This window comes from Pleurodeles waltl, chromosome 6, assembly GCF_031143425.1.
Source record: "Pleurodeles waltl isolate 20211129_DDA chromosome 6, aPleWal1.hap1.20221129, whole genome shotgun sequence".
Taxonomy (NCBI): Eukaryota; Metazoa; Chordata; class Amphibia; order Caudata; family Salamandridae; genus Pleurodeles; species Pleurodeles waltl.
The window spans coordinates 496,843,887-496,988,065 of NC_090445.1; the positions used below are offsets into that span (position 1 = coordinate 496,843,887).

At 45.4% G+C, this 144,179-nt stretch overlaps 1 protein-coding gene and 1 pseudogene across 3 annotated transcripts; both read right to left on the bottom strand.

Moving 5' to 3' along the window:
• Window positions 1–12,472: 12,472 nt before the first annotated feature.
• INKA2 (inka box actin regulator 2) lies at window positions 12,473–81,499 on the bottom strand. Of its 3 annotated transcripts, none has more exons than XM_069238658.1 (2): window positions 80,668–81,499; window positions 12,473–16,298 (listed from the first exon to the last, which is right to left on the bottom strand). In XM_069238658.1, exons 1-2 carry the CDS (start codon window positions 80,716–80,718, stop codon window positions 15,252–15,254), a joined length of 1,098 nt encoding a protein of 365 aa, XP_069094759.1. In that variant the 5' UTR covers window positions 80,719–81,499; the 3' UTR covers window positions 12,473–15,251. The 3 variants fall into 3 exon arrangements, with proteins under 3 accessions (XP_069094759.1, XP_069094758.1, XP_069094760.1); XM_069238657.1 differs by having other exon boundaries at window positions 80,653–81,499; XM_069238659.1 differs by lacking the exon at window positions 80,668–81,499 and adding an exon at window positions 30,924–30,974.
• LOC138302300 (small nucleolar RNA SNORA17) lies at window positions 49,392–49,504 on the bottom strand (annotated as a pseudogene).
• Window positions 81,500–144,179: the final 62,680 nt, after the last annotated feature.

The window sequence follows — 144,179 nt, forward strand, 5'->3', positions numbered from 1 at the left end:
CTTTTCAAAATGGCGCATTCCCGCCCTTTCTCTGCCCATCAGCTCTGCACAGCAAGATGACTTGCTGCACGACTTTCTCATAAATATGGCCCTTAGCTTCGACAACACCATGAATTCTTTATGTTCCAGAGAAACATTACCTCAATCACTGACTGCTTTTGATTGGACCCACTCTTCACGTCAGAAGGAAGTCTAGAGACTGAATGGGTGAGGCACTGTCACACTGACATGCCATGCTCAAAAATTCCACCACAGATCTGCAAATACTAATTGCGCATCAACGGCAGTTGATAAGTCGATGACAGCAACATATACAAAGCAATCTGGCTTTTTCAAAAAGGTGTATATCCATTCCGGAGATGCAAGAAGCGACACAAGGAAGGTCAGAAGGAAAAGGAAACTCCAACTAAGACTATACTGAAATGCCTGGAGTTCCATTTTGCACCTAAACCCAATAAAAACCACTTCTGTGCTCATTCCATCACTTGGTGCCCATGGATTTATGTAGCCGAAATAATTGTAAAAAAGACTTATTTTTAGCTTACGATACAGTCTGACGACATAAACAATTTTCACGTGAGTGAGGTGTGGTATTGATGAAGCAGAAAATGAAGGTTTTGATTTATTAACGCTTAAACGTAGTGCTGAAATAATCATGTGTGATATTAACCGAATTAATTAAGATTGTACGGGGACAAAATGTGCCCTCAGAATAGTTTGCCATCATTTATACGCGTGCTTTATATAACGTGGTGAATCAGAATTGCACTAATCCGACATAATCATAAACGTGTGCTACGATTTGCTTGTTTGAAATGCTTTAGCTTAGCATTACTTTAGCAGAGGCTTTGGCCTAGTTGCCTGGTCTCACGGTTTAGATGCTCGTATTTTTCCACTGTGCTGTTAAACGTGTATTTTTGCTTGAAGCTGTACTTTTCCACAGAACCTGTTCGCATGCTTATCTTAAAGTTGGTGCCAGCCTGGCATATTTTCTCTCTAATTCAAGGTCGACTTGCAGGTGCGGACAATGGAAGCTCTGAGAGTAAGCTAATTGGACAACAATGTTGCAACTTGCGTACCCATCTCCAAGGATAATGTATGCTTAAGTAAAAGCTTGAGAACTGTCGTGTTTGATTGGTCAATTTGAAGCTAACCTATGAACCCACCAATGGAGACCCTACTGGACTCGAACTGTTGTCTATAAAAATCAGGTGCACGAGAAGAAATCAGATCATTACGGCCATTACCCGGACACTACGCCATTTTGACTTCGTAGCTATTATGGCCCACTTTGCTGCGATGCCATTTTGAGAGACTTTGATTCTTTCTCTAGTCGAGAGAAAGAGACTTTAAATGATTCTTGCCCTAGAGACTGTAACTTTGATTTGATCCCTTTGCATGAAGTATTAGTTTTACCTTGCCGCCGTGAGGCAATTGCCCCGTCCACCCCTGCCCCATTTGTCCCGTCCCATGCTGATCGAGAAACGGTACCCATGATGACTGAAGAACGGTACCTGTGAGACGAAGACTTCCTTGTATGCTGATCGTAATTGGTAAATATGAAAGGAAATTGTAAAATTGCATTGTGTTTCTTTTAGGTAACCAACTGCTGATTTTTTGGTAAGATCCCTAGTTAGGAGTTTTCTAAATTAATGTTGCTAAATCGTTTTCGCATGAAGTCCCACATGCTGATGCTAATTTGAGGTTAGACGAGGTTTCCATATGTCGCACGATGCAATTTGAGATCTTGTTATGCTGACTAAATGTACGCAATTAGTTCATTACAGATTATCGTATTAGTGCTTTGCATTGCCATTATCGAATGCCTTGTGATTCAAATGCTTCATAGATTACACTTGTTTCGACGTTATGGACAGCTATTAATGTTCATATATGTTTATCATTTGGTGTTGAGACACATTTACATTGTGCTAGCTTTGTTAATATAGGGAAATAAATTCACTAACTTTGCAATAAACTAGTGTGGTTATTCCTGACTGAAAGGTCAGGGTTCGCCGAAATGTATTCTGGATTAATTATAAAGTGTTATGTTGTTCAAGGTGTTGCTTATGTTCGTTATTGATTATTGGTTTGATGTGACTGATCGATATAATAGTGCAGAGAGTTCCCACTAAGTCAAAAGATTCATCGGCCTAAAGAGCGTCCAAACGTAGGTAAATTTGTTCCCACGTTCCGCTCTATCAGTAGATGGTAGCAGAGGACGGTTACGTCTTTTGGGACCCTGCACTATTAAAGTACATGGTGTCGAATTAACGGTTACGCATTTTGAGACCCCATTCGAGAAGTTGAATTAGATTTTTCTTGGATAAAACTGATTGACAAGATGATGATGGGCTAGGTCCACCGCGACTTTCCCGGGATCTCGGAGCTTGCGAATGGAGAGAACGGAGGTGTGGAAACAGCGTTGGCGGTACTAGTGATGGTATGAGTGAAGTTAGGGTTTTGCGCTTGCACAGCTTATTGCCGCAGGGTGTATGAAAAGGTTGCGAGGGTTTTCTTTTAAGGATAGCGGAGGTGCGACTCCGAGTGTAGAAGTAGTGAAGTCGTCGAACTTCATAGAGATATCGGAGGTGCGGCTCCGAGTGTGAGAGTAGGGAAGTCGTCGAACTTCATATGCGTCTGGCGCTTTGGGCATAAAAAGGTCCACGTGGTTGTTGTTGTTGAGACGGGCCCTGCGAGGTCAAGAGACTCCGGAGTATGTTGATCCATGTTGTGGTCTGGGTGGTTTAGTAGGTTGATCGGGCGTGGTCAACAAGTCGGGTACGTGTGTTAAGGAGTGAAAGAAACTTCGACTTCGGGCTTTGACAAGATTCTAAGTGCACTAGAACAGATCATTGACAAGTTGAGAGTAGGTCTGCGGGTCAGATTTGCTTGCGAATGTGGGGACCGAGAAAGACCGAATAGCGGCCGAGGCTGGTGAAAGAGATCGAATAGTGGTCACGGTTGGTGAAAAGTCCCTAAGGTCCTGAAGCGACTGTGTTACCCTTCCTGTAGTAAACCGACAGGTCTGTTTTATTTTTGGTAGCTCGCAATATATGCAAAAAGTTGTTACGAAGAGAGGTGAGTGAAGGAGGACTAGCCGCGAGGCTTTGTCAGCCGCAGTGTGTGTGAGTGTGACGTCACTAAGAGCCGCGCTGGGATAGGTTGGTGAAGAGAAGGGTCGCGCACGGATTGGACGCAGTCCGTGGGACTCGATTGGAAGGGGAAAGGCAGGTGAAGAGTATTCCGGGAATTAAAGTCACCTATTGATTACAAATTTGTGCAATTAAAGTTACCTATTGATTAAAGTTTTGTGGAATTGAAGTCAAATACAGGTTATAAACTTGGTTAAATAGAAGACGAGAAAAATGAAATTCTTTAAAGCATTTAGGAGCGCAATGAAGGGGGAGACTTACATTAAAGCGAACGTAGGAGAGGAGACGCCGCCTGAGGGTACACCAGCTTACATTGTAATGGAAGAAAAGGGGGTAGCTCCGTGCCTTTGGCTAAAGCAATGGCACAAGTTGACAGAGAAACATGGGAGCGTAGCGTTTCCGATATACGGGACATTCAATATAAAGATTTTAGAGAATCTGAGATTCACGATGTACGACATGAAGGTGCCTCCAAGGCCAGCACAGTTTGAGGCTCTTGCAATTTGGGAACTGATGGCCAGACAGCAACAGCAAAAGAAGTTCGAGACCAGAATGAGGAAGGTAGAAAAGACACTAGCGGATGCTAGGTGGGATAACGCACAGAAAGTGTGGAGATCAGATGTATTGCAGGGGATAAAATTGTTCCCCGCAATTACTAAGGAAGGAGAAGAGACAGGTAAGAAAGCCACCTGTAAGACGGACAGAAAGTGTTCTAAGGATAGAGAGGACGAGGAAAAGTTGAGAAGAGAAGAGGAGTTAGAGGATGAGGAGTTGATAATGCAATTGCTGAACGACCGTCCACCGCCTTATGCTGAGAATGGACAAGGTCCAAGTACCAGTTCTGCCCCTCCAGCACCGGTACAGAACAGTGAAACCCCGAGTTCAGGAGCGTCATCGGGATCTAAGGACCCGAGTTTATTGTTCACCCCGCAGATACCGCAGGTTAGGAGAATATATCTAGATGTGCCCGTGTTGAAACCAGCAGAAAATTATCAGCCGCAGATGCCAGGGTACTACAGCAGTGACAACAGTGCAGGAATGATTCTAGATCCAACAGTAAGAGGAGTACAGAATGGTTACAACCCAACAATGGCACAAGCTGACTCAACTCAGTTTATGATGCCTCAAAAGCAGATGCAGGGAGGAAATGCACATGTTCAAATGACGGGGAGCCAGATGGGCATGTCGACAATGATGACCCATGGTGTGGGAATGAACATGCCACAGAACATGGGGAATGGACAGAACCCAGATGCGATATCGTTACCCATAACTGTAGGTCCAGTGGTACCTCTGTATAGTCAGCCTAATTCAGGTCTGAATAGTCAGGGATCAATGCTGCAGAATGGGACAGAAAGAAGGTGCATAGAAAACATTCCAGGGATAACTCCGATACCGGCTCAGCCAACTGGGTCTGGGTCCTTGATGGAGTTTAGTCCCGTATGTGCTCAGTCAACATTGGTGAGGTCGAGCCCCCCACTGATAATACCTCTCACGTCGAACACTGAAAAGCTGCCACAGCCATCGATGGCAGTCGATGTAAACGCTACCCTGATGGGGGTGAATGCGCAACAGTTGACCCAGTGGTTCAACAGTCTGAATTCCACACAAAGTCCAGCTAGTGGGAAGGGAGAAGACTACATGAATAGGGTCAGGTTGAACATGGAAGCACAAGAATTGGTGGAAGGGACTATGGATGTGAACAGGTTAGAGTCCTACACGGAAGAAGAACTGAGGTATCTATGTCCCAGGATTACGAAGGAAGTGAACAAGATACATAAGAGCTTGCAGGAAGCAGCTGACAGAAACGGGGTTGACATAGACAAGACGAAACACTTGAGCAGGAGCTACAGGTTAGATTTTGGGACCACAGATTTTGAACACATGAGGTCAGCAGGCATGAAGACCCACCTTAGAGAATTGCTACAGAGTGCACAAGTGTGGAGGTGCCTAGACAAATGGGAAAGCAGATGGGTAAAGAGGAAGGACAAGAGGAGGGACAGTGCTACAGAGCACAATGAGAAAAGACCGCAGAGTAGTGATACAGTAACCATGTTACCAATGAGGGAGACAGCAGGAGGAAAATTAGTACATGTACCATGGCACAGAAGCGACATTCAGTCCTTTACGGACGATTTTCCCAAACTGAGAGAGAAACCAATTGAATGGTACCAACAGACTGATAGGTTTGTGAAGCTTGCAAAATGTCTCTGGGAAGACCTGAATACTCTGTTTGAGATTGTGGTTCCGGCAGATTTGTGGGAGGATTGCAAAAGAGCTGTAGGTTGGCCGACCAGTGAACCGGAGAGACACAGGGAAACGGGCGCACCATCACCTATGGTGATGAGCTTGTACTATAAGGTGATTGAGCATTTGAAAACGAAGGTACCCGCGAAGAATGTGGATTGGCAGAAGATTGACCGAACTGCCCAAGAGACTAAAGAATCGATTCATAGTTACTATGAGAGGTTGTTGAAGGCGTTCAAGAACTACAGTGGCACGGAAACAATAGAGGCTAAGGACATGCTCCATTTTGTTTTCAGATTTGTGGAAGGGCTGAGGCCAGAGATAAGTCAGATGATAAAGTCGCATTTGATTTGTTGGCAGTCTAAACCGATTGACGAGGTCTTGACTTATGCGAAATACTGTAGCGACGAAATTGAGGTAAAACAGAAAAGGTTGAAAGAGAAGGTGATGATGATGCAGCTTAAGGCAGCTCAAACAGGTCTCCAAGGGCTGCAAGGCTTGCAAGGGATGCAAGGGTTCCAACAGCAGGTACCGCAACAGCAGTTGCAGTTGCAGGGAAACATGGCGTTTCAGCCACAGGCCAGAGGCAGAGGTCGAGGAGGTTTTGTGAATAATGGTCCGGATTTGAACACTGTTGTGACGGGTGTGCAGGCAATGAAGAAGGTGATGCCGTGTCACGTGTGCGGGATCGTCGGTCATTGGAAACGCGAGTGCCCGATGGTGGTACAGGAAGGTGCAGGTATAGGTGCGGGTGCAGGTGCAGGTGTTGGTCAGCAAAACAATGATGTCAATGCATTTCAGACAATGAGGGGACCGAAATTGAGAGGTCCAAACCCAAATTTTCAGACTGTAAATCAATTGCAGGGATTACAACCTATGCAGCCGCAGCAGATGCAGATGCCTCGTATGCAGATGACGCAAATGCAGCCAATGCAACAGCAGTTACCTATGGTACCTAATCAGCAAATGCAAATACCATTGGCACCAATGAGTCAGCAGCAAGTGATGGTTCCTCCACAGGTAACGGGTCAGGTAATGAGTACAAATGGCACAGTACAACAGTTCCCATTACACAGTGAGAGTGGAATAAACAACGTATGGGAAAGTGAGAGTTCGGGAGAAGAAGGAGATTGTGTGCTTGCGGCATCCTTGGAAGTTGATCAAAGGGGTCCGTACGTAGAGGGAAGAGTAATGGGTCATCGTGTCTCATTCTTGGTTGACACGGGAGCCACACGTTCAACCGTTAAGAGCAGTGAAGTTCCAAATTTGCCACTCTCAGGGAGGACAGTTCAAGTGGTGGGAGTAGCAAACAGACATCTGACGAACCCAATCACAGATCCGGTTCCAGTCAGCATCGGTAACTACCAAGGGGTACATCAGTTTGTGGTGTGTGACTCAAGCCCGATAGCACTGTTAGGGAGAGACCTATTGTGTAAATTGGGTTGCTCGATAATGTGTTCGAACGAAGGAATAACAATAGAAACGAGCAACGATGGGGAAGAAGAGGACAGTGTAGAGGGGGATGAAATGGAGACAGTCGACGAAGAGTATCCTCTGATTTGTCTCTTCCCGATGATAACTGAAGAAGACATCCCAGCAGAATTACGGGAAACAGTCGGAAAGGAAGTGTGGGATATGACAGGGAAAGAGGTGGGATTGATGAAAGGAGTGGAACCAGTAAAAGTGATGGTAAAGCCCAATGCGATCTTTCCCCAGACCCCACAATACCACATGCCACAAGATACCCTCATGAAAGTTGCTCAACTCATTGACGAATTTGTAAAGCAGGGGGTACTGAAAGAAGTGCTAAGCAGTCCATGTAATTCTCCAATAATGGGACTGATAAAGCCAAGTGGAAAGGTCCGACTCGTGCAGGATTTGAGGAAAATAAATGACATCATAATAAAGTGCTGCCCTGTCGTACCGAATCCAGCTGTGATAATGTTTCAAGTCCCTTGCGATGCTGAATGGTTCTGAGTCATCGATTTGTCACAGGCATTCTTTTCTGTGCCTCTTCATGAGGACAGCCAATTCCTCTTTTGGTTCAAATTCCTAGACAGGGTGTACAGTTGGTGTCGAATCCCTCAAGGGTTTTCTGAGTCACCGTCAATATTCAATCAGATTCTAAAGAAAGATCTGGAAGCATTAGAACTGCCATTCGAGTCAACTCTAGTGCAGTATATTGATGATCTACTGGTTGCATCAAAGACAGAAAATGGCTGCACAGCCGATACCATTGCTCTGTTGAACCATTTGGGAAGGAATGGACATAAGGTGTCTCCTTCCAAATTACAGTTCTGTCAGAAGAAAGTGAAATATTTGGGTCACCAAATAGAGAAAGGGTCACGGAGAATAATGAAGGAAAGAGTCACAAGCATACTTCAGATGAGTCCACCAAAGACAAGGAAAGAGGTGAGGAAGTTTTTGGGAATGGTGGGATATTGTCGCCAGTGGATTCCCAACTTTTCGTCCCTAGCGAAGCCCCTACTGAAATTGACCCAGAAGGATGCCTTGGATGAAATTGAGCTGAAAGGAGATGAGATGGATGCTTTTGTCGAATTGAAAGAATGCATGTGCAGGGCTCCAGCTTTAGGTATGCCTGATTACACGAAGCCTTTCACATTGTTTTGTCATGAACGTGATGCATGTTCTTTGTCTGTCTTGACTCAAGCCCATGGTGGCGTAAACAGACCAATAGCGTATTTTTCAGCTACTTTGGATCCGGTTGCAGCAGCACTCCCAGGGTGTTTGCGCGCCGTAGCAGCAGTTGGTATCAGCCTCACTCAGAGTGAAGGAATAGTGATGGGACACCCAGTAACAGTCATGGTCCCTCACTCAGTCGAGATACTTTTGACCCGCTCCCGAACGCAGCACATGACTGGAGCAAGACTCACAAGGTATGAAACGATAATTCTGGGCTCACCAAATGTGCAGCTGAAAAGGTGCACTACGTTGAATCCAGCTACCTTGCTTCCTGGAGAAAATGCTGAAATTGAGAACGCTGAAGACGTCGAGCATGACTGCCTTCAGGTGACTGAATTTTGCACAAAACCCCGACCTGACATCAAGGATACCAAGCTTGATGTAAATGACCAAATTCTTTTTGTTGATGGTTCATGTCTAAGAGATGGGATGGGAATTTTGAAAGCAGGATATGCTGTATGTACTGTAACAGGGGTCTTGGAAGCGGGATGGCTTCAAGGAGTCTATTCTGCACAAGTAGCAGAACTTGTTGCCCTTACCAGAGCATGTCAACTGTCTGCATTGATGAAAGTCACCATTTACACTGATAGTCAATACGGGTTTGGGATTGTGCATGACTTTGGACAACTATGGTCACAGAGAGGTTTCCTGACTTCTTCAGGATCCCCAGTAAAGAACGGGGAGAGAATAAGGGAATTGTTACATGCCATTCAAGTGCCAGCTGAAGTTGCAGTGGTAAAATGTAGTGCTCATACGAAAGGACAGGACTATGTGTCTCTGGGAAACGCATATGCAGATCAAGTCGCAAGATTTTGTGCTTTGAACTGTATATTGCTAAGAGATGATTGGAATACGATAAATGAGCCAGAACTCGAACCAGCTGAAGCATTTGCCTTGAAGGTTGTAGATACAATAGAAGAACTGAAAGCACTACAGAACAATGTCAGGGATGATGAAAGAGATTCCTGGGTCAAATCACAATGCATAAAGAGACAAGATGAGTTATGGGTTTCACATGAGGGAAAATTTGTTTTGCCAAATAGTCTCTTATCACAGCTTGCGCGGTTCTATCATGGGCAAGCTCACCTAGGGAGAGATGCCATGATAAGATTGTTCAAAACTGATTGGTTTAACCCCAGATTTCGCCAAGCTGCAGAAGCAGTTTGCCATCGATGTGTCACTTGCCAGCAGATGAACCCAGGGAAGGGAACAGTTGTGAGCGCGAGTCACATTGGTAGGGCAAGCGGTCCTTTTAGCCGTATGCAGATGGACTTCATTGAGATGCCTGTGCATGGGGGTCTGAAATATGTGTTGGTGATTGTGTGCATTTTTAGTCATTGGATTGAGGCATACCCCACACGTAGAAATGACAGCCTTACAGTTGCCAAGCTATTGTTGAGGGAGTTGATACCACGTTTCGGATTCCCGATCTCTTTAGAATCAGATAGGGGAAGTCACTTCAATAACGAGGTGATGAAGTTACTTTGCGAAGCGCTGAACATTGAGCAAAAGCTGCACTGTAGCTATCGCCCTGAAGCATCAGGACTGGTGGAGCAGATGAATGGTACGCTGAAATCGAGAATGGCAAAAATATGTGCATCGACAAATTTGAAATGGCCTGACGCATTGCCCTTAGTGCTAATGTCAATGAGAAACACTCCTGATAGGAAAACTGGATTGTCTCCACATGAAATTCTCATGGGCAGGGCTATGAGACTTCCTGCAGTTCCCGCAAACATGCTTTTGAATATTACAGATGATATGGTGTTAGACTACTGCAAAGGACTGGCTGACGTGGTTCGCTCTTTCTCTCACCAGGTGGAAGCGACCACCTTGCCACCGATCCAAGGTCCAGGACACGCGCTGAAAGCAGGAGACTGGGTCGTGGTAAAGAAGCACGTGAGAAAATCGTGTTTGGAACCCCGTTGGAAAGGTCCTTTCCAAGTGATACTGACGACAACTACCGCTGTGAAGTGTGCGGGGGTTCCCAACTGGATTCACGCTAGTCACACAAAGAAGGTGTTGTGTCCCACAGATGAGGAAGTTGAAGCACTGAAACTACCAGTGCCTGATAAAGCAGTGCCGAGTGCTGAGACTGAACTAAAGCGAACTGAAAGCGAACAGGCAGAAGCAGGAGAAAAGGAGATATTCTCCGATAACGAAGACCCCAACTCACTTGGGGAAGACCAAGGAGAAAGTTCAGACAGCGACGAAGAAGCTGCAGGTGACAAAGAACCTGAAGCAGCTGAGGGTAGCAAAAAGCCTGAAGCAGCTGAAGGTGACAAGGAGCCTGAAGCAGCTGAAAGTGATACAGAGCCTGAAGAAAATAACGGTGACGAAGGGCTCGAGAAAGGTGAAGAGGCAGGAGAGCCTGATCAGAGGAGGGCTTTCCCAGAAGCAGACGATACAGAGAAAGAAAAAGAGAACGTGATCGATTCCCCGGAAGAAGGGGATAAGGCAGAACAGAACGAAAAGGTTCAAGATTCCACAGAAAAGATCGCAGGTCCATCAAATGGACATGGTGCAAAGAGAAGACTGAGTATCTCACCAATAAAAGAAAAGGGTAAAGAAAGTTTGAACGAAGGAGGAAGACCGAAAGTAAAAGAGAAGAGAAAGGAAGTGACTGTCGTGGAACAATCGTCAAGTGAAGAAAAAGACTTGACAAAAGAGGAGAGTACCAGCGAAGCAGAGTCGAAAAGAGAAGCAAAATTGAAAAGAAAAAGGATACCAAATAGGAGGTATTCCGGTCCTGAATGGGCATATGCAGTCAATGATGATTGGACTGATGAGTTTGTATCTCTAAGCATCGAGAACGAAGAAGAAGAAGAGATACCAATAGAAAAGAAAAGTTTCATAGACTCTGTTGATTGAAAGAGTAAATGATATTGCTTGCTACAATATAACGTGAAAGAAACAACCAGCTGAGACATTGTTAAACCGGATGAGACTTGCTAAACTGATAAAGACCGAGTTATTGCCGAATTGAGACAAATGCTGCTAACCGATAAGTGACTGGCCTTTTGAAGAAGACGGTGTGAACATTGCGCTTGTTCAGCTTTGTAACTGAATTGCTAAATAGTTTCATTTATAAGTGCTTCTAGCTCTCTGATTCTATACAGATCATGGCGCCAAACAATAGAAAGAAGTTTTGTAAATATGTGTGTATAGGCTTGGTAATTACATGTGTGATAATAATAATGGCAATTGTGTTTGGGATGCATGGAAAGGGTGAGAATGAGACTATTACTGCTTCTACTATTGCTCCTGTTACTGCCACTGAACTAACCCCATTGAAAAGACTAGCAATGGATGAGAGACTCTTGCATGATAAGAAAGAGCTTTCGTATAACGTTTTCTATCGCTTGCTAACAGAGTATGTTGAGACTATGGATGCGAAGGATTGTTATGTGTGTACACAGATACCGACATCAGTAAAGGAAGGGGTGACTTATCACCACATGCCTCTTACATATGGGATTACATGTAGTATAGTAATGTCTAGGTTTTATGGTCAAACTAACATACAGTATTTTTACTCGAATTATGATGTTACCTTTGCTTATGTTCCTATAATAGCGCAGCTAAGCGAAACTGCAAGATATTGGGATTACAAAATTATGAGGGACTTTTTCGAGCCAATGCAACCTTTTGAAACGGCTCATGCTCATAGGGAAAACCTTACTTGCTCAGTCTCTGCTGTAGAAATAAGCTTTTTAGATCGCACAGATGATAGGAGGGCTCAAATGAAGGCGAAATTAGAAAAGGAACTGCATAAGAGGACTTCAGTAGATAATTATGATTTTGCTGCTATAAAGACACAAGGGAAAATAGCTTTAGATGCTTGGCATGTAGGGAAGTTTTGTATATATCGAGGTGAATCATATTATGACAATATTTTTGTAGGAGCGAGTGAATGCAAACATACGTTTATTTTTAAGGCCAAATGGACATTCATGATGGACGGACTTGACCCTGTCATTCCAGGGGTGTATTACATTTGCGGGCATAATGCTTATTATCGTCTTCCCAAGGGATGGTGGGGGAGATGTTATTTGGGTATAGTGTTCCCAAAGGTTTATCAACTGGATGACGTATCTATGATTCAAAAGACATCTGGATCTCATAATATCCAGAAAAGAGAGACCGCAGCTGCTGTGGTAGGTGATATATTTGGAGCCATGATTCCTTCATTGGGAGTTGTGTTGAATTCCATCAAGATACGAAAGTTGTCTACTATAGTGGATAACATGCTGACAAAGTTTTCAGGTGCTATAATCCTGATAGATGCTGAGCTTGCAGCGGAAAGAGCTATGACTCTTCAAAATAGGCTTGCTTTAGACATTCTTTTAGCAAAGGATGGAGGCGTTTGCAAAATGATTGGTGCACGTCACTGTTGCACCTATATACCGGATAATAGTGTGAAGATTAAAACTATGCTTGCTAATCTAACAAAAGAAAGTGCAGATTTGAAGGAATTGAAAGAACCAGGAGTGTGGGAGAAGGTTGGAAAGGGAATAGCTTCAGTGGGTCATTGGCTTGGGGGAATTTGGAATGGAATATTATTGAAAATAATAGAAGGAATATTAATAGTAATAATTTGTGTATTTGGAATTTGGGGAATAAAAAGGGGAATAATAATGATTATGGAAAGAATTAAAAGAAGAAAAGAAGAGAAAATTATGAAAAGAATGGCAGAAGAATACAAAGCGCAAACTAGGGGAACCAAAAGGAAAAGGGAACTGACAGAATTTTAATGGAATAAAATTTGTGGGCTAAATTTGTGTGATGACTAGTAGTCATCAGAGGACGGATTGATGAAGCAGAAAATGAAGGTTTTGATTTATTAACGCTTAAACGTAGTGCTGAAATAATCATGTGTGATATAAACCGAATTAATTAAGATTGTACGGGGACAAAATGTGCCCTCAGAATAGTTTGCCATCATTTATACGCGTGCTTTATATAACGTGGTGAATCAGAATTGCACTAATCCGACATAATCATAAACGTGTGCTACGATTTGCTTGTTTGAAATGCTTTAGCTTAGCATTACTTTAGCAGAGGCTTTGGCCTAGTTGCCTGGTCTCACGGTTTAGATGCTCGTATTTTTCCACTGTGCTGTTAAACGTGTATTTTTGCTTGAAGCTGTACTTTTCCACAGAACCTGTTCGCATGCTTATCTTAAAGTTGGTGCCAGCCTGGCATATTTTCTCTCTAATTCAAGGTCGACTTGCAGGTGCGGACAATGGAAGCTCTGAGAGTAAGCTAATTGGACAACAATGTTGCAACTTGCGTACCCATCTCCAAGGATAATGTATGCTTAAGTAAAAGCTTGAGAACTGTCGTGTTTGATTGGTCAATTTGAAGCTAACCTATGAACCCACCAATGGAGACCCTACTGGACTCGAACTGTTGTCTATAAAAATCAGGTGCACGAGAAGAAATCAGATCATTACGGCCATTACCCGGACACTACACCATTTTGACTTCGTAGCTATTATGGCCCACTTTGCTGCGATGCCATTTTGAGAGACTTTGATTCTTTCTCTAGTCGAGAGAAAGAGACTTTAAATGATTCTTGCCCTAGAGACTGTAACTTTGATTTGATCCCTTTGCATGAAGTATTAGTTTTACCTTGCCGCCGTGAGGCAATTGCCCCGTCCACCCCTGCCCCATTTGTCCCGTCCCATGCTGATCGAGAAACGGTACCCATGATGACTGAAGAACGGTAACTGTGAGACGAAGACTTCCTTGTATGCTGATCGTAATTGGTAAATATGAAAGGAAATTGTAAAATTGCATTGTGTTTCTTTTAGGTAACCAACTGCTGATTTTTTGGTAAGATCCCTAGTTAGGAGTTTTCTAAATTAATGTTGCTAAATCGTTTTCGCATGAAGTCCCACATGCTGATGCTAATTTGAGGTTAGACGAGGTTTCCATATGTCGCACGATGCAATTTGAGATCTTGTTATGCTGACTAAATGTACGCAATTAGTTCATTACAGATTATCGTATTAGTGCTTTGCATTGCCATTATCGAATGCCTTGTGATTCAAATGCTTCATAGATTACACTTGTTTCGACGTTATGGACAGCTATTAATGTTCATATATGTTTATCATTTGGTGTTGAGACACATTTACATTGTGCTAGCTTTGTTAATATAGGGAAATAAATTCACTAACTTTGCAATAAACTAGTGTGGTTATTCCTGACTGAAAGGTCAGGGTTCGCCGAAATGTATTCTGGATTAATTATAAAGTGTTATGTTGTTCAAGGTGTTGCTTATGTTCGTTATTGATTATTGGTTTGATGTGACTGATCGATATAATAGTGCAGAGAGTTCCCACTAAGTCAAAAGATTCATCGGCCTAAAGAGCGTCCAAACGTAGGTAAATTTGTTCCCACGTTCCGCTCTATCAGTATAAGGCATTTTGCTAGGCACTTATATATTGCGTGATCAATGACATATTTATCTTGGCATCTAGCATTTGCAGTGTGGCAAAATCTTGGACAGCAGTGCCGTGTATTTACGCATTTCCATGAACAATAATGATAATATCTTTGTATTTAAATAAGTTTAAAATATTTGCTTTGTGAGATCAAAATGATTTTTACTGGTGCCCCCAGTCTGATCGATGCCTAGTGACACAAAACCCATGTTTGGAAGGCCTGTTCAGAATAGAAGCTTGACCTTGTTTTTGCCAGTTATATTAGTCCAATTTCACACATCCTTTTCTAACATGATAAAGGTCATGGTTTCGCTGCCAATACATATGAACACAGAGAATCCTGAAAGAACTCGTATATACGACATGATCATTCTGTTTTTTTTTACATTGGCAGTTTTAATGACAAAAAGACAGTATTGTGAGGCTGATGATTCCCCGTCATCCCATTCACATTTTATGTCTTCTTTCTGCATGCATTATAGCGCTTGTAACCTTAACAAGTTCCGCTCAATTAGATAATTTTAGCACAGTACTTGGAGGTGCAGTTCATTTATACAGGGCCTGGCATCATATGCCAGCACTCAGCAATAAAGAGGGTGATGGAAGAAAGGTTCGGGGGACCAGTTGCTGCTAACCAGAGCATCGCAACTTTCTTCTGAAAGGTGTGGCAGACAATTGAACACTGAATACAGATTCATACCCAAACTACAGTGTTGAAGTCAAACCCATTTCGGGCATGGTCTGTAGGAGTGTTTACTCTCTTGGTGCAAACCCTGGCCTTTTCCTTGCTAGGCTCCTTGTTTGTGCATTTTTCTGCCATTCTGCAACCACTGTGTATATTATTATGAAATGAAAAATAAAATGTCCCTTTTTGCTTAGTGAGCTTTTTTGAGCGCTTGGGAATGTCAACTCCTTTGTCACTGGCTAGAAGCCAGCCTGGTTTCTCCTTCAGCAGTTTCGACTTATCCGGCCTCACACTCCTGAAGAACTTTTTAAAGATGCTTGCTGTCAAGGAAAATTTCCTGCAGACCTCTTGGGATTTGCTGCTAGGCAATGAAGGGTCCTCCTTCTCTCCCTTTTTGTCTACTTCCGGTAGATCCAGCCAGTTCTCCACCAGATCTGCAAAAATGTTGTCTCCCAGGACAAGTGGTTGGCGATTCCTACTCTGAGACATGAGGGAAGAGGTCCAGTCTTCAGTGTCGTCGCAGACGCTGCTTTCTTGGCATCCTCGATCATGGCTTGTAGGTACTTCACGAGGGTGGACTGCACCTGTGTGAGGTAGGCTTTCATAATCTGAGCTCACTGATTGACATGTCCCGGGAGTCCAGCATTCCATGGCAGGCAGAGTGGATGAAGTGGACACAGTCTCTGAAAGATCCCTTTCACTATTCATAGTTCTAAAAGGCAGGAACGTGTGCCTTTGGCCACTGCCCAATGAGGAGTCTGTGCTAAACACATTGGTGGAGCGTGAGGAAAAGTATGACTGGCTTTCTTCTGAAAATCTTTCGACGATAGGCGACTGCTCCTGATGAGGTCTGCACTCTCTCCTTCCACTCACCGCCTTATGGCCCTCCCAGAAGCACTGGCATTGGCCGCCAGTGGAAGTCTGAATCGAAGGACCCCCTGAAATTTCCATCTGCTCTAGAGCCGTCTGGACCTGGAGGAGTTTCAGTTCTTGCAGGGCGCCCATCATACAGTTCATCTGTTCATGCAGCCCGTCTCCTACTTCCTTCATGGACACCTGGATCAGGCAAACACAAAAACACTAAGTCAGAAACGAAATAACACCATCAGTATATCACCACCTTGAAAAAATAACAGCTTTTAGAACAACCATGTCTATTACAGTAAATACAACACGTAATTTGGAGACTCATTACATACTTGAGTCAATATATATAATGATCAAACACAAACAAACCAATGAATTAATTCACTATTTGAGGTACATTGGCTAATATACCACCTGTCTGGGTAGCCTCATTGTTTCCCACAAGGAATAGGGAATACCGTGCACAAATGGTAAATGTGACCAATTTTAGCCCATGGCAACGTCATTTCTACACTGTTACCCACACGAATTCCCTTAGGCATTAAATAGAGGGAACTGCATATGCAAATCCCAGGTCCACGCACAAATGTGCATACTTTTCCGGATTTCAAATCTGGTACAACCACTGTTTGCACCATATTTGAAAGTTATCACAGCGTTCATAATGAGGACGACAGCCTGTAAATTGGAAGATCAGGTATTTTGAGGGCTACGCAACAGTCACTCATGATTGCAAGTCAGATATAAAGGAGCTATTTTTATTGAAAGAACATGCTGCATGACTTGAAACATTGACATGGTTTTCACTCTCTGTATCTCTTTCTAGTCCACAGTGCCTTTACCCTGGCAATGAAAATTCAAAGTGACTGACTCCTCCCCAAGGCGAAGAGTCCAAGACTTGTACAACCAGGGCCTTGCGTCCTATAGACTGCCACTGGGCAATAAAACATAGCACGATAACTGGCTAATGCACAAATAAATCACAACCCTCCTCTAAGAAAACCGCATATAGTGCTGAGATGGTCCACCTTGAGCCCATGCCCAGTACGAGGCAGAACAATGGACTGAGAATGTCAACACTGGGCATCGTGTAAACTACTTTTGAAAGGGCTCTTGTGAATATGCGGACAGGAGTCAAGTGAGAACCAGACGTCCCAATGCCAGACAGTCAAGCAAGCCACCAGAGGATGGTGGCTTGCCATCCCTTCTGGACGTGGGCACATTAGAATTTACAACCCAGTGAAGACACTTTGCACACCACAGTTAATTATGTTGTTTGTTAACAATATATGTGCATAGTTTCTTTGTGATTTCCTTGAAAAAAAAAGTCCATTCTTTTTTCTCAAAAGCGTTCTTGGGAAATGCCTTACAGGGACTTCCATCTAGGTTTTATTTTGTCCTCAGTATAGAATTCTCGTCTTTCTTTATATCTTTTTATCCATCTTTCCCTGGTGCTTAATATTTGAATGCCATATTGACTTCTCGTTTTCTTCCCAGGAACTATTTTTCTCCTTTTTCTGTTTTTCTTTGCCTTCCCCCAGAGCCAAGGTGAGGAGAAGAAAACGTTTTTCACTGTTTTGTGCCATTTACCATCTATGTGAAAAAAACAGACAATCAAAACAAAAATCAATTTTCTTGGCAACAATTAATTTTTAAAAATGTTCACACATCATAAATTAAACCCATGTGCTCAATTTCACCTATTGTAGTCTATCAATGACATTATAACTTAAGAAATCATTCTCAACAAAATCAATATAGGTGTGTAAACTAACACTCAAAATAATGTTTGCCTACTCTACTTTAGTGATTGGAAGGGTTACTTTACTCCTCAGTTCTAGACATGAAAAGGGCAACCGCAGCAGTGCCAATGGTGTTTTGAAAAAATCATTATGGCACAAAAAGAGCAATGCCTGCAGTCATTCCGTACATATAAATGTGGCTATAAAAATAAACAAGGTTCTAAGCAAAGCCAATTGCATTTTTATGTAGCCAGATATTTAAAAAAAACTGGCGAATTCTATATTTTGGCACTTTGTGTACGAAATGCACTAATTTGGAAAGAAAGTCAAAATACAAATTAGTGTGGTTAAAATTGCTGATTGAAATGGGAGCTGGCAGTAAATCTTTAAGCAGCATGCAGTTGGGAAAGTAATTGAAGGCGTGCGTATGATTAATTAGATATTTTGGGTATTTTCCACTCGTCTAACATGTTAGAATATACACTTTCTCTTGCAAAACTGAAACAGCGTGCAATTTCTGACGTTTAATAGTAGGGACAGGAGAGCAGAGGAGGCCTCGAGCGCCGTGAGGCGAAGCGGCACAGGCCCTTACAGTTCCTTTCACTCTTCATGACTGTAACCCTAAACCCGTGATGGCTGCTCAGACAGTCACATTCCAGGCGGATGACTCACTAATAGCTCCTTCTGCATATGGCATTCATGAAATAACCGCATAGCAGTGCTGTGCAGCTGCTGAGGCAATGTGCGTGCGAGAGAAAGCCTCTGATGTGAGGCCAACCATCACTGATCTGTTCTTAATTGTGCATTTACTGTATCTTTGGAACCACAAAACGCCACCTTTGATGGCCGGGCTGCAATTTATGTACATAGGGCTTCCTAGTGACCCCTTTGGTTATCCTGACCGACATCAAGAGAGGAAACAGTGTGGTGCTGTTCTTTCTTGCCAGTCCACTTTTCCCATTGTGGTTAATAATCTCGTGGTTTGTCTGCTCTGGATACTACTTTATGCAAAAGTCCTAGAAAACATATTATTTGGCAATTTATTGGGGCGGATACATTAGAAATGCAGGGCCTTGGTCAAGCACTTGGCCATTTCCTTTGGCAAAACGTCCTAGCACGGAGCCTAAAACTGACAAAATGTATCTACGTTGTATGCAGACACATAAGGCTTGACAAGTGAAGCTTTCTAATTATTGTGACGTTAAAGAGTACATATTACACACCTCATTCACCAAATCACATACTTACAAGGAGCTCAACTAACGGTGCAATAGCGACAATGCCTCATGTAGTACAGGTAATTTACAAGCCAGACTGCAATTGAAAGCCACCTAAAAATTATACCAGAACATGAGAACTTCCAAGACGGGTTGCACTAGACACTGGAGTGTGGCACCGAGTAGAAAAATGGGAGGATGAGGACAGAAGCTTCGTAAAGAAGTGGCACCCATCATTACTCTTAACATCAACTTAAGTCGTGCTCTGATACGTTATGATGATTACGATTATGATATCTTTTATAAAGCACACTCTGAGCTAGTACTTCTATGCACTTGGAGCCTTGTCTCCTGCAACAGTGAAGAGACACAATAAGCTGATAATGAAGATTTAGCAAGGATCTTAACTTGGTTATGACAGATTTCATATTTAGCTCTCCTGAGAGAGCTTTCCAGAAGTGAACTGGAACCAGTAAAATCATTACCTCCTTTACTACATAACCAGAAATCCATCTACCTTGGTAGTACAGTCCCAGAAGGTCATAAAGATCCAGCATTTCGGGAGCACAAGATCATGTCTTTTAGGTGGTCTCTAGCATACCTTGAATGTACACTGCTCATTAAATCAAACATCCTTCGTTCTGCATTCTGATGGTCATGAGGGCATAATTGAGACACTGTGAAGGTCTTCTATATCATTTAGGATGCATAAATACTTTATGGACTTCTCTATTCCGAATGCACTACACAAATCTAAAGAATATACTTACTAACCGATTACTAATATATCACACAGAAAGCAACACACAATTCCAATCACCATAAGTCAATCACACAAGGCAACGAGTTGCAATTCAACCTTAGATCAAAGAACAGCTCTGGTCTTGTTACACTGAGAACTTCTGAGATATTTCAAGGTGGACAGACCCCATTTACAAAGACTAGTCACATGCACAACTGCTACAATCCTTCTGCAGTTCCAGGGATGGCTTTAGGAGGGTGCGGCTGGTGCGGCTGCAATGGGCGCTGACCTGTAGGAGAGGCGCTGGTCTCAGGGGGAGCGCAGTTTTTTGCAATAACTTACAATTTAAAAGCACATCAACCAGAGTTCCATGTGCATCCAGCTGTCAGGCAACAATAAAAATGTCAAGATAACTTTTATGATTATTGTTCCTGACAGAGAGTGAGATCCGAGTTGTGTCCATTGGCAGTTTTGACTCGCCATAAAGTAGTGCAGAGAGTTAATATGCCAGCTGCAAAAAACAGACCTGTATTGTATGTGGATAGCTGAGTGGATTAGTAAATCCAGCCTTTACCAGAGCTTTAAAACAATTGAAACGTATGTGAGAGAGAGGCTATGGAGAGATAAGGGGCACTTTTGCCATGTGGTAGTGTGGGAATCTGAGAAGGAGGTCATTGGGGGAGGGCTGGTGGAGGCACCAAAAAAGATTGTTGCACAGGGCGCCACCAGTGCTAGAGCCGGCCCTGGCAGTTCTGTAGGAAAATGAAAAGTGACCTCTTCCACCAGGCCATCTCCCGAATATTTTAACCCCACTCAACTTGACATAATGTACCAGCCTATTCCCAATGACACCCCTCTATTTTAGCGGTATAGGAATGTCTTGGAAACAAGCAAACGATATACACAGTTTATACATCCCTCTGCATATAACGGTGTGCCACAAATGTAACGTAAGAGCCACTCAGAGCACTGCTCATACAGCACGTTGAGGACCATGTTGATATGAATTGTCCTGACTACATTTTCCTACTCATTCCAAGAACGACTACAGTGAATTATTTATTGAAAGATGACTTCCCCTCTAACGAGAAATTGCATAATCTAAATAGTTTATCTCAATATGGGGAAGGAAGAATGCGTGAATTCGAGAACTCGGGACATTGTTCTTTTCCACATGACAACTTTGACAATGGTTATTCTTGTCCACTACTGGAATTCAAATACAACACCATCCTAGTATCGGTGGTGGATGAATTGCAGCTCAGCTGTGCTTCTAATTGGTAGATTAAAAAATATGCTAAGAATCAAATATTTCAGCCACCATTTAGTAGACAAGCAACAAGTAACAAGAATGCAATACCTCACGTTGATTTGAAAACCCCAAAAAGATTCATCACTATTATTCACACATTTTATAATACTTCTTTGGTTCATGGTTTATTATTTTCTGTTTAAGATGATATTGTGGGTGAAGCTAAGATCAAGAGTATGTAGTAAAACAATTGAATAATAAAACATTTTTTAAATCGAATTCCCCCTCATCACTAGACAAATCCTATAACTGCTTATTTAGATATCACTTTAGAATGGAGGTGGGGTATCTACTTCTTAGAACTATGAGTAATCAACAGCTTCGTCAGAGGATAAGATATTGCTCAACTTAATAAGCGGGATACTTTGCTGGTGCCAAGTGCTCTTCAGGAAGAATGAAAATGCTGAGGTATTCAAGTGGTGGACGGGAGGGTGGCAAGAGGTCTAACAAGGGGAAGGAAGGAACTGCAATATTTAATGATTAAACTAAGTCGAATCATAACCTAAGGTTCACAGGGGTCCACAGGAGATACTTCAAGTCTAAAATGTCATATCTGTGCATAAATACATCGGAAAAAACAGGGAAACACCAATGAAGAAATATAAATAACAAATATAAAGTAACCAAAAATACAATTCAAACAAATGAGGATTAGTCTAAATTAATTTCTTTCAAATTAATTTGACACTTTAATTATACTGCTCTTTTTTGTGCTAATGGGCAGAGATGGAAAAAATGGGTACATCTACAAACACTTTGGCAAACCCAATACTTTTGACATTTGTGTGTTGTACATATCAGAAGTGTGCACGCTGGAAGAACGTTAAACCTCCTTTACTAAAACACAGACAAATGGGGCTAAAAACGGTGCTAAAGAATAATTGTTTTATTTTCTGCAGCATCCATCAGCATTCTCTCAGTCAGCTATTCACTGACTGACTGTAGATGTAAAATAGTCCTTCTTCCACTCCATGAAAGTGGAAGGAGACTTCCCCAAACAGGCAACAGAAAAAGAGTAAGAATAAAATACACCAATGGGCTGATCCAAGATGTGATTGACAATGTTTCAAGACAATTCTTAAATGATCAAAAGTAAAAGAAGCCAAAGGCTGAAGGAGACTGACCCAAAGCCCATCAAAGTAAGCATAAAATACAATCCATTCAACACGATGGCGCATGTGATGGTGCAGGTACCCCACACACATCAGACCTAAAAAGTGACTGGTCAGAATGCCAGGGTCTGCAGAATAGGCTCTGAGCAAAACAAATATGGATAAGGGCTGGGCCAAAGATCGGAAAGTGGGTTGTCAGTGATGCAGGAAAACGTAGAATATCCATAAGAAGTTCGTTCTTCCACAGCCCGGCAAAGACAATGTTTACGTGGGGTACTCCCCACCTCTACACTCTGTAAATTAACTCAAGCTCATTGTGTTCTGCATTTTAAAACACACGTTGTTGCAAGGTTACGTTATCTGCCATCTATAGTTGCATATTTTGTTGTCACAATATTTTTTCAGAATATACTGAAATGTCAAATACGGTACACTCAGCTCAGTCTCTGCTGGAGCCTGAAACCTGACAGTCCTTACTCGCTGTCAACTCCCGTTAAATTTGTCTTAGCTTCTCATTCTCCTCTCCAGCGGAAGGGAAAGGACACTCAGCCATGCCGCACAGGTGTCCAACTTTCACTGCTTGACGACACTGGCTTCATTCTGCCAGTTTAGCATCCTTCTCCTGGTCATCCACCCGCCATGTTGGGATGTCACAAATGAGGTGTGTGGTGACCATGATTGTGTGCATGAATCTCAGAAAGGAAACACCCTGTTGTGAGCCTCATGGATCACTCTGTGGTCATACTGACCGTCCTGTGATTCATGACACCGGGACATCATGCATCCCCTCCTGAGCGCTCCTTTTTAAGGCCACTGTAATCTGGTACCCTAGTCAATGTCAGAGAACCAAGGAGACCACTCAAGAATGCAATAAGCTGTCGAGTGAAAACTCAGGACTGTAAAAGAGGTCCATATTCAGTGATGCTAACTGCACGTTTAATATAACCGTTTAGCCTCCCGCAAATGATTGGATATCATCTCAAAGCCCTAATGTTCAAATCAAGATAAGGGAACCAATAGTATTGCAGCAGTTGCACTCACATGTTCTGCTTGGCCCTCCAAGCATAGCATGCAATAGGCACATGCCCCGTGCTCTCTGTTGCTTCAGCTCCTATGTGCCATGTGGACATAGGGAGTGGGGTTTGCTGATATTAGCAGGCCCCAACTCCATACCCAGATCACCCATAGGGGTAGCATTAACAGGTACATGCCCTTCAGGGCCTGTGCATGACAGGGCTTGCATCTACAATTACATCTGTGAGGATTCTACCAAAAGTCTGTATTCCAACGTTCTTGCATTTTATGGGAGGTGAAGTACAGGTCTGCAATGCAGACAGGGGGAAATATTTGGCGCCTACAGGCATTTTACTCACACTTGGCAGCCCTATGTCACAAGTGCTGTATGGAAAGTGAGATGCACCAGGGGCCATATCATAATCATGTTTTGTGTGCTGCGCTGGCGCAGGAGGGGACTGTGCCTTTCTTTTGCACACCTTCAGCACATACGGCACATACAGCATGGAACTCAGACTGCAGAGCTCAAACACATGAAAACAATTACTGAACTCTAATGTCACAAAACATGCACTGACTTTCAGAGTTAATGGATGCTTGGAAGCAAAGCACAAGTTGGGGGTACATGTGGGTGGCCAGCAGCCACCAACTTTTTTCACAGGATGGACACCGTCCACCCTGTCAAGAAGTTGGGTCCTAGTAAAATATTGTGAATTCGTCCAGCTGTAGTGGGACACTTTCAGCAGCGCCTGAAACCTTTATGCTTTCGTTCGTACTGAGTAGCAATGTTCAGGATTGGGAGGGGGCTTTTTTAAGTTTAAATTCCTGCTGGCCTAGAACAAAGGCTGAAATTAAGGGACTATCATGCCTCCTTTTGTTTGATTATCCAGGCTGGAAGTTGTCTGGAACCTCACACCTAGCTACAATGAAGAAAACAAAGGCACACAGCTTGTTATCACTCCACAGGTACTTACGAGGGGCATGGTCTTCACTTTATTTAGTCCCTGTATATATGAGATATGTATGCACTGTAAGAATGTCTGTGGGTTGGTCTGCCTCAGAATTTGCACAAATGGCAAATAATTAAATACCATTATTTTGCTTGATTTCTTTTATAGTGCTACTCTGGATATGGCTGGGAACGCAAAGCTACCCTGGCAAATTTTGTCAGACCAGCCTTCATAGGATGCATAACGAGTGTGTCTGACCACTACAATGGGACTTGGGGGGCCGGGTGGGTTCACGTTTTTCATTATATATTCAAGTGTATTAGTTTTTAAAGCATAGTAAAAGGTGACCTTACAGTGCATCAGGATATGGCAATCTTTACTGGGGCTCTTTAATGATTCCTTCATCTTCACCCTCTAACAGTGCCCCACTTGCACATGTATTTCATTTGCTTTAAAGTGCCTCTTTTACCAGCATAGGGTGTTGGAGCACTTTACATCACACACACACAAATACAGAGACAATGAATTATCCGTGTGTAAATTGGTGTATAGAAAATGCTGCATAAGACAAGGGGTACCACAAGATGTAGGATTCACATATCACATGTCATCCATATTAATAGGCATTTTAAGGGTGCATGGTCTGAGGAAGCATAAACTCGGGATTCAGAATGTAAGAGAGTGGCTAGGGTTGACTTTACTATTAATGAATTTCTATCCAAACAAACCCTTTATAGCAAAATTAGGATAATATAAATTAGGTTAAAAAAACATAACTTTCTAACCTGTTTCATGCAATTTGCATGCATCTGATTATGATCGTAACTTGTGAAATGCACAACCACAAAATGATCTCTGTGGAAATAGCAGTATCCCACTGAGCTATGCACATAAAATACTGTACTGTGATCTGCATCATAAACATTCTTTGCAGCTGGCACATTAACCCTCTGTGCTACCTTAGATAAATTAAAACTGCCACTAGACAAAACTCTTATCTCTACAGCAGGTACATTAATTTCCAGAGTTACCCTGACACTTTTATTGTTGTCTGAAAACTGTTGGATATACAAGAAACTCTGCAATGCTTTTAAAACTACTGCAGTATTACCAATCTAGCCCCTCAGAAACAAAAGCGGCCCCCACCCTACCAGCCTTCAGGGGAAATGCCCAATACCTGGTACAACCAGTCCAGCCTTGGCACAACTCATCCAATGCTGAGTGTCTGAGTGCTTTACATCATATGTAAACATTATACATTGACAATAAATGAGTGTGTAAATCAATGTACCAGATGCATAACATAATACAGTGAGGGTTCCAAGCTGTGAAAGTCACATGTCCTTCATAGCTCCCTGTGCTATTTTAGAAGGATTACAAGTTGTGAACTGCAAGTTACAAAAGGATCTGTGTGTTAAAAGCAGTAACCCACACACCTACACACATAAAATAAAAACCTGGCATCTGCATACTGCGTGATGTGCTTTACTGTAGACATACTAACCCTCATGCTACTTGGATTCAAAACTGGGACTAGACAAAACACAGATCTCTCCAACAAATGTGCTAACCTCCAGAATTATTTTACCATTATTAGTATTCCCTGAGATGTACTGGGCACACAAAGATCTCTACACCAGGTGCCATAAACCCATAATATATTTTAAAATTCAGACTTTGCAACCATTTAAGCAGAACTGATTTACTGCCACATTTCCCATTGCTGCCAACTTTTTGGTGGCAGAGTTTTGAAATTAAAATGTGTAAATTATGGCCCAGATTTTGTGTGGGTGTTGTCTAACTTTTTGGCACAACCCCAACACAAAATCTCACTTGTTAAATCTCTCAGTGCACTCAAATGTAGTTGTAACAGAACTGCTAAACATATGCCTGAGGTGTTAAGATCTCATTCCACTTCCTGTGAGGTAGTGGGTTGTGATGGTAAGTGTGATGCTATGTGCCGTGATGTCATGCGCCATGATGTCACTTGCATACTGCCTAACTTGGTTAAATCCCCTACTTCTGTTTTTTTAGGACTTGTGCCCTGCATTGAAGATGTGAATAAGAAATGTGCAGCACAGAAGAAGGGATGAGGGTATGGCCACGGGTGCAGATTCCAGCTCATCTGTGAGCCTACAGGACAAGCATTGAAATCTCTGTCTTTCACCTGCATGGCATTCAGTCAGGTATAAACTTCACACAGTGGCAAGGCACAAGTGCACAAGCCAATCTGGGCAGATGTATCACAATTTGCCCAGGTGCTATTTCTCTTTGTGAATTTGCGCAAGCCAAAACCTCCCCGGATCTGCGCTAATGCAGATCGGGAAAGAGTGATTTCTAACCAAGCACAAGGAGTGCTTGAAAGCACCAGGAGTGCTTGAGACATGGAGTCATCAGTTAACCCTGCATACTGTTTTAGCGCAGAGGACAATAAACAGCGACGTACATTAAAATTGTGCAGTGGGCCAAACCTAGGCACAAGAATAATTTTGTAGAATTGCCATAATCTTGCAAGTAGCAAGAATGTGATGAAGACATTTTGTCAAAGATGTTACAAATTAATATGCGTGTGAGAATGTAAAAAATCCATTGTCTCTATTATTTCGTTCGTAAACTGCAGTGTGTGGCAAAGCCAGAATGACAGTATTTTTGGAAAAATTACCAAATGCATGGGGTTGCTGAATGCCCCTATAACACTCTAGAATGGAACATAAAATGGCATCACATTGTAAGATTTGTCTGGGATTCCTCCTCCACATCATGGTTAAATCACCCGTGGAAACGAGTTTGATATGTACAAAACGTTCTGCTCCTGTTTTGTGCTTGTTGGGCTTTTCAGACAACATGATTGGCTAGAATGTCCCAAGCTCATTAGGCGAAGGGTGAAAGGAAACCTTGATGAATGTGGTGCATTCTATCCTGAGGAGGGGAGCAGACTCTTTGGGGATCCTGTCCAGTCATCCTAGTATTAGAGCATATGATGTCAAATAAAACAAGCATTGTCAAAATAGGTCTCGCCAATGGAAAAACTGTTGGCGCTGCCAATATATGTTTTAGCCATGTTGTACACCAGCATAGCTGCTGTTCAGCATGACTAAAAGTTAGTTGGGTGAAGGAAAGTGGCATGGAGTGGACTGTCATAAAGTGAATTAGAGTGCAGAGTTGTGGAGCAGCCTGGAGTGATGAAGCGCAGTGTCATGGAGTGGTGTGGACTGTTGTGGAATGGTACAGCGAGAGTGTCATGTCATAGAGTGTAAGGGCACAGAGTGTCATGCAGTGGAGTGGCATATAGTGTCATGGAGTGGTGTAAAGCAGAGGGGAGTGGTGTAGAGCAGAGGGGAGTGGTGTATCGGGTGTTGCGTAGAGTGCTGTATGGTAGAGTGGAGCAGATTGTCAGAGTGGAGTGGAATCAAGTGGAGTAGTTTAGGAGAGTGGAATAGGGTGGACTGTTGTTGATTGCTCTAGAGGAAAGTGGCATAGAGTGTCACAATGGAGTGGAATAAAGTGGCATGGAGTGGCATGGAGGGAGTTGCGTAAAGTGTAGGAAAGAGGAGTAGAATTGTAGAAAGGCCTAGAGTGGAGTATAGTGTCATGGAGTAGCGTGGCCTACAGTGAAATGCTGTAAAGTGCAGTAGTGCAGAGTAGATTGGCATAGAGTGCAGTAGCAGAGTGTATTGGTTTTGAATAAAGTGGTGAAGAGTGCATTGGCGTAGAGTGCAGTAACACAGAATAGAGTGGTGTAGAGTGTAGTGGTCTAGAGTGGTGCAGAGTTGAGTGCAGTGGCATAGAGTAGATTGTTTCAGAGTAGAGTGAAGTGGTGTAGAGTGGAGTGGCTCAGGGTAGAGTGGAGTGCCGCCGGGTTTAGTGCATAGGTGTAGAGTGGTGTAGAGTGCAGCGGCGTAGAGTCATCTAGAGTGCAGTGGCATATAGTAGTGGTGTTGTGGGGTACAGTGGTGCAGAGGTGCAGAAGTGATTATAGTGCTGAGGAGTGATGCAGAGTGTGGTCGTGTAGAGTGGTGTAGAATTGAGTGGTGCCGAGAAGAGTGCAGTGGCACAGTGCAATGGCACAGAGTAGAGTGGCACACAGTAGAATACAGAGGATTAGCATGCTGTGGCATAGGCTGATGTAGGGTGCAGTGGCATAGAGTAGAGTGGTGTAGACTGCAGTGGTACAGAGCAGAGTGGTGTAAAGTGCAGTGGCATGGAGTGCAGTGATGCAGTACAGATTCAAATGGCATGAAGTGATGCAAGAGTGTACTGGCATAGAGTGCAGTAGAGTGGCGTAGAGTTGAGAAGTGCGGAGTAGAGTGCAGTAGCAGAGAGTGCAGTGGTGCAGAGTAGTGTGGTGTAGAGTAGCACAGAATAGAATGGTGTAGAGTACAGTAATGCAGAGTCCTGTAGAGTAGAGTATAGTGGGATACAGTGCAGTGGTGCAAAGGAGTTGGTGTAGAGTGCAGTGGTGTAGAGTGCATTTGTTTTGAGTAAAGTGGAGTTTAGTCCATTGGTATAGAGTGCAGTGGCTTAAAGTAGAAAAGCATAGAGGACCATGGCATAGAGTACAGTGGTGCAGAGTGGAGCAGCACAGGGTGCAGTGGCAGAGAGGGCAGTGTTGCAGAGTAGACTGCCGTAGAGTGCAGTGGCATAGGGTGGCAGGGAGTAGAGTGGCATAGAGAGCAGTGGTATAGAGTACAGTGGTGCAGAGTAGAATAGAGTGGTGTAGAGGGCAGTGATGTAGAGCACAATGAAGCAGAGTGAATTAGAGTAGAGTGCAGTAGCATGGAGTCTTGCAAAGTAGAGTGTAGTGGAGTACAGTGCAGTGGAGCAAAGTAGGTTGGTGTAGAGTGCAGTGGCATAGAATGCAGTGGTTCTGAGTAAAGTGATATAGAGTGCACTAGCGCAGAGTGGGGTCAAGTGGCGCAGGATAGACTAAGAGTGGAGCACGTAGAGTACAGTGGCAAAGAGAGCAGAGTAGATTAGAGTGGATTGGCACAGAGTGCACTGGCGTGGAGTGGTACAGAGTGCACTGGCGCAGAGTGCAGTGCAGTGTTGCAGAGTAGAGTGACAGAGTGGAGTGGTGAGTGGTGTAAAGTGGAGTGGCGTAGAGTACATTGGCAAAGAGTGCAGTTGTGCATAGCAGAGTAGTCTGGGTTAGAGTGCACTGGCATAGAGTAGATTGGTATAGAGGAGCGAGGCACAGAGTCAAGTGGCATAGACTGGAGAGGTGCTGAGTAGAGTGCAGTGACGATTTGTGGAATGCCCATTACTTTTGCACAGACATACAGTTTTACTGATAAAAGTATACAGCACACAAACTGAAATGTTATCACCTGATGTATTGATTTGTTTTGATCGTATTAATATATTTGTTTCCACCACACTTCAGAATTACCAACAAATGTGCTTCATCAAGCTTTTCTAATTCTGAGATATTCTGAAATATCTCAACAGTTTATGTACAGACATTTAAATTGTGTTGTGTGCTAGAAAAAAAGAACATCTTATTGCCTTCCTTAAGCGCTGCCCCAGTAGCCAGCAAGATTGCTACATAAATTCTTACTTTAAATTCAGAAAAAAAAGGTAAACACCAGGCTCCCTAGAAGACAGAGCCTGCCCTTAGGCCTACATCTTTGAACACACAGCAAATGTGACAAGAGAAGAACAAGATTTAAAGGCCTGTTTACAGACATCCAGTAGTGGTGGAAGAATATAGTAAATAGGGTTAGGGCAATGGAAATGATGGACTCAAGCTGGACAGCCCAAAACAAATAGAGACAGTAAATAGAAAGCACGCAAATGTCAGTTACAAACTACAAAGCCAATGGTAGGCAATGGGCAGAATGCATTCCCAGGGAAGCTTTCCAAATGTCCCAAAGTTGTTGTAAGCAAACCAGACAACTACGCTGTCTGTTTGACTTTGACCTAAAAAGCGGGGCTGGATGAGAAACTCATCCCTATCGTGGCCAAGGGCGACAGCATAGGGTCTTGGAATCCCTGTAATATTTGATTACTTACCCCACATTTATCTGAACTTGATAATATTTTCTGGGTGTAAATCCTACACATTATGCAGATTGGAAAGTAAAAAACAACAAACTCCAAAATAAATGTATAGTTTAATGATTATCGTTTATTTTACCTTGTATGAGATTTCTGTTACAGTGTCTTCCCTGGCGCTCATCTGTATACCTGCCAAAAAGCTGCTCACTGATAAGTCGGTGAGGATGCAGGGAGCTAAAAGTGGAATGGCACATTAAATCAGTATTTATGGATTACCAATCTCCTTCTATATTTGTGGAAAAGAAGGATATCCAGTGACTGTACCTCTGATTATGAGAACGCACAGTCAGTATGTAGGATCCAGTTTCAGATCCCTTAGGTTTAAGGGCTCTCTTTGCATTCTAAACAATCTCTAATAACACACTCGTGGACTGTTGGGCTGCTAGATGTGGAAAGTTTTATAGTTTTTTTAATTAACTCTGTGAGCCATTGTTTCCAGTTAGCCGACCTGGGTTAGGAGCGTGTACAGGAGGAGTGAATAATGAAAAGTAAACGCGAATGTCCAGGAGCCATCTGCCATGTTCATTTCAGTCTCACGTTCCGATCGCTTTGATCGAAGAGTACGTCCCAGCTGCCAGCCAGAGTTTTTACATTATGAGGAAACTCATGTTACAGACATAAAACACCAGAACATATGCTCTAAGCTAGAGACAGAGCTCTCCCCTTACCTCTCCGGACTCTCAGCAATGCTGCTCGTCCTAACCTTGCCTGCGTTACCAATGGGCGGCTGTTTCTCCCCTCCGCCACATCCATCGCAAAGCTGGATTTATACCCGGCCAGGGCTCCCATTGGAGGCGCTACGTCAAATCCCTTGCAGGCAAAGGGGTGTAATTAGGCGGCGGTGAGTGACACGGGAAGAGCGCTAATGACGAGGCGATCAGGAAGTGGACATATGTCGCCTTGACCGCGTTGTTCACTTCGCCAATTCCATTAATCTCTCGCTCCTACGAGCTGCGGCACCGCCATGCAGGCCCCATGTGGCAAGGGTTGATTGCCTTTATTATTTCTCACTAAGACATTCTTGTGTCTGTATTGGTTAATTCCTCCCCAGAAACCTTTGTTTATACCACAAATAATGAAGTTTCCCTGAAAAAGATGTAAGACTATCATGGAAATAAAAACATCTGAGCTAACCTATTCTCCATCCAAAGTCCATTTACTCCCTTTTTAGGGTCGAGCGCTCTGTCCCTGGTGTAATCTCTCTATGGGCTATTAACCACACCCATGTCACTCCCATCAGTTTGGTTGGTTTGTGGGCTTCCCTTTTAAAATTCGCTTGATTTCATTAGTGAATGGCGTGCATACGTCATGCCTTTTCCGTGTTTAGCTCTCCTCAAGTGCACCAACCAACTACTGAAAATATACGAGGCTCGATGTTTTCCGTATGGTTTCTGGACTACGTTTTCTCTTTATTTCGCAATGAGATCTCGCTGGACAGTAGTTGAGCGCTTTGCATGACATCGACCCTGTTACATGGATAATTGCACTTTTGCCGGCTACATGGATAATTGCACTATTGCCCATACGTTTCACTGCAAGCGTTTCATTGCGAGCGAACTGTGTGTCTGCTTTGCGATGGTGGCCATCGGCTCGCTTATGTGAAACTTTTACTTTTCGGTTTATGTGGCAAGAAAAGTCCGGTTAGTTATATGAAACTGTTTTACTTTTCATTTTCAGTTTATGTGGCAAGAAAAGTCTGGTGGGAGTTTGTAATGCTAATAGCTCTGACGCGAGCAAACGCGAGACTCATTGCATTGCATTAGTGGGAGGCCATTAGTTTAACAACAAGGGTAACAATAAAACTGGTCTTGGGTTGCTTGTGTTCTGACTCAGGGAGGACCTGACGTGGCCTTTGGGCTGGGCTATTCCCCGGAGGAGCAGGGCCAAGGCTGATTTGTATATGGCTGGTTCTAAACTGAGGTGAAATGGTGTGCAAAATAACAATGGACTGGAATGTGGCCCAAATAATTACCAGTGGCAGAGATTAATTCAAGTATTCCATCACCTGTTTGTATACTTTAGCATTACTTTAAGAGGGGCTCCGACTTAAAAAACCTGTTCCACTTTCCATGTCTTACCCAGGTATGTCTTTTCAAGTGTTTGACGTCACAGAAAGTATAAACAGACATAAGATGTTGGCACCATCCTGATTATTGCGATCCTGCATTCCTCCCTTTTCATCTGCATATACATGCAAACGCACATGTGCACACATTGACATATCCAATTGACGCCAGAGGTCAGGTCTCTGGCTTTGTAGAAAATATTTTCTATGGGCCTTTGGCCTGCTCATGAGGCACGTCAATGAGGAGGTTTTATACTGCAGACATCAAATATCAGCAGAGACATATACAAAATGTATACAAGGTGTATGTTAGAACTGACTACGGGTTCTCTCTCATACACAGCTGAATACATGGGTCCACATCCAAAGATTATTAGAAGATTCTCCCCCAGAATGGGGAGAGCTAGACTTTAGGAGGGCATGGAAGTGCCGCACAGGGCAAGATGGCCTGGCAACAGTCAGTGGCCTAGTTGGCTATGGCCCCCGCCTTTCCACATGGTATCTGGCATCATACTTGGGATGACATGATTGATGAAGGCGTGGCAGTGGCATGGGAACAAGTGAGAAAGGGCTCTTTGTTCCTGCCCCCCACAGCAACATTCAACAAAGCCACTTTGGGATTCTTATTATCCCCACCCGCCCAACCCTTGTTACCAAGGGGACCAGGTGGAAGGTCAAACCACATGCTTACAAAAACTATTGATGCACAAGGAGTGATTGGGTTTTATGCAACTAGATGCTTACCTGATTCTGGGTCCAGGAAAATAATGTCAGGTAACACTCCAGTAAATAAGTGTGCTGTGTGCTGTAAGTTCTTGCTTACATATGTTTATGATAATAAACAAAGCCTGAGATGTGAATCTCCAACCAAAAGACAACAAATTTGGATCTCAGGCTGTCATTTGATGACCGTGGTGTCAAAAAGGGGTGGTAAGTCTCCTGTGTCAGAGGTCATCAATGTGTGACCTTCATAAGAGGATGGAGTTGTTTATAAAACTGGTTGTTGTGATGCCCATCTGGAGGTTTCAAACTTGTGACTTAATGCCAGTCTTGCAAACACTGTACAGTCAGCTGGCTTAAAGCAACAAAGCTAGAAGCCTATATTGCCATCACTGCCCTCATTTTCGGAGGGCGACAACAACTCGCCAATTTAGAATAACCTTCTCTTATTCTGCTTTGATTCCTGTTGTGCTTAGGTCTGGTTCTACCACTAGCAGGCTGCACGTTTTTTGAGGCTCACGGCTGTGACAACAGATGTTTTGCCTCTTTACTTACAAATCTGCATGTGGGCAATCTCTGCTGCCTCACAGGGTAGTAGGTGCCTTGTGGTTGCTTCTGACACCCTCAAAGGCAGCCTGTTCCTGCCGTGAACAGGAAGCAGACTCTGGTCTCTTCTCTGTGTACATTGCCTTATTTTCTCAAGCTCATGAAAATTGTCAGTACATTTGACACATTTTTGGCACTCAATAAGAACTATTTGCACACAATACAGCATGGTGACCAAACTCTATTCTGAAACTGGCACTCTATAATTTGTGTCTCCTCTACCACAGTACGTAATCTACTGAAAGTACTCTGGACTTCTACTATTCTACTTCTATTTCTTATACATATAAATAATTAGATAAAAGTACACAAATTAATGAATTCATTCATTCATAGGTTGATGCCTCGCCTGGCCACAATTATCAATTTCAGCCTGGAACATGTAAGGAGTCAAGCACCATCTTGACAGTGGTGACCAGGCTGAAACCTGCATTCTGATACATGTATAAAGTGTGTGTTGTGGTATCATTAATGCCTCTCTTGTACGGATGTTATCAAAGGAGAAATGAATTGGTACTCAGAAGCAAGTCAAGGTTACTAGGAGCAATACTATGACAGGAGGGGTTGATTTTCTTACTACCATCTACCAATTATGTGTTTTTGCATAGTTTTAAATGTCTCCACCTTGGCAGCTACATAGCATTTACAAGCATGCTCCTTAGCTTACGTAATTACAGCTGGCTATACAAAACTGGAAACACGGACTACTGTTGTTCTTTAATATCTGTTGTTTTTAATACCATAGACAATAAAATGTTCATAGTTTGCCTGGACTAGACAATGGGTGCTACAGGGACAGCCCTGAAATGGATTTGTTCCTTCTTTATAGACACAGGAAAGTACACTCAGCAAGACATGGCCTATAGATTCCCGAAGGCTCAGCTGTTCCTCTTCCCTTTAATGCTCAAATGCTTATTCTGGCCCAACATGGTTGGAGCGCATGGTCGTTTGTGTCAGATGCATTCTGGACACACATGTGCATCTCAAAGGTGTGGTGATGCCAAAACTGTATGCTTAAAGCAACTTTAAGACTGGATGGAAATTAATTAGATTTCTGTTGAATAAGAGATAACAAATATTTTTCTTGTATTTTTTGATAGTGGATCATGTTTACAAACAAGACGGTCAGGCTGTTATTAAAACCGCTCTCTAGCATGTTTATTCAGTGTCAAAGATTACGCCTATCCAGGGCACCGAACTGCACATACTGTTAATTCAAGCACAGGAGCTATCTAGATTGCAATACTGTTTTGGTGATACTTACAGAAAATTAAGTGCAATTAGCAAATATATTGTGAGGCCAATCATTTGGTGATCAATATGGAAAATACAAAAGTATTGGTCCTAGGGAATAAAAGCAAACCATACACATGGTCAGTCAGGTACCGAGTGATCGATCAAGTCTCAAGTACAGATATCTAGGTATGACCTTTGATAATTACCCTTTTGCTGCTATGCATCACCCTGCCCCCCATGCCCCCACCCCACCTGTGTTCAGCCTTCTTTTGGCTATTTGTTTGCACTTAAAACTCCATAACTTTTTGTCCACGTAAGCTATCCAAGTCAAATTTGTGTCCTTTTTTCAAACTTGCTGGGGGATTCTAAAGGTCCCAGGGTTTGTGGCTTCCCCTGGAGGGAACAGAGAAATTAGCCAAAATACAGCTACATTTAGTTTTTTGGGGAAAATGAGAAAAAAGTGCTGCAGAATAAACTATTGTTTTTTTTCCCCTGCAAATGGCATTAACAAAGGGTTTGCGGAGCTAAAGTCACCATCTTCCCAGCTTTCAGGAACAGGCAGACTTGAGTCAGAAAACCAAACTTTTCAGCACAGTTTTGACATTTTACTGGGACATAGCCCATTTTTCCTATTTTTGCACTTTCAACCTCCTTCCAGTTAGTGGTAGAAATGGGTGCAAAACCAATGATGGTTCCTGGAAATCTATACATTTCTGAAAAGTAGAGAGAATCCCTAATTCAGCAAGGAACGATTTGTGTAAATCCTTCAAGGTTTTCCTATAGAAAGTAACAGTTGAAATGAAAATATATTGGAACTGAGTTGAAAAAAACTGCAATTTGTGTCTCTGTTTTCATCTGTAACTTCTTCTAACTATGGCAGATTTCCAAAAGCAATATACCATTATATCAGCTGGACCATTCTGGTTGTGGTGATAAATAGGGATTCTAGGTTCACCAAGAACCCAAAGTACCCAGCGCCAATAACTGAGCTGCACCTTGCATGGTTTTTCATTGTGTGCAGAGTAAACAGCAATTAAATAGGTAAAATATAAAGACTGGAAAATAGGTATCAAGGAAACCTATGTATTTCCGAAATGAGCACAAGATATGGAGTTGAGAAGCAGTGGTTATTTGTACATCTCTGAATGTTTGGGTACCCATACGTGCATGTGAATTAGAGCAGCGTTTCCCAACCTGTGGTCCGCGGACCCCCAGGGGTCTGTGACACATTCCCAGGGGGTCTGCAGGCCTGGACCGGCATGAAGGCACTTCTCCAGCCGGGCCCTCTGCAGAAAAATGTGCTGATTTTTTATCTGGTTAATAATTTGTGGACAGCTTTAAAAGCACTGCAAAGTTCAGTGTAAGCTTTCGGACAAAAACAAAAGTGTCAACTCTGGTGATTAATGTACCTGCTGGAGATGTCGGAGTTTGTCTATTGGCAGGTTTGACTCATTGGAGGTAGTGCAGATGGTTAATATGCCAGATGCAAAGAACATGTATCATGCAATGAACCACATTTTATGTGCATAGCACAGTGGGTTACTGCTTTTGTCTCAGAGAATCTTTTGTAATTGTGCAGTTCATAAGTCACAATCATAATCTAGCACAGTGAGTTATGAACTGCCAACAAAGAACTACATGGAACAAATTAGAAAATTATATTTTTATCCAATTCTTTCATTATTGCAAAAAAAGGTTTGCTTGCATAGGAGTATGCTATTATTAAAGTCAAGGCTAGCCACTGTGTTATGTTCTGAATCCTGAGTTTGTGTTTCTCCAGACCAAGCACTCTTAGAAAATGCTTAACAGTATGGATGAGGTGAATCCTACGCCTTGTAGTCCCCTGTAACGTTTTTTAACACCCTACACTGGTATGAGAGGTGCTATAAATCAAATTAAATACATGTGACAGAGAGGCTATGGAGAGATGAGAGGCCTTTATGGTTTTACTTCCTTTGCCCACCACACATTAAATTAAAAAGTTTATGTATCTTAAAGATTAAAACAAAAATCGCTTGGGAAATGTAGAATGTGACTTGAGGATTCAGCTTTCCTAAATAAAACCAAACATTGAAAAGTTAGTCGCCAAGATGCAGCACCAACTCTCCCATTAAAGTTTTCCAATTATTGCAATTTTTTCCAATATAAAATAATGATATGTTTACTAATTTGAGTATTTGTTTGGCATGTACTTGTTTGTGTATTTTCTGCGAATTACTGTTTTAATGTTTGAAATTTAAATCGTACAAATCAGTGGGGGTCCTCAGGAGTCAAAAGGTTGGTAAATACTGAATTAGAGGGTATTTCTAAAAATGTACTTCTTTTTTACACACTGTGTTACATTTGGATGGCTCAAATGCAGAGAAAGACAATTGGCAATAACAATTGTTATACTATTCTGTGTTCCTCTAAGTCTCCCAATAAAAACAGTACCTCATATGTGTGGGTAGGCCTAGTGGCCATGACAGGAAATGGCCCCAAACCCAATGTGGGCACATCATATTTTTCCACTGAAAACTGTCCCTTTTTTTGTAATGTGCCTAGCTATGGATTATGGGCCCGAGCTCAGCCAGCACCTAGGGAAACCTACCAAACCTGTACATTTTTAAAATCAAGATACCAAGGGTAATCCAGGATGGGGTGACTTGTATGGCACTCACCAGGTTCTCAAAGTTTGTCTAAAAAACACATTTTCCTCACATTTCTGTGATTGAATGTTCTGGAATCCGAGGGGAGCCACAAATGCCCTTTCACTCAGCATTCCTCCAAGTCTCCCAATAAAAATGGTACCTTACTTGTGTGGGTAGGCTAGTGCCTGTTACAGGAAACAGCCCAAAACATATTTAGAGACGTCAAATTTATCTTTCACAAAACAACCTGGTTTTGCAAGGGGGTAACCTGCATTTTTGGACCCAGGCTTGGCGGCCATCTAAGGAAACCTACCAAACCCAGATATTTCTGAAAAGTAGACACCCAGGGGAGCTCAGGAAGATTTGGCTTGCATAGATCCTCCAATGTTTTCTTACCCTTCCTTGTCGCAGGCACTTGGCTCACCCACACAAGTGAGTGTGTTTATCATGAGACTGAGGGGAATGCTGGGTGGTAGGAAATGTGTGCTGGTAGGGTGATTCCACACAGAAATGTGAGTAAAATGTTATTTTGTTTGAGGTTTGCATTGGATTCTGGGTAAGAAAACATTGGGGTGAGTGTTTGAAATGTTTCAGCCCTCCATCCATCATCCTTTTGTGTTACAAAAGGGCAATCCACATGTTTTTAGCCCTTCCTTGTCACAGGTGCTTGGCCACCCACACAAGTGAGGTGTCACGTTTATGAGGAGGCCAAGGGGGACGCGGGGTGCTAGGAAATTTGTGCCGGCGTGGTGATCCTACAACTTTCCCACACAGAAATGTGAGGGAAATGTAACTTTTTATCTAAGTTTGAGGTTTGCAGGGGATTTTGGGTAAGAAAATACTGGAGGATCAACACAGGCCACACCTCCAGCCAAGCGCCAGTCCATGCACACTGCCAGCCAAGCGCAAGCCCACACACACTGCCAGCCAAATGACAGTACACACACAGCCAGTCAAGCACCAGTACATGCAGACTGTCAGCCGAACTCCAGTACACACACATAAAATGTTTCCCTGGTATCAAGTGGCTTTCTGCCCCTCTTGGGGGCAGCTGAGCCTAAAAGTATCACTGATCTGCCTCCAAGGGAGGACGAAATCGCCATAATGTGTGCCCAAAAAAAGGGAAAGACCCTTGCCTATGGGGCCGCTCTCTAACATGCCCATAAACATATCCCTGGTGTCTATTTGTCTTTCTACCCCTCCTGTGGTGGGGGCAGATCGAGTGTAATAAACACCATCTGCCTCCCAGGGGGGCAGAAAGACTGTGTCCATTTTTTTGAGGAGGGTGGGGGCATCAGCATTCCCATTCTGAGCGTACCCAACCCCTACACAAATAAAAAAGTAGTCCCTAGTGCCTACTGGGCTTTCTACCCCTGCCCAGGGGGGCAGATTGTGGTTGTTGCCTATATCTGCCCCCTATGGGGGCAGGAAGATTGGGCTCTTTTTGGGGGGGCAGTGGGGGCATTAGCATGCCCTTTCTGGGCAGCCATCACCCCTACTCTGGCGAAAAAATACTCCCAATTGGGGGGCAAATTAGGGGCTTGTGCCCCCATTTGCCACCTGGGGAGCATAAAAATCGTGTTCATTTTTTTGAGGAGGGTGGGGGCATTGTCAAGCTCATTCTGGGCAGTCCCCTCCCCATTCTGGGCAGCCTCCACCCCTACACTGGCTAAAACAAATACTCTGTGGTGCCTAGTGGCCTTCCTCCCCTTCCGGGGGGGGCAGAAAGACTGCTAATTTTTTAGGAAGGGTGGGGGCATTGTGAAGCCCATTCTGGGTATCCCCATCCCTACTCTGGCTAATTAAAATACTCCCTGGGCCTAGTGGGCTTTCTGCCCACTGGGGGCAGATCGGGGGCTCTCGCCCCCATCTCTCCCCCCAGGGTGAGGGACAGAAAGACTGTGCCCATTTTTTTGTCCATAGTGGGCAGCCCCCGCTCCTATTCCAAAAAAATAAATATAATCTCTGGTGCCTAGTGTGCTCTCTGCCCTCTGGGAGGCGGGGTGAGGGGGGGGGAGAGTGAGGGACAGACAGAAAGACTTAATATGGCCAAAAATAGGGGGGGGAGCAAAAGCCCTTGCACAAGGGGTCGCTCCACCCTCCCTGGTGTCTAGTGGGTGGATCCCTGCTTGGGGATTGCCCTCCTGTGGCAATGCCGAAGCAGGGATCCACTAGGGAAGGGTATCATTGGAAAAAGGAGATATCTCTCCCATCTCCCTAAATGCTCAGGGACTGAGATAGCCCCCTGAGCACCAAGGCAGTTAACGCTGAATGTGTCGATCAACTCATTTCACTTTCTTTTTCACTGAAATAATGCCAGCGCGCTGTGTGCTCCTCGTGATTTCAGTGAAAACTAAAAACAGCATTGGGAGCTGGGAAAGCTCTTTTCCAGCTCCTGAGTCTGTTTTTAGAGAAACCCAAATCCCTCTGCTGTAAACAGAAGAGGGGTTTGGTGCTCGAATGGTTGCGTCCTCTGCACACTAGCATCGGTGCACATGATGGAACCATTCAGTTATGCGCACTGAAGGGGATAACCTATCATGCAAAATGTATTTGGACATCATAAAAATCTGTGTATCTTTCAGGCTAACAGGGCTAAATAAATTTATAAGGGACTTTAGGGGGATGCAAAGACTTTCCCCACCAAATGTATGGAGTAGCAGTAATGTTAATTGGGATAAAGCAGAAGGGCGTTGCATTAAAAATGTACTTGGCATTCCTAACTGCACAATGGTCCAAGCAATAAGACTTGAAGCCAACCTGAAAGCCTGGCACCTTATAGCCATTAATATTTGTATGCACAACTGGTATAAACAATTAAATGCCCAATCTCAAGTTACTGTATTAAAGAAATAATTGCAAGTGAACTAAATATGCAATGCAACTAAGGGGGCAGTCTAGTTCGGGCTTTGACAGACTTTAAATTAGAGAAGTTTAATATTGAGGCACCAACTCTCTCATCAAAAATTAACCAACCCACAGTGTGTTAGTGGAATCGAGTATGCGTCTTTAAAAAAATTCACAGTGCATTTGAGAGCACCTTCTACAGAACAATGTAAAGCATGCAGCTTTAGTAAGATTTAGGATAGGGTTACACCTGTTATATATCAGACGTGACGAATTGAAGCGTTGTCTAGATTTGGAGGGAAACTGTACTTGTGGCCTCAAAGTAAGAGGCCTTACCATAAATTTATTATGTGATTGTTTACATATTTAGTACCAATGCGTCCCCTTTTAAAACCTGTTATAATTAAATATGGCATTAAGACTAGATATGATGAAAAAACGTTTTTATATGACATGCGGTTTTTAGATGTGATTTGTACTGAGGGCAGATTTTGAATGGTTTATCTACCAGGTAATGGGTGTTAGCAGAATTTTTTTAAATTAGAGTTTATAACTGTATAGATAGAAATGTGCAAATGTTTTATAGGCGCAGTCTAAATAAACACATTTTACTACTACTAAATGGCTGTAGTAATTGTAAGGAAATATAGAGTTACTTGTACTGCCTAGAGATACGACTATGTCTTCCATTTGTTGCCATTAATAAATGATAAACCATAAACAAACATTAAGCACAAAGTTACAACTGTTTTTTTCATTCCACTGCTCACGTGGAGTATGGAGAAAACTCTCATATTGCTGAATTATGAACAACTTGTTATGTAACGCCTTACATAACAGCGCCAGAGGAGAAGAGATGCACCTTGACATCTTTCTGTTGGAGCGTTTCACATCCTCTTTATCAATGCTCTACTTGAAACGCAACACGAAAACGCACTTCGCCGTGGTTAAGTCGGTCACGTGCCCTTCTGCAGAACCTCCGGGAAGAACATGGAAAAGAAAAAACCGTCTGGCTAATTAATATTATAGACTGAGTTGAATGAAGCTTGCTGTTTTCGTCTTCACAAATTTGAAGCTACTCCACTTCTTAAAAATTCAAGTGTAGTCTTTTGCTATGAATAAAGAAGACGCCATTTTCTTATGAACACACTGCTAACGACTTGAAAGTTTTAGAATTCCTAAAATCTTACTTATACAGTCCGTGTGTAGACCGGTAAAAGTTATTACTTCCACTTTATAAATATGCTTAAATTGACTGCAAAATGGTAGCATTAAAAGTCCTTATGAAAAAATTATCAACAAATGGAAATGAAATGAGTGGCTGCTGATCATTGTCGAAAATACCAAATCGTATGAGGGTTTTGACTTAACCTATTGCATATCATTAGTTGGCTTTTGCATCAATTTCATTTACTTGCTTCTTATTTGATGTCCTTCCTTCCTGTTCTTGTGTTTGACCCATCCTTGGAGCATTGCTTCTTTACCATTCTTTTGAACTGATGTCTTTGTTTACATTCCGGAAACTACTTTTTTACGGGTGAGCGCAAAGTGCTCTGTCCATTCTGTAATCTCTCTTTGGGCTTCAAACCACACCCATGTCACGTCAGTCACTTACATTGGTTCATGGGCTTGCTTTCATTTGTGAAAGGCCTGCATACGTCATGCCTTTTCCGGTGTTTAGCCCGCCTACACAGCACCGGTAAACTACTAAAAACATACTAGGCTCGATGTTTTCAGCCTGGGGTCCGGACAACTTTATCTATTTATTTTCCACACAGCGCGATCACGCTGCATTTTACATAGTGTGATTGCGCTGCGTTGTTTTTCTTTACAACGCTAATAGCTCTAACTCGAGCAAATGCAAAACCAGTTGCATTGAAAATGCTTGTCTTTTAATGTTAGCACTCCAAGAGAGTGCATGAGAGCAGGTGTTGCCCGGCTCTCTCCCTCTTTCCCCTGTGTGCTGCTTCCACCTTCACAACCACACACTCCCTATGTTGCTCTTCCACCCCCCAACTCCCACTCTGCTCACCTACCCCTTTTCATCTGCCTAGGGATTTTTTCCTTATTTTTTTTTTTTTTTTACAATACTTTCTCCATTGCTCACCTGCCCCTTCCTGTGTACCATAACTGCTTGTTTTTGTTGTATCCTCTTCTCCTCCATTGCTCCTGTGTCCCTTCGTGCTGCACTCTACTGCCAATTTATTACCCACTCCACCTCCCCAACTGCTTAGCTCCCCATTGCCACTGTTTTCATTTCCTGCCTTACCATCTCCCTCCAACTCCAAGCGGCCCGCCGCTATTGACTTTGCCAAAGCTATAGGCTTTTCAAACGCTTGAGACGCTGGCAAAGCTAACAGCAATGATTTGACATGCTAAGGTATTTAAAGCACTCTTTTGTATACTTTCAAGATGGCTGCCAGCCTGAATGAAGTAACATGACAATGTAAAACAGGAGCCCTGAGGAAATTATAGAAAATATAATTTGCTATACTTTCTACACTTTCTACACACAAGATTGGTGCGCTGTTGCACCAAGCAATAAACAACGTGCATCACTGTATTGCTTAAATCAAGGTTGCAGCCTTCATCAGAATATAGACGGTATAGAAAAAAAAGTTTTCTATACATTTCAAAAAACTACCATGGTACATCATCGCTTTGCATGTTGCAATGCATCAGCCATTTTGCAAGTATAGAAATCATTGTTTTCTAACCTTTTAGCATGACTGGTCTCTACTATTTGCTTAACCAATGTCTGCATATTGTAAAATCATTCTGGCAAAGCCCACAAGCCGGCCACAAAGCATTGGTAATGCAGGACCTACTGGCTTTGCCAATGCTTATTTTTAGGATGTTATTACTTAAGATTACCCTGAGGCATGTGCTTAGTTGTGAGCTCTTTAAAGTAACTTTTAATCGGCAAATTAAGCAGCAGATACTGTATTAGGGCTGTATTTAAGGAGAAAATAGTGCAGCCACAGAATTGCATACTTCCAGAGTTTCTGCTTATAACTTAGATTAGAAAGTTTGATGTTTAGATTCACAATTATAATTGGACATAACATAAGACTCCATGAAACTGTCTGTGCGATTTTCGACGTTAGCAAGCATACTGTAGTCAGTGATGGACACTCTTCTATCCCTCTGCTGCACTGGTTTGCACATCATAGCAGACCCCAAACTGCAATAAGACAAGGCACCAAGGATTCCCGCAAAGACTCCTGGCTGCACCGACCCACCAGCTACTATCTCCAAAATGTACAATGTTCGATAGCAACCACTGGCTGTAAAAAGACAGGGGTTCCAAAGAGAAGGCAAGTTTATCTATCTTGCGGCTCTTCAAGATGCAACCATTAACTTGAGCCCTCTTGGAGACCGAATCAAGATGAAGTCTAACGTAAGGCACTTCCTGATTGAGAACATTTACGAGTGTGAGTTTGTTACTAAGCATGTGACTGTAAAACCCTGGCACATTAATCGTGGCCCTATTTGATTAATTACTGATGAATTCAGTATTGTATGGCACAAACCATGTTGTACAAGTGGAGTAATCAGTGCTTAATTTGTAAATAAAACGTGCCGGTGCTCAAAGCCCTCCTTTTAAACATGCGGCTGCTGCAATTAAATATGGGAACACAGAATACTGAAGCACCGTAATCCGGACCCATCTTGGGCCGCTTCAATCCATTTACAGCCACTCCCTACCCCTTCAGCTCACTTTTGCAGCTTTCTGCTTTCTCCCATTGTGACGCTTTTTCGTTTTTCTCTTCCTCCGTCTTTCCCGTATGTGTCTTTTGCTCGCAGCAAATGCTTGGGCAGAAGGATAAGCGCTCACCCTCAAAAATAAGTGCTGGTGCTCAGCACCTGAAACAACAAGCACAAATTAAGCAGTGGGAGTAAACATAATAGTAACAACCAGGGAATATACAGATTGAAGAGACTGAACCTGGCGATGGTGGTGGGATCACATAACAGTGTGTCAGGTTTTTGACATTGTGAAAGGACTGCCAATCTCGTTTCAATCAAATCTCCACGATGTTCCCTTTGGCTCCCACGATTATGTAATAGCACAGTTCAGAGTTTCATAGAATAATTAAAGTATATGGCCTATTTTTAACTTTCCCATTTTTCCAGATTCAGGTAACTGAAGCACAATTAAACTTGCTCAAAGTCACACAAGTTAGACAAGTGTGGAAGCATGAATGAGTTGCATAGCTGGCACCATGGGAATAATGTGCATCAAGGGTATATCACACGAGCATTCGCTAGGGCTAAATATTCATTAATGAAACTCACCATGCTTCTTTTGAACCACATCGCCATTTTATTACCATATGGATAGTGGCCTCTGAAGAAAAAACGTTTAGCGAGTCCCGAGACGTTCAGTGTCTTGCACAGTGGCTGGCTACTTGAGTAGTCCATTAGGATTTTTTGCCATGTACCAGCCCCCAGGCATGATGCAGTTTTTGAATGCTTCTCCTTCACCCTATTGCATTATGCACTTTAGTCTACACTGCAGAATGCCTGTGAAAGTAGCCCAGAATAAATGTAAAAATCATAAATATGTAAGATTGATCTGCGCAAATTCTGCTGCCAGAGCTAACTTTACGTAGGAACAACCTTAATTGAACCACTTGAAGTGAACACACCTGCCTATCCCGGGCCTGCCTTACATAAATATGGATCTCTAGAAATTGTGCCATTATGTCTTTTTTCAGTTTTTATTATTTACTTTATTTTGAGTTTTGTGTAGCGCTATGTGTAACCTCTAAGTAAGTTCAGAGCACAGAAAGAACCGACAGTACCCAATTACGTAATAAACAGGAAGTAAGAGCAGCTTGAGGCCCATTGGTGCGCTGCTCGCTGCAGTCAGAAAGGGAAGCTCCATCCTAAGACAATGCAGAGCCTCATGTCCCTGCCCACTGCTCCAGGCTTTTCACTATCATTATGGCATTGTCAGCAGTGGTGTAGGCCACTGAGAGGTGGTGATTAAAAGGGCTATCTTCTTGACTTTTTTCCATATGAGGAAGAATTATCCCCTTATGTTAGCTAATGTTGATTCAGGGACTCTAGCAGGTATAAATCCAGACTGATGGTCATGGGTTAGCAAGACTTCCTCAATGTTCCCTTGGAGTTGTTTTGATTTGTATCATTCTACGCAGTTACTCCTTAAAATGAATGGCCTCCTGCTCGGCATCCAATTGGCTAGTATGTTACTTAAATCGGTACTGGGTGAAGGACCAAAAGCAGCATGTAGTATACTATAAAATATTAGCAAGCATTTGCAAAGCCAATAGCCTTGAGTTTATTGCAGCGTTAGTACCTTAGAGGGAGACACATGGGAGGGAGGAGAAGGAGTTGATAGAAAGGCTACACATTTAAAGTAGCCCTTTAAACAGATCAATGCAAGCATCTGCGTATAGGTTGGATACACCCAAACAGCCAATAGTATTAGGTGAGAGATGGATACTCCAGTATGCTGAGCCAAGACGCGATTGACAGTCTCAAGCCAATAGCTCAAAATGTTATTTCAGAGCATCTGTCTCACGCCGTCCGGAGGCCCTACGTGCGATCTTGAAACTCTTCACATGTGGGCTGCCTCAGGCAGGAGAGTGTTGATGGCATGGCAGGCTAACGAAGGCACTCACCTGCTGGTGGCTGCTACATTGCTGTGCTTGCATGCCATAAACAAATCTAGGGTTGACATATAAACCTAGGAACATGGGCAATACCTCAATACTTAAAGGCTCCCTTGGAGAGAGCTTACAGCCTATGCTCCCTTGGCAATTGCTTAAAGGAGAGATTACATGCAAAATCCAATGTGTGTTAAATACATAAATTGTAATGTCTTGCGTGCATGAAGTATCAGTATACTCCCCCAAAGAAACAACACAGCGGTGCAAGTGGTTCCTGAAAAAAGTGTGAGGTAGGCAACCCCCTGTGAGTTGATGGTATGGGTTACTCTGGTCACCCATCTTGCTGGCATAAACTTCCTGCTATTCTGGAAGTCCTTAGGGCCTAATAGCTTTGAAAGATGATACCATTCCAAGATGGCTGCCCTCAGTTCTGCATGTATGTCTGTCAGTCCAACTCAAATTAGAGATGAGGAATTAGGGGATATTCGTGTGCAGCCACTTTAAAAGGAGGAGCTTCACAACACTTACTTGCACCACAATACATTTGGAAGTTACTTTTTGTCATTTTCATTGCCCCCTGGTTCTATTTTTATCCCAGGTGTTTTCCTCTATATATTCCCTATAATTCTGAAATGTTCTTTTCCTCGGGAAAGACTTCTCTCCATGGAGTTATGTTAGCTTCTTGTTCCATCCTCTGCATCACCCTTCTTTACAGCCACAGTTGACATCCATTCATCACCCTTCCTGGACGACTTTGTCCTTCGGCTGTTTTCCTCCTCTGGGCCTTTTCTGGATGGCACAGGTTGCCTGTTGCTCCGCTACGCAACCAGCCACACTGTGCTACTTGAAGAGATTGCCTTTACCTCTGGCAGATAAAGACAAGTAAACTAAGCTGCAAATCAAATCCAAGCCCAAATTAATAAGTGTAATAATAAGAAATATGTGCTGTTCTGAGAGCTTTTCTTTTGTTCAGTGTATCTATACTGTAGAAAATAGATGGCATAATGTGCTATATCTTTTTCACCAGCTAGCTGAAAGAAACAACTGCTGTCGCTATTGTTTCAGTCCTGCAGTGAGGGTGGGGCAGAGGTGGGTCACTGTCACTTAGAGTGCCTACTGTAAGAACAGAATAAAGCAGTGACAAACAAGTTACTCACCTTAAATAAAGCATTATCTGGTAGAGACTCTATCTAGCTGCTGATTCCTTACCTTTGAATTTCCCCAGGCATCAGAATGGATCCAGAAACTTTTGCTCGAGCAATACCCCTGTGTGTGCCATCAGATGGCTCCATTCGGCTCCGTGTGGTGTCATTGGTGCCGGAAGTGACGTCTTGTCACATACATAGGGGATACCTAGGGGGCAGGTGTCAATTATTTTAATCATGACTTTCCACGTCAGGAGTGCAGAGCCATGACAAGAAATGGAACATATGTGTGTCCAAACTGTCTAAACTAGAGCCCTGAAAAAAAGATCAACCTGACCCTAGCAAATAAGTCCACAGAGCAGGGAAGCATGGGTGGGCAAAAGGATCTGCAGCTAGATAGAGTCTCAACCAGATAATGTGTTACCTAAGAAAAGTAACTTGTTCATCTGATAGAGACTTCTAGCTGCAGATTCCTTACCTTTGAATAGATACCCAAGCGATATCCACCTGGGAGTAGGCTGTGAACAAATGCTTTCAAACTAGAAAGTCCTGTAGGACTGAACAGGCAAAATGCCTGTCCTTGCGGACCGCACTGTCCAGACAGTAGTGTTTGGAAAATGTGCAGAGATACCCATGTTGCTGCCTGACAGATGTCCAGAACTGGGACTCCGCAAGCTAACACCATGGTCATAGCTTTTCCCCTAGTGGAATGGGCTCATAAGCCCTCAGGAGGCTGCTTCTTAGCCAGGGCATAGCAGATCTTCATACGGAGAATGGCCCAGCGCAAAATTGTTTGTTTCTGTATTGCCAGACCTTTCTTTCCTCCCACATACCCCACAAAGAGTTGGTTGGCCACCCGGAACGCTTTTGTGTGGTCAAAGCAGAACAACACTCTTTTTGGGTCCCGTTGATAGAGTCACTCTTCTTTCTTATGGGGATGCGGCGGAGCAATGAAGGTGGGCAGAGTGACAGTTTAACCCAAATGAAATGGGGTCACTGCCTTCAGGAGGAAAGAGGCACAGGTGCGAAGCACTACCTTATCCGGAAATACTGTGAGATATGGAGGTCTGGATGACAATGTCGGTATATCACTCACCCTCCGGGCAGATGTTATTAACACTAACAAGGTGGTCTTGATGGTAAGCAGCCGGAGGGGACAACTGTGCAGTGGCTCGAAAGGAGCGCACATGAGGTATGTGAGAACTAGATTGAGATCCCACTGAGGCATAATAAAGGGCGTGGGGGAAACATATGTACAAGCCCTTTAAGAAACCTATTTACAATAGGGTACTTGAATAAAAAGGGTTGGTCAGTCAGAAAAGGGGATAGAGGAAATAGATAGCCCTTAAGAGTCCCCAAAGCAGAGCTCTGCAGGTGAGGGACAGAATGAAAAGAAGAACCTCAGCAAAAGAAGCAGAAAGAGGATCTATAAATCATTCTGTATGATATTTTACAAACTTTTGCCAACAGCTGGCGTATATCGTTTTGGTGGAGGAACGTCTGGCTGCCCAAATATTATTACAGACTTCGGAAGGAAGGTCAAATGCTGACAACTGCCACCGGTCAATCCCCACCCTTGAAGACACAGAGTTGACAGTTTTGGATGGAGGACCCTCCCCTGCTGCTGCGACAGAAGATCCTCCCCAAAGAGCAGCCTGATCAAAGGATCAAAGCTAATTTTCAGAAGCTCAGGATACCAGACTCTCCTTGCCCAGTCCAGAGCCATAAGGATTGTTTGGACCCAGTTTCTCTTGAGCTTTTTGAGAACTCCAGGCAGAAGTGGTATGGGCGGAAAGGCGTGCAGGAGGCCAGAGCTCCACTCGCAATGAAAAGTGTCGCCGAGCAACTGGTGCATTGGAAACGCCAGTGCGCACTTCTTCTGGCATTGTGTGATCTCTACGTAGATGTATAGATCTAACCATGGCTCTCCCCACTGATGAAAGAGACCTTGTACCACCTCTGGATGGAGACGTCACTTGTGATCTGCTAGGTATTGATGGCTGGGTTTGTCAGCCCTGGCATTCAGAGAACTTGCCAGGTGTTCAACCGCCAGGGTTATGACCTGCTGTTTCAGCCATGTCCAGAGACACAGGGTCGCTTGACAAAGGGTCCATGACCCCACCCCGCCCTGCTTGTTGGAGTACCACATCGCAGTGGTGGTGTCCGTGAGCACCTGCACTAACTTCCCCTTGAAAGAGGGTAGAAATGCTGTTAATGCTAGTCTGATCGCCCAGACCTCGAGTATGTTGATGTGGAGTCTGGATTCCGCTGGAGACCAGAATCCTCTGGTCTCTACCTCTCCCAAATGGCCACCCCAGAAGTGACACATCTGCCACTACTGTAAGGTCTGGATGAGGAAGGGAAAGGAGTCTGCCTCTAACCCAATTGCAGTTCATAATCCACCACTGCAGAACTTTTGCAGTTCTCTCCGAGATCTGGACCATGTCGGAGAGATTTCCCTGATGATGCGCCCACTAGAACTTTAGGTCCCACTGCAGAGCCTGCATATTACATCTAGCATGATTTACCAGCAGGATGCAAGAAGGCTATGAGGCCTGCAGCCTCAGAGTCAGTCTAACTGAAACTCAGGATAGTTGCTATTATAGCCTGAATATCCTGGACTCCCTGCTCGGGAGGATAAGCCTGAAACTGCACTGTGTCCAGAACACCTCCTAAAAAAGAGAGCATTTGAGAGGGAGTACAGTGTGACTTTGGCACATTCACAGTGGACCCTAATGAATGCAAACGGTTCACCTTGGTCTGGAGGTGGCAGACAACGGCCTGTGGCGAGCTCGCCTTCAACAGACAGTCGTCGAGGTAGGGTAAGACTGAAACCCCTGACCTACACAGATGAGCGGCTACCACCGCCATCACCTTGGTGAACACCCAAGGGGCACTGGTAAGGCCAAATGGCAGCACAGTGAACTGAAAGTGTTTATGGCCTACCTTGACCCGCAGGTAATGCCTCTGGGCTGGCAGGATGGGAATATGAAGATATACATCCTGTAAGTCCAGTGCTACCAACCAGTCTTCTAGGTCTAGGGCAGACAGGGCATGAGCCAATGTGAGCATCTCGAACTTCTCCATCTTAAGGAAGATATTTACAGTCCGTAGATCTAGAATAGGGCAAAAACCCTTGTTCATTTTGGGTATCAGAAAGTAGCGGGAATAGCAACCACTGCCTACTTCTGATACTGGGACCCTTTCTATTGCTCCCTTGGCCAAGTGAGCCTTAACATCTTTTTGGAGTAGAGACAAATGATCCTCTTCCAGCCGTTTGAATGTTGGCGGTATTGGGTAAGGAAAGGATTAGAAAGGCAGGGCAGAGCCCTTCCTGATGATCTGCAGTACCCATGGGTCCGATGTTATGGACTGCCAGTGGAGGAGATGATGGTGTATTCTCCCTTCAACTTGGCAAGCATGAACCAAATTAGGAGGGCGTTGAGGCTGCAGCTGCTTAGGGCTGGGTGGCAGATGACTTCTGGCCTGCAGACCTTTTAGGTCTGAAGGCACAGCACCAACGTCCTCAAATAGCCAGGGTGGTTGTGTAGGACAGTGGCTGGCATAGGGCTGGCATGGTGCTATGCCCCTTCCGTAGCCAAGAAAGGAGTGAAAGGTAGATGGTGGACGAGGGGATGCCGAGAGGCCCAAGGACTTGGACGTAGCCCAGAGTCCTTAAAGCGATCAAGCGCTGAGTCTGCCTTCTTGCCAAACAAGCAAATCCCATCGAAGGGCATGTTCATCAGGTTTGCCTGGACATCCCCAAAAACCCAGATGTTCTCAGCTAGGCGTGGCACCTTAAGGCCACTGTTGATGCGACTATCAAAACACAGCACTTAAGGTTTTCCCCAAAGTGGTTAGATGTGAAACTGGAGACTCATCACTACAGTAGCAATACTGGAATCACGCCTCCACCATTTCCGGCGTGACACTATGAGCTAGAGTTGCCTTAAGGCCACTGTTGTCGCAACTGCCTTGAGGCCATTGTTGATGCAACCACTCTGCCTAGTGAGTCAGTCGTATCCAAGCCACAGCAAATGGTGATATTCGCTGCGTCCCTCCGATATTTTGCTGCTTGAGAGAGTATGGCCTGGGCCGCCCCGAGGACCTGAAGCAGAACCTGTGCAACCATATCCAAAATGGTGGGTGAGAAACTGCCCAATAAGCAAGATGTGTTCAACGACCTCAGTGCCAGGCTGGTGGAAGAAAAATCTTCTTCCCAAGATGGTCCAGCCTTTTGGATTCCCTGTCCAGGGGAACAGAAGGGAATGCATTGTGGAAAGTTGAGGCTTAGACTACCAAGCTCTCAGGGGTGCCGTGTTGGCTGAGGATGCTAGGGTTGTCCAGTGCAGGGCGATAGTGGCGGACAATCATCCTATTTACAGGAGCCGCATGTCTGTAAGTGCTTCATCAAGGGGCAGAAGGGGTTCAGATATAGAAGCCCCAAGCTGAAGCACTTCCATCAAGATGTTTCTCTTGACAGCCCTGAGGGCAGCTCGAGGTTGAGGACCTCTGCTGCCCTATGCACCACCATTGCATAGGAAGCTCCATAGCCACAATGGGAGGGAGAAAGCAAGCCAGTATCTGGAGAGGTGCCCAGACCACTGGTTTCTCCTAGCTCTTCATACCAGTTCAAAGATCTCTCCAACTGGTGTTCTAAAGGGTCCAGTGACCCCTCCCAATCATTTCCCAGGCCTCGCTGTATGAAATAGGGCTCAGGCAATGATCTGGCACCTGGGGGCGCAGTCAGCGCCAGAACAGCGCTGTGCGATGCCGTTCGGGACCATCGGGAATCAGAATGGTCCTAGCGCCACTGGTGGGTGTCGGGAGCATAGGCATTGGGACCGGTGCTGGAGAAGGTCACCTGGGTATGACCAGCGCTGGTTCAGATCTGGAATCGGATCCATGAGTCCCCATCGGATCGAATCCACCTCCATGGAACCGGGTGGGGCCTCCCCTGACCCCGCGGGGCCCAAAAGCACACCACAGTGGTCGGCCTGCTTGAATTGGCGGCGCATGGCCTTGTAAAATTCCTTAATCTGAACGGGTGTAAATCTGGCTCCAAGAAACGGGGGGAGGCATGAAGTCCAACTGGGCAACAGCTCTGCAGAACCGTGTTGATGTTCCCCGCTCATCTCATTGACCAACGAGTGAGGGGAAGTCAAAGTCCTCTTGGACTTCTTCATCTTTTTGAGCCTCTTCCCCAAGTGTCCCGAGGACCTCAATTGGAACGAAGAGGACTTGTGGCTCCTGTAGCAGTCCCACAATCTCCTTTTCTACTGGAACTGAGACCTCCGAGGAGTCACGCAGGAAGGTGTCGCACATTGCCGGGCCGCAAACAGCTTTAGGGACGCTACCTCAAAGCCTTCAGCGCCATGGCCTAGCAGTCCGAGCACGATTTGGAGTCATGGTTGTGCTCAAGGCACCAGAGGCAAACAAGATGGAGTCCATATCAGACAGACATGGCGTGGTGGCAACCGCCACACGGCTTGAACCCTGCCGTCTTTGATGACATCCTCGACACACTTGAAGAAAAAACATCAACAAAATGTCAAAAAAGGCCTGTCAAAAAGCAACAGAGGGGGAGCTCTCTTCACACCTGCACTAACTGGCACAGAAAGATAAGAACTGACCCTCGCGCTCCTGGGTGGCATCTATATAGGTCACTTCGGGCCAACTATGCCATGCAGTGACGTCACGCCACCCAACGGCGCTCGCAGGTGTACTGCTTGGGCAAACATTTCCAGATCCAGTCTGATGCCTGGGGAAATTCAAAGGTAGGGAGGAATCTGCAGCTAGAAGTCTCTATCAGATCATAGTTTTGCTGTAATAGTGGGACGAGGGCGACACATTTCATGTATGTTTGGATATTTCCATATGTTATTCTTGTAGAATGCCCCAGCGCTGTCCCTGCCACATAAATAATGTCTAAAATTAATATAATATATGAAAATGGGGGGTCCTTTTGGCTCCATCCAACACATGCACAAGTAGTCCAAGTGAGCCAGATCCTCCAGCTGGGCGAAAGGCGGGCCAAGTGACAAATAAGCGAGCACTCTGTGCGTTGAGCAAATTGTGATAATTAGCAGGAAAGCAGATGTCAGTCCCTCTGGGATGACATAACTGCTGCGAAAGGAAGTCCTGTCATGAGTGAAATAGCAGGGGACGGGAAGGCTGCGGCAGCTGGCGAGCATCCACTCGGCAACCACGCGCGCCGGGCCTGAAAAAAATAAAGACGACGTGACAGGTCTCGGTCTTCTCCGTTCGAAGGATGACGCATTAACTTGAGGAGAAAGCGGACGGTGTGGGGCGCCATCATTGATTATGAGAGAATATAGCCTGACAGTGCAATGAGGGATCCCTAAAAGTGTCTTGTAATGCAATAACGAATGACAAGTAAGAACGATGGAAGATAGGAATGCCACAGGAAAAAAACAAGAATGCCCGTTACTTATTTGTTCGCATTTTGAACATACAGCAGAGATGTCTGTGGTATGAGCAGCGGGTGGTCACATAGCTCGGTGGGCGGAGCACTTTCTGCTGAAAAGTGTGCACAACATGGAGGTCAAAGCATTCCAGTATTCCTTTTCTATTTGATAAAAAGCGCCTCAGTCGCCCTACAGCTCAGTCCGTGGCAGACACATTTATGCATAAGTATGAGAAGTCCCACATAGGCAGTGCTTTAAATGGGCCGGTACGGTCCGTTACTGAGTACCGGCACTTTTTTATTTTTAGAGGGAGAGTACCTCCATTTCTCAGGAAAAACGTAATACTTTTAATTAGAGAGCACCGGCTCTTCTCAGAAACAAACAAGTACTCTGTTACAGAGTACCTGCAGTTCCATTTTTCAATTTCAATCACTGCACATCGGTAGAACGGTAGCATTACCGGTGGAAATTCATGTTTGTTTGTAATGAGATCATTTTTCTGTCTTTCACTCTGGATTTCCCCACGAATCATTCAAGTCTCAACCCACCCCACTATCTTCCTACATTTTATTTACGTTTCCATAGGATCCCGCTCTAGCCCTATCACCTTCGCCATGAAGGGATCCTGTTAAGGATATATTTTTTTCCGTAAAACCAGAGAATTTGATTTCTAGTCCGAACTTCCCCACTCCATCGTATTGTGTGATCGTGGCCAAAGCCCAGTGAGTATGGTCTTCTCTAGGGCTTCCAGAAGTAGGAGATGTTATTCATGAGAAAAAGCTTCATGAATCCGGTCCACTATCGCCCTGTGTCTCCGAGTACACTTGTCTGTGAAAATGATGAAACCTTATGAAGAGGTTAGCCCATTAGGAAACAGAATAAAAAAAAAAGCGGAGGTTTACATCCTCCCGCGTCCCTTTGATCTACAGCCCATATACGCAGTTCATACCTGCCTGGATTTGAGAAGTCTCCCAGGTTGTCTTGAATGATCCCTTGTTTCTGCACCATCTCACTATCTCCTGTGGGGCTGCGTGCGCACGGCAAGTTACTGCTTTGTTATTAGATGCACTTGCAGTGCAGCTTCCTGTGTCAGCTATTGTAGGCTTTCCTTCCCAGTTCCTGCATCCTTCCCGCTGCCTTCGTTCAGCAGTGGGCCAGGTGGCATCATTTCAAACAATGAAATAATTACCAAGCATAGCACTGTGTCAAAAATTCACTAAACATATGAAGTAATCACAGCTGCCTGTGCCCCTCCATAAATTAGCACCACAGCCCAGGGTTGAGAAAGTTCATCGTGCCTTCATATATCCACCATTTCTCTCCATTCCTAAAATAATCATGGGATATTCTGTCACCTGCTTAGAGAATCAATGCGGGCCACCGGCGTTAACGCAAGTTGTTGTGAGGGCTTCTCCGGAGGGGTACTGCTTACATACAGTTGCATTTTCCCGAAAAACAGCCGCATGAAACGAGACTAGCTGTCATGCTTTTTCTTCCTAGGATGCTGATAGAGCTGAGGTTAACAACGTTACCTGTGTTCAGTAGTGACCTCGAGCTCCTTAGTCACAACAAGTACTTGGAATAAATAGGTTAAAAGGTGGAGGGTGGAGAAAGCGCTAGTGTTGGATTTATGTTGCTCTAATTGTAAAATCTGTAAATTCTACTTCATGTTAAAGTACTTTGGAACAGAAAACCACTTTTTTATTAATCAGTTCTCAAAATTAGCAATCCAGATACTAAACTAAGTTATGGTGGAATGCCGTGAAAGAGGGGCATTACCTGATGTCAATATGTACGTGTATGCTAACATATAAGTGCTGACACCGTGACACAGAGGTGTGATGAGACCAAAGCGTACTAGACTGCCAAGCACACAGTACAAATGGCTCTGTGCTATTGGTTGGAAAAAAACAAGGAGGATGAAGTAAATAGATCTCTGTTACATGTATATACTAGATCAAAAATATAATGCTCAGTCTGAAAGCACACTGGTCTTTATACTGATGCTTTAATGGTTGAGGTCGCTAGCGGTAAAGCCGAGACTGAGAACAGGCTGCATGAGTCTGGTAAGCAGATCCTACCAACGTATTCCTTCACAAATGGTTTGACCCATGGGGATGGGAAATGCCTGGAAAGTTCTGGTTAGATGCACAACAGTTGCTTTGGTACTACTTTGCCACAGCCGTGGTGGGGCTTAAACCTATTCCAATATACACTAAACCATGGCCCCATATTGCTTTAGTTTGGCACAGTTGGTATAGATATAATACCTACCACATCTTCCGCAGTGATCAGATCAATAGTACGTGACAGGTGAGTCAGCTTTTAATTTTCAGAGTGAAACAACATATCAAAGGTTGGACTTCCCTTTTCCTCGATGTGAACCAAGCCTACACGTGTGCACAACAATAGGTTCTTTATTCTGCTCCTGTTTTTATCCGTAGGGTGTTCTTATTTAAAGAAACCACATCAAACCCAAACGCCACCTACTATCAAAACACCTCACTTAAGGTTTCCCCAAAGTGGTTAGGTGTGAAACTGGAGACTCCGCATCACTGCAGTAGCAATACTGGAATCCCGCCTCCACCATTTCCGGTGATACTATGAGCTAGAGTCATGTGACCAATGTGTCCACATCAGGTACATGACGGGAAGCAGAGGAGTGAAACATGCTCCACTTCTCTTCAGCCTGTATACAAATGACAGGTACTTAGCCTCCCACCATGCCCATGAATAGGAGGCATAATGATCATATTTGCAGCTTTATTCGGACAACTCGGTACTATGAGCAAGAAGAGAAAATGACCTACACACCACCTAGACATCATAGAAAAATATTGTGTTGTGACAAAAACCTATTAATCATTAACCCTGCCAGGGTGATAATTTGGGACACAAAGCTGACAGATATTCTACTGAGACTGGCTGTGCTGTGCAACCAAATCATCGAAAACTGGCAGCACATTCAAATACCTTGGTGTATCAATGACTGACAACTATTGTGGAAAATCCATCTGGAGAACAGCCTACTTAAGAAGCCATACCCAGTTAAATGTATAATAACATTTGCAAGAAGACATGGACAACTGGGTCCAATAACATTGGAAGCAGTGATCCAAGCCAAAATTGGGGCATACTAGGCTACGGAGCAGAAATCTGTGGCAAGGCAACCAATATATCAGCACTTGGATGCCTTGGCAGAAACATATAGAACAGAACACTTGGTCTCCCTCTATCATTGAAAGCAGTTACTCTTGAAAAAGACCTAGGCTATGCACCAACCGAAGCAAAATCTACAACTGCCTCCCCACCAATTCTCTATGTACCAAGGATCAGTTCAGCAGATTATATCAGTTCAGTGACAGTGTACAGTCAGAAGCTATTCATTCTAAAATAAACTCCCATCATACTCAAAACAGAAGTCAAGCTTTCGAAGTTTTAACATGGACATCTATTAGCTCTCAAGGAGACTTGGATATTCATCAGAAATAAGGTCAAATCCCTGAAAAAGCAATGTCTTCAATTAGAAAATGGTGATGAAAGTGATCGGAAGGCTACAATAAGAAAAAGAACTCTTCAGCTCCAATGTTAAAAAAGGGTTAACCAACTATACATTCATACTACGCTAGCACAGAAAATACTTTTTAATTGCACAAAGTAACATCTTACACTAAATAAACAACAGGCGAAGAAAGAGCAATCCATGTCTATCGTATGTCAATGCTGTGAACACTGCATCTTTGATGCACCTCTCCTTTCTATGCATAATGGGCCCTCATGCCACTCAAGAACTCAGGCATACGGAACACCAGACCAGCAATGTTTTTACTTCTGTCGGGACAGGAAAAGTAAAAGACCACTTGGTCTGGCAGATCCCCTGACAAGACTGGCACCTCTGGGGGAAAGACTAAAGTCGGCCAAACCTCAATAAAAAAAATCTGACACAATGAACTCACTCTCCCAGCAGTTGGATTGTAAGTGGTCAACACGAACCCTGCAAAGATGTAAACTCCAATGAAAAATTGTTTACTCTCAGAAAGTAAAGCTTTCGTTTTTCCATTAATACACACCAAAGTGTGATAAGTTACAATGTTTCTGAAGCAGATCCACCCATCTTGTCATTCTTCTGTCCTCTCATCACAAGAGTCACTTTTAGAGCATGCGCACTCAATGTTCTGAATTGATAGGTAGAATTCTCCATCCTTTATGTCAACATAAACCCATGTGCCTTCATTAAATTATCTAACAATTTTCCTTTTCTAAATTGAATTTTGAATTCTACATTTTATCATATAAAATCAATAACAAGAAAGGGAAACAAGGCAGTACAAGGTGTACTTTCTCCTCTAACAAAACAGACTGCTGTATAGTTGGCGTTATTGTTGATTGTTTCAGATTGCAGCAACAAAGAGAGGAAGATAAATAAAGGCGTCACCACTAGGAGCTGAGTTGCCTATAACTGAAGGATGTGGTGTGGTTGTGCATTTTAATTATTGTGTCTAAACACAAGGTTGACATTTGCAAACAAGCACGACAAAAACAACGAAAAATTCTGATGCTAATCGAACAAGTGTGAGAGTTTTCCTTTAGCTTTCATCTTCGGCATGGCTTTTGAATGCTTCTTCAGCTGTTGAGCTGGGTTAGGAAAATATCTAGCTCATGGTACATTTCTGGAAGATATTCCTGTCCTGTGTAGTGCTTGGTAAACAGCTGCTTTCTCTAGTAACAGAAAAATCGGATACACTGTTTTGCTTCTGGGCCCCATGTAGGCATGTTTTACCTTTTACGTGCTCCCCCTTGACCAACCTGCGCCTGCTGTAGGCAACAATGACCAGAAATGAAACAGCACTATGTTCATTATGGTGACTCTATTCTATGTCACACTCTCACTTGAAGCCGTATCACAACCTATCTAGACATCTTCACCCAATACCCTATGTTTGGTAGCCAAGGAGTACTTGCTGCAACTAAGACATTGTCCAAGGATTGGAAACTGAAACACTAAATTGCAATAACTTCAGAACTGCTAAGAACAGGACCAACACTACATTACAGGTTCAGCTTCATCTGTGGATATAACAATAAACTCTATAAATTATGCAGAATTCATCATGTTTGTAGCAAGGATCCACTAATATTGTAATGGTGGTATAATCGGAATTTAAATGGTGGAAAGCTTTTTGTATGTTTACTGGCAAGCTTCTGTAAACGGATTAGTAATTTTGCACAAGATCATATATTGGACCGGATTGAGAGCCTGGCAGAGGGGTTTTTCCATCACAAATGTGACGGATAGCCTGTCCGCTTTATTGTAAGTGCATTATATACTATGCCACATGTATTAAGGCATTTTTGTGATGGAATACCGGTCAGTCAAACTCTAAATGACTTCCTCAGACTCCTGACACTCTTGTAGGTGATGTGGTTCTCTTCTGCTGTGTACTATGGACAAGTTCTCACCTTCAGCGCCATGAGATCCCCTCCCAGGTGATAAGTCATGCTCTACAAATATTTGAGTGTTTGAATGTTTTAGGTGACTAGGGGCCAGATGTACCAATGGATTTTACCCATTCTGTGTCTATGGGAAAAAACTTTAGTACATATGGCCCTAGGTTCGCAATCACACAAGTACCTCTATTATGTGTTATGCTGCTTTCCCAGACTGATGTTGAACAAGTAGTGATCCATGACATCAGCAAACCTATTCAGTCATGTAACTTCTCTGAGACTCACTTCAGGCTTGAGTATGCATTTGGACTTTGTTGTGCAGAAGTTATTGATCACTCAATCGACATGTAAGCTGTTGCGTAGGTTTGTGGCATTCATATAAAATCAAAGGCAAGAATGAAAACACCTTATGAGAAGAGGTCCACAATGAAAATGGGTAATCTTGTGCTAGTGAGTTGGTCGATGAGTGAATGAATTTAAAGTGTACCTATGATTTCCAGAGAGCAAAATCAAGTGGCACAGTAATTTGAGAACAGCTAAGGGAGTTTGGGTGGCCAGGCTTACTGTCTGCTCCTCCGACCTTTTGCTACGCCTATGGTGGAGACCAATGGACAGGGCAGCATAACGGGGGCTGTATCCTATACGTTGAGTGTTCTATGTTCATCCAGGTGTTGAGTTTTCTTGAAGTAGGCAGGTTCACTTTTATTACAACTGCCAACACCCATTCTGTGTGTATGGAAGGTATGGTAGCCTCGATGAGGTGGTAACCTGCGGTTTGGAAGTTATAAATGTATGGCTACTTAGGCAACACTTCAGTGTGAGACACTGGGATATATCACTACTGCGCACACACAGGGAAGCAGCACTGCAAAGACATTAAAGTTTGTTGCCTGTTGGCTCTCACCTATACACACAGAGACGCACTCACATACCAAAGACCCAGGCATACATATTGGCCTATTGCTCCCTGGTTGAACAATCCTGAGACGCTGAAACCTGCTCTTTCTGGTTTTCATTTCATATGCACAAGTTTGATTGTCTGGAGCGGGTACAATGGCTGTTTAAGCGTGGAACTAAATTGATTTTCTGCAATAGAGCCAGGTGCATAGATGTACTTAGTCTGCTTTACATCCCTTATTACTCTGCTTTATATTCCTTTGTTCCCAGTTCACCGAGAAGGATCATCAGTGTGAATGAAAAATAAAGAATATTTGACGTTAGAGATGTGAGTCATCAATATTGTGCGCAAATTGTTACTGAAATCACACACAGCACTAAAGTGAGCACAAACCAGGCTCAGAAAACAGAAGCAGCCCCTTGACACTATCAAAAGCGGACAAACTAAATTCAGAAGAGCCAGCAGCTGCAGAGAGGAAGCGCACAGAATCAAAGACCACGATCACTTTTAATATACCAGGGATTAGTGTAACGACATCTGCACAGCATTTCTCTATAATCACTTCCACTGTGTGTGCTCGGGAGCTCTGCCAATGTGCACTTTCTCTTAAAATAAAACTAAATACTAGAACACCTAACAGCTGACGCCATATTGCTTCAAACCAAAGAGGTGCTGGGAAAATGATATGACTTCAGCCTGCTCTCCCTCCATGGGGCACCGAAGGCCGAATATGAAACATGGATCATAAAAAGGTGAAAACTATTTACAGCGTTCCGCCTATAAGTCAGCATTTGATTATGTGGCATTGATATCTAATGCAGGTGGCCTTCACTCCACATAAAGAGTTAAAAATGGTGCGGGTCAGGGATTCAATTACCATCCGCCATTAAATCCAGGCGGGCCCAGCTGTTCGTGAAATGGCCTGTCTCCCTCCGATGGCAAATACATTTTTCTGCACAGCTCTTTGACAGAACTGTAGGCGGGTATTTGAGGGGGGAGGGGAAAGAATTGTACACCAAAAGCAGAAGGACCTTATGCTCTGTCTCTTCTGCTGGGTGGGCAAAGATAACAAACTAAATATACTTTGATTCAGGTGCTAAGAGTGTTAATTACTAGCGTTTTTTTAAGACAGTCGCATGTCCTAAAATGAAGAACTGCGTTGATTTAAATGCATTTTAAAAAGCCAGCAAACACAGCGAAAAATAAAACTGTGTGGACGACTGAGCATCTGTGAGCAAACCTAGGTCAAACTAGGAGAAACTAGGCGTCTTTTTTTAACAGATTGCAGTTAATTATTGTCATTTTGTTCTTAGTGAAAACTCATGCTGACAGTAGAAAGCCCTGTAATGCAAGACCCAACAATTCAGTGAGCTTTATAGAGGCAGAATGAATGAATGAATGAATGAAAGTATATTTAAAGAGGGCAAGAGCAGCTTCATAAGAAGCATCCTGGACTGTGCCAATGATGACAATTCATAATTTCTCACTGTCATAAAATTCTATGCCTTCACATATGAAAGCCATCCAAAGTTAGGCCATTTGTGTATAACTGGTCAATTTCAGAATATATATATTTTTTCACCTAAAAAACAAAGTTTACAGGGACGTTATAGTTAATCTGAACATTTAAAAAGTACAAAACCATAAAAATCCAGCAGTTATAGTTAAAGTTATTTCAAGTAACTATAACTCGCGCCCTAAGGTAACTATAACATGCACCCTCACCTCATCAATAATTTTCTTCCAAAAGTTGCAGTGATAATTTCAATGATGCCATAAAAGATATTATGACTGATGTAATATGTGGGGTAGTTAGCAGTGCATGGCGAGGGCATGAGTTATAGTTACCTTAAGGCACAAGTTATAGTTACTTGAAATAACTCTCACTATAACTGCTGAAGCTATAACGTCCCTGTAACCTTTGTTTTTTTCAGTGAATGTCTATGTTTTTTTGTTTTTTGAAGTAACCTAATTTTAATTACTTTACATTAATCCCACTACCGCCACACATGGTCTTTGGCCGTGCGGGGTAGGTGTTGGTCGCAGGGCCTAGGGCCAGGCCCTGTGGCTAAGGTCCTATGACCACCCAACCCCATGCCACTCATGAAGTGCTTGTTTGGTGGAGATGTGATCATATTTCTGAGCATCAAGAATGTGTCTCCAAAAATCGGTAGGAAACACACTTATGGGTCCTTTTAGTAAGCTGTCCATGATTCTGGGAAAATGGCAGGAAGACTTTACATACCACTAATGTATATGGGCGGGGCCAAATGGGCAGGGCTTCTAGGCCATTTTACATTCCTGTAGATTTTAAAAGGAAGAATACGATCTCTGGTCTCAGCAGCAGATGACCAGAAAGACTCCACTCATCACAGTCATTCCATGTGATATTGCGCTCGAAAAAAAGGTAGCAAACACCTCCACTAAGGATTCTAGATAACTTTTCAAGATGGAAATGGAGAGAGAAATCAATTGCTTTGCCTGCACCATGTGCAAGTACGTAAGATGATTAGTGCTTTACAAAAGCGGATCATCAACTTGGGCACCTGCTTTGTAACATGTCGGGGACTGCAGGGAGAACCCAAGGCCCCTCTGGTCCCAGTCGGCTCCCCACCTCATGCAAGACATAGAACTGCTTCCCCACTGCTTGAAATGCAGCTCCCTGCATGCAGGAGCAATACTTTTCCTGTCCGCATGTCTGCGGGAAGGGAAACAGATGAGAACTCTGCTTCCAGCAAGTGGGAGCGGTTTGACAGCTCCCGCTTGCTGAAAGCAGGGATAGTGTTGGCTTTTGCTTGGCGGGAGCTGTCATAGCTCCCGCCAAGCAAAAGCAAACATCTATCTCCCAAAGGTGGGCACCTCAGGACATAGCAGGAGCCGACCCTGAGGGGTGGCAGTCCCCAGCGCCATTAATGGCTCCAGGAAGAGGGCCGCGTGGTCCTCCCTCTACTCTTTTGCACAGGCCGGCTCCAGGGAGGTGGTGGCCCCTCAGGCCGTCTATGGTCCGGGAGAGGGGACACACAGACCCATTCCTGTTAAGAAAAGGTGTATGCCCCAGGGACATTGTGGTCCCCAAAGTCGGGGGAATCCCTATACTCACTATAACTAGGGAAGGCAACTATTGCTTGCACCCTGCCATACCGTTTTCTCATTAATAATTTTTTGCTAATTTTTCAGTGATAATATCAATGGTGCTGTAGAAGATGTCAGGAATGTGGGGTAATTAGCTGTGCATGGAGAAGGCGTGATGTATATTTACTTTAGGGCATGAGTTATAGTTACTTCAAATAACTCTAACAGCTGAATTTCTATGGTTTTGTGTGTGTAAATACAGAACCTAACTATAAGGTCCCTCTAACATTTGTTTTTTCAGTGAATTTCTAGTTTTTTTTTAAAGCAGCAGAGGGTTGGCCACAGGGCCTGTTGTCTCTCACATATACACACAGACAAGCACACACATACCAAAGAATTCAGACATAAATATTGGCCTACTGCTCCCTGATTTGATAATCCAGAGTTGCTGGTGCCTGTTCCTCCTGGGTTTCATTTCATATGGACAAGTTTGATTGTCTGAAGTAGGTACACCAGTAGCCATAGAGCAACCATAAATATTAGCCTGCCACCATGCCCTGAGACCATCCCTCCGCATGCATCCAGCCAATGCGTGGTGGGGCTTTGCTGCAGGGCCTGGCTGCAGCCTGGCCCTACAGCCAACCCCCCCCATTGGCATCTAACCCCATGCCACGTACATCCTTTGTCCGTGAGTGGCGGGAGTTGGCCGCAGGACATGGCTTGGTTCCAAGCTCTGCTGTCAACCTCTCCCCCAAGACCCCCAAGACATCCAACCTCACACCATTCACGGCCAGCAGCAGGGCCTGGAATTGTAGCTTTAACTGGGGGACCTGCTTTGTTTATACTTGTGATTGCTTCCCGTTCAGGTTTAATTTCTGTGAAATAAGCATCGCTGCCAGAATACATCTTGACCTGCGTATTTATTCAAGAAGAGGCCACAGTTTTGCTCAAAATGTCTACCCAACTGGAGTACTTTCTACTTTCTACTGGCTAATTACTAAGTGTTATCTTGTTGGGTAAATGTATAATGCATATTCCACACTACAGCTGTGTAAAGGACCCTGAGGTCATGTCTCCAGTGACCTAGTGTGTCTGTAATTTTGGCAATTAAATTGTTCCACAAGCATCTTCATACAGAAACTTGCAATAACATGAATCCCCATGTAGAGAAGACGACAAGACTACAAAGAGTTGAATCTCCATCAAACAAGTGAACATCCTCTTAATTATATGTAGTAACTGCTTCTTTTGTTCGGTGTAGATGTTCTCATATTCCTCTGCATTAAGAACACATTGCCAAAATCTGTGGGAAACCTGCTGAGGTGGCCTTTTGGTGAGCTGTCCGTCATACTGGAAAAATTCGAAAGCATTTACATACCACTAATATATATGTGGCAGGGCCAAATGGGTAGTGCTTCTAGGTAATTCTGCATACTCATAGTAGTTAAAAGGGAGAGTGACAAGCTGTGGCCACAACAGGAGATGATATGAAAGAATCCGCTTGTCACTTTGTCTACTGGGGAAAGAGTCCCCCCAAATATAGGAACCACGGATAACTATCTTGTCTTCAGGAGACTACTCAAGGGTTGGCTCTTTCCTTCATAACCACCATATTGAAACAGCAATAGACTGAATATGCCTGTGTTAATAAAAATGTATAATGGGATTATGAGTATATTCTAGATATGTATAGTTCTTTAAGAAATATGTATAATTACTATTTCATAATAATAAACATTACACATACTCCTTAAGTATGTTTAACAAATGTATATTTACTCATAGTTATATATATATATTTGTGTGTGTGTATATGCATGTGCATATGTGTGTATATACATATATATGTATATTATTCTATGCTTAACATGTTCGTAGGTCATTGCATAGCTCTTAGACAAGTTGTTATATTAGATACTTAAGAATCCCTGCTTTCTTTTTTATATCACAATGAGCAAATGTCATCTTAACTATTTAATAGCAAGCATATCACTATTGAAAAATTAAGGATTGATAAATGAATGTTAGAAAAGTACACTCATTAATTAACATCAAATATTACAAATCTTAAAAGTCTGTATTTATACAATACAACTTTACTTCTCATATTATACCCAGTATTATACACCTTGCACATATATTCACTTACTATATATTTACATATCTATGTATTTATTACTCTAGTCCTACTGTACTAGAGAAAAAAAGAAATATAAATAAATTAATTAAATACGTTAAAAAAAAAAAAAAAAAGAAATAATAAAGAAATATAAAATTAACATTTACTCTCTTGTAAGCTTTACATCATCGTGTGCCTCTATCAATCTATCCACCATCCCCACTCTACTACTTTGATCTCCAAAATAACCCTGCTCTTCTCACCTCTACCGATCCTGGCACACCCCACACCTCAGTTTACTACTATGATCTCCCAAACAACCCTACTAAATTCATCCTCACTTATCTCACCTTTGACTCATCCAAAACCCCTTTTGTTACCATGATCTCCCTAACCCCTTTCCACAGACTCCTCCCTCTTCCATCTCTCCTTTACTCATCCCAAGCCTCATGCTATTACTAGAAACTCCCAATTAACACTTCTGGATTCTTCCCTCTTTTATCTCTGCATTACTCTAGTCAATCCAACTAACAAACTCACATATCCTCTGCTCAAATTAACTCATACTAATACAGTAGGCATATTTCCCTATACTAATCCACCACTAATTCCTCTTGGGTTCTGGAGTAGCGTGCTACTCGCCAAAAAGTGATTTGGCACCTCATCAGGGGTAGTATACGCTATATAAATACAATTACAATACAATACAAAACAATACAATACAAAATGAGACTAGATCTCAGCTACACATTCCACCCACTACTGGAGGCTTCAGATCTTGTGAGTCATGGCCCCTTCTCATACTCAGCTATGTAGAAATTATTACACTCTGAATATATGAATATAAATATTGTATGTAGATAGAACAATAGATGTGCAGAGTTTAACATTTATTACCTTTGCTGAGTGTGGGGACGGGCCCTGACTCCCGAGAGCTGAAGCCTCCAGTGGGTGGGATGTGTTGGTGAGATTTAGTCTCATTTTCCAGAAAAGGGGCAGTTCTATCCCTACACATGAGAAACAAGGTATAAACCTTAACGTGCTCTACACTATGGCCCAGTGAATAATTGTACTGGAAAGAGCAGGCCTCCTTTTTATAAAAGACATCTAAATTCTATACCATCTGACAGAAAAAAGAAAAGATATAACAGGATTAAGTTTTCTAAATAGGCAATTAAGCTGCTTATTCCCTTGGAGACAATTTGTTTCTGTGATGGGGACAGCCTCTTTCGCTCAGCCAATGAGAATGCAGACACTTCCTCACAGTACTGTACGTGAATTATTGTGGGGAATTTCCCTTCCTTGCCTTTGAGAAAAAGAGACATTCTAATTGATAGATGGTACATCCAATCAAGAATCATTTGTTTCCAGTAGTGCCTCACAAGTATCTATTGTCAATATTGTGTAGTCAAAAATGAGTGCCCAGCAGATTCATTATGGGAAGTTTTCCCCAGAATCACTCAACATTGTGAATTTCTCAAGCTCTGCCAGATGTTCACTACAAGCAGTAATTGTGAGAAGAACTTGGACTCTGAACTAGTTTGGATGTCCCCTTCAATAAAACCTCCTGCCTCTTGCAGTTACTTTTGGATCACCTACCTCCAAAACTCAAGGGGAATGTGTTAGACCTGACAGCCTTAGGGTGGTCACCCCTAACTTTTTGCCTGCCTCCCTCCACTTTTTGGACACTGTTTTTGCTGGCTTTTAGACTCTGCGCACTTTATCACTGCTAACCAGTGCTAAAGTGCATATCCCTTTAAACATGGTAACCTTGAATCATACCTGATTGGACTATTTAATTTACTTATAAGTCCCTAGTAATGTGCACTATATGTGCCTAGGGCCTGCAGATTAAATGCTACTAGTGGGCCTGCAGCACTGGTTGTGCCACCCACATAAGTAGCCCCTTTTACCTTGTCTCAGGCCTGCCATTGCAAGGCCTGTAGGTGCAGTTTCACTGTCACCTCGACTTGGCATTTAAAAGTACTTGCCAAGCCTAAACCTCCCCTTTCTCCACATATAAGTCACCTCTAATGTGTGCCCTAGGTAACCCCTGGAGCAGGGTGCTGTGTGGGTGAAAGGCAGGACATGTACCTGTGTAGTTTACATGTCCTGGTAGTGTAAAACTCCTAAATTCGTTTTTGCACTACTGGGAGGCCTGCTCCCTTCATAGGCTAACATTGGGGCTGCCCTCATACAGTATTGGAGTGGTAGCTGCTGATCTGAAAGGAGTAGGACGGTCATATTTAGTATGGCCAGAATGGTAATACCAAATCCTGCTGACTGGTGAAGTTGGATTTAATATTACTATTCTAGAAATGCCACTTTTAGAAAGTGAGCATTTCTTTGCACTTTAATCTTTCTGTGCCTTTCAATCCACGTCTGGCTGGGCTTAGCTGACAGCTCCTTGTGCATTCACTCAGATACACCCCAAACACAGGGTACTCAGCCTCACTTGCATACATCTGCATTTTGAATGGGTCTTCCTGGGCTGGGAGGGTGGAGGGCCTGCTCTCACACAAAGGACTGCCACACACCCTACTGGGACCCTGGCAGACAGGATTGAACTGAAAGGGGACCTGGTGCACTTCTTAGCCACTCTTTGAAGTCTCCCCCACTTCAAAGGCACATTTGGGAATAAAACAGGGCCTCTGCCCTACCTCATGAGACACTTGCTGGAGAAGAAACCTGAACCAGAACCTGCATCCTGCCAAGAAGAACTGCCTGGCTGCCTAAAGGACTCACCTGACTGCTTTCTACAAAGGACTGCTGCCTTGCTGTTGCCCTGCTGCCCTGCTGTACTCTTGTCTGGCTGTGAAAATGCTCTCCAAGGGCTTGGATAGAGCTTGCCTCCTGTTCCCTGAAGTCTCAGGACCAAAAAGACTTCTCTTTTTCATTTGGACTCTTCGTGCGCCGAAATGTTCGACGCACAGCTTGTTCCGCGGCGAGAAAAACGCGACGTGGCGCCTTCGGGGCGACCAGAACTTCGACGCATGGCCTCGCAAGGACAACGCCGCCCGACTTCAGAGGAGAAATCGACGCGACGCCTGCCATGAGAGCGAAACTTCGATGAACAGCCCCGCGGAACGACGCGCAGCCGGAAAACAAGCAGGAGAATCCACGCACAGACCCGGGACATCTGGTAATCCCCGCGACCCATAGAAAGAGACTGTCCGCGCGCCGGAAAACGAGGCACGACTTCCCCGCGTGAAAAATAACGACGGAAGTCCGTGTGTGCTGGGGAGAAATCGACGCACACACCATTTTTCCACATATCTCTTCTTCTGCGGCCCTCTGCGGAGATTTTCCACTCCAAACCAGGTACTTTGTGCTTGAAAGAGACTTTGATTGATTTTTAAAGACTTAAGACACTTGATATCACTTTCCAGTGATATCCCTACAATTTCACATTGCATCTTTATTCGTTTTGACCTACAATTATCCTGATAAATATTATATATTTTTCTAATCACTGTGTGGTGTATTTTTGTGGTGCTATATTGTGTTATTGTATGATTTATTGCACAAATACTTTACACATTGCCTTCTAAGTTAAGCCTGACTGCTCGTGCCAAGCTACCAGAGGGTGGGCACAGGATAATCTTGGATTGTGTGTGACTTACCCTGACTAGAGTGAGGGTTCTTGCTTGGACAGAGGGTAACCTGACTGCCAACCAAAAACCCCATTTCTAACAGAATGCATTATTTGAATATGTACTACTAGAGTCTTAGAAAAGTAGAGTATGTCACATTAATAAGCGTAATCATTTGTGAAATACACACTATACACTTAACAAGCACTGGCAAGGCCAATCTGTCTCGCCTGTGTAACTTAGTGGCTCTGTCAATTTTTTTAAGCCATGTTGTACAGCAGCACTGAAGAAAGTTTTTAAAAAGTGCAATGACATGGCCAGCACTGTCTGCATCATGGCTCTTTTAAAGTCTCACCTGAGACACAGCCTGCACTGTTGTTTGCCAGTCTATGGGTCCTTAAAAGAAAGCTAAAAAAGTCTTATAACCCACCCATTAATTACTATTGCTTGGCTTCCATGTCACTCTCATTTCTCTTTTTTTCATTCACCAGCGGTAGCTGGTTTAATTTTGCTAGTCGCCTCTGACAGCTTTGGGATGATTTTAGCTTCCCCTCCTTAGGTTCAACAAAAGAAGACATAGACAGCTGCTTCCAGGCCATTCAAATGATCTAATCTCCCTTAAAGTATTTCTCTTAAATGCTGAGTCAGGCTCTTTGTTTAACTTCATATTTTCTGTTTCTCTTAAGCTATATAACATATTGTCATGTAAGCATTTAGCAAGGATATTTTTTCAATAAACATAGCAAAACGGGATGACTCACTTTACATCAAGCCCAAAAAGCTACCACAGAACATGACCGTGTAATTGCGATCGCATTTACAGTCAAGGTGCTGCACAATTGCAGGAAGTGAAATAACACTGCATGTATTGGTTTTAATCACACAAACAAATGAACATCTTATTAAAACAAGCATTGCCAAAGCCAATAGGTCTTGCCTATACGAGATGGATTGACTGTGTCCATTTTTTAACCATGCTCCACAGCAGTCCCGCTATGGAGGTAAAGAGGGGGAAAGTGATATGATGGAGTCTGCACTGTCTGCGTCATAGAGCTTTTTCTTGTTATAGCGGGTGGGAACAGAGCAACACGGGCAATGGGAGGGAGAGTGGAAGCATGGCAGCAGGCCAACATGAACAATGGAAGGGAGGGTGGGGGCAAGACAACACAGACAAAGGAAGGGAGAGTAAGGGCAATCCAACAAGGATAATTTCAAGCCAAGATAGACAATGGGAACGAGGGTGGGGGCAAGTCAACAAGGGCAATGGGAGGGAGGGGGGTGCAAGCTCCACAAAAATCAGCAAGCAAACATGGAAAATGGAAGGGAGGGTGAGGGTGAGGGAAAGCCAACACGGACAATGGGAGGAAAAGTGGGGGCAAGCCAACCGAGACAATGTGAGAGAGGGTGGGAAAAATAAATATGGACAAGAGGAGGGAGGGCAGGTGGGGACAAGCCAACACAGACATGGGAGTGATACAGATGGGCGAAGTACAGGAGGGAGCCAGCTGAAAAACATGTGTCTTGGTAGAGCACTTAAAGACAAATAAAAAAGTAGCACCTAAAAAAAATTGCAGTGGAAGAATACAAGTAATACATTCAAGCTTCAGGGGATGGACAAACACACAAATTGGAAGGAAGCCTAAAGCAAATGAGAGTTACAATGAAACTAGTGGCAAGCAATGGGTGTCTCCAAGCCCACTGATAGAAAATGAAAAGTCTCGAAAGGACAGCGTATGCACTGTCTAGGGGAGACCTAAAATCAGTCTCATGGCCACAAGCAATGGTGCTTATAACACAGACCACATAAGAAACAAGCATTTGCAATGCAATGGGTCTCACGTTTGCTCGAGGTAGAGCTATTACCATTGTAAATTCCTAACTGGACTTTTCTTGACACACAAACTGAAAATAAAAAGTAAAACAGTTGACATGAGCTAGCCGATTCAAAGTGTTGCCGTGCGCGCAAAGAGAGAGACAAAAGGAAAAAGAAGTTCACTAGCAGTCAAAGTTATCGGCAAAAGTGCAATTATTCATGTAACAGGGTCGATGGCCAAAGCAGTAACAAAACCGCCCTAAGGAGGGACAAATGTAAAGAAGTTACAAACGAAACAAAGGATTTTTGAAAGGCACACCCATGAACAAGTGATAGTGATGGGCGTGCGGTGGGTGTGGTTAAAAGCCGAGATACATACCAACACGTTGGAAAAGCAGCGCTGCTATGCTCGACCTAAAAATGGACGAGTGCTAGGATTTTCGTGTGGTAAAAGCATGTTATGCCCAGATCTCTGCATGAAATGCCCAACCCACTGAGGTATCCCATAAGAGATAGCATTTTTCAATTATTTAACCAGAACATATGGAAAAAGATTTCTATCCTTTCAACGGCTGCCAAGTAGCTCGAATCCAACGGCTTCTCTCTGTTACACATTTCTGTTGTACCGGTAAGGGGCAAAGTATTTTTGGCACTGCCATTTCTCCGCTTTGCGACATGCACCATAGTTTAGCATATCGCGAGCTCCGTTTTCTAAAGGTGCATTCCCGCACACAGGAAAACCTGTTTTTCATACAGGCCCACGTGCATGTTAAGCTGCATGGCCTCAGAGCGATTCCTTCCTTTATGTGGCAATTCCAAAATCCCCGAAGAGGAAAGAAAGAGTCTTATTGCGAAAACAAGTGTTTTAATGCCAACCTGGTTTCCCATCCCAATGGCTACGCATCTCTCCAGGCACCCTTTCTGCGGTAACCTCAGGTCTAGACAGTCCTTTTCTAATGCAGCACGTTCTTTGTTTGGCAGCTTACTCATTGGATACAGTCAGGAACCTTCACTGAAACATCTAATTCCTTGTTCAGCCAGCAGTGAAAGATAGAAAAAGAATATATGGCATCAGATGGGCCATCCCCATCCAAGACAAGTCCCTGCATGCCCCTCTAAGAGCACAAAGGCTGTTACATCAGAATCCACGTGGGCCATGCAGAACTGCGCCTTCTTGCCTGCTTCATGCTCACATTAACAAAGAAGGGGGATTTGTTGGGAAGCGTGGTTGGGTTTCAACACTCCAAACTAAGAGGGTTTCAATCCTAGCTAGCCCACTCACCAAAATGGTGTGATCTTCGGCAAGTGACGTTGCCTCACTATGTCTCGGAGGCTAAACCTGTCAAAAATGGCAAGTTTTGGCCGTGTTATCAGATTTATAAATGAACACATCCATTCCACGATCCCTCGTGGCTCCACTGTAGCAGGAGCGGCTGCGACAAACAGCGGGTGCAAGGTCTGCAGAGGAACCGTGTGCGATTACTGGAATTTGCAAACACAGGGTGAAAATGTGCAAGGAAAGGAATCTCTACTGCTGAACCTTCCGGATCAGAAAGTCCGCAGGGATTAACCTTTGGAAGCGTCTGCCTGCAGGGTGGGAGGGAGGGGAGTGGGGCATGTTTTTCTTTTGTTTTTTGCTATATTCACCAGAATTCGGGGTTTATTTACAAGCCCCTTAGCCTTTATTTATGTCGGTTCCAGGCTTGTGATGCTGCTAGTTTCAAAGGTTTCAGGAAGCATGAACTGTAATAAAGCAAATATAATACTACAATTTTTGTATCAAACACCACGTCCCACTAAATAAGAGGAACAGAATGGTTTAATTGCGGATAACAAAGATGAGACGTTATTGCCTAATTTGATTCCGCCTAGTTGATCTTGGAAGGAAGAAAGACTGTGTCATGCCCGAATTCCAACCTGGGTCCTACAGGTACCACCGTGACATTAATTGTATTATTCTTCGACTTTACAGCACTGGGGAGAGCAGCCTTTGGTGTGAAAGATTTATTTCCCAGTGTTTTTTTTTTTCTTCAACATAAGGACAGTCCCTTCTTTGGAAACAAAAGAAAACAAACGCACGCAGATCTCTTTGTCCTTCTCAGATATCCTTGGTCCCCAGTGCAGGTGGCGAGGATGTTAAACTGCATCTATGGAGACATAAAGACACAAAAGGCTGCTCCAGAGCCACTTCTGCACTGGTTCAGTTCTTGTTCTGACTGCTGCTGTTCTACAACGATTCTCTTCCTGCCCGGGCTCAATTCTTGTCTGGTACCTGTTCTGTCCTACTCCTGATCTGGTTATTTGACTGCTTTTGCACACTTATTATATTTTTTTGTTTGCCTGCTCTATTCCCATTCAGGGTTATTCTATGCCTGCTGCAGTCCCATTCCTGTTATAGTCCCATTCATTTTCTCTGATTGTCTCATTCCTCGCTCACAGCTCTCCGCGTGCTCTGGGTGCGTCTCTTCTCCAGACCCATTCCTGCTCTGGTCCAGTCTTCACCATGTTCCGTACTTAGAATGATTAGTTTCCGGCTCTGGTACATTTCCTACTCTCTTCTCATTCTTAGCCCTTGTTCTGCATCTAGTTCGGTTCGATTTCAGCCCACAATCCACTCCATATTGCCTTCTTCCATTCTTGCTTCAGATCTATTTTTTATCCTACTCTCTTTCTTTCTCTGGAACCATTCCTATTCTGGTTACTTTCCTACTCGGGATGAATTCCTGTCCTGGTGCATACAAATTACAGCTGTATTCCTGTTCACGTCCTATACATACTCGGGTCCATTCTCATTCAGGTTCCAATGGTGGGTTGGTTTCATGGCCATTGTACCATTACTTGACTGATTCACGTCCTCTTTTTTTCTTTCTTTCTTTTGTTTACTTCTTTTTGTAGGTTCCATTCTTACTCACCTTCCTCCTGTTTTAGTTTGGCTGTTCCCCTGGTTCTATTCCTGTTCTCAGTTCATTGTTGCAAATCTTACCATTGCCACTGTGTATAATGTTTACCACTAGTGCCACTGATGCTCTGGTCCTCTTATTGCTCTACTCCCTTTGCTGTTACTCTTCTGTTCTTTCTCTGGTTCCATTGTTTCCTAGTGCAATTCTCTCCGTGATTCCATTCTTGCTTTAGAGTATTTGTATAATGAGCCCATCTGTACCCTGATCCCACTGCTTCTCTGTATCAATTGCTGCTTTGGATCGGGCCCTACTCTTGGTCAGTTCTTCCTCTCGTTCCTTTCCAGCTCTCGGCCTAGTAAAGATCTTGTTCCATTCTTAATCTCATTCCGCTGCTTGCCCAGTTCTTCTTCTGCTTATTCAGTTCATACTCTGGTCTTGCTGAATTCGCTCTATTCCTCAGATTCAAGTCTCCTCCTCTAGTTCAATTCTGTTTCTCTTGCCAGTTTGGAACTACTGTATTTATGTTCTTCAATTTTATTTTTTTGAAGTGATTTAATTAATGAGGTGTCTCGGCTCTTTCTTTGGTTTCGTTCCAATACTGTTATAATATCTTTGTTCTGGTTTATTCCACTTACGACTTAGCTAGTGCTTTGATTCCAGTCTTCACATAATTCTGTTCTTTCACTGGATGTCTTGTTCTGTTTTCTGTTTATTTACCTTCTGCTTTACTGTACTTGCACCTGTTTTTACTCTCAGTCTCATACTTCATGGCTTTGACTGAATTGACTCTGTAAATATCCGTCCATTGGTCTTTTAATCAATCAACCAATCAATCAATCTTTTTATAAAACATTAGCAACCAAGAAATTATAGCTATTCTTAGGGAAATAGAGTCACCCTGGATTCACAGTGTCTTCTACGTAGTACGGAATGGTAAGAGTTTGTAAAAACTTGCACCGATTCCAGGAGCAAGTTCCAGGCAGGACATACAATGTCCTGGCCACCTTGTCTCTTATGCTTTTTGGTGTTACAAGAAATGTTTTGTCTGCATATCTACAACCCTATCAAGGATATATGTTAAACATTTATCAGCTAGGTATTGGGAAGCCAACCCATGTACCGCTTTATACGTAAGCACCATAGTTTTTTTTAACATAAAACAAGAAGCTACGGGCAACCAACATCAGTAAGTGCCTGTGGTAAGTGAGTGGACTTATTCAAATTAAACCCCACTTTTTGTTTCCTTGTTCTGTACTAACTGAAGTTTTCTAAAGTTGGCTTTTCGAAAGAGTTGGATTTCCATGTTATAACTTTGAGCCTACTATGGCTGCAGCTGCTATAGCTTTAGCTAAAGCAGAGCAGAACTATTTGGTTTTTATTAACATCTTTCAGATGACAATTTGAAGGTGAGCCCGTGCTACCGATATGATTATCCATCAACATCCTCAATTCCAAAATACCAGCGTTCTGACATTTGCAGTATGATACCAGGGATGCTAATTGCCAACCCGGCATAATGAAATATGCTTGATTCCTAGCAGCGATCTGTGCCAGCAAACAGAAGCTCAGCCATCCCTGCCCTTAACCTCAAACAGTCGAGGTCCACTCAGTTCTTTACTATAGCAGACTCTGCAAACACCACTGTCAATGCCCAGATGGATCTTGAGATCAACTGAAAAGAATATGGGTATCTTTGCCACAATACTCAACCCCAACACAAAAAAGTTTTAAAATTTGATGACAGTGATGAACATATCAATTAAAGAGCAATGAAGATAAACATGGCCAGTTTGGGACCCCCATACTGTACAATGTTATTTTAAGCACGTTGTGAGCCCACAACTACTCTTGGTTTCCTTTCACACTGGAAGAACTCATCTCACTTGCTAGCAACTTCTGACAACCTCGCTAAGTTCCGAACACTCTTCAGTAGCGTACTATGGTCTAGCGCAGTGGTTCTTAACCTGTGCTCCGGAGACACATGGGAGTCTGCAATGGCTCCTCAGGGTGTCCGCTACTGCTTAGAAATGAAATAATATTAACAGAGTAATAAAGTGTATATAAATAAAGAGGCAAAGTGTACTACTGAACACGTTTAAATGTTCTTTAAATGTGAAGGAATTGGAAATTGGAGGCTAAAACTTAAATTAGTATCCTCTGATTCACGGGAGCAATGCAAGTGCATTAAATAGATTATAGCATGGACGATAAGTGGCCTCAATTGCATGTAGAAAGCCCAAACTGTCCTACTGTACTTAAAAAATGTATTTTATTTTTTATTTTTTGTGCATAAAATTAAATGTTTCATGATTTGTATTTTTGTTTGACAAATGTCTGTTTCTGTATTTGTTGAGTATTGTTTTGCAGTTCATATAATTGAAAATGCTTAGGCCTGGGTCTCAGCGAGCAGGGTGCACAAATTCTAATAAAGATTTATTGTGATCCCTGGGTTCCAATAATAATAAAGTGAGGGGGAGGGGTGGGGTCTGCAAAAGTCATAAGGTTAGGAACCATTGGTCTACCGTATCAAACACTGATGACAGTTCCAAAATCCTGAGTAAGGCTGGGTCACCAGAATCCATTGATTCTGAATCTCCAATAGAGCGCTGTGTGCCTCGATGCAGTCTGCAGCCATATTCATTATCTCTTTACACGTTATTGGCTAAGGCTTCTACCAATTTCTCTAATTGGCACATCCCATCTTTCTCTAATAGTCTTAACTGAAACTGGCCAATAGCTTTTCAAATCAGTGCTGTCCTAGGAGGATTTTTTCTGTGAGGTGATCCAAGGCTCTTTCAAAGACTCTGGAAGAGAGTTGCCTCTAACAAGTATTTTATTATTTCATAAATAAAGCTTTAAAATGTTGTACTCTTTGGGAGACGAGGAGAAGCGTCCACTTTCCATGGGCCACCGAGCACGTGAGTTATACTCTGCCCTTCCATTACAAGGGGCTGCAGTCTGATCTCAACATATGGAGGAGGAAAGGGCTGGAAAGATTATAAACCAGCAAGTTACCTGCTATTGATTCAGGAAACGCAGGTAACACCTTGGGCGTGTCTATCGAGCACATTATACACACAAGGCCCTGCAAAATAGTTTGGAGGGCGAGGGGACATGTATTGCCGTGTATTTAAACACTGAAAAAGCACTTCAGGAGGAAGCTGTGAAGATTAATTTTTTTATGAAAACTGGCCAAATGCATAAAGCGACAGATAATAACTTAACACAATAATGCACTAATGCTTCGAATACACCTGGTGAAAAAAGAAGAGTCAAATCATTTTGTGTAAGGAGAATCCACCTTTTGACATGCCCCCCAACGTCTGATTGCTAATCAACTGAAAATGGGACATATAATCATCGACATATGATGCCTTGACCTCTGTTTAACCCGAGTTTAAGCAAAGCATACTTTCATGGTTAGGTAGTGCCAAATGGGTATGATATTATGAAAAACACTATCTTTCATTTTTCAAGCATCAGCTGGTTGTCATGTTGTGGACCAGGCATCGGGAAGCACCCTGAACAACGAAGTCGTGAAAAACGAAAGCGAAACAACGCTTTCGTTTTCCACGACTTCCTTGTTCAGGGCCTTAACCACACATGCGCTGAACCATGTACATGCGTGGTTAAGGCACAGAAGAAGGGAGTCGACACGATCAAGGAGAAGGTAAGTTGGGCTGGGACTGGGGCTGTTTTTTTGGGGGTGGGGTGGGGGGCTCTGTGATTAAGGTTTAAGGGGGGAGGAGAAGGGGGTTAGGGTTTAGCTTTTAGGGGTGGGGTGGGGGTTGGGGTGCTTTAGGTTTTAGGTGTGGGGGTGGGGAGTCAGGGTATTTTTAGTTTTTGGGGGTGGGGTGGGGGCTCGGGGTGATTAAGGTTTAGGGGTGTGGGAGGGGGTCAGGGTTTAGGTTTTAGGGGTGGGGGTTGTGGTGCTTTAGGTTTTAGGGGAGTGGGGTTGCGGTAATTTTGGGGGTGGGGGTTGGGGTGGTTGTGGGGGTGGGGAAGTTGCAGTAATTTTTAGGGGTTCACTAATGCCTTTACCAGGAATGCCTTTACAACGTAAAATCGTTGTTAAGGCATTCGTGGTAAAGGCATTAGTGGTAACAACGAGGTCATTGTTCCGACTTCGTTGTTCCGGCATGAGTGGTTCAAGAACTCGTTGTTCCGACATATAACCCCAGGCATCAGGGTAGATGTGCAAAGGATTGTGGGATCAGCTTCCTATTGCTGGCCGTTGTTTCATATGAACAGTGAAAGTGGGGGTTGCATTTCCTACGTTGCAGCAGTGGCTTTAAAAAAGAGGGTCCAATTCACAAAGATTCTGCTGTGACGCACACTTGTAGCACTTCAGGGGTAAGCCACAAATACTACTGGAATGCAGAAGTAAGCCAAGAGTACTACAAGAGTAAGTCACACGACATATCAAAATCTTTGTGAATCGGAACCACTGCCTTCATGGCTTATAGCAGTCATATTACGGACACGTGGGCCATACCAATGCCAGAGGAGAGTCCGGTGAAATAACATTAAGTAGGATCACATAGTCATTCATTTACATATGAAGGGCTTGCTGCAGAGATCTGTGATAAACCCGTAGGTTACAGGTATAAACCCTGGCACGGCGGATGTGGCCTTTTATCCTTTTTATATGTGGAATGAACACTAATTAACTGTATTATGAGAACACTAGAAAAAATGAGTACATGTTCCTTATGTTTGTGCGCATTGGTGATTTGTGGACTAATTGTTTCTGTTTCCCTGCAAAAATATATGTTTCTTCCAAAACAAGGCAACATTGAGAGAACTCCCTCAGAAATCTCACGTCAGGTGTAAAGGCTCAGAGGGACAGTGACCTGCTGGGACCCTGGAAGGTTCCCAGACAATCTGCCTCTTAGGCTGGGAGTGAGTCAGTCACGTGCCATACAGGCAGTGCTTTAAATGGGCCGGTACTGAATACCGGCACTTTTTTATTTTGAGAGGGAGGGCATCTACATTTCTCTCGGAAAACTGAATACTTTTAATTGGAGAGAACCGGTACTTCTATTTTTCTATTTCAAGCACTGCATACAGATATACCAGACAAGTGCAGGACAGTGTCCCAATCCCGCAGGCCTTCCGGAAGCCCCATGTTGTCTGCAAGCACCCACTTTCCTTCCAGGCATGTCTCGCATGCTCTTTCAGTCATTCGTCTGTTTTTAATTCCCATTTTATGACTTATAAATGGGGCGTTCCCATTATCAATCCCAGGATGCAAGAATGAATGAATCCCTCGCATCCGATGTGAGACAACTCGCGATCTCTGCGTCTTGCACACTGTGTTTAGAGCCTATCCTCTTAGAGTCACTTCAGGGGAAAAGAACTACAGCAAAACTTTGTCTCTGTGGATTCAGTCAAGCAACCTGACAGATACCCGTCACGTTGGTTCGCCGGAGGGGCGTTATTATCGTCACACTACAAATCGATATAGGAGCATTCTATCAATGGTGGTCCTTGATTGTTAGTCCTAGGGCGAAATCCTTGCAATAACTCAGCGAGTTGCTGCTTTGTTACAGAGATCTATGTGTAACTCGCACGTCATCTCAAGGCTGGTGAGACAACGGTTGTTCAAATGCAAGGAAATATATACATTTTAAAATGCAAGAAGCCACTTCAAAACGCTCGGTATTGAAAAAAAGTACAATGTATAAAAAATAACTTTGTGTTTGTTTATGCTTCTAGCGGTTGTCAGGTGTTTGAGTACCTAGCCACAAGGAAACCATTTGATTTGCCTCAGATCACAAAAACTGCCCCAGTGCAGAGAGCATGTCTATTGCTTCTACAGGCCACATTTTAGTCACTTGACTCCAACCGCTCCTATTAATAACAAAACAAATCTAGGCAAGGCCCAGTGTTTGTAGGCTATGTAATCATGCGAAACCCCAGACAGCACAGCGATTTTTACGAGCGGGGTGGGGTGGAGTCTATTCTACTACACTGGTTAGCAGCATTATTAGTCACATAAAAAATTAACAAACTGACCTGCCTTTTGCAGCCTAATATAACTCTTAGTAGAGGACTGTGCATATTTTTTGTTATTATGCTTCTGTAATCTCGAGTAAACCCCGTGTATTGAGTACTTGATTTTTGATTAGTTTCCTGGACTTACGCTCGCCGCATAACTTGATTCAAGCATAAATATCTCTCAGGAAATATTTTCCCTAGCTGCATGCGCTGCGCTAGCATCATTCACCGTGGACACCGATGGACAGTTGTATCTTGCGTGTCTTTTTGTACATCTGTGTTTACCTCGCATGTGTTCGCCTCGCGACTAGTTGGACAGCAGACAGCGGCGACAGAAAACATACCGCATGTCATTCTTACCCAAGAACAAGGGTGAAAATGACGATCTTGCAATAAAACATTGAGAAAGTCCTGGTTTTCACGTGAGCATCTTCCCTTGTGTAATACTCATAAACCCCATAATTAACTTTGGAATTACACATAATAGGCCAAGAAACCATTACGCGATTTTGATCGTCAGTACAATGAAGCTCATTGTATCAACCTCAAAATGATTATCACCCAGATCAATTATGTTAATGTTACCGACATCAAAAGTTCAAACGAGCACCACAGCCCTGCATGAAATCAGACTGCAAACTGAGGTCGCGTGTTTTTTAAAGTAGTGAATTCGCCTCTAACAGACACACGCCTCCTAGCAAATGCATTAAAACCTGGTTCGTAGACTTCAGTCCACGGGTATAGCGTGAGAGGCGATAGACTACCTAATATCTGCAGTTTGGGCACTAATAAAGCGATCCACCCTCCCCACATACAGAAGACAGCAGTCCCAACACTCACTAAGCCCCTGCTCCAAGCCCCTCCAGTTCAGAAAGTTCCTCAAAGCCATACCAATGCACCACACATTACCCTTCTGTCTTTGCGCTACAGCATGTTGGCAGGCTGGCAGTACCCCACGGAAACGTATCTTTGTCATTGGACTGACAATACCACAGTCAAAGGGTTATTTCCCACGGGACAGCACCTGCTCCAGTCCCACCTTTACCCCCACTTGAATAACCCACCTCAGCTCTATAGTTACTGCCTTTCAGTTGAGTGACACTGCCCCAGCACTCCCGTTATTTTCAATGGGGTTGAACCTGCTCTGCCCGCATTCCGTGGCACTGGCCTGCCCCGCTGTCTGCCTGGTTTGCAGTAGCCCACTCCACACTTGTCATTGCAGCGAGGCTTGTACACACCGATGTTTCTCTTACCAACTCCTGCTTCAGGCGACGGAGGTAAACGTCCATGCCCCGTCTCTCCATCCTCACGCACGGTGCAAGCCCATCTGCAGGCTCCCCGGCACTCGAGGGATGTGCAGCTCCGCTCTCCCTCAGGCGTTCGGGGATGTGTAGTTCCGCTCTCCTACCCCTTTCCTCACAGGAAGAGTCCGCTGAGTGGGTTTCAGCTGTTGCCGCTTCAAAGCCTCCAACCAGTGCTATCAGTTTCTGCAGAGGAGGGGGCGGAGAGGGTGCTTCTTGGCGCTAGAGTTTGTGTTTGTAAGTGTCTTATTTGCAGAGCACTTCAGCTCTCGAAGAGTCACCCCTTCCTCCGAGCGTGGATCCGATGACTGCAGGCGCGTGGCGTCACTGCTTTCTCAGTGACCTCCAGGTCCGTGCGTTTTCTCCACAGGAAGCAGCTGAGGACATCTGATTGAGTCGGTTACGTTCGCGCCACAGCGAACCTGCTGACAAATGAGATGTGTGGCTACCTTCTTTCAACTCAGTCCTTGGCTACAGGTTCCCCCGACCACTCTGCAGAGGACACTTTAAGGACTAACGCTTGCACCAGTTTTAGATAATATGTAGCCGCTGTCCCGACTGTACACCTGCAGACTGGGAGGCTCCTGCTGATTTAGGGAGGTCTCGCTGCCCCCCTCGGACTCTGCAGACTCCGAGGCTGTCCCCCTGAGTCAGGGTGGGCTCGCCGCAGAGTGTGGAGCTCGCTCTGGGTGGGCTGGCTGTCCCTCCAGTCCCTCCAGACTTCGAGGCTCCCCCTGGCTTAGACAGGGCTTGCGCCTTCTTTCTTCCAGTCTCTGCAGACAGTGGAGCTGCCTCATTCAGCGCACTCAGCCCTAGCAGGGGATAATCGCAGCAGCCAATGGGTGCTCAGCCCGCCTCCCTGAGACCGCACTGTTTGCATTTCGACTGATTTAGAAACGTTCTCTGATGGCATCAGGTTTCCGCACCCAACAGCTCGGTGTTAAAGACTTCATTGTTTGCAAGTTTTTTTCCGAAAGGAAGTGGCATTCGAAATCAAGAAGGATCTCGTCCTTACCTTGTCACCCTTTGAGGTTTTTTAAAAGCTTTTCGATTTATCTCAACTGTTGAGAACTATACAAAAGGGACCTGGGACTGACTCTATCTATCTATCTATCTATCTATCTATCATCTATCTATCTATCTATCTATCTATCTATCTATCTATCTATCTATCTATCTATCCCCTGCCCCTCTGTGTCTTTATCTATTAATCTGTTTCCTTTCTATCTATTTAGCTTTCTCCTTCTTCTTTTGCCAGTTTATGTGCTTGTCTGGATTTCTGTCTGTTGAGCTGCAAATCTGTATTGTTACTCGTAATCAAGTCATATGTCTGAGACCTCATTTTATGAGCTCCACCTGCGACCTTTGACTCTGTGAATCACACCATGCTGCATCACAGAACGGCTGATTTTGACCTTACTGATACAGCATTTTGGTGGACTGATTTGCTCTTGCTTGGAAGATCACAAGATGTGAGCCTAGTTACTGGTAGTTCTGAGTTGAGTTTAATGGTCATTAGTGTCCCGCAGGGAGTGGTTTATTGCTCATCACCTTGGTATCTATCTGCCACCACTGATGACATTATTCAAACCGTGTAAATTAACTTTGTACAACTAAGCAGTTTAATCTCAATTCACTGTTGGAATTTCTCCTCCAACCCTAAAAGAAAGATAAGCATTTTCACATAATTTTCCTGAAATTGAAAGATGAATGTGCATCATCCTTCTTAAACTAAACCATCACAAGAGGGAGGTTATATTGGGTAATGCAATCTTTGCTGGCTGGCCAAAGAAGTTTGGTAGGAAGATGTAGACCATTGCACAATGCCACCTACAAAGGTTTAAACCCTTTGAATATTGGTGGGCAGTGATCAGTACATAAAGGATCAAAGCCCTTTAGTAGTAAGGACGCGCTACTTTCATTTACATATGTTTGAAGGGCATTTTTTTCTTTTAAATTTCTCCAAAAATTGTAGCCAGTCCTGGCAATGGCTACTTCATGTCTGTAGTTTGTAAATAACTGCTATTTAAGAATCTGCAAATTTCTTACATCGAAAATGCAGTGTTTCCAGAATACAGCAGCGCTATCCCTGTTTGCTTAACTTCCATGATCATGTGACCCCAGCAAGCCTAGAGTATTTACATAGTCTTGATAAAGGAATATGTTCAATATAAATTACATTTTAGATTCACAATGCCTTTATGTTCTAGAGCAGTGTTCCCCACACGCGGATCAATCGGCACCGGGCCGCCCGAGGTCTTCAAATCTTGAAGGCATGTTTAAATACAATTAAATTAAAATTATTAAATCAAAACAAGCAGGCCACGGAAAAATTATCAAACATTTACCGGTCCGCGGCGATAAAAAGGTTGGGATTCACTGTTCTAGAGGGCTGTCTTTTATGAAAGAACATTTTAAAAAGTATATCCACTCTCAAAATCTGTATTCAACTCTCCAGTTCCTGCTTCAGATAGGTGACACAATTTAAATCACTGGTCATAGTGGTTCCACCTTCTCGGTGGTTGTGGCAAATTGTCCTCTCCTGCACCATAAAATGGTAGAATACTCAAGTGTCCTCAAGCACGAGTACAAACTACATTTTTGCAGCTCACCTACAGGGGACCTCATGCGCATCTTTGTTTTTTTTGCATTCAATCTGTCTTCATAATCCATTTAGCATAATGAGACTGATTTGCGGTGCAAGCTGTAATATACAAAACATTTATAACATAAACTGCCTACAGTCTGACCTTAGATTGACCATATCTGTTATGATCGTAGCTTAAGAAGGATCTATACCCCTTTTTAATCATTCTATGAGTTAGTTTGATCCCTTTAAATTTACATCAATATAATTTACCAGTATTTATCCCACCCATGGGAGCTTGGCAAGTGGATAACAGGGTACCTGGACCCGCGTTAATCTATCAATTGTTCTACCTGTTTAGAATCCATAGTGCTGCAGAGCGTGGGCATTTTGGCCATGCCCACCTTTTCCAGAGGGGATTTCATGAGGCAGGAACCACGTCTGCATCACTGCCGCACCTAAGGCACGCTTAATGCAAGTTCATCTGCGCCCATTCTCACACGGATAGTGCACAGCACCAGCCCCCTGCCCGTTTTGGCCCCCATCTCCCACCAAAGATAGTCTATGCTGGGAAAGAGCTTCATGCTCTGAACATTAATGGCAAGTCCCAGGGGTGCGATGTTTAGACTTTCATACCAGCCCACAGGAAACTGTCTATGCTTGTCCTAACTGCAGTGCCGTTTTAACCTGGGTGGGGTTGAAGTGCAATCACAGGGAATACACATGTATTCATTCCATTGACTCATCCATTAATTCCACTGGTAAAATCAGGAGTGCCCTTTTAAATGTGAGGTAACCGATAAAATACCAGATAGAATTATCTGACCTTATGGACAGTCAGCAGCTAGATATTGCAGTCACAGAGACTTGGGCTGATCAAGCCTCTGGCCCTGATCTAGCTGCATCAACTTCCCCCCTAACTTTGTCTTACACCGGGTCGATAGACCACTGAAATGAAGCGGAGGATTAGCCATGATCCATGCAGAACAAGCGTCTCTCCCAGAGACTGATCTTTCTTAAACACAATCTTTTAGAGGAATACTAATTTACCACCCTCCAGGGGCAAGGAATACTTTTATATAAAAAAATAGTTGCCCTTCTAGAGGAATGTTTATGCGCATAAGATATTACTATTCTTGGCAATTTGAATTTTCATTTGGAAAACACTCTAGACAGTGACACATGGGCTCTAACTGAGACTTTTGGAGTAACTGATCTTACCCATACAGCGGGGAACACACTTGATGGGCTGTTTACTAACATTGCTTAAGTGATAATAAAAGACTCCCTGCCATTAGCCTGGACCAATCATGCTAAAACCCAAAGGTGCCCCTGAAAAGGCTACCCATCAGCCTTTTAAATCATGTGCCTGGAATAAAGTGCAGAAAGGAGTATTACATCAAACATTAGCAGACATGTTGCCCACACACATTGGAAATGTGAATAACAAAACCCAGAATTACACCGAATAGCTAAGCTCAGTCTCATCCATTTCTGCCCTGTTTAGAGCAGTACATTCACAAAGAAGCAAACCTTCAGGCCTTTGTTTTACAGAGAACCATAGACTACAAAAGCATGTCTGTAGAAGACAAGAGCAAAAATGGAGGAAACAATACAATAAAGCAGAAAAAGCCAGGCATAAAATCTGAATGGAGAATTATAAAGCACTCTTGCTCAAGGAAAAAAGTGTTTATTTTACTCAAAAAATTGAAGCGGCCAAAAATTCCCCAAAATAACTTTTTCAGGTTATGTCCAAACTGGCCCCAATTCCTAGGATAAACACAATCAATGACAGCCAGGTCTTTTGTGATACACTTGCAAATTTCTTTCCAGACAAAGTGGTCCAGATTTTTTACAAATCTGACCAAAATACTACTAGCAAACAGGATGGCATAGTTCAACCTGCCTCTCATGAGGATTTTCCCAAGTTTTCCAACTTCTCTCCTCTTTCGGTAAACTAAGTAATTTATTAATTCAAGGTACTAAATCTGGCTCACCTATGGATCCACGCCTCCTGGCAGTCATCAAATTAGCAGCAGAAACTGTGGGCACCTATTTGACTAGTATTTTCAACTGAATGTTTGAGTCTGGATGCTCTCCTACCCAATGGAAGGAAGTGTCCATTCTACTGCTACTAAAAAAAGCTAACCTAAATTCCAAGGACCCAAATAATTTTCATCCTATCTCTCGACTGTCTTTACCAGTGAAGGTCATGCAAAAGGCTATGAACCAGCAACTGGCAATGTTTTTTTAGGACAACCAATTGCTAGTTACCACTCAATTCAGGTTTATAGGTGGTCAAAGTACTGACACAGCACTGATAAAGACAACTGAGGAGGTTAGAACGATAATAGATGGAGGCGGCAGTGCAGTGCTTATACTCTTTGATTTATCGCACCTTTCGACACGGTCGACCATAAGAACTTCTTTGACCGTCTTCAGGCTGTCGGGATCAAGGGATCAGCTCTGGCATTGCTAGAATCATTTCTATCTGAAAGAAAGCAAGTGGTGGCATTGCATCAATTTCTGTCTGAGCCTTTTTCTTTGCCATGTGGGGTTCTGCAGTGATCCTCACTCAGTCCCACCTTGCGTAATATTTGTGTTAAACCGTTGGCAGTCTTGATAAGATCTTTCGGATTTGATTTCACGTCTTGTGCTGATGACACCCAAAGTATGGTAGCTATGACCTCTTGACAGTAACACAAGTGTGAAATTCCATGACTGTAAGGCAGCAATTGGAAGAACCTAAACTGCTTGAAACTGAACTCTGAAAAAACAGAGGTCATCCTCTTTGGGAATAGTCCCAAACTCTGGTCCCCCTCCTGGTGTCTGGAAGAACTAGGTACCCTGCCCTTTCCAGTTAGCAAGGTGAGGAATTTGGGAGTCGTAATGGACAATAGACTGACATTTGGACAGCACGTCAAAGCAATCACGTTCTCCTCTTTCTACACCTTAAGGATCCTAAAAAAGATTCTTCCTTTCCTTTAAATGCTAAAAAAAACGGTAGCAACTGCATTGGTTCTATCTAAGATAGACTACTGCAATGACCTATACCTTATTATGCAACACCAACATCTCAACAGCCTTTAAGTCTTGCAGAATGCTGCTGCTAGGTTGTTGGCATGCATTCCCAAACACATGTCCATTTCGCAAGCCATCCGAAAGCTGCACCGGTTCCCTGTCAGGCAGCGAATCAGATTCAGAGGCATTTGTCTTGCCTACAAAGCTCTCCATGGCATAGGTCCAGACTATTTGAAAATGTCTTTCAAATTGTACACTCCAGGTGGAAGTCTTCATTCCACTGGAGCTCTGAAACTGGTGGTTCCCAGTTTCAAATGTATCAACTGGGGAGGAATAATTTGTGTCACCTCAACTGAGAAAGAATGCAACCAACTTCTTCTTCATATTAGAACTAAACCTAACCTTCTAGCATTTAGGAAGTAATTTAAAACCTGGTTACTCTCAAGTTAAGGTTGTTTCAATGCCTGTCTCACTTAGAGCTAGCATCTTGACACCTCTAGGTATTCGTTTGCTTTAAAAGTCTCTTTATCATAACATAACATTTGCTGATGTTTTACCCAGCACTCCTCCAAATAAAATAATTTTGCACTTTCACATAGCATGTACCCTCCCACACAATTACTTCCCAAGGAAACTCATCAATATATTTGGTAGTTAGATTTTTTCTTTCTGGTTCAAAAATATTCTACATATTTTTTAATACAAATAATTTTTTTCAGTAAATCTTTTATAATTATACCCTAAATACACCTTCTGTATGTGACATATCTACCTATAAAAATATTATGTCTCAGAGACTAAGGGCCTAATTATGAGTGCGGCAGTCCTTGGCCCGCCACATTCGCAGTGGCTGTCAGACTGCCGCGGTTGTGGCGGTATGACTGCCACACTACAAGGTTGGCGGGCAGCCCCCCAACCTACCGTCATCTCTGCCAGGATCGGAAATACTGAAAGGCTGAGGGCAGTGCAGGTTGGAAACAGCCAGGGCGGTGCTGAAGTCAGCTCCGCCCTGCTGATTACAACCTGGTTCTCTGCCAGCCTGGCGGAGAACAGGTGCAGGGGGCTACAGGCATGGGCAATGCAGGGGTCCCCCTACCCATGACACTCGTAATGCGCACTGTATGCAGACAGTGCGCATTACAAGGGTGCTGTGCCTTCTGCGCGTGGCAGCATTGCCGTCTGCTCGATTACAAGTCTATGACAATGCTGCAGCCACTTTCCCACTGGGCTGACCGGTGGAAACATTGGTTTCCGACGGTCAGCCCAGCAGGAAAGTCTTAAGGGGCCAGCAGGGAGGTAGCCAGCACAGTGGCAACTACCCCGTCTGGAGTTTGGCAGATGGGTGTTCCCATCTACTGAACTCATAATCAGGCCCTAAATGCCCAATCCTATTCACAGACACTCTTGATAAATTATGGTCAGGGACAAAAACATCATTAATTCCTTCCAGAGTTACTAGATGCAAAAATCATAACAACTCTCCTATTTACCATAAGCCATCTTTAATTATATTTTTCCCATCAAACATGATCTCAAAGTTGCAACTAAAGTTAATTTATGCCTTCATCACAATTATCATGTAACGCATGCTGTTATTCTAATACATTGTACATATTTCATACAGTCATCACCTGTATGATTTTTGGTAATGATCCTTCATCAAATGTACAGAGAGGTGGGAAAAGTTACATTCTTAATGTTCCGAAATGAGTCATCGAGCATTAATGCTAAAAAATTACTTTACTACTTCTCTATACTTGGCACAAACACTGCAAGAAGTATTAAAGCTTCCCCATGCAGTAAACTATGCCATATGTACAATGCTTCTACTGAAGGACCCAACTACTGATATTCAGGAGCTGACAAGTATCTGGTCCTTCATGAGGACAAATGCCAGCTTTAAGAGTTCAAGCTTGAAGAAAACAACTTTCTTTATTACATGAATGACAATCATGATGCAAACCAGGCAGGGGAAAACAAATGACATTAGCTCACAATAAGTGCAAGTCGCTGGGTTGCCTTACACTGCATCAGGGAGGCATTCCATGGATGTTGTGGTGGGTTTTCCCATGCAACACTCATGGGTTTGGTGCATTCCCAGACTTACAAGAATCTGTAAACCTGGGTATGCGTCAAAACCTTACCCCTTGACGGGGGAGGTGCAACGAGGAGTAATATCTTTATTTCCCCTTGTTTTTTTCCTCTTTCTATATGTGCTGCATTCTTCAGCATACATAGAAAAAGGAAAATACCTCCATTGATTGTTTTTGTGCAGGAAGGTGTCCCTTCCTGTACAGAAACAATCCTGCCTGCGACGCAGGCATCCTTGCACCATAGTGCAAGGGTGCCTGCATCAGCGCTAGGCAGCCCATTGTGCACCAGCGCAGGGGAAGAAGACAGAAATGGTCCATATCTTGTAGATAAGGCACATTTCTGCCCTTTCTCTGTGGTACAAGGCAGCACAGCAAGGTCACTTGCTGCGCTGCCCTGTGCCACCTGGCTTGTAACTAAGTCCCTGGTAGACTTGTAAGCAGAACTGCCCTGTGCCACATGACTTGTAAATAAGCCCCAAAGAGACTTGTGAGCAGAGACTTGGTATTAACATTTTAAAAGATAAAGAAAATCTCTCCCTCTTCCAGGTCTCTCACCATCACATACCCATCTTGGAAAGTCACCCAAGCAAACTGCTAGACTTTACATGGGTGCAGCCCTTCTGAAGACTTAAAGCTATTTATTAGGGATGGGCAAGACACTAAAAGCTCAAGTCAGGCTCCAGCCAAATGTGTGTCTCAGCTAAAAGCCCCAAAGGAGCTCAGCTTTCATTTGGTTTGTGCCTGTACCCACTCTGTAACCCCATGTGCCAAGAATTAAAGATAAAGCATTAACATTTGATGTAAAAAAGGAGAAAGTACGAGATATCATTATAGTGCCTGATTTTCACAATGTGAAGGAAAACCTCAGAACAATCCCGGCTTCCCTGACTGACCAAAGTAAGTGATCCTAAGTGTTAGAAATGGGGTCTTTGGTTAGCAGTCAAGTTACCCCCTGTCCAAGCAAAGATCCCCACTATAGTCAGGGTAAAGGAGAATCACACTCACTTAACCCACACTCAACCTCTTAGTAGCTTGGTGCAAGCAGGCAGGCTTAACTCAGAGACAATGTGTTGAGTATTTGTACCAACACACACAGTAATACAGTGAACCACTACAAAATGACACAACACAGATTTAGGAAAATAGTCAATATTTCATCTAAATAAAAAAGACCAAATACAATAAAAATCCACAATATACAGTTAGAAGTACAAATGTAGCACTTAAAAGCAAGAAAACAGTGTCTTGGGGCACAAATACTGAAAGCTGGTATTATGCGGCATCGTGACTCAGCTGTTTCCAACAATGCGACACCAATGCTGCCGTTTACGGAGTCGCTCAACCCCCAGGTACAGTACCTTAAGAAACAAGTAGAAAACAGACCAGTGCACGGAGTCGGGGAGAGCGGCGTCACTTGATCCTATGCGGAGTCGTTCCGGTGCCATGGGGCAGAAGGACAGCGCATTACGCAGCAGCGATGGGTCCACACTACAGGGCAGTGGAGGTGATGAAGCATCAGAAGTGAAGTTGGTCCTTTGGTTTCGACAGATGCAAATTCCGGTGGAGTCACGATTCTGCGGGACAACCTCACGGGGTTGCAATGACGTCACAGGGGCGCAGGCGCTATGATGGCATCGGGCCATCACGGACGTTGGACTCATGACACTCCGGTGTCAGCAAAGACGGTGGAATCAGCGGCTGTGGCAACACGAGGCCTACAGGGTTGTCGGACTTCTACAAGGTCCACGGCCTTGGGACAGGCGGCATTGTGGTTCCGGGGTAGCGGCGTCGGCTCACAGAGTCATTGGGTTTGTCACAATGAGAAAGGTCCACGGCCTCGGGCAAGTGGCGTTGTGGTTCTGGGCAGCGGCATCCTTTACGAAGTCGCATGGCATCGTCCAGCATCGGTAGACAGTTTTTTCTCCAGGAATTCACTTCTAGGAGTCCAATAACTGGAATGGCACCCTCTGGCAAGCTAGAGTCCACAGCAAGTAGACTCAGGTCTGGTTGGTGATGCCTTTGCTTTCCCTGAGGCTTCAAAACAGGAGGCAAGCTCTACTCCAAGCCCTTGGAGTCACTTCTCAAGCAGAAATGCAACAAAGTCCAGTCCATGTCCCCTTGCACAGGCAGAAGCAGCAACTGCAGGACAGCCCAACACAGCACAGTCGCAGGCCAGGGCAGCACTTCTCAGCTCTTCAGCTTTTCTCCAGGCAGAGTAAAGTCTCAAGTGTCTGTAAGATCCTTTCTTGTCCAGGCTAGGCCCCAGCCACACACCGGGGGTTGGAGACTGCATGTGTGAGGGGAGGCACAGCCCATTCAGGTGTGAGTGACCACTCCTCCCCTCTGTTCCAGCACAGATGGCTCATCAGGATATGCGGGATACACCCCAGCCCCTTTTGTGTCACTGTCCAGAGGGAGGTGCAAACAGCCCAACTATCAAACTGACCCAGACAGGGAATCCACAAACAGGCAGGGTCACCAGAAAGGTTTAAGCAAGAAAATGCCTACTTTCTAAAGTGGCATTTTCAAACACACAATCTTAAAACCAACTTAACAAAATATGTATTTTTAAATTGTGAGCTCAGAGACTGTAAACTCCATATTTCTATCTGCTCCCAAAGGGAATCTGCACTTTAATAACATCTAAAGGCAGTGCCCATGTTAACCTATGAGAGAGATAGGCCTTGCAGCATTGAAAAATTAATTTGGCAGTATTTCACTATCAGGACACGTAAAACACAAGTACATGTCCCACCTTTAACGTACACTGCACACTGTCCATGGGGCTACCTAGGGCCTACCTTAGGGGTGCCTTACATATATACAAAGCGAAGGTTTAGGCCTGGCAAATGAGTACATTTGCCCAGTCGAATTGGCAGGTTAAAACTGCACACACAGGCACTGCAGTGGTAGGTCTGAGACATGTTTACAGGGCTACTCATGTGGGTGGCACAACCAGTGCTGCAGGCCCACTAGTAGCATATGATTTACATGCCCTCGGCACCTTTAGTGCACTTTACTAGGGACTATTAGTAAATCAAATAGGCCAATCAACCATACAATTTACACAGAGAGCATATGCACTTTAGCACTGGTTAGCAGTGGTAAAGTGCCCAGAGTCATAAAGCCAACAAAAACAGGTAAAAAAAATAGGAGGAAGGAGGCAAAAAGATTGGGGATGACCCTGCAAAAAGGGCCAAGTCCAACAGAAAGCAAATATTTTATTTCAGCTAGCCTCCTGTTTGTTCATTTTCACATGTGAGACAATCTTGAAATATGTGAGTTCAGTCTGTGTGCTATACAAATTCTCTCACGTCTTTCATTTAATAGACTTTAATAATGCCCCATTATAAAAATCTAGGCCCCTTGTAAAGCCTACACAACAACTCACTTTCCTCTTAGTTCAATAATGCATTGTCATATGGAATGTTTCTACTTAGTTTAAAAACATTCACCTTTACTAAATATCTCTCTATTCAGTGAAATAATCGGATGTACTAAACTGAAACACTTCTGCATGTTAATGAAATATACTTTTTTGAACTTTGAAAAGACTTTATCATTCACTGAAAAACAAAGGTTAAAGTGAGGTGATAGGTGAAAATGTCAGAAAAAAAATGTAATATGTTAAACTTTAAAAAAACACTGAAATTCACCAGTTACAGTTAACTTGTGCCTCCACCATGCAATATTGTAATCAATGATGATAAGATGTAATCAGTGATGTTATCAATGATGCCACAGAACATCATGACTGATGTAACATGTGAGGTGATAAGCAGTGCATGGCAAGGGCGGGAGTTATAGGTTAAAGAAAGGAGAGCAGTGAATGTCGCTGCAACGAGAATAATATAATTTACGGTTTAATTAATTAATTGGACCAGTTTCAGTGCAATGAAACTGAAATTTATAGATTGTGACCATAGAGTGTGTAATGGCAGGTGTTTGGGTTGATGGTCTAGTTGTTTTGAATGTGGCACCCACTTCGGTGGTTTAAAAATATGGTTTGACATCTGGAACATGGACAACCCGCAGAAGGCAGAATTTGCTGAAATGCGTGGTTTGCTTTGTACCTCACCAAAAAAATCGCCCTTTGAGCTGGTGCGAGTGCCGCCTGTTCTTCAGACAAGTCCTTTGTTCAGCTACATCAAGTGTGCTTGTTACCGATCTAGAATGTTTCTGTAATCGATTGTCTGCTTTGTGATTTTATTTACTGAGCTGGCTCCTTGGCCTTGTGAAACCCGTCCTCCCACAGGACCTTGAAGCTGCCTACAGCTATTCCCCTGCCTAATATGATAAAACTGTTTGCATAAACATAAACGCTCTTTACCTTATCCGCTCTGTGTCTTGAACACACAGTAGCCGAAGCGTCGTCTGCTGATCCTGTGCCTTGACACTAGTCTGTGTGTATGACCTCAGGGCCGTCTTTAGAAGCCTTGTGACTTAGGACTATCGACATAGGAGAGCAGTCTTATCCACAACAACGTGCAACACGAGTGAGAGAACACAGGACCCTATTGCCATCTTCTACTGGTCACATGCCTTCACACAGTTTTCTGCTTATGCATGCACCATGCCTCTGGTGAAACAAGTGAGTACACAAGAGCCAAATACTGTCCGTGCATGCTCTTCAGCCGTCTTTAACAGAATGTATATGCAGGAGACCGTCGCACACTAGTTAATAAACACAGGTGCTCCTAACTACCAGTACTGCTAGTTTCACATGTGACAGTCTCTAAATGTGAATCGGAAGCTGCCTGCTGTGACATCGTGCCCTGACACACAATTTTGTAAGTGCACGAGCCAGACTCAAATCTGTATATGCAAGCGCCACATCCATACGCTGCTTTTGCTTAAATGCGTTGACGTGACTTCACGCAGGAACTCTGAGCATTCCACTACTGTGTATGCTCTTTACCTGTTGTCTGCTTTTGCAGATGTTCCTGTGTCTTGTGATACTGTCCTTAATGCTCCTTAATTAGGGGCATGGGGATTCAATCCACAGTTCTGATATTTTGGTAAGGTCACTGGCGATTGTTCATTCCAGTGTCCTTGACAACAATGGATTAACTGCCATGAATAGCTGAAGCTCTGCATTCTGATGTGTGGTGCTTACAAGTACATTCAGCCAAGGATATTGATAGAGGATGAGAGGAGAGTGAGGCAAGGAGATGAGCAGATGGAAGAAGCATTTTCATTTCTGGCCATTGAATACTTCACACTTCATTTGCTAGGTGTTTGTGCTGCCATGGGCTTCCTTTTCCATGTTGCACATTTCTAGGCTCTGTGGAGGAGAAAGCAGAGACCATGCTGCCCAACCCCTCCATTATGATCACAGCCAGTAACTGGAAAATATGATCCTGTATCCCAAGTGCCTGGGGTTTCAGGGTATTGGCGTTTGCAGTATCACCCCTCATCAGCCAGGCTATCTTGAATCCAGTGGCACAGTAAGCTCCAGCTGACTGGGGGTGAATGCTTGACATTGTTCAGCATTCTGTCTATCATCTGTTCTTTTTGCATGTGTTGCCCTAAGTGCGCTGGATATTCCCAGATGTGGGTCCCAGGCTCAATGTGTCACTGGATTCAAGCTAGACTGGCTTATGAGGGGCGATACCCTGAAACTGGTCCCAAAATGCTTGTTTCCGATCCAGGGAGGACCTGGCCTGGAAGTTTGGGCTAGACTGTTCCAATAGGGAGAAGGGTCAAAACTGATTTGCATATGGTTGGGCTAAACTGGGGTAGCATAGTGGGCAAAAAAGATGGATTTAGGGCCATATCTCTAACTGGGGGTGAATGTTTGACATTGTTCAGCATTCTGTCCATCATCTGTTATTTTACACTTTTAGAAAGCTGGTATTGTCCTGCCCTTATCCATTTGGTGCCTGCAGCCTCTCCTTTGTCATATGACTGGGTGTAACTGACCAATAGACTTTATGCATTCCTCCCAGACAGCCACGCAATAGAGGGATCAGATATGCCTGAATTGGCCATCTACTGACATGATGGGGGAGCGGAGCTGGCACAGTCCCACTTGCAACTGAATAGGCTGTGCTCTCCCTTCACACAAAGGGCTCACCACCTCCACATTGTCTCTGCAGCCAATTTGGAGATAGGGCAGGGGAGTCAGGACATTCCAGGCACTCCAAAGAGAAACCTTTAGGAACGTCTCCCAACTTCAAATAATGCAAAAGTTATAAAAATAGGGCCCTCAAACCCACTCTTCCGTTCATTTTCTGAACCTGCGGAAGGACTCTCAAAGGACTGTTTGTTGCTGTTGTGTAACCATTTTAATTATTGCTTCATGCACGTTAGTTTATTATTTTAGGCCGCTGTGCATTTTGACTTAGATATATTTTATTCAGCTTCGCATTGTTATTTTTACAATAACCAGTTTTACGGTCTTGTTTTATTTTCTTCTATCTAACTATTTTTGCTTAGTCCAGCACTGTGTTCTCAAACAACACATTCCTGATCACTCTGTGCTTCAGTCAAGGCTACAGTCTGGTACATTGCCGGTAAACGTGGTAGAAGTTTAGTCTCCAACATTCGTAGAAAATACACATCCTTACGTAGGTACATTTTCTTAGAACACCAGCTGTGTTAATTATAAAAAAACTTTCTAGTCCCATTACACGTCAAGAGGGAGATTCCAGCCAGGGAACCACAACTGTATGCTGAATGCTTCGCTGCAGATGCTGACGCAGATTACAGGTCTTTGCTCAGGTATGAGGGTTGATGTCCTCCCAGGGGAACCTAAAAGGCAGGATTAGAGCTTAACATGCCATGCTCTAAATATGATTAGATAGAAAATAGTCCATCGATTCTAGTAGCAGTATGATAGCATTATTCTTATGCTTCACTCTCATCGTCACTATTTTAATATTGTTGTGTTGTTTCATTCTGGTTATTGCAGCTCACACTTTGCTATCTAAAATGCAGTTGCTTTATTAAACCAATCTTTAAACTTATACTGCTCTTATTGTCATTTATATATGAGACCGAATTGTGAATGAGAGAACCAGATGCGACCTGAGTGACCACGACTTCCATGAGAAGTACGATATGTCATGCGCTTGGCTGCCCAATCATCTCTACCTTTCGGGAGAGATGAGGCACTGCTAGTTAGCCGGAGCAAAGCCCGGATTTGGAGCCACAGGTGTCACCCACCGTGGGTCAGACTCAGTCTCCCACACTGTGGACGATCTTGCTGCTCAAAATCCAGTAGTCTCATTAGAATAGTGAGAGTTTACGCGACATTGCTGTGGCCTGCTGTGTTGTCCACAAGACTGCTTGCTGCACCTAACAGGACTGCTTTGCTGCCTGGAGCCTGCCTTGAACCCTCTGAAGCCAGCTCTGCTGTTTCAGTCCTACATCTTCACTTGAACCCAGGAATACCAGAGTGACTCCAAGGTAGTTTGTAGACCTCCTGTTCAGAGCCACAGGGACATAAAAGGCTCCCACTTTCTTAAGCCCACACCTGGACTCAGCCTGAGTGCGCCATGAATCCCCAGGTGGTGTCCTACCAGTCCTGGACCCATGGTTGTGGTGCTAAATGTGCCCAGATAGCCAAGATACAAATCTCTGAACTTTTTTTGCAGCTAAATACTCCTCTGGGAATTGAGGGAAGACTGGGACCAACTTGCTCATCGATCCACCCAAGGTGCTTTGCTAATCAGCCTGACTTTGCAACTGCTTCTGCTACATTGTTCTCCACAGCAGTGAATCCTGTTAAGCAGTCCTTTGCCAAAGGGGTATCCAAACGTCTGGAACTGTATTCAGCTACAGCCTCCTGCCTCTTTCAAATGGAGATTTTCTACTTCCCAAAAAGTTAATACTTCTGAACGTAGAAATCTTTTCCACAACTTTGTTCAGTAGCTCCTGGGCATCTATGCTCCCCTCCTCAGACACCGCCTGCAGCCTTGCCCTGCTGAACTTTACCTTCTCAGAACATTTTTATTGAAAATTCTTCTTAGTCCGAAGGTAAGCACAACCCGGCTCAATCCACTTCTTGTATCTGACCCGTGCTCCATCGGAGTCAGACATATTTTTTTACTTTGACCCGGTCTTGTGCAACTAGATGTCCGCGGTTGGCACTTTGATCTTTTAAGCACTAGTTTTGACAAAAAATGTAATAAATCCTAACTCCAACTCTACTGATTGGATTTTTGTCATTTTGTTGTCAAATCATTTATTCAAATTTACTCTATTTTTCTAAATTAGTGTGGGATGTTTCTTGTGTTGTGTTTACCCTGTGTTCTGTATAAAAACTTCACAAATGGCCTCTCAGTTAAGCCTGACTGCGTTTTGTGACAAGCTACTGAGGGTTAAACACAGGCTAATTTAGGGACTTTTTGCGATTCTCACTGCCTGGGACTGTCTGTTGCTTGACCAGGGTGCACACCCCAGTCAACCAACAAACCAGTTTCTCACAGATGCTTATTTGTGAATGAAAAGATTGTGATATAGTGAGTTACCCTCTTAACCCTGCTGAGGATATCCTGTGATGCTTTACATCTTTTACTTAGAGTAACTGCTGTAGGTATGAGAGATGGAATAGGAGCAGCGGACTACCATATGGAGTAGCCATGTGCACCTGTATCTTATAACACTAAATGCCACATGCAAGGTGGAGAAAACGTGGACAGGGTCTTTCCTCATGCATATTTTGTTAAGATAAACTAAAATATTTTTTTAAAAATTGAAGCTGTAAACATGAAATAGAAAGTTAGATTAGTTTGTGATGTCATCTGTCTTTATTTTTTTGTTAGTATTGCTCTGGATGAGAACCTTGAGGAAATTGTGAAGGGTGCAAATGTTTTTCTTCAACTAAAAAACTTTGTGAGCTAGCCATGAAATGTTTTTGCCAAGATTTGATTTCTAATGCATTTATTAGGAAAAGGTTTTAAAAACTTCAGCGTCTTTGGGCATGTCATTGTCATACATAGGGTTCACTTGAAATTTGAATATGACCATGGAGGTTACATTTTTCATTTTGAAATTGTAGTTTACTAACAGTAACGCACAAGTATAAACATGTTAAGCAAACACAGCGTATTTAACTAACTATTATGTTAATTATCCAAACGTAACATATTTATTAACTGCCATTACAAATATCTAGTTTACACATTCACTAAAATTGTTATTGCTTCATTTTCACCCCATATATTATACGTTATAATGATCTTCGACCACATTTGCTTTAATTATTTATTCCAGTGGTTCCCAACTTGTGGTCCAGGGACTCTTTGGAGTCCACAAAGCCTCCTCTGGGGGTCTGTGACTGCTTAGAAAGTTAACTAATATTAACAGATTCATAAAATGTGTATAAATAAAGTGGCTAAATGTAAAATTGAAAATTTTAAAACCTACATTAAATGTCAAGGAATTTGAAACTGAAGGCTAAAAAGTAAATTAGTATCCTCGGATTAATTAGTGGGAGCAGTGCAGGTGCTTCAATTGAATTTAGAAAAGCTCCAACCTTCCAATTAATATTACAATTTTTATTTTTTTATTTTGTGTTTGCAAATTAAATAAAATGTGTTGTAATTTGTCCATGTGTATGATGGAATGCTTGTTTTTGTATTTTCTGCGTATTGTTTTGTGGTTCAAATCATCAACAATGTGTAGGCCTGGGTCTCCGGTTTCCAGCAATGACTCAGTGAGGGGTCCCACTGATTTAATCATTTTGTATATCACTAGCTTGTCAAATTCCAGCCACATCCCAGCACTAGCAATTCCTTCATCGGCTATGCAGGGACTTCGAGTCCAAAACTGCTTGGACTTTGGAGGGGGCCCTTGGAACCCCCATCACCTGAAGCTCCTGGGCACTATATAGCACAGTCTACGTTACCACAGTGCGTCATTCCTTACAAAATCTGCATCAGCTGTGCAGGGACTTCATCTCTCAGACTGCTTTGAGCCCCTGGAGGTGGCTCATGGAACTACCATCACCTGCAGTTCCTGAGCACTATATAGCGCAGTCAACGTTCCCGCAGAGCGGGACAAATGAGAGACAATCCCATGCATAGAAAGGGCCAAGCGTGGGCCCGTCTGTGCCCGTCCACGGCAGTTTGAGGCCAGGCAGGGCCCTTTCGATGGCCTGGAATTGTGAAAGGCTTTCAGAAACATGAAAGACTTAAGGTAAGTCTGCTTACTTCTTCCCTGATTTACTTTTTTATGCTAACTTGCTTACTCATTTTGCCCACTTAAAAGATGGGGAAGAAGAAGGCTACCCAACAGAAGAAGGGGAAGGGCAAGGATGGCTCCATGACTCAGTTGATAACAACGTATTTGACATCAGCTATTGGCGCAATTACAACCAACCTCCAGATGGTGAAGAATCGTCTAGACGTTGTTAAGAAAATGATTGAAACCCGCCCTACACAATCCAGCGAAATGCCTGCAAAACGTCCTGCTAATACGCTGGGTAGAGTGCCTACTATTGATTTAAGGAACCCATGCTAACAAGCACTAATAACCAAAGAAGGGCAGACTCAAGTCAGCCAATCCTTGTATTACACATGACCCTCCGGTAGAGATCTCAATTTACATACCATCTAGTTCCCAGCAGAATATATCAAAACTGCTGCCTACAAAACGCAAGAGGGAAGAAAGCAAAATGCAGTGGGTGGAAGTTACAGAAAGAAAATTAAAACCCGCCAACCATTGTGAATTCTGTAAGTTCCCCAGAGGGACCTGGGCTCGAGGCAAAGCTGACTGAAATGTGCAAGCCCTTCCTCACGAAAATGGAGGAATTGGTGCCAGACTCCTTCGGGGAATTCAAGGGCAAATCATGTCATTAGAAACTAAAATTCATGCTTTAACCCAGATACAGGAAAAATCTCATCAGTTCCAGTTCTTGTGCAAGCAGGTTGACCGAGCAGTTAGATTCCCCCTCTGATGTTTACTCTGTCAATATAAACTGAAAGCTATCCCCAATTCATAATACTACTCCCATGTATCAACTTATCAACCATACACTGAAATATACTCTTCCACAGAATTGGGGTCAAGGGTTCCTTTGCAATTACATCCTGATTGTGTTAGTCTTGGAAGGAGTTCCTCCTGCGAGTGACAAAGTAGTCGAAGATTGATGGGATTTAAAAAATAAAGTAGCACATTGGTGCAGAAAAATGCATCAGGGCCGAGGGGCATCGTTGATGAGGTATTCATGGTCAGGAGGGTGGGCTGGCTGGGAAACTCAACAAAAAATTTGAAGGAGGACTGTGTTGTCGTAAATTTAAAAAATCTTTGTTACACTGGCTTGACCATCTTGCCACACAACAAGTAAAGATCAGCACCCTTCCCTTTGATTACTTCTACTGACCCTAAACGTCTACCATTTCTGAACCTAACCAGCCCAATTCTGGTCCTACTTTTAGTAATCTGTCAATTATTTCCCAGGCTACTGAGAATCGTTACGCTCCCTTGTCTGGATTCACAGATATTAAATGGCTGGTCATTAGTTTGGCTCCCGCTTTGACTGCATCGATTCCTTTTCCAGCTCTTGCCCCCGTGTTTCCTTCTAACAGCAGCAAAGTGGTTATCAATACTGATGCACCCCTTTAGGGCGATGATGACCACAGAATTCTTTGTTTTATTACTTGGAATATTGCGGGTGTTCAACAAAAACTAACAAACAAGAACTGGTTTCCGCTGATTAAGAACTTTGATGTAGTCTGTTGCCAAAAGTCAAGGGCTGATAAAAACTTTTATATAGATGGTTTTCAGTCTTTTGGTATGGCACCCACACCATCTTCTTCTGGTAGGTCTAAGGTGGGCTTGGGGGCCCTGATCTCTCTTTCAAACGCAAAGTTATTAAAGTGGAAGAATTAAGGTCACCTCCATGTTACCAAATTTTGTTATTGTTCACCCAAGGATTCTTAGATGTTTTAGCATTTATTTTTTACTTTAACATTTTTAGTAGACAACCTACAGCTCTGGTGGATGATCGGGATGCTCACATTAGAAATTATACACTTAGATGGCAGGACCGGGATGCTATTCTTTGGATGGGCGATTTTAATATTCAGCTTTGCAAGTATAGGATTGATCATGTATGTGGCCTTACAGATAGGCAGGAGAAAGTATTAGTCATATTGTTCATACTCCTTATAGTGAAGCCCTAAATCAGATTATAGTCAAACATAGCCTGCCTTTCTCATCGGACTATTTTAATAATGGCACCTTCCAGCTGTGATAATCTGTTCTCTAATATTAGCAGCCATAACCATGTTTCACTCTTCTTAAATTGGCCTCGATACATGCTCACAATATAGAATCTATCCCTGATCTTCAGTATTTCCCCAATAAGAGATTACGCATTAAGTGTGGAAAATAGACCATACCCAGTTCTTCAGGGATTTGTTACCAGGAAATCAGGAAGAGATAATGTGCTGCTCATCAGAAGAAGCAAAACCCCAAGTCGTGCTGGCCAGCTAAGAGGAGCTATGTAATAAGGTATGTGGTATGTTAACAATAATGAGAACTAATAAAAGTCACTCCATCCAAAACTGGTTTGATCCTGCATGCACAGCCACTTTCAAACATCTGAAGGGGGCAACAAATATAATTCCTCACAACATTGAGAACATCAGATCGGTAAGACACACCTATAAAGTCACCTTAGAGAGGAGGAAAGAGAAGCTAAGATAGAGGGCTTTGGAGGACTTAATAGCTGCTGCTGCGCTAAGGTGTTATAAGGCATTTTGGGAAATTACAAATCATACCTTTTTTTGTAAATAATATTCCCAGATTAGAGACCCATATCCATGCGGATCAATGGATTTCCCATTTTTCTAAAATTTCTGATCAAGAAGACACTTCATCACAGCAGCTAACCTTATCTAGATTCACCTAATGTAACCCTGGGTCAATCACCCTCTCTAAGTGACATGATAGCTGTAGGCAAAGTCACCAAAGCTATCCTTAGGTGCCCAGCTAGTAAGGCTCCCGGCCAGGATGGAGTACACATTAACATCTATAGACAGATTCCAACATTTTAGGTCCCCTTTCTAACAAAAGTGTTACGAGCAGCAATCAGACACGGACCTTAGTCTTAATGGAACAAGTCTACTATTGTGACAATATTTAAAAAGGGGGATAAAAAACAACCATCGTGTTATCATCCTATCTCCCTCCTGGATTCTTCTGTAAAGATATCTGGAAACCTGAGTGGAGGATAATTTTTTTTTATCAGACGTGCAATTTGGTTTCTGTCCTGGTGGGGGTATCATACAACAATCATTGAATCTGACTTTGCTTGTGGGGAGATATGTGAAAGCTAATAGAGGGTTCCTCGATATGGCATTCGTGGATCTCTCCAGTGCTTTTGATTTGGTGGATAGGGGAAGCTCTAGACCTTGATGGAAGAGGGGTGCATCGAGCTCCCTCTGATTGGCCTCCTCATACTTGTCTGCATTGGGGACGATCACTCAAGTCAGATGTGGGCAGAACGGGGAGTGTTCCTCCTTTTTTTAGGTCCAACTGCAGAGTCAGACAGGGCTGTATTCTTGCCCCTTTTTATTTCTTTTCCATATTCATTCACTAGACTAATTTTTAGCATCAAAGGTGGAGGATTTACCAAAAGTTGGCAACCGCCCAGTCTCTGCTTTATTGTATGTGAACGACACAATCCTCTTGGCCCGCACTTCCAATGGTCTGCAGATTTTACTTGACCTTTTTAATGAATTCATGGTGAGCCTTGGTCTAAAGGTCAACAGACAGAAATCCTTTGTGATTTGTGGCCAGAGAAATACACTACAAGGAATTACACCTTGGGAGCGACTACAATAGTGAAGGTACATCATTCTAATTATCTTAGAATCCTTCTGGATGCCAATTGAAGATGGAATAAACGTTTAACACAGAGAGTCTCTAAATTTGTTGGGTCAGTTGACACAGTTTTTAAACTTTGAAGATAAACTAAGTTATAAACCCATATAAGAATTAATTACATTGTATAAAAGTAAGTGCCTTTCTTTGAATGCATATGGTGCAGGTGTATGGGTTCACATTAGCCCAAGGACTTTGCAAACTACTGAAAATAGCTTTTTAAGTAGGCTTCTAGCAACCTCAAGGAGTACTGCAAATTTTTCTACCCATTCAGAAACAGGCCTCTCCTAGTTGTAGAATTTGGTTGAAATTTCACCATTATTATGAGTAAAGATATGACACTCTCCCTCAACAAAATTTTACAGCCTAATATTAGAGGTTTACCTAAAACAAGATTGTATGGATTCCATCCCCTGATTGACCTATAGTAAGAAATCATTTTTAGAACTTGGAATCCCACTAGCCTGATAAAAATGGAGTTGGCCATCTGCTATTTGGTGATAACTACTACAAATGGGATAGAGCCTCACCTACTGTGGATAGCCAACCCCTAACAGAGATTTTATTTGACCCATTTCAGACTCGGCACAGTGCACTTTTTGGTGGCTTTTCCAGTGTGGTACTTGGTTTCCTTCCCAGCCATGTTGTCCCTGTAACAATTTCTCATCACAATTCTTGATCCATTTTATCATGTTTTGTAGTTTTTATGCAATACAGAGAAAACATTTTTTATGCCCCTTAATGCTTGTTTAACGTATATGGCAGGTTTGCGAGTTCTACAGCTTCTGGGCACGCAGCTTGTCTGTTCTGCTCTTGAGGCTGTGGTGCTTCCTCACTGTGGCTTTGGTGGTCGGAGTTTCTCAACCGCCAAAGTTGTAATGAGGCCCTAAATTCATGAAATGCCCAAGAGTGCACCAAAATATTTCTGAGGGTTACTACTCATATTTTTCTATTTCGACCACCAACTTGACACCTTGCTAGCACTGACTGCCAATTGATGGGCACACAAGGTTGTGTTTAATAGGTTCATATTGCATATATTGCCAACTGTTTGTTGTAACGTAATACTAAGCAGCCTGTTCAGAAGGGAAGATGTGCACTCTCACATTAGATACTTCTAGATGGTCCATACTAATTCAAATATCTGAGACAAGCTTGGAAGTCTGTGCAAGTGTAAGCAGTATCAGGTGTCAGCACGTATGTCTGTGAACACTTCCTCCTACCCCATGTCTGTGCTCACATTGCTTGTTGAATTTGCTATATCCTCCAATGAAAGCCTCTCAGCCTTTTTATTCGCAGTCTGTAAATTCATATATATAGAGCCCCACAAAGGGGTACTAAACACTAAATTAAATATTGCAAGATAATACAATACAATATAGGGCATGGATAGAAGAACTAGAATCCTCTTTGAGCTATTTTCTGTAAAAAAAAAAATGACTAAACTCCAGCCCGTTGGAGGGCGACTGTCTCCTGTGAAGTTTGGGAACTATTGATGTGAATGGTTTCATTAAAATTCCTGAAAAATGTGGAGTATACAAATTTGCATTGCAAAGATACAATAATGATGCACTCTTCATTTTTTAAAAACCATAAGTCATATCGGATCAAATTTGGCAAAAACGGCTAGTATGTGGTTTGTTTTGGACATGTTTAGCATAATCCTTTTTGCAAATGTATGTTTCATTCTAACTTTAACTGTTTTGAAGTTTAAATTTTACTGTGCAGCTAGTTAAAACCTTTGCAAATGCATTTCTCTTTAAACTAATTTCAGAATAGCAATTCTTTTTAAAGAAAAAAGTAAAGCATAAAGTACCTTTTAACCCCTTCGCTGCCCGGCCTTTTCCCCCCTCAGGTGCCAGGCCTTTTGTTTGGCTAATTGGGGCAGTTCGCGCTTAGGCCCTCAATACTTTTTGTCCACATAAGCTACCCACGCCAAATTTGCTTCCTTTTTTCCCAACATCCTAGGGATTCTAGAGGTACCCAGAGTATGTGGGTTCCCTGAAGGAGACCAAGAAATTAGCCAAAATACATCAAATATTTTGTTTTCTTAAAAGAAAATTGGAAAAAAGGGCTGGAGAAGAAGGTTGTGTTTTTTTCCATGAAAATGGCATCAACAAAGGGTTTGCAGTGCTAAAATACCATCTTCCCAGCTTTCAGGAACAGGCAGACTTGAATCAGGAAACCACATTTTTCAACACAATTTTGGCATTTTACTGGGACATACCCCATTTTTACTATTTTTTGGGCTTTTAGCCTCCTTCCAGCTAGTGACAGAAAAGGGTGTGAAACTAATGCTGGATCATGGACAGCTAAACATTTCTGAAAAGTAGACAAAATTCTGAATTTAGCAAGGGGTCATTTGTGTAGATCCTATAAGGTTTCCTACAGAAAATACCAGCTGAAATACAAAACTATTGAAACTGAGACAAAAAAACTAGGAATTTTGCTCAACGTTTTACTATGTAACATTTTCCTGCCATATCAGATTTTTTAAAGCAATATACCTTTACATCTGCTGGACTCTTTTGGTTGCGAGGACATATAGGGTTTGTAGGTTGATCAAGAACCCTTGGTACCCACTGCCAATAAATGAGGTGCACCTTGCAATAGGTTTTCATTGTATACCGGGTATACAGCAATTTATTTCGTAAAATATAAAGAGTCAAAAATAGGTATCAAGGAAACTTTTGTATTTCCAAAATGGGCACTAGATAAGGTGTTGAGAAGCAGTGGTTATTTGCACATCTCTGAATTCAAGGGTCCTCAAACTAGCATGTGAATTACAGGACATTTCTCAAACACATGTCTTTTTTACACACTGTCTTACAATTTGGAGGAAAAAATGTAGAGAAAGACATGGAGCAATAACACTTATTCTGCTATTCTGTGTTCCCCCAAGTCTCCCGCTAAAAATGGTACCTCACTTGTGTGGGTAGGCCTAATGCCCGCGACAGGAAACGCAACATGGACACGTCACATTTTTCCAAAGAGAACTGACCTTTTTTTGCAAAGTGCCTAGCTGTGGATTTTGGCCTCTAGCTCAGCCAGCACCTAGGAATACTGACTAAACCCAGACATTTCTAAAAACTAGACACCTAGGGGAATTCAGAATGGGGTGACTTGTGGGGCTGTCACCAGGTTCTGTTACCCAGAATCCTTTTCAAACCACAAATTTTGGCAAAAAAAACACTTTTTCCGCACATTTTGGTGATGGAAAGTTCTGGAATTCTTTCCACCCAGCGTTCCCACAAGTCTCCTGATAAAATGGTACCTCACTTGGGTAGGTAGGCCTAGTGCCCACAACAGAAAAGTGCCCCAAAACACAACCTGGACACATCAAAATGATCTGTTACAAAACTACCTGTTTTTGCAAGGGGGGACACCTGCATTTTTGGTCCCAGTTGTGGCGGTCATCTAGGGAAATCTACCAAACCCAGATATTTTTTAAAACTAGACACCCAGAGAAGTCCCGGGAGGTGTGGCTTGCGTGGAGCCTCCAACATTTTCTTACCCAGACTCCTCTGCTAAAAAAATCACATTTTCCACACTTTTCTTTGTAGGATCTCTGTGTCTGTACAAATGTCTTACTACCCAATGTTCCCCTCGGTCTGCTGACAAAAATGATACCTCAATTGTGTGGGTGGCCCAAGTGTCTGCAACAGAAAAAGGCCAAAAACCTGTAGGAATTGAGAGGTTAGCACAGCAGGTCAATAAGCACATATTTTTCTTTTATTCATCTTTAGGCTGACTCTGCTTTGGAGACCCACACAAGGGATGTATAATTTTACTTGAGAGACTAAGGGGAATGCTGGGTGGTAGGAAATTTGTGCCGGAGCGGTAATCCTACAAGGAAAAGTGAGGAAAATATGCTTTTTAAGCAAATTTTGAGGTTTACAAAGGAGTCTGGGTAAGAAAATGTTGGGGGACCCATGCAAGCCACACCTCCTTGGACTCCTCCGGGTGCCTAGTTTGAAAAAATGTTTGGGTTTGGTAGGTTTCGCTAGATGAAGGCCGCAACCGGGATCAAAACGTAGGTGCCCCCACCAAACACAGTTAGTTTTGTAATAGATCATTTTGATGTGTCCACATACTTCTGTGATGTTCCAAACACTAAAATTGTGAAAAGAAACGCACATAGGTTATGTTAAAAAGATCCCCTCACCACCAACCAAGTTGGTGGCATGTTTCATCATCAGGGTCCCACCCGAGACACCTAGCATGTCACCGGTGTGCTGCAACACCTGATTACAGCAGAACAGGTTTTGTCATTTTTACCACACGTACTGGTTGGATTTGGCATGAGGATGAGTGATGTTTCAGTAGATCAAATTTTATTAACAAGAGATTTCACAAAACTGAAATGCACTGTTAAAAGGCCATAAAACTGAACCAATGACTCACAGTGCGTGAGCTGTAAAGCCGCGACAAGGCACCAATCGCTTTACAGTCCTTCACACACCTTTCATACATGACATGCACAACACCATTCATGCCGCCAGCCATGGGCCCAGCACATTACAACACTCGCATCGACAGACAGCGCCACTCAAGGGCCCATCACTTTCATATGCCCACATGGCTGATACAGCAATCACACCAGCTGATGGGAGTGTGTGGACTGGCGTTTGGCTGACACTACGAGCCAAGCACCACCCCATGCACACCGCCAGCCAAGAGCCACTCCATGCATGCCACCATCACTTTTTTTGTTTTTAAACAACATAGAAACCACTAACTAATTATAAATAAGTACAAAACTACAAACACAAAAGCTCTAACTGAATACATGACGGTAATGCCAACCGTGAAACCGAACTTATGAAAATATAAAATGGAAGTTTACACTCACAGTACTTCCCAGTAATTGTTCTGTGTGTGATAACTCCTGAAACAGCCAGCCACACACATCACAGACTTTGAAGGACAGTCCGGGAAGTACATCCGGCTCTCCCTCCGGATACCTCTTTGGGCACAGACTCTACATTTCTTAGTGGCAAGTCTTTTTTGGAAGTGGGAGGAATGTGATCAGGAAAGTGGCGATCTTTCAATCTAGCCACATCCTCCACCACTGCTACTCTTGGAACTCTTGCCAATTCCACCACAATAAGGCTCTCTATCACTGACTCCTGAAATGTAACAAATTTCATCCTTTAGTTAGGGGAACAATCCTTGAACACAATAAAAGCATTAAAATTTGCCAAATGAAACAAATGGATGGCCAACTTTTTATACCACACGTAAGACTTACGAAGAGCAGTGTAAGGTTCCACCCTCTGATCTACTCTATCAAAACCACCCATGTGCTTATTGTAGTCCAAAATGCAAGCAGGTTTGTGAACTTCCGCAACCTGACCCCAAACAGTCACAGGGGAAGTACTCTTGTCATGGATGATAGTTAGCACGTACACATCCCTCCTGACTGCAAATTTCAGAACTAGCAGCTCATTATTACGCAAGGCACTCAACTGTCCCCTCTCAATTTGTTTACAGACAAGTTCCCTTGGATAGCCTTTCCAGTTAGAACAGATTGTGCCACAAGCAACAGTGTACACTCCGAACAATTCCTTGAACAACTGCACTACAGTGTGGAAGTTATCTACATACAAACGGTGACCTTTGTTAAACAGTCGTCTACCAAGTTCCCACACATTTTTCTCACTAACTCCAAAAGTGGGTGGACAACCAGGGGGCTCAATACTGGAATCCCTACCAGTGCAGACCCGTAAATTATACACATAGCCTGTACTACTTTCAGACAGCATATACAATTTAATTCTATGTCGTGCCCTCTTGCTAGGAATGTACTGCTTAAAAACCAAATGGCCCTTGAACAGGACCAAAGACTCGCCAACACTTATTTCTTTGCCTGGAACATACACCTCTGAAAACTGATATACAAAATGATCAAGGACAGGCCTAATCTTAAATAGATGGTCACAATCAGGGTGATCTTGTGGCAAGGATAAATCATTGTAAACAAAATGCAGCATCCGAAGAAGAAGCAAATACAGATTATGGGGGTCATTCTAACTTTGGCGGGCGGCGGAGGCCGCCCGCCAAAGTTCCCCCACCAGAACACTGCAGCGCGGTCAAATGACCACCGCGGTGATTCTGACTTTCCCGCTGGGCGGGCGGGCGACCACCAAAAGGCCGCCCGCCCGCCCAGCGGGAAAGCACCAGCAACGAGGATGCCGGCTCCGAATGGAGCCGGCGAAGTTGCTGGTGTGCGACGGGTGCAGTTGCACCCGTCGCGATTTTCAGTGACTGCCATGCAGACACTGAAAATCAATGTGGGGCCCTGTTAGGGGGCCCCTGCAGTGCCCATGCCATTGGCATGGGCACTGCAGGGGCCCCCAGGGGCCCCACGACACCCGTTCCCGCCAGCCATGTTCTGGCGGTGAAAACCGCCAGAACCAGGCTGGCGGGAAGGGGGGCGAAATCCCCATGGCGGCGCTGCTTGCAGCGCCGCCGTGGAGGATTCCCTGGGGCAGCGGGAAGCCGGCGGAAAACCGCCGGCTTCCCTTTTCTGACCGCGGCTTTACCACCGCGGTCAGAATGCCCGCGGAAGCACCGCCAGCCTGTTGGCGGTGCTTCCGCGGTCGTTGGCCCTGGCGGTCCATGACCGCCAGGGTCAGAATGACCCCCTATGAGTTATGGTTGCACGAAATAGAGCCATTGCCATCAAGGGACTAGTAGACCAATAAGAAGCTAGTGACGGCTTCCTTATCAACTCCATCAAAACAGTCAAACCTAAAAACTTTTTCATCTCTACCAGATTTGTGGGAATCCACTGGGTAGCACTAGACTAAGGCCTAAGTCTGGTAGCATTGTACCTCAAATACTGCTGCACATACAAGTTAGTCTGCCCAACAATCTCTTCCAAAAATACATCGTCCATAAACAACTCAAAGAAATTGACATGCAAAAAGTTTTCTGTATTTACTCTACACCCTGGGAGACCAGTAAAGGCAGACAACAGTGGCTGCTCCATGTTTGGGGCAGCCCAGGTATCAGGCCTTCTAATTGGAAACCTTTCAGCCCAGGGCTGCTGCACTATTGACACATCAGTGTCCTCCTCTAAAACAGGCCCTTCATCTGCACTCAGAGTGGCTTCCTCATCAGAAGATTCCTCTAGGACAGAAAACTCACTGCCAGAATCTCTCACTTCCTCCTCTGCCTCAGATGCAGAGTCAGTCTCATAATCATGGTCAGAAGACGACTCAAATAGCATGCTAACAACCTGCTGAGCGGTCACTCTGCGGCTAGCCATGATCCTTTCTAAGAAGTGTAACTTGACAAATGCACCAATAAAAACAAGCACTGTCTAAAATAAGTAATAAACAAAGTGTGGCGTTATCAAAAGAGTTCTGTACTCAAAAACTGTACCACTCACTTGCCTGAAAAAGCTAGGCTCACCAGCAACTACTCTGCAAAGACACAGCCATCACCAATGATATCCCACTAAGAAGAAAAAAGAAAGGCAAACTAGACATAAGACAACACAAATATAATTGTGCACAAATTAAGGACAATTTCACACATAATCCTGCATTTAGTAACCACCTACAAACATGTCATTCATGCATGGCAACAATACTCCTTTGGAGTAAATTGTTTCTACTTACTGAAAACATGCAACTGCGCAAACTGCAGGTCAACCATGCCAAAACCGCAACGAGCCATAGCAAAGGAAGCAAAAGCTTTGAACTAGAACAAAAAGAAGAAATACACTGTTATAATCACAGATGCAAAATCTTCGCCAGTTGACAAAAATTCCGCCACCCAGCATTTAGAAATTTTCAGATGGGCCTAAAAAATAGTCCGATCTGCCCCTAAGTGGGGGGGCAGAAATGGCTATCAGGATTTTTGCCCCCTTTGGGGGGCAACCCTTACCAAAGGGGTCACGCCCCCACACAAAACACTCATCCACACAAGATCCCTGGTGCCTAAGTGGATTCTGTCCCCCTTGGGGGAAAATAGACCTAAAAAAATAGGCCAATCTTCTCCCATGGATCTTCAGAAATGGCCAACAGTTCTGTGCCCCCTTTGAAGGGCGACCCTTGCTAGAGGGGGCACCCCCCAACAAAAATAAAAACAAAGGGGAAAAAAAATCCCTGATGTCTTAGTGGCAACTGTCCCCCAGATGGGCCTAAAAAAATAGGCCGATCTGCCCCCAAGGGGGAAGAAATGGCCATCAGTATTGTGCCCCCTTCGGGGGGGAAACCTTACTAAAGGGGCCACGTCTCCACACAAAACACACGCACAAGATCCCTGGTGCCTAAGTGCATTCTGCCCCCCTTGGGGGCAAATGGACCTAAAAAAATTGGCCAATCTTCTCCCAAGAGGGTCAGAAATGGCCAACAGTTCTGTGCCCCCTTTGGGGGGTGACCCTTGCCCTAGGGGTGCCCCAAGATACAAAAAACACACAAACAACACAATCCCTGTGGCCTAGTGGGTTTTGACAACCCTCCCCCCGGGGGCGAGATGGGCCGAAAACATGGCCGATCTAGCCCCAGGGAGAGGCCAAAACATATAAAAAAATGTTGCCCCCAGGGCAGCAACCCTTGCCTAAGGGGTCGCTGCCCTAAAACATTCTATGAACATAATCCCAGGTGTCTAGTGGGTTTCGACCCCCCGGGGGCCGAAACACGGATATAATTATGCACCCAGGGATGGGACCCTTGCCTAAGGGGTCGCTCCCCAAAATAAACAAATAAAACATCCCTGGTGCCTAGTGGTGGATTCCTGCTCCATGATCGCGGGCCTCTCCCGCAATTGTGGAGCAGGAATCAAATGAAAACAGGCACAGGGAGAAAGGAAAAACTCTTTCCTTTACCTCTGTGTTTGTTTCCCCCCCAAAAAAACCTCCAAAGAGAAGGACTCATCTTTTCTGCTTCCTCTCTCTCCACGTGCTGGAATCAAATGGCTTTCAGCGCATCCCCAGCACCATTTGATGACGTTGGCACACTGTGAGTGCGGTGACGTCATCAGATTGCTGGGGGTGAGGGGGTCAGGGGTGGAAGAGGAAGTGATTCCCCTTCCATCCCTGATGAGGGAGTTTGGGTGGGAGGCATACAGTGGGAGCGCTAGCACTCCACTCGAGGGCCGGGTGTAGGACAAGCTGGTCTTGTCCTCGGCACACAGCGACTGTGGCCGAGGGCGAGACCAACTCTGCCAGGGCACCCAGGGGGTTAATATCATGAAATAAGCCACCCCAACCCCAGATGGATTAGTTAGAACTTAAATCAAATAGAATCCTCAATGTAAATCAAGACAATTTTAAAATTAGCATGGAAATCGGTGGATAGCACATTAAAATTGGCCTCTAGGCTCCACGGGAAGACGATTTTGAGTATCCAAAACAGGGCATTGTCTCGGTGTAAATCCTGCGCTTAATAGCACCAGAAGATGTTCACTGTTTGACAGTTCAAGATAGACACATTAGCCCTGGAATATGCCATCAGGCAAGTCAAATCTGACCGCAGGGCATTCGTTTATTTTGCTCCCGTGGTGAGTGTGAGAAAATAAAGGGGCGAGAGCAACATCCAAACGGACCCAGTGGCTTCATGTGTTGGATTCCACTTAGTATTCATATTTAAGTGAGTGAGTAGAAAGTACAAGGTGCAAAGTGCAGCAGGATTATGGACACTGGTGTGTCCCAAAAGTGCTTCAGATGACTTGAGTAGTTGCTGTTCAAATGCGATGGCCTGGGCAGGTTCAAGCTGATAATTGTAGTCTATGTATGTTGCAAAAGTAGGCGTGTAATGTCCATTAGAGCCTTCAGATGTATGAAGACAACTATATTGTAGTGAAGCAAGTTTAAGACCCTGGCTCTGGGTGGGCAGTGGAACAAGTGGGCCCCAACTTTGTCACTGCCTGCTGGAGGAATTTGATTGTTTTAACATTTAAGGTGGCGTTCTCTGGATTCAGGCAGGCTATTACAGCCTGACTGCTAGTGCCACCTCCCAGGCAGATAAGGGCCCTCATTATGACTTTGGCGGTCTTGGGGTTCCTGCTGATATAACACAGAATAATAGTCTTTAAAAACCCTTAATACTGCCAAACTGCCTGTCCATCTTCATCCTTAATGGAGGTAATTATATCTTGAGTCACCTTTTGCCTAGTTTTATAAGCCAAAAAAGTTCTGGTGGTCTTCCGCCAACCATATTATGAGTACTGCTGGATTTCCACCCCATCTTGGGTGGAAATACAGCAGTAGTCATGCTGGCGGGCGGAGGCGCATGGGTGGTTCTACCACTGGCCCCGTCCCATGAAAAGAAATCCACCTGCCATATTAAAACCTGTAATATGGCCTAACGGTGTCCTGATGACGGGGTGCTTCCGGAGGTGGAATCGCCCGTTCCATGATGGACGACCTCCTCCCCGGAACAGGTAAGTCGATAGTCTGACAGGGGAGGGAAGTGGAAGGGTGAGGGATGTTGTGTGTGCATGTGTGTATGAGTGAAAGAATGTAAGTGTGTACTGTATGTATGTGTGTATGCATGTATGAATGTTGGAGTGGATGCGTGTGAGTGTTGTATTGAATGCGAGTATGAGTGTTGTGGTGAATGCGAGTATGAGTGCTGTGGTGAATGAGAGTATGAGTGTTGTGGTGAATGCGTGTATGAGTGTTGTGGTGAATGCAAATATGAGTGTTGTGGTGAATGCAAGTATGAGTGTCTAAGTGAATGGGGGTATGTGTGCATATGAGTGTATGCATGTATGTGTTGGTGAATGAGTGTATGTGGGGTGTGTGTGGGTGTCTTTGTGCGTGTGCATGTATGCGGGAAGGGGGGCGCTGTACCTGGAAGGGGTGGGGGAGTGGGTTTTGTGCTTGGTGGGGGAGTCATCTGCCGGTGACAGGGAAGAAATTCCCTGTCACCGGTAGCCTTTCCGCCAGGGTTTTTGTGGACCACCAGGTCAGAGATGCTCATCTCCGGCCCAGCGGGTCCGACCGCCCTGACGGTCTGAGCTGAGATGTGGCGGGTTGGTATAAGCCAACCCGCCACACTCATAGCATGGTGGTCTTCACCGCCAGCCTGTTGGCGGTGAAACCGCCACCGTGGCCCTGGAGGTCAGAAGACCGCCAGAGTCATAATCAGGGCCAGAGTCTTTGCAGAGAATTTTTTTTCTGAGCTTAAGCAGTGTGGGGCAGATGCAAATAAGGTCGCCGATGGTTTCCATGCCCAGGTCACAAAGGCGGCACATTGGTTTTTTGCTGCCAATATCAGCCATGCCGGGTGCTGGCCCCTTGTTCCATTCCTTCCCACTGAGAGCTACAAGTCTGGCTCTAGGCCACTGCAGAGGTGCAGGTAATGTATTTCTGCTGGTGTGTAAGAGATAATGGTGGTCATTCTGACCTCGGCGGTAAAAGGCGCCTACCGCCGGTCAGAAATCCTCCATAATCCCGCCGCGGTCGCGGAAACCCGCCACGGTCATTCTGACCCGCAGAGAGCAAACCTCCGAAAATCCGACCGCCACAACAGACCGCCAGACCAGCGGTCGGCGGAAAAGTGGAGGTGACAAAACCTCCACCGTCACGCCAACAGAAATACGCCCATGCCATTACGACCCACGAATCCACGCGGCGGTCTTTCAAACGCGGTATTCCATTGGCGGGACACACCGCCGCGGTCAGAATACACACAAACGAACAAAACTCAGCCACATTGGACGATTTGAATCCCACACACCTGATACACATACACACACCACTCCCACACACACAATACAATATAAAACACACACCCACATCACCCACAAACCCCTACGCTAAAAAATTCTGAAAGAAGGCCAGAGCGAGACACCAGCATCCACAAACTACCAGCCACAGCCACTCAACACCATCACCCACACACTATCCACACACAAAACAACACACACCACCACACTCAACTCACTTAAATACACATACTCCACCCCACACATCATACACACCACCCCATGGCACCCCAAAGACAACCCCGCTTCACAGACGAAGAACTCAGGGTCATGGTGGAGGAAATCGTTCGTGTAGAGCCCCAGCTGTTCGGCACACAGATACAATACACCAGCATTGCCCGGAGGACGGAGCTATGGCAGAGGATTGTCGACAGGGTCAACGCAGTGGGACAGCACCCCAGAAATCGGGAAGACATCAGGAAGCGATGGAACGACCTACGGGGGAAGGTGCGTTCCATGGTATCCAGGCACAACATCGCCGTGCAGAAGACTGGCGGAGGACCCCCACCTCAACCCCCACAATTCACATCATGGGAGGAGGAAGTCTTGAACATCCTGCATCCTGACGGCCTCGCAGGAGTCGGCGGAGGAATGGATACTGGTAAGTTGAAGCTTCAATACTGCTTCCCCCCCACCTGCATGCCAAATCAGACCCCAACCCTCACCCCCATCCTCGAACCCCACCCTCACCCCCACCCCCATCCTCACCCCCACCCTCACCCCCACCACCATCCTCACCCCCACCCCCAGCACACCTATTCCCCGCCAATGTCTCACCATCACAACCCACACATCCCAAAACCTAGGCCTGCATGCGTCCACTAAGCATGGACACCCATCACCAAAGCATGCCCAATGCATATACACATCCCCCCCACAAGCCACCCTCACCAAAGCCCCCACACACGAATGCCAGCACTTGGGGACACGAGAACCCATAGATACACCCATATGCCACTCATTGAAACTATAACCATACCTCTATACCCCTGCAGGACCCGACCGTCAACACACCGCGGCGGAGGGGCCAGAATTCTCCACACCCCCCACCGAAGAGGCCGTCAGCGATGACAGCAGCTCTGTCGACCTGGACACCGATGACCAGCCCGGACCATCGGGGACCTCTGGACAGTCGGTTCCCCTCACACAGGCACAGGCCACTACAGACCCAAACCCCTCTGGGAACACCAGCACAGCTCCCACCCAGCGGGCCCATGCCTCTGTCTCCAGGGCGCGTCAATCTGCGGTGTGTCTACCACTACAGGGCACCCAGGATAACCCACCACCCCAACAACAACAGGGACCTGGGGGCAGTGGTAGTGGGCACACCGGCCAGGGGGCAGAGGCCCAGGGAAACAGGGGAACTCGGAGGGCAGCTGTGCGACAGGGGGGGGAGGAGAGGCCCAGGGAACCCACTCTCCACGAGGTCCTCACCACCATCATGGGAGCATACAACCGCTCCCAGGAGACGATGGCGACGGTACTGGCCCGGTTCCAGGAGATCCAGGTACTGCAGGAGGAACACTATCGGGGGTACAGGGAGGACATCAGAGCCATCAACACCACCCTGGTTACCATGGTAGGGCTGCTGCAGGACCTCGTCAACACCAGGGCGGACACTGAACAACACCCAAGGGCCCCTGCCACTAGCCTGGACCAAGAACAGCCAACCACCTCCGCCGGCGCTAGTGGACAGGAGGCCCCCGCACAGCAGCAGCCCACCAGACCCCCACCTCCTGCAGGAGAAGAACCACCCCGCAAGAGGGCCCTGAGATCTCGCAAGAAGACAGAGTAGGATGTCAAGACCCCCGCCAGCAATGGATACCACCTGATGTCATCCCACTGTCCCACATTGTCACCCTGTCCATCCTTGAACTGCCCATGCTCCATCTCTCCACAGGCCTCTGGACAATGCACCTGTGTGACTGTTACTCTGGACTCTGCCATGGACATTCCTTCACCATAGCCCCCACCCACTTGAAACCACCCATCCCATTTTGAGCACTTAAATAAACACCTATTTTGCACCAAAATATCTGGAGTCTGGCTGTGATTTCAATATATTGTAATTGACATGACAGTGCAAATATGTCCTTGTACATGGTGAAGTCAACAAACAGCTGCCACAAAGCTGTAGTCCATGGGGAAACGAAGCACAGGACTCGTAGTGGGGACCCCAGATCTGAAATAGGGAGGGAAAAGCCAAAACTCAGTCATCATACACTGGGGCAAATAGACAGGCAGCAGAGATGCAGGAGAGTAGTTAACATTTACTACATTATCTTTGAAATGTTACCTGTGTCCTATTGGAAGTACTGTTCAATGATTCTGTCCCTGTTGTCTGTTTCAGCCCCGTCGTCTTCCTCCTCGTCACTCTCCTCAGGTTCCACCGCTGCCACAACACCACCGTCTCGACCATCCTCCTGAAGGAAAGGCACCTGGCGGCGCAAAGCCAGGTTGTGAAGCATGCAGCAGGCCACGATGATGTGACACACCTTCTTAGGTGAGTACATTAGGGATCCACTTGTCATATGCAGGCACCTAAACCTGGCCTTTAGGAGGCCAAAGGTGCGTTCGATCACCCTCCTAGTACGCCCATGGGCCTCATTGTACCGTTCCTCTGCCCTGGTCCGGGGATTCCTTACTGGGGTCAGTAGCCACGACAGGTTGGGGTACCCAGAGTCCCCCACTAGCCATACACGGTGTCTCTGTAGCTGTTCCATCACGTAAGGGATGCTGCTATTCCTGAGGATGTAGGCGTCATGCACTGACCCTGGGAATTTGGCATTTACATGCGAGATGTACTGGTCAGCCAAACACACCACCTGGATGTTCATTGAATGGTAATTTTTTCTGTTCCTGTACACCTGCTCCCTGTCTCTTGGGGGAACCAAAGCCACATGGGTCCCATCAATGGCACCAATTACGTTGGGAATATGTCCTAGGGCGTAGAAATCACCCTTCACTGTAGCCAATTCGCCCACCTCAGGGAAAATGATGTAGCTCCTCACGGATTTCATCAGGGCAGACAACACTCTGGATAACACCTTCGAAAACATGGGCTGAGACATCCCAGAAGCAATTCCCACGGTTGTCTGAAATGACCCACTTGCCAAGAAATGGAGTACTGACATGACCTGCACCAGAGGGGGAATCCCTGTGGGTTGGCGGATGGGGGACATCAGGTCGGGCTCCAGCTGGGCACACAGTTCATGGATAGTGGCACGGTTAAGACGGTAGGTCAGGATAATGTGGCGTTCTTCCATTGTCGACAGGTCCACCAGCGGTCGGTACACGGGAGGATTCATCCGTCTCCTCGCCCAACCCAGCGGACGGTGCCTAGGAAGGACAACATGGAGCACATAGTCAAGCAACCCACAGGTACGTACTCACAGCTAGCACAGTAAACGATTCTCTATGCAGTGAATGGCGTGTCTGAGTGGCTATGCAAGGCCTAGGCCTGTGTGACGCAGTTGAAATTGAGCCATGTGGGCCCTGGAAATGGCGGCTGCCTGACCTGTGAAGTGTGACAATGGGATGTGAGGTCAATGCGCTGGTGTGGCACACCGCGGCGGGCGGCGGGCCAAGACCGCGGCGCCAAGCCGCATTGGTTAACATTGAAGCCTATGGGTTTCAGGAGCCAATGGCGAAGGGCGCCGGCGGTGGCGGGACCGCCATTTTCTATCTACTTATCCACTTGCGACTTGAACTTTCACAGGAGAGGACCTATACTGCAAGTGTTGCTGTGACCTCGGTCTGGAAGGGACAATGGCTGCTGCGCCTGGGGAAAGGGCCCCTGCCTTCACTGGAGAGGAGTTGGAGAAACTTGTGGATGGGGTCCTCCCCCAGTATGCGCTACTCTACGGTCCTCCAGACCAACAAGTGAGTTTAATTCAATCTGGATTTGGGGCCACTGGCTGGCTTGGGGGCCTGGCGGGGGGCCTGGCGGGGATGGGGGGCATGTTGGGCCTGGCGGGGGGCATGGCGGGGGGCCTGGCGGGGATGGGGGGCATGTTGGGCCTGGCGGGGGGCATGGCGGGGGGCATGGCGGGATGGGGGGCATGTTGGGCCTGGCGGGGGGCCTGGCGGGGGGCATGGCGGGGATGGGGGGCATGTTGGGCCTGGCGGGGGGCATGGCGGGGGGCCTGGCGGGGATGGGGGGCATGTTGGGCCTGGCGGGGGGCATGGCGGGGGGCCTGGCGGGGATGGGGGGCATGTTGGGCCTGGCGGGGGGCCTGGCGGGGGGCATGGCGGGGATGGGGGGCATGTTGGGCCTGGCGGGGGGCATGGCGGGGGGCCTGGCGGGGATGGGGGGCATGTTGGGCCTGGCGGGGGGCATGGCGGGGGGCATGGCGGGGATGGGGGGCATGTTGGGCCTGGCGGGGGGCATGGCGGGGGGCCTGGCGGGGATGGGGGGCGTTGGGCCACTGGCAAGGAAAATGCTGACAAACTTGAACGTGGTATTTCTCCCTCCCTGTACGTGTCACATAGGTCCGCGCCCATGAGAAGATCGGGATTTGGCGTGCCATCGCCAAGGAAGTCCGGACCCTGGGGGTCCACCATCGACGGGGCACCCACTGCCGCAAGAGGTGGGAGGACATCCGCCGCGGGACCAAGAAGACCGCCGAATCTCTGCTGGGGATGGCCTCCCAACGTAGGCGGGGTGCCTGCCGTCAACTGAGCCCCCTGATGTTCCGGATCCTGGCGGTGGCCTACCCTGATTTGGATGGGCGCGTGAGAGCAGCACAGCAGACACAAGGGGGTGAGTACAAGCATTATCTACTCTGTTGTCGCGCAGTGGAGGTGTCTGGGTGGGGGAGGAGGGCTGGGGGTCCCCCTAGGCCAGGGCGATATCTGTAGGCTGGGCACCCCCGTAAGCCCCTGTGTCCCCAGCCACCACCCTCAGTAGTTTGTCAGTACAGCCATCCCTGGGCCGTGTCATCCATGGGTGCAGTTGTCAACTCTAGGCGTGTAGGGCATGTTCCACGGAATGCGTAGCGGACCCCAAGTGCGCAACTTAGTGCAGGGGGCATCTGTGTCTGTCATGTCCGCTAACTGTACCGGAGATCCATGTAATCAATATCCCTTTATTTCTCTCTCCCCCCCCCCCTTTTTGTTTGTCTTTCTGTGCTTGTGTGCATCAGCATCATCAGGTGGAGGAGAAGTGGCATCGGGGCAGGAGGGAGCTGCATCTCACATGGCCCAGGAGGGCCATGCCACAGAGTCAGACTGGACCAGTGAGACGGAGGGCGAGGGGAGCTCCACGACGGGGACGACTGGACCCTGCAGCGACACAGACACGTCCTCGGAAGGGGGCTCCCTTGCGGGGGTGGCACCATCCGTGCCCCCCGCCATTACAGGTACAGCCGCCACCCAGCGCACCATCTCCGCCCTCCCAGCAGCCCCTCAGCGTTCGCCCCGTGCCCGCTCTGCCAGGAAGCCGGGCATCTCCTTCGCCCCAGGCACCTCAGGCCCTGCCCCTGTTACCCCCGCTGCCCTCAGTGAGGAGGTCATTGACCTCCTCCGAACGCTCATTGTTGGGCAGACTACCCTTTTGAATGCCATCCAGGGGGTGGAGAGGGAGGTTCATCGCAGCAATGCGTACCTGGAGGGCATTCATTCGGGTCAGGCTGCCCATCAGCGATCGTTCCAGGCTCTGGCCTCAGCACTGACGGCAGCCATTGTCCCTGTCTCCTGCCTGCCTCTACTAACTCCCTCCTCCCAGTCTCCTGTTCCTCTGCCTGTCCCACCCACACCATCAGACCAGCCTGCACACACCTCAACACCCAAGAGAAGCTCATCCAAACATAAGCACCACAGATCACGCAGACATTCACACACGCAACATTCCGATGCAGACATGCCAACAGTCACTACCACCTCTGTGACCCCCACCTCCTCGTCTCCCTCCTCCCTCCCTGTGACGTCTACACTCACACCTCCATTCACCTCACCATCAGCCAGTGTTTCCATCACCAGCACACCCTCCACTCCAGTCCGCACACGTGCAGTCACCACCCCCACTGCCATTTACACGTCCCCTGTGTCCTCTCCCACTGTGTCTGTCACCCCCTCTTCCACACCACACAAACGCAGCCACCCACCCACCCAACAGCCATCCACCTCACGACAGCCTATCCCTCCTGCACCTGCACCCAAAGACAGCAAACGTGACTCACCTACAACCACATCCTCTCCCTCCACTCCCATTCCCACTGTACCTACCACTCTCCATTGTCCCAAGAAGCTCTTCCTCGCCACTACTAACTTCTTTCCTGACCCTGAGCCCCCCCCTCCTTCTCGTCGGGGTAAGAAGAGCACCTCAGCCACCACCAGCCCTGCAGCCCCCTTGACAAGGGTGCAGGGGTATTGGAGCCCGCCAGCCCGCATGTCTGGATCTTCGCCCAGCAGCAAGGGGACAGCCAGCCCACCCCCTGGGAAGAGGAGCAGAAGGCGGAAGGGCCGCCGCAGGAGCCCGCCTTCTACATCCCCCCCGGACACCACCCAGAGACAGTCACCAGCCACAGCTCCAAAGGGAGGAAAGGGCCACAGGGCCACGACTAAGGAGGGCAAGGGCAGCAAGTCGGAGAGGTCAGGCAGCAGGCCTGCTGCCCAGGAGGAGCCCACAACCCCCATAGCCGCTGCCCCGGGAGGAACCGGCACAGCTGCCCCGGGAGAGCCCACCACCCCCATAGCGGCTGCCCAGGGAGGACCCAGCCCAGCTTGCCAGGAGGGCCCCACCACCCACAGCCCAGGTGGGCATTGAAGGAGCACCATCCCCGCTGCCCAGGAGGGCACCACCAGGCAATTAGCAGTTGGCCATAGACCGGCCGCCGTCTCAAGAACCGCTGAACTGGGCCCCGCCGTCTCAAGCACCGCTCCGCTGGGCCCCGCCGTCTCAAGAACCGCTGAACTGGGCCCCGCCGTCTCAAGCACCGCTCCGCTGGGCCCCGCCGTCTCAAGAACCGCTGAACTGGGCCCTTCAAGGCAAGGACCGCTGAACTGGGCCCCGCCGTCTCAAGCACCGCTGAACTGGGCCCTTCAAGGCAAGGACCGCTGAACTGGGCCCCGCCGTCTCAAGAACCGCTGAACTGGGCCCTTCAAGGCAAGGACCGCTGAACTGGGCCCCGACGTCTCCAGAACCGCTGAACTGGGCCCCGCCGTCTCACGCACCGCTCCGCTGGGCCCCGCCGTCTCAAGAACCGCTGAACTGGGCCCCGCCGTCTCAAGCACCGCTCCGCTGGGCCCCGCCATCTCAAGAACCGCTGAACTGGGCCCTTCAAGGCAAGGACCGCTGAACTGGGCCCCGCCGTCTCAAGCACCGCTCCGCTGGGCCCCGCCGTCTCAAGAACGGCTGAACTGGGCCCTTCAAGGCAAGGAGCGCTGAACTGGGCCCCGCCGTCTCCAGAACCGCTGAACTGGGCCCCGCCGTCTCACGCACCGCTCCGCTGGGCCCCGCCATCTCAAGAACCGCTGAACTGGGCCCTTCAAGGCAAGGACCGCTGAACTGGGCCCCGCCGTCTTAAGCACCGCTGAACTGGGCCCTTCAAGGCAAGGACCGCTGAACTGGGCCCCGCCGTCTCAAGAACCGCTGAACTGGGCCCTTCAAGGCAAGGACCGCTGAACTGGGCCCCGCCGTCTCCAGAACCGCTGAACTGGGCCCCGCCGTCTCACGCACCGCTCCGCTGGGCCCCGCCGTCTCAAGAACCGCTGAACTGGGCCCCGCCGTCTCAAGCACCGCTCCGCTGGGCCCCGCCGTCTCAAGAACCGCTGAACTGGGCCCTTCAAGGCAAGGACCGCTGAACTGGGCCCCGCCGTCTCAAGCACCGCTCCGCTGGGCCCCGCCGTCTCAAGAACCGCTGAACTGGGCCCTTCAAGGCAAGGAGCGCTGAACTGGGCCCCGCCGTCTCACGCACCGCTCCGCTGGGCCCCGCCGTCTCAAGAACCGCTGAACTGGGCCCCGCCGTCTCAAGCACCGCTCCGCTGGGCCCCGCCGTCTCAAGAACCGCTGAACTGGGCCCCGCCGTCTCAAGCACCGCTCCGCTGGGCCCCGCCGTCTCAAGAACCACTGAACTGGGCCCTTCAAGGCAAGGAGCGCTGAACTGGGCCCCGCCGTCTCCAGAACCGCTGAACTGGGCCCCGCCGTCTCACGCACCGCTCCGCTGGGCCCCGCCGTCTCAAGAACCGCTGAACTGGGCCCCGCCGTCTCAAGCACCGCTCCGCTGGGCCCCGCCGTCTCAAGAACCGCTGAACTGGGCCCTTCAAGGCAAGGAGCGCTGAACTGGGCCCCGCCATCTCAGGAACCGCTGAACTGGGCCCTTCAAGGCAAGAACCGCTGGCCCTTTGGCAGACGTGGCAGGGCAGGATCTATCTCGGGCAGGGCTGCAGGATGTCCTCTGGCCAACTTGCCTCCTCCAGTGGCAGTGGGGTCTGTTATGGACTGTATGGACTGTGGCTTTGCTCTCCCCAGGATGGCCCAGTGGGCAGGCCACCCACTGTATGGACTGTATGGACTGTGGCTTTGCTCTCCCCAGGATGGCCCAGTGGGCAGGCCACCCACTGTATGGACTGTATGGACTGTGGCTTTGCTCTCCCCAGGATGGCCCAGTGGGCAGGCCACCCACTGTATGGACTGTATGGACTGTGGCTTTGCTCTCCCCAGGATGGCCCAGTGGGCAGGCCACCCACTGTATGGACTGTATGGACTGTGGCTTTGCTCTCCCCAGGATGGCCCAGTGGGCAGGCCACCCACTGTATGGACTGTATGGACTGTGGCTTTGCTCTCCCCAGGATGGCCCAGTGGGCAGGCCACCCACTGTATGGACTGTTTGGACTGTGGCTTTGCTCTCCCCAGGATGGCCCAGTGGGCAGGCCACCCACTGTATGGACTGTATGGACTGTGGCTTTGCTCTCCCCAGGATGGCCCAGTGGGCAGGCCACCCACTGTATGGACTGTTTGGACTGTGGCTTTGCTCTCCCCAGGATGGGCCAGTGGTCATGGAGTCCCCTCGTGGATCTGGCGTCGTGTACTCAAGTGGCTGAGGTGCCCCCCCTTCCCTTCCCCCTGAGGTGCCTGTCCTATTTTCTTTCTGATGCCCCTGCAGTGTTCTCTCCGTGGAGTTCTTGTCGTGGGACTGGGCCTTGCCCCTTTGCACAGGACCCCTGTGATCCACGGACAGTGGTTGGACTACATTTAGTAGCTGTATATATTTTGTACATAGTTTATTTATTTATTGGGATTACTGGTGTCCATATTTCAATATATCTGCCCGTTTATGATCTCTTCTTTTGGTCTTTGCATTATTTCGGTGGGGGGTGGTTTGTGGGTTGTGACAGTGATCTGTGGGAATGCATTGATGTGTGTGTTGTAGTGGGTGTGGGTGGGTGGGTGTGTGCCGGTAATCTTTTCCCTCCCCTGTGTCGTAGGTGCAGTACTCACCGATGTCTTCCGCGCCGCCGGGCGTGCTCCTGGTATATGAGCAGGTATAGGAGTGCGGGGATGACCTGCAACTCTGGTTCCATACTGCCGGAATCTCGCGTGGAGTGCGTAGAGGTGAGCGTTTTCCCGTTCGTAGTCTGTTTCCGCCGTGTTCTTATCGGCGGTGCTCCCGCCCCGGAAAAGGTGGCGGATTGGTGGGTCGTAATAGGGTGGGCGGTACATTGTCTGCCGCCTGGCTGTTGGCGGGAACCGCCGCGCTGTTTGTTTGTACCGCCGTGGCGGGCGGAGTGTTAAGTTGGCGGGCTGTGTTGGCGGTTCCCGCCAGGGTCAGAATTGCATATTTTAGACCGCCGGCCTGTTGGCGGCTTGGCCGCCGCTTTATCACCGACCGCCAGGGTCAGAATGAGGGCCAATGTCATGTGAGTGCTTGATCAGCATTGCCAACAGTAGGCATGTAGGTGCAGGTAATGTATTTCTGCTGGTGTGTAAGAGATAATGTCATGTGAGTGCTTGCTCAGCATTGCCAAGTCATCCAGCCTTGACAGCCTTTTCGCGGTGGTCGCTGCACGTTTTTTAAATGCAGATTGTGAAAAATATTTTTCCCAAGCTTCTGTGAGCATGAAGTTTTTTAGCTTGTCTTGAAGATGGTGCTAAAGGGAGGATCCTGAGCTCAGTTTCACCACAGTAGGCCGTTCATGGAATCTGGTGGGGCAAGTCTGAGTCTATTGCAGAAAGTTAAGAATGTACTGCTTCTACCGCAGGATTGCTTTATTAGATTAAACTCAAACCTTACTTCTGCTAGTGAAGCTCCCTTTGGCAAATGCAGTGCAGCTTTATAGATTTTGGTGGTAATCGTGCCCTCCAGGTGGTCCTTAATGCTTACAGTGATTTCACTTCCATGTGACAGGGTAGGGGTGAGCTTTGGTTTCATCACCTGAAGTAAAGGGTCTAGGTTCGGACCCTTAAGATTCTGGGCAAGTGTCATAAGGGCGAGCATGAGGCTGGTGTCTTTCTTCCTCAGGGTGTGAAGGTGTGATTTAAACTACCCCTGACTGTCCAGAAGGATGTCCAAGTATTTGTACAATAGTCATTCCCGACATTTAGGTGCCACCTGCCACAACTTGCCATTTTCTTGCCAAAGATGGCCATCATCATTTTCATGTGTTTGATTTTGGGACTATTTCTGATGATGTAATTGTACAAGCATGTGAGTTGGTGCTTTATCTAAGACCTCTGGAATGTTGGTAGTTGAAGAGCATGGGTGCAGAATGCAGCCTTGTTTTAGGTCCAGTTTTGCAGGGATTTTCTGTGAAATGCGGATGCCGTCCCCCAATTAGACCTGCACCCATGTGATGGAGTACAGCTGCACAATCATCCTCAGTAGGTCAGCTGACAGGCATCAGTTCTGACGTTTTCACCACAGTGAGCCTCTGGGAATGCTGTGAAATGTAGCTTTAAAGTCAATGAAAAAGGAGTAAAGCGCAGAACCACTTCTAAATACTTTGTCGTACATTAACACCAGCGCCATCGGGTTGTTGTGGTACCATAGTTGACTATAAAGCCACATTGATTCCTAGGGATGATCTTCATTGCATTTGCCCAGGATGTCAAGTCATCAAGCAGAAGGCTAGCAAATAGTTTAGCATCATTGTCAAATGAGTATTACGATGCAATACTTGCTTGGATCAGCTTTAGAACTCTCTTTTGATGATTGGCTGAATAATTGATCCCTTCCAAGAGTCTGACATACAGGTTGTTGCCAAGCAGAGACCAAATAGTAGGGACATTACTGCAGCCCAGAATGCGGGGTCAGGTGTAAAGAGGGCTGTTGGTAAATCTGTTAGGACCAGGAGCCCCTTCTTTCCGCATGCTGGTCAGTATGAGTCTGATCCGTACTTCCATCAAGCTGGTCACACTAGTTGTTGGAATTGCATTGACAGAATATGCCTCCAGCAGAGTGTAGATGGCATTCCTTGTATTTCCCATGGCATTTGGTTGCAAATATGATTGTTGAAGGAAAAACTGCAGGTCTTTATGGCTGTTTCTGGTTGCAAAGTGTGCTGTTAAAAATTAGATCCATGCGGTTTCTCTGATATTTGCATTTGTACCTTTCTTGCCTCCAGTTATCAACTGATTGACCATGGACAAAAATTGGTTGGAGGTATTCCTTTTGTTTGCATGTAAAAGCTGAGCCTAGGACTCGTCCGTGGGCTTCTGAGTCCCAAGATGGCTGACAACACTTCCTTGTTGAAGTGTTGTCAGCCAATCAGATCTCAGCACGAGATCGGGAGGAATCGCAAATCCTTCTCCTCCCTAGATATACAAATTTGTTTTCCCCTTAATTTCTCAAAAAGTACCAAACGGAATTACACCAAAACGGAAAAGCACTCTTTCTGGAACAGGACCTACCTTTCTGCCAAATTTGGTGTAATTCCGTCTAGTAATTTTGGCGCTATCGTTTTAAAAAATACCTAAGGAAAAATAAATGGGGAAAACGTGTTTTGGGACCCCCTTTTTCCTCACCCCCCACCCACCAGACATATCAACCAGAAAAAACTTTCCAGACAGCAGCTGACCTGACTGGAAAATATTTTTGGAACGTTTTCTGAAGATTTGTAAAATGGCACCAAAGATATAGGCAAGTAAAAAAAAAAGCTTTTTATACAGAAACTAGGTTTTAGCTATAACTACCTAGTGGTGACTGCCATTAGGTTATATATATACTGGCCACCACCGGTCAAATATGTATATAAAAAACTGGTGGTGGCCAGCAGGATTTTAGAGTCAAAATATATTATTGATTTTGAAACTCTTGCTCAACAAGGATTAAACTTGAGTGAGGAACTAGCTGTACATTTGAGAGAATAAGATGAGTTTAAATCATATTCCAGCTTGATACGACTTCAGAATATTAAGTGTATATAAGTTTATATAAGTATCTCATTGTAGGACGGTGGGGTAATTAATTAATATTAGGTTTATTTTTCGAAATTATTTACAGCACTGGTGTTTTATGGTATAATTGACCTATTTATATTTCTATTTATTCCTATATTTATTTATATATTTATATATATATTTGTATATATTTATTTATGTGCTGATATTTATAAGGAGTTTGGATAGCACATTAATAGTAGATTGTTGAGACATGATGTTGAAATAATGGAATAATATAATAATGAAATAGATAGGAAAGATGTATATGGGTCGATATTTAGTAAGTTTTGGGGTTACAGTATTTTGGAAATGTTACACTTTGGGATTTGTTTGTATTGTTGAAGAATTTTAGTATGGGTAGACGTCTTGTGACCAAATTAGAAGACATTTTTTTTCAGGTGATAATTTGAAAAGCAGGCGCAGTGGAGGAGCTGTTAGTTTAAAATAAATAATTAAGTTAACAAGGATTTTTTCAACATAAGTTTTAGAAATATTATTGAAAGTATAGTATTGCATTTGGACTCTAAAAATGAATAATTTTTAAATGAATAATATTATAAGAGTGCAATGGTATAGTATTTCATGATGAGATGTTGGTAATAATATGCTATCTTTGTTGGGCTTGTTATGTGAAAAGCTACACTCCAAAATGGCTGCCGTAGTAGTCTGTCCTGGGGAATTTGTTTTCGAAATTGATCCTTTGTCCATGTCTTTACATTTGTGTATTTATGTATTTAGAATGAATTGGAATGGTATTGTGAACAAGGCTACGGCCGCAACACGTCAATAAAATAAGACTGCATTGCCATGGTGTTCGGATTCCTTTTCCTAGATTGAGGAAATCGCTTTATTTGAGATTATTTGGGTTTCTGGGAGCGTACACCGCTCAAGAATCCGCCTTGGCATTCTACCAGAACAGTGTTCGTTTGTTTGGATATATATATATATATATATACACATATATATATGTTTAAAACAACATCCAGAATACGGAGGCTGTGGTGCAGCGGTCCCAGACAGGCTCCGGAACACCCAAATGGCCAAAACTCTTCCTCTGCTAACAAGGAAAGCTGGGACACCTCCAATCTGCTGATAATCAATAAAGTTCTTTATTGGAAAGCAGACTTCCCTCCAACGCATTTCGGCCATAGCCTTGATCACGGATGGAGTATGTGCGTGAAAAAAATACACATATACATAAAACCAAAAAGCATAGAAAACAGGCTTGTTCCCCAAATCCCAAATTCACAAAGTGGTGGCCATCTTGGAATTATATAATACTCCAATTTTCACTGCTAATGTCAGCCAATATATACCAAATATCTTCATTTGCAATCTACAATTATGTCCAAATCAGCACCTATATCAATCCTTCTATTATAGTCAATAAAAACGTTATATTACAATGTCATATATCCAATTGTTTCCTATAGCTTGTTGTGATACTTCCTTATCTCATTGAATTAATTGACCTTACAATGCAAACCGCAATTATCTTATTCATATATCTATTCTTTTAAAATAAAAATCAAACTAAATCAAAATCCCAAATGCTTTCCTGCATTTGCCACGCAAAATATACTCTCCATAGTCCTTCAATATTTACAGATCAAATTATCCCATCCTGCCCAAGATTGATTGCTATAAGATGTAATAAATATGATTGTTTCCAATTTTCCTTCCTCAACACCTGATTTGAATAACAAATCTTCTCTACTCATCTGGTTCACTTTATGTTTAGCCTGTGTAATGACTTTCATATCATATCCTCTCTCTTTGAATCTTTTGCACATAATTTCACATTCTTCTTGACAGTCTGTGGTATTGCTGCAAATTTGTCTAGCTCTCAAAAGTTCGCCATAAGGGATGCTCTGTATCAGACTAGAGGAATGTGCACTCTGGGCACATAATAAACTATTAACTGCTGTCAATTTTCTATGTAATTTTGTGGCGAGTGTACCATTTTTTACCATAACCTCAACATATAAAAATTCAATGTTGGTTTTACTATACTGTTCAGTAAATTTCAAGTTATAATCATTCCTGTTCAAATTCTGGACAAAACTTGTAACTGAAGGTACATCTCCTCTCCAAATCACAAAAATATCGTCAATGTATCAACACCACAATATTACTCTCTCTTCAAACTCCTCAATCTCAACTGAAATTTCTTCCTCCTAACAGTCCAAAGATAAGTTTGCATAGGTAGGGGCAAAACAAGTTCCCATTGCTGTACCCTGCAATTTTCTATGGATCTGATTGTCAAAAAGAAAAAAGTTATTTCTGAGGCAAAAACGTATCATATCCCATATCATTTTTGTATGTAATAGTAACAAAATGGACCTAGCTCGCATTTAGTGTCTGATTGCTCTTAGACCCTACACGTGATCAATGCTAGTGTATAAGCTGGCCACATCCAATGTTAGCAGTAGGTAATCATCTTCCCAATGTATATTTGCCATAATTTTCTGAATAAATGGACGAAGAAAATAATCAATAAAATTAGATGTATTCTCCAAAAGAGATCCCATAGCTGACACTATTGGTCTACCTGGTGGATTGGCTTTATCTTTATATACCTTCGGTAGGACGTATAGAATGGGAATCTTCGGATGATCACATTTTAAGAATAAAACTTCTTCCCATTCAATCAAACTCATGTCCCTCCACTCTGTAAGCATTTCAAAATATTGCTCATTGGTTTTCTTTACTGTTTCTCTATTGAGTTTCATTGCATTTCTTATCATTTAATTGAGTTCTACCTTCTGTCAGATACTTATCAACATCCAATACCACCACATTCCCACCTTTATCAGACTGTGGAATAACTATATTCCTATCTTGCTTCAAATCTGTCAAAACTTTTAATTGGGATTCTGTTAAGTTCCTTTTCTTATTATTTCCTGTTTTATATGTAATACTCTTCAATTGTTTGATCACATCCCGTTCAAAAACTTCTATTGCATCACATTGTAAAGATGGTAAAAATGTAGAATTAGTTCTGAAAGGACTAGGGCATATAGCATCTACCTCCAAACCTAATATCTCTAAATTCAAAATAGGATTTTCATGAGCCACATAATCATCATGTAACTCTAGCAATGTGTGTAAGGTGTCAATGTCCGAGATACTTAATTTACTCAATACTGGACTCTCATTTGTATTTGTATTTTTTTTATCCTTCATAGGGTACCATTTTTTAAGTTTCAACTTCCTCACAAACTTGAACACATCAATTCTAGTCTGTGTATACATATATATATATATATATATATATATACATTCACTTTAAAAAACTAAGATTACAGGGACGTTATAGTTAGGCTCTTATTATATATGCACCAAACCATTGAAATTCAGCTGCTATAGTTAGTTATCTCAAGTAACTATAACTCATGCCCTAAGGTAACTATAACTTATGCTCCCACCATGCACAGTTTTTTTGTCAAAAATGTTACTGCATATATTACATTGATATTATCAGTGATGTTATCAAAGAGTTATCATGAGTGCCGTAATTTATGGTGAAATGAGCAGTGCATAGCAAGGCCTCGAGTTATAGTTACCTTAGGGCACAAGTTATAGTTACTTGAGATAACTCTAACTATAACAGACCAATTTCTATGGTTTGGTATGTTTAAAATTTGAACCTAACTATAACGTTCCTGTAACCTTTGTTTTATAAGTGAATTTCTATTTTTTTTAAATTCTATTTCCTAACCGTAATTGCTCTGTAGCCTTTGTTTTTTGTCAGTGAATTTCTATGTTTTTTTAACGTAATTTTCAATACTAAATGTTAATCCAACCACCTCTGTTATGGCTTTCGGCCGTGCGCGGCTGGCCACAGGTCCTGGCCTGCAGCCAGACCCTGTGGCCAACTCCCTATAACCACCCAACCTTGCACCGCACACAGCCTTCAGCGGTGGGGTTGGTTTGGTACGCTTTTAACGACTGCCTAACCATAACGTCCAAGTAACCTTTGTTTTTTTAGTGAATTTCTATGGGTTTTTTCAATTCTATCTCCTAAATATAACATCCCTGTAATCTTTTTTTTTTTGTGCAAATTTCTATGGTTTTTTTTTTTAACGTAAAGTAATTTTCATTCCTATACGTTAATCCAACTACCAACGTGCATAGCCTTTGACCGTGCAAGGCTGCGGTTGGCCTGAGGGCCTGGCCTGCAGACAGGCCTTGTAGCCAACCCCCTTTAAACATCCAAACTTGCACCGCACAGGCCTTTTTCCATGTGCGGCCAGTCCCTGTGGCCACCCACCTAACCACCTACCCCTGAGAGAAAGAGAGAGAGAGAGACAGACAGATTGAGAGAGAGAGAAAGCTATTTAGGCTTTGATGACTGAGATATTTCTGGGCAAATTCAAAAGAAAAATGTTTTTGTCAATTAAAAAGAATGAGATCACCTTTCAGTATGAACCAAAAGCTTTTCAAGTGTAAAATAAATTAAAGAGGGAAAATGACCACGGCCACACCTGGCGTAGAAGCCTCAACTATCAGTTCAAGGGTCTGTGACTGTCACATTTAGGCCATAGGTGACTTCTTATTGTGATGCCTCCAGACATACCTATGACAGTCAGCCCACACTCGTGATTGGAAAGAAATGTGGATGTTCCATCACTAGGAAGGTTTAACAGTCAAAACTCCAGTAAATAAACAAACACACTGCCAAGCGAGACTAGGATTTGACCCTTCAGCCTCCTGAGTGACAACACAAGACCGTGAGCATTAGGCCCTTAGTGACTCTGTTCCCCTCTGCATCCAAACATAACTATAACATTCGTTCCAAGCATCTTGCTAGTCTTAGTCTGTGTAGTCATTGTATGGAGAGACCATTGCAAAGACAATCTCTCTCTCTCCCTCTCTTCCATCCCCTTATGGAAGAGCGGGAGAGAGAGTGTGACAGGACCGGGGGGGAGCCTCAAGGCCCCGCGGTCCTAGCTGGCCCCCCATGTCCTGCGGGAGCAGGCATTGCTCCTACAAGAAGGGATCTGCTTTAAATAGCAGCTCTCTGCTTTCGGGCAATGTTGGCATGCAGGGAAACAGATTAAAACTTTGCTTTCTGACAGCAGGGGCTGTTTGACAGCTCCCACTGTCAGAAAGCAGACTTTGTTTGCTTTTGCTTGGTGGGGGCTCTTAGCTCCCACCAAGCAAAAGCAAACAGCTATGTCCCAGGGGTGGGCACTCCGAGACATAGCAGGAGCTGGCCCTGGGGGATGGCGGTCCACAGGGCCATCAATGGCTCCTCAAGGGGGCAGTGTGTCCCCCTTCCAATGACCAATGCACAAGGAGGTGGTGGTCTCCAGGACCTGGTGACTGAAACCAATCTCTTCATTGTTTTATGAAGCCCTAGGGGTGGCAGTCCCCAGGGCTGTGGGGAGGGGGCTGGCATTACATCCCCGGCATTACATTTTGTGTAAGCCCCAGGGAGGTGGCATTCCCTAGGGCTGCAGGGGAGCCAGACATCCCCTTTGTCATATTTGGTAAAAGCCCCAGGGATGTGGTGGTCCCCAAGGCTGTGGGAAGGGGTGGGCAGCCCCCAGTTACATTTACTAAAAGGAGCGGGGAGGTGGTGGTCCCCAGGGCTGGGGGGAGCCGGAGGCCCCCCCATTATATTCACGTAAAGCCTCAGGAGGTAGTGGTCCCTGGGGCTTTTGGCGGGCCAAGCGGCCACCCTGCATCAAAATGGCAATGCCCCTGGGACTTTGCACATCCGGGGGCTACAATTAAACAAGCGGGGAAAACTGCACTTGCTTCCTTTTTTTTTATTTCGCTCTATTCTGCCGCGAATTGCGGCAAAAAATTGTTTTTAATACTTTTTAGCTCTGGGTGGGTCTCTCTGTCCCTACCCTGGCGCCTTTTGTTGTTTTACATATTTTTTTGAAGTTGAGTCCCCACAATGCTGATAATACTTTTGTGTTGAAGTGTTGGCAGATATATACATATATATCCCAAACAATCCAAAATACATGGAGCACTCACAGGTGAGTGGATTGACGTTTTATTCCATAAACAAAGCCAGACGTGTTTCGGCATTACTGCCTTTTTGGATGGCAATGATGTGCATGAAAAACATAAGGATGAGAAAATAACTTTTTCACATACTCTATGATGATGGTTGCTGGCTACAGTCTCTTGGAAGGTGGAGTGACTGATGTGTGCCGCCTATAAGTAATCACCCATTGGGAGTGCAATAGTTGTTTGAAAAGTGCACGTTGCATGATGCTTTTGATGCACATCATCGCCATTCAAAAAGGCAGTAATGCCAAAAGACGTCTGGCTTGGTTTATGGAACAAAACATCAATCCACTTACCTGTGAGTGCTCCATGTATTTTAGATTGCGACTTAATACGTTATATACCACTATCACGACAGAGGTACCCGTGCAAGTGTTCAGCAGTTAAGTGGTTTTCGGTTGGGATCTAATTAAGACTGCCTGAGTGATCACAGCCATAGGAAAAGTTAAATGCGTGCCCCAGTGGGACATTACAAAAGGTATAGACGCGTTATGAAGCTAGCATCTGCAGGACATTTGAATTTGATGGCAATGGTGGTTAACAAAAAGAGGATCACTCTGGTGTAGACAAAAATGGAGACAAAAATCTGGCAATAAAAAAATGAATTTCGGTGTGTTTAAAGATCTATGATGATTTAAAGAACTACTACAGTGATAACGTATCACCGGATGCCATTATAAGAATGAAACAATAACTTTTTCATATACTCAATGATGATGGTTGCTGGCTATAGTCTCCTGGGAGGTGGAGTGATTGATGTGTGCCTCCTATACGTAATCATCCTATAGGAGTGTAATAGTTGTTTGAAAAGTGCATGCTGTATGACGTTTTTGATGCGCATCATCACCATTGAAAAAGGCAGTAATGCTGAAACATTTCTGGCTTCGTTTATGGAATAAAACGTCAATCCACTTACCAGTGAGTGCTGCATGGTGTTTGGATTGTTTCTGATTTAATACGTGATACACCACTATCAGAACGGAGGCACCCGTGCAAGTGTTCAGCAGTTAAGAGGTTATCACTTGGGATATATATATATATATATATAGATATACACACACACACACACACAAACATATATACGTATGTATACAATGCTCATTCAAGCTTGTTTGCATGTCGAATAAACATTAAGGAAGTTGCTATTATCTCTGTTTGTGAGCACTGGACAGAGCCCTCATACTTTAGACCACTTTGGTGGTCATTCCAACCCTGGCGGTCGGCGTGAAAGCAGCGGCTAAACCACCAACAGGCTGGCGGCAAAAATATTGACATTCCGACCGTGGCGCTAACCGCCAAGAGAGGCCGCCACTTTAACACACCGACCGCCACGGAGGAACCAACAAACAGCGCAGCGTCACCGCCAACAGACAGGCGGGAGTCAATGTACCGCCCACAGTATCACAACCCACCAATCCGCCACCTTTTCTGGGGCGGTAGCACCGCAGATAAAAACATGTCGGAAACCGCTATACCGAAGGGAAAACGCTCACCTCAATACACCCCATGAGGAGCCAGGACAGCATGGAACCGGAACTTCACATACTCCCAGCGATAGTATACCTGCTCCTGTACCAGGAGTACGAACGCCGGCGCAGAAGACAACGGTGAGTACTGCACCTACGACACAGGGGAGGGGGGAGTCAAAAAATTACGGGGACACACATACGCGACACACCCACCCCACCCTCACCTACTACAACACACACATCAATGCATAGCAAAACATCACAGTTACACCCCCAAGCCCCCCGGAAGAATGCAAAGACAAAAGGAATTAGTTTGAAACATTTGCATAAATCAAAAAACTAGCTATTTAAATATTTACACCAAAACACAATAATAAATACAGTAATGTACAAGTCCGAGCATTGTAGCAGGCATTGTCCGTGGACCACTCGGGCCAAATCACATGGGCAAAGCCCACACAGGATACCTGAATCCAACGGAGAGAACACTGCAGGGGCATCAGATGGCAAAACTACAGGCACCTCAGGGGAAAGGGAAGGGGGAGCACCTCAGCCGGATGAGTGCACGACGCCAGATCCACGAGGGGCCTCCATGCCCACTGTTCAATCCTGGGGAGTGCAAAGCCACAGTCTCACAAGTCTATACAGTGGGTGGGCTGCCCACTGTTCAATCCTGGGGAGTGCAAAGCCACAGTCTCTCAAGTCGATGACAGTCTTCACTGGTTCTGGAGGGGGCCTGGTGCCCAGAGTGCCTCATCCTGTGCAGGCCAGAGGTAGTGGATGCCTTCTTCCACTGGTTCTGGAGGGGGCCTGCTGCCCAGAGTGCTTCATCCTGTGCAGGACAGAGGTAGTGGATGCATGTCTCCACTGCTTCTGGAGGGGGCCTGGTGCCCAGAGTGCTTCGTGCAGGCCTGCCCGACACAGATGCGGCACAGCCCCTGCCGCTCATGGGCCAGCGGTGCTTGAGACGGCAGTGCCCGGTTCAGCGGTGCTTGAGTTGGAGAGCCCAGTTCAGCTGTGCTTGAGATGAAGGGCCCAGTTCAGCGGTGCTTGAGACGGCGGTGCCCGGTTCAGCGGTGCTTGAGTTGGAGGGCCCAGTTCAGCGGTGCTTGAGACGGCGGTGCCCGGTTCAGCGGTGCTTGAGATGAAGAGCCCAATTCAGCGGTGCTTGAGATGAAGGGCCCAGTTCAGCGGTGCTTGAGACGGCGGTGCCCGGTTCAGCGGTGCTTGAGTTGGAGGGCCCAGTTCAGCGGTGCTTGAGACGGCGGTGCCCAGTTCAGCGGGGCTTGAGTTGGAGGGCCCAGTGCAGCGGTGCTTGAGTTGGAGGGCCCAGTTCAGCGGTGCTTGAGACGGCGGTGCCCAGTTCAGCGGTGCTTGAGATGAAGGGCCCAGTTCAGCGGTGCTTGAGACGGCGGTGCCCGGTTCAGCGGTACTTGAGATGAAGGGCCCAGTTCAGCGGTGCTTGAGTTGGAGGGCCCAGTTCAGCGGTGCTTGAGACGGCAGTGCCCAGTTCAGCGGTGCTTGAGACAGCGGTGCCCAGTTCAGCGGTGCTTGAGACGGCGGTGCCCAGTTCAGCGGTGCTTGAGTTGGAGGGCCCAGTGCAGCGGTGCTTGAGTTGGAGCGCCCAGTTCAGCGGTACTTGAGACGGCGGTGCCCAGTTCAGCGGTGCTTGAGATGAAGTGCCCAGTTCAGCGGTGCTTGAGACGGCGGTTCCCGGTTCAGCGGTGCTTGAGTTGGAGGGCCCAGTTCAGCGGTGCTTGAGACGGCGGTGCCCAGTTCAGATGTGCTTGAGTTGGAGGGCCCAGTGCAGCGGTGCTTGAGTTGGAGGGCCCAGTTCAGCGGTGCTTGAGATGGCGGTGACCAGTTCAGCGGTGCTTGAGATGAAGGGCCCAGTTCAGCGGTGCTTGAGATGAAGGGCCCAGTTCAGCGGTGCTTGAGATGAAGGGCCCAGTTCAGTGGTGCTTGAGATGGAAGTGGGCAGGTCAGCGGCCCCGGCCATGGCGGGGTGTCCATTTCCCACCTGACTTGTGGCTGGCGGTGTCCTCCTGGGCAGCTGGGCCGGGCCTGTTGGTGGGGTCCTGCCCACATGGGAGGGGGCTGGTGGGCCACTCCTGGCCAGCTGGGCTGATGGCGGTGGTGTCGGCCGTGCTGCCCTTCCCAGCCTTCCCAGTTCGCCTGTGGCCCTTCCCCACCTTGCCCGGTGTGGCAGCTGTCTCCACACTCCCTGGCGGAGGCCTGGTCGGGGTTTTGGTGCCTGATGTCATCTGCCTCTCCCGCCGGCCATTGCCTATCTTCGGGTGTTTCTCCGGGGGTGGGCTGGCCGTGCCTTGGCTCCGGACCAAACTGGCTGCCCTGGTGGGTGGGGCACTCCACTGTCCCAGGCAGACCTTGATGGCAGGGCCCGGTTTTGTGGGGGCTGAGGTGCTCAATCGAGTCATATGACATGGACGGGGTGGGGGAGTTGGTGGGAAGAGGTTGAGTTTCGACAGGAATAACTTTTTGGGAGCAGTGGGATGGGTAGGTGTAGTGGTTATGGGAGTGGAGTAAGAGGTAGTGGTTGTAGGAGGTGTAAGTTTTGTGGTTTTGGGTGCTGGTGCTTGGGCTGGAGGCTGTCGTGAGGTGGATGGCTGTTGGGTGGGTGGCTGCCTGCGTTTGTGTATGTTGGGAGGGGGTGTCACAGACACACTGGGAGAGGACACAGGGGACGTGTAAATGGCAGTGGGGGTGGTGACTGCACGTGTGCGGGGTGTTCTGGTGTCTGTGCTGCTGAGGGATGTAGTGGCTGAAGATGGTGTGCATGCAGGTGTGAATGTAGAGGTGACAGGGAGGGGTGAGGGAGACGTGGAGGAGGGGGACACAGTGGAGGCAGTGGCTGTTGCTATGTCTGCATGGGAATGATGCTTGTGTGACTGCCTGTGGGATGTGTGGTGCTTATGTCTGGCTGAGCCCCCCTTGGGTGTTGAGGTGTGTGCAGGCTGGTCTGATGGTGTCCCTGGGATAGGCAGAGGTACAGGTGATAGGGAATGGGTGGAGGAAGTTGGAGGGGGGAGGCTAGACACAGGACAATGGCTTCCATCAGTGCTGAGGCCAGAGTCTGGAACGATCGCTGAAGGGCCGCCTGACCAGAATGAATGCCCTAGAGGTATGCATTGCTCTGGTGCACTTCCCTTTCTACACCCTGGATGGCATTCAAAATGGTAGACTGCCCAACAGTGAGCGTCCTCAGGAGGTCAATGACCTCCTCACTGAGGGCAGCAGGGGTGACTGGGGCAGGGCCTGAGGTGCCTGGGGCGAAGGAGATGCCCACCTTCCTGGGTGTGCGGGCACGGAACAAACGCTGAGGGGCTGCTGGGAGGGCGGTGCTGGTGCTGGGGGTGGCGGCTGTACCTGTAGTTGGGGTGGCCACAGATTTTGCCGCCACCACAAGGGAGCTCCCTTCAGAGGACGAGTCGGTGTCACTGTTGTCGGCCTGAGTCCCCGCTGTGGAGCTCCCCTCGCCCTCCGTCCCACTGGTGAACTCAGACTCCGTGGTGTGGCCCTCCATGGCCATGTGGGATGCAGCTCCCTCGTGCTCCGGTGCCACTTCTCCTCCGCCTGATGATGCACACATGAACAGGAAGATCACAAAAAAGGGGGGGGAAAACAAAATAAAGACATGTTGAGTGCATGCATTGGCGACACCGTTGGCGGACAGGACAGACACAGAAGCCCCCTGCACTACGCCACGCACTTGGGGTCGACTACTCAATCCCTGGGACATGGCCTACAAGCCTATGGACGACATCCGCACACATAGATGACACAGGGCCATGATCTCCTGTACTTGGCACCCTACAGAGGTGGGGGGGGGGGGGAACAGGGCCATGCCTTACGGAGAGGCCTAGCCTACAGAACTCACCCTGGCCTAGGGAGACCCACAGCCCTCCTCCCCCACCCAGACACCTCCACTGCACGCAAAGTCAGCAGAATGAGAGTGTACTCACCCCCTTGTGTCTGCTGTGATGCCCTCACGCGCCCATCCAATTCGGGGTAGGCCACCTCCAGGATCCGGGACATCAGGGGGGTCAAAGTCCGACTGGCACCCCTCCCACGTTGGGATGCCATCCCCAGCTGAGCCTCCGCCGTCTTCCTGCTCCAGCGGCGGATGTCATCCCATCTCTTCCGTCTGCGGTGGACCCCCAGGTTCCGGACGTCCTTGGCGATGGCACGCCAAATATCTACCTTCTGGTGGGCGCTGACCTATATGAAAAGTACGGAGGGAGAAGAGAAGTCATTACCTTCTGCACCGTCAATGTGAGTGGCCCCCATCCCTACCCTTGCCATGTGGCACATGCAATCACGTCGTTTCATGCACGCCTCAATCTCCCCCCCCCAACATTCATACACCCCACTCCACACAGGCATAGCCCATACAGCATGCTCCCAGTGTATTTACCTGTTTGTCTGGAGGACCGTAGAGTTGCGCGTACTGGGGGAGGACCCCATCCACTAGTTTCTCCAATTCCTCAGTGGTGAAGGTGGGGGCCCTTTCCCCAGTCGCTTGAGCCATTGTCTCCTCCAGACCGAGGTCACAGCAGCCCTTGCAGTGTAGGTCCTCTCCTGTCGAAGATCAGGTATCGAGTGATTAAGCAGATAGAAAATGGCGGGCACATCTTCATTGGCTCCTGGGACCCATAGGGTTCAATGTTAACCAATGCAGCATTGCGCCGCGGTCTTTGACCGCCTACCGCCACGGTGTACAACGCCAGCGCAGTTACCACACATCCCATTGTCACACTTCACAGGTCAGGCAGCCGCCATTTCAGGGGCCCACATGCCCTAATATTTTAACTGCGTCACACATACCTAGGCCTTGCCTCAACACTCATACAAGCCATTCTATGGATTAAGATTCTTGTTCTGTGCAAGCTGTGGTTACGTACCTCTGGGATGTTTGACTCTGTGCTCGCTGTTGTCCTTCATAGGCCCCGTCCGCTGGGACATGTGTGGAGATGGCGGCATCCTCCGGTGTACCGACCTCTGGTGGACCTGTCGACAATGGAAGAGAGACATGTTATACTGACCTACAGGCTTGACCGTGCCACAATCCTGGAACTGTGTGCCCAGCTGGAGCCAGACCTGATGTCACCTATCCGCCAACCCACAGGAATCCCTCCTCAAGTGCAGGTGCTGTCAGTGCTCCATTTCCTAGCAAGTGGGTCCTTTCAAACAACAGTGGCCATATCATCAGGGATGTCCCAGGCTATGTTTTCCAAGGTGTTGTCCAGAGTGTTGTCTGCCCTGCTAAAACACATGCGGAGCTACATCGTTTTCCCTGAGATGGGGGATTTGCCTACAGTGAAGGGTGATTTCTATGCCCTTGAACATATCCCCAACATCATAGGTGCCATTGATGGGACCCATGTGGCTTTGGTCCCCCCCCACAGGAGTGAACAGGTGTATAGAAACCGGAGGAGTTATCATTCGAGGAATGTCCAGATGGTGTGTTTGGCAGACCAGTACATCTCCCATGTTAATGCCAAGCTCCCTGGCTCAGTGCATGACGCGTACATCATGCGGAATAGCAGCATCCCCTATGCGATGGAGCAACTCCAGAGGCACCATGTGTGGCTAATTGGTGACTCTGGATACCCCAACCTGTCCTGGCTACTGACCCCAGTGAGGAATCCCAGGACAAGGGCAGAGGAACGCTACAATGAGGCCCATGGGCAAACTAGGAGGGTGATCGAGCGGACCTTCGGCCTCCTGAAGGCCAGGTTCCGCTGCCTCCATATGACAGGTGGATCCCTATTCTACTCACCAAAGAAGGTGTGCCAGATCATCGTGGCCTGCTGCATGCTTCACAACTTGGCTTTGCGTCGCCAGGTGCATTTTCTGCAGGAGGATGGTCCAGATGGTGGTGTTGTAGCAGCTGTGGAGCCTGTGGAGAGTGAAGAGGAGGAAGCAGAAGAGGACGACATAGACAACAGGAACACAGTAATACAGCAGTATTTCCAATGACAGACAGGTAAGAATACATAGCTGCCTACTACATGTACTTAACCACTACTACCTCTCTCCTGTCTGTCGTTTTCACCCAGTGTATGGTAACTGACTTGTCACTTTCCTTTGCGATTTCAGAAATGTGTCCCCCAGTGTGTGACATGTGCTTTGTTTACCCATGGACTACAGCTGTGTGACATTGGTATGTTGGCATCACAATGTAAATAAGCATTTTGGCACGGTAATGTCTGATACATTTGTTCAAAATCACAGCCAGACTCCTGAGTTTTTTGTGCAATAACTGTGTTTATTTGAGTGCTCTATATTGTGGGGTGGTTGCAAATTGGTGAGGGGGGATGGTGGAGGAATGTCCATGGCAGAGTCCAGACTATTGGGATCACAGGTGCATTGTCCAGATGCCTGTGGAAAGTGGAGCTGGGGCAGTTTAAGGATGGACAGGGTGATAATGTGGGACAGTGGGATGACAATCAGGGTGGTATCCTTTGCTGGCGGGGGTCTTGGCATCTTACTCTGTCTTCTTCCTGGATCTCAGGGACCGCTTGCGGGGTGGTTCTCCTTCTGCAGGGGGTGGGGTGCTGGTGGCCTGTTGGTCCTGTGGCGGGGCCTCCTGTCCACTAGCGCCAGCAGAGGTGGTAGGCAGTTCTTGGTCCATGCTAGTGTCAGGGGCCCTTTGTGGTGCCACGGTGGGCTGCAATGAGGTGGCTATCACATTCAGCACCCCTACGATGGTGCCCAGGGCGGAACTGATGGTTGTTAGTTCCTCCCTGAACCCCAAATACTGTTCCTCCTGCAGGCACTGGGTCTCCTGACACCTGGCCAGTACCGTCGCCATCGTCTCCTGGGAGCGGTAGTATGCTCCCATGATGGTGGTGAGGGCCTTGTGGAGAGTGGGTTCCCTGGGCCTGTTCCCCCCCCTGTCGCACAGCAGCCCTCCCAGTTTCCCTGTTTCCCTGGGCCTCTGTCCCCTGGACCATGTGCCCACTGCCACTGCCCCCAGGTCCCTGTTGTTGTTGGGGTGGTGGGTTAACCTGGGTGCCCTGTAGTGGTGGACACAACGCTGCTTGACGTGTCCTGGGGACAGAGGTATGGGCCCGCTGGGTGGGTGCTGTGCTGGTGTTCCCAGAGGGGGGAAGGTCTGCTGTGGCCTGTGGCTGTCTGAGGGGAACCGACTGTCCCGAGGTCCCCGATGGGCCGGGCTGGTCATCTTGATCCAGGTTGACAGAGCTGCTGCCATCGCTGTGGGCCTTTTCTGGGGGTGGGGTGGACATTTGTGGACCCTCCTGCACGGTGACGTTGCGTTGGGGTCCTGCAGGGCTATAAAGGCATGATTATTGCATCTGTGTGTGCCATGGTGTGCAATGGGTGGCTGCCCGTGTCCCCCAGTGCTTGCATTCCTGTGTGGGGGCTTTTGTGATGGGGCTTTGGGGGGGGGGGATGGGTATGTGCAGTGGGCATGCTTTGGTGATGGGTGTCCATGCTTTGTGGTCGCATGCAGGGCTTGGTGTTGGGATGGGTGGTTTGTGATGGTGAGACATTTGCAAGGAGTAGGAGCGATGGGGGTGAGGGTGGGGGTATGTATTGGCATGCAGGTGGGGTGGGGGGGATGAAGTAGTGAAGATGTGACTTACCAGAGTCCATTCCTCCAGATACTCCGCCGAGGCCCTCAGGATGCAGGATCGCCAAGACCTGCTCCTCCCATGTTGTAAATTCTGGGAGAGGAGGTGGGGGTCCGCCGCCAGTCCTCTGCACTGCAATGCGGTGTCTGGATACCGTTGAACGCACCTTCCCCTGTAGGTCGTTCCACCTCTTCCTGATGTCATCCAGATTTCTTGGGTGCTGTCCCACAGCGTTGACCCTGTCCACTATTCTGCTCCATAGCTCCATCTTCCTGGCAATGGATGTCTGCTGGACCTGTGATCTGAATAGCTGTGGCTCTACCCGGATGATTTCCTCCACCATGACCCTGAGTTCCTCCTCCGAAAACCTGGGGTGTCTTTGCGGAGCCATGGGGTGGTGTGGGTGATGTGTGGGGTGGTGTGTGTTGTGATGTGTGGGGTGATATTTAGTGGTGTGTTGTGTGCGGTGCGTGGAAGTAATGTGGGTGATGGTAATGTGTGCCTGTGGTTGCTAGTTTGTAGATGGTGGTGTCTCTGTCTGTGCCTCGTTCCTAATTTTTGGTTGTAGGGGTTTGTGTGTGATGTGGGTGTGTGTTTTATATTTAATTGGGTGTGTGGGAGTGGTGTGTGTACGTGTATCAGGTGTGTGTATTTCGATTTGTCCAATGTGGCTGTGTTTTGTAGGTTTGTGTGTATTCTGAGCGCGGCGGTGTGCACTGCCAATGGAATACCGCATTTGAAAGACCGCCGCGTGGATTCGTGGGTCGTGATAGTGTGGGCGTATTTCTGTTGGCGTGACGGTGTCGGTTTTGTTTTCGCCAGTTTATCGCTGACCTTTGGTGTGGCGGACTTCTGTGGGTGTCGGTATTTTAGCGGTTTCCGTGTTGTGGGTCAGAATGACCGTGGCGGTTTACCGCGGCCGCGGCAGTATGGTGGCGGTCTTCTGACAGCGGTAAGAGGCTTTTACCGCTGATGTTGGAATGACCACCTTTGTGTGTCTTCAAATATCAATGGTATAGGATGAGAAGGTAGAACTCAGGAGAAGTGCTGGCTATTTTGTAGATCTCATAAATTCATAAATGTTTAATAAAATATGCGGAGCTATTGTTTTTGGTTCGGAACATATTTTTTTGTTCTCATAAGATCTCAATTTAATTTTTATCTTGCATTAGAAGAACAACCCGACATGCTGTTCATCAAAGACAGTTGGGTGAGCGTGCAGGGATACAATGCTGCAGTCTAACATTATTAACTTTCTTATGCAATCGCATTTCAGCAGGAGACATATATGAACAAAATAAAGTGCCAACCAAAGTCACATATCACAAGGCTCACTGCACACACTGGCTCTGCTAAAGTGCTTTCAGCATGTTCATGAGGCCAAGGAGTTTGATTGGGAAGGCATGTTTGGAGAGAGCTCAAGATTGAAATAAAGATGGTTGGTACCCTTCTCCAATAGCCCAGACAAGCTTAAAGAAAGTATAATGGAATGTGACTAATCTCAGTAACCAACAAGAATCAATTACACTACCCACTAACTTTGGTTCCGGAGTACCTTGTTACCCGCTGTAAAGCACTTGAACAAGTTACAATGGGTGGTAAGTGCTATATAAATATGATTACAGTACTCTACATGGAGTCATTGTTAGTGACATCTAACATCCTCAGGGCAGACACTTATTGATCAATGGAGTATACTTTTCTTTGGCACCTCAAGAATAATTTGTATCTCTCTAACACCATGTTAATTTCCCTACAACATCCCTCTTGCATCTCCTTTATCACTACTTGATAAGCATCCACATTCCTGCACCGGCAATTTTTTAAAATCCTATAAGCCCAACATCCACCAAACAGTGCTTCAATAATGGTAAGAGACTCAAGGGTGAAATGGCAGTTATAAGCAGGACCTATGGTATTATGCGATTGTGCGGCTGCAGTGATTTTCACATTATTATAGATTTGACACATTATCCATAATCTGCAGCATAATATGCAGATTTTCACCACAAAAAATGATCTATCTCAAACAGTTCAAAGTTACTAAAAACACAAGCGTGGAATGCCCCTTGCAAAGGTTGACTGTACACCTTTCAGTTCCTTATTGCTATATTTGAGTGTTAAACTGGTTCGAATGAGGTGCAACCAATGCCCAGACAGTGTTAGCAAGTTTAACAAGCATTTGAAATGCAATGGGTCATGCGTTTGCTCCAGTTAGAGCTACTAGCATTGTAAATTTCTAACTGGACTTATCTTGCCACATAAATTTAAAGCAAAAAGTAAAACAGTTGACATAAGCAAGTCAATTCAAAACACCACGACCGCCATGAGGGTGAACGCGAGAGTTATTCGCTCTCTGTGTGAATTTCTAGAAAGGATCACGGCTAGGATGAAAGACAAACTGAAACCAGAGGAAGGGCCAGCACATGCTGAAACAGGAGGAAGCATGACGTATGTGATGGCCAACAAAAATGTTCACTTAGTGAAATTGCCTGGGAGGGAACTCAGCACACAAAGGAGGAACATTTCACAAAATTAACCAACAAAAAGGAAGCATTTAAAACAATCTCGACAAAGAATGAATAGCAAGAGTGGGCGTGGTTAAAAGCCCACAGAAAGATTACAACAGACCAGAGCGCTTGTGCGCTTGACCATAAAAATAACCAAACAATAAAGTAATACTATCAAAAAATGCACCGCATTACA

Excerpts from the sequence above, each read along its gene's own strand:
- INKA2 (XM_069238657.1), bottom strand. The coding sequence starts at position 80,718 with ATGGAGAGACGGGGCATGGACGTTTACCTCCGTCGCCTGAAGCAGGAG. Across the intron at positions 16,299-80,652 it reads AGTTGGTAAGAGAAACATCG|GTGTCCATGAAGGAAGTAGG; the intron begins GTGTGTACAAGC and ends TGCCTGATCCAG.